Source organism: Mustela nigripes, chromosome 13 (assembly GCF_022355385.1).
Source record: "Mustela nigripes isolate SB6536 chromosome 13, MUSNIG.SB6536, whole genome shotgun sequence".
NCBI lineage: Eukaryota > Metazoa > Chordata > Mammalia > Carnivora > Mustelidae > Mustela > Mustela nigripes.
In genome coordinates, this window is record NC_081569.1 from 17,033,361 (window position 1) to 17,138,459 (window position 105,099).

The following is a 105,099-nucleotide window of genomic DNA, read 5'->3' on the forward strand; positions in this document are numbered from 1 at the left end:
GGGCGGGCCATTCCTAAATTCATTCTTTCCTGGGGTAGGGATGCTATTATTTAAAACGCATTTTAGTTTCTATGACCCCAAGACTTTATCCTCCAAGAAAGGCAGAAAGGAAGAAGTCCCATAAGAATTCACTGTTTTTTCCCCCAGAAGCCCAGCGTGGACTCCTGTGTGCCCGGGCTGCGGCCACAGCATAGATTGGGAGGCTCACACAATGGACATTTATTTCTCCCAGTTCTGGGGGCCGGAAGTTGAAGATCAAGGTGCTGGTGGATTCGGTGCCTGGTTGGGGTTGTCTGTCCGCTTTGCCTGATGGTCATCTTGTGGGGTCTTAACGTGGTGGAGACAGTGATCGTGTCTCGTGTCCCTTTTGATCAGGGCACTAATCCCATCCATGGGGCTCTACTCTCACATATTCATCACCTCCCAGAAGCCCCCCATTTTCACACTGAGGGTTAGGGCATCATCAGGAATTTTGGACGTACACGTTCAGTCCTTGGCCAACTCCAGTGTGGTATATATTCAAAATGCCTAGTCCACCATCCACGTTGAAACCATGTCTTCAATCAGATGGGACACTTGGTGAGGGGTGACCACGCCTCGTGACTTCATCCCACTGCAGGTCTGTCTGGGTGAGTGGGTACCAGTAGGGGTGGCTGGGGTGGGCAGCTGTCACAATTTCCAAAGGGGACTGGGGACCCTGCCTCTCTCTCTGCCCTGTCATGACCTTTTGGGTTTATTTCCCCCATCAATTCTTGAGGCAGCATCCTGCACAATTGGAACCAGAGTGGCTCTGGGTTTCCCACTGGGTGCTGGAGAGGATGGGGGTCTGGGCCACATCCCGCTGCCATCTTAGCCACTGGCCCAGCTGGGCCACGGTCCATGGGATGAGGGTGGGAAGGAGCAGGAGCAGTGCCGCCCACAGCCCATTCCCACCCACTGCGTACTCTGCCCTGTATCCAGCACTGGCTCTCATTGCTGATGGTGTGAAGGGAAGTGCTCAAAATTTCCCACTCTGCTCTTCCATTCTCGAGTGGTGATGGCTTCCCCCAGCCCCCGCAGGAGACTGAGGACCACTGTGGGACACGAGCGCTTGTCCCACTCCATCCTCCCCACCTCACATGTTGAACCCAGAGAAAGCCAGGGGAGCAGGGGGCCACGGGCTGCACCGACTTGGAAAAAAAAAAAAAAAATCTCCAGAGGGCAGCCATGTTTCTTCTGCCCAGAGTAGAGACCAGGGAGTCAGTGGCCCTCCCCCGCAGCCTCTCCAGGCCAGCCTCACTCCTGCTCAGCTGCCCTCACTCCCTTACCCTGCCTCTCCTGACCTCTAGCCCATTTACCACCATTCACTCCCTGCCTCGCTTTACTGGGCTCTTTCCCTCTGTTACCAATCTCACCATTATGTTTAGTGCTGCGTGCATGTTGGTGGGGCAAGATCTGAGGGGACAGGGACATTGTGTCTTGGTTACTGTTGTGTCCCCAGCTCTCAACGGATGTTCAGCCCCGTTTGGTGAATGACTGCACAAGTAAAGAGAAGCTTCCTCCTGCCCCTCTCTAGGCTCCAAACAACTCTGAGGCAGGCTTCATTTTCAAAACATCAACCCCAGCACTTCCAAGATTCCTCTCATTAGCATTTTATTTTCAATCCCTATTATCTTCCTGTAAGAAGGGGGGCTTTTTCCAGAATGTTATTGCTCCAAATCTGACTCCAGGTCTAGGCCAGGGGCTCTCTATGCACAGGTGCCGTACCCTGTAATCACACACCAGAGGTTGTCAACTTGTGAAGAGAGGCTTTGCAGCCCCAGTAGGGCTGATGGGTAAAAAATTTTGTTGGCAAGAAAAACCAGTTGGGCGGTAAAAAAAGAAAAATTCTTTATAGAAGCACCAGATCACTCCCAAGGGTGTCCACAGTCAAAATGCGGCCCGCAGGAAATCCGCAATATCTGGGGCCTGCGGGAGCAAACAGCCCTGACAGTCTGTCCAATTCCATCTTCCTGCTGGAGAGGTTGAGAGGTCACCTCAGTGTCAGCGCCCAAGCGTGACCAAAGCTCTCTCTGCGGGGAGGGGAGTTGGGGGGGTGCGGTGGTCTCAGTCTGCCATGTTGGGCCTGGCCTTCCCCAGCACAGTGTGCTGGGCCATGCCCGTGTAGAACGCTGGTTTGGCTTTTGGGGCCTGCCTGGACTTCACCGCCACCTCTGGGGTCCTGCAAAGGAGCAGAAGGTGAGGTGAGTGTGGTGTCCCTCAGACCTCCTCACGGTTCCCCCACCAGGCCCAGCCCTTGCCGCGGTGAAGGGGAGCCTCGCAGTTGCTGAGCTACAAGTCCTCAAGGGTCCTGGGGAGGGATGATAGAAGAGAATCCTGGCACGGGATTTTTTTTCTCCTGCTTTCTAATTCCTCACGACCACTGTCACTGTGCTGAGAGAATCAGCCCTTGGCTGGCTCAGTGAGCGGAACACAGGCAGAGAGTTTGGGACTGGAGGACTTGCTGGCTCAGGGCTAAAGGGGTCCCTGGCTCAGGGGGTCAGCCTGGAGACAGTGCCCCCTGCTGGATGCCTCCTTGTCTTCCATGCTCTCAAGATCTTTCCTTGGCAATCTGCCCACAGGCTCTGAGCCACCCAGGCTCTGTGAGGGTGCGGCCTGTTCCCTGCTCACAGGCTGAGAAAGACTTGGAATCAGCCTTCATGGAGAAGTCAGAGGGCTTTCAGCGCGGCACCCCCTCCCTCAACCCTGACAGGCACCCTGAGAATGAAGGGAAGCCAAAGCAGGCCGCTAGCAGGCCAACCTACAGCACACTGTGCCTTTCTCTTCCAGCAGGAGAGAGGATGGGCAGGCGCTAATCTCCAGGAGGGAGAATCCTAGTATGTGTTTCTGACACGATTCAAGAGCTAATTTCTTCTTAGTATCTGGGCAAGGGAGCTATTTTACAGCTGGGTTTTCAAAGGAACCACGGGTCCTGCCCAGTTGGTGAGTTACGGGAAGTCAGTTAGTAAAACTTTCCACGGAAAGCTCTACAGACCCTTATAGAACCAGCTTCCTTTGAGATCAGAACGGCAAAGAAAACAGTGTAAGTGGAAACAAACTCACTTGGACAGGACGTCCACCGTCTGCTGGGTGGCCAGAGTCCTCTTGTCCTGCGCTCCGTACAAGAGGGTCTGAATCTGAAGACACTGCAGGACACCAAGTAGTAATCATGAGGTCATACAAGTGCCACTACGAGCGTTTTGCAGGAAAAACAAGTCTCTCTTGAATGGAATAAAGACCCATGCCTCACCTTCAATTTGGATCCTCTGAGGGATCTAGGAAACACATGTAAAGTTTTAACATTATTTCACAGAACTCCCTGGGACAAGCTGTATGCAAACTATGTTTATAATCATTTTAGAAAATAAGGTAACAGCATTGTTATTGACTGGGGATGGCCTCTAGTTTGCATTTTAAAATGAGCCTTGGGGCGCCTGGGTGGCTCAGTGGGTTAAGCCCCTGCCTTCAGCTCAGGTGATGATCTCAGGGTCCTGGGATCGAGTCCCACATTGGGTTCTCTGCACAGTGGGGAGCCTGCCTCCCCCCACCCCGCTCACCTGCCTCTCTGCCTACTTGTGATCTCTGTCTGTCGAATAAATAAAGAAAAAATCTTTAAAAAAAATAAATAAAATGAGGCTTATAATAGCCTAGAAAAGTTTTTTAATGCTTTTGCTTGTTGTTGTTAAAAAATGCTTTATCTTACATGCGATTTTTATATTCATTACTATACAATAATTTCTTAGCAGTTAACTGTTCAGCCTATGTCTTTACCCAGGGCTAGCTCTGGCTTGACTTCTCCCCTCTCCATACTGGGTTGCCATTTGGTTGCCTGGACCAGGCAAGGGAAAACTCAAGGAAAGGATAAAGATGAAAGTTGTGCTCCCAAATGGCCAAAACCCAAAAATGGTTTTCATCCAGAGATAGAAAAATAGATCTATAGGACACAGAAGAGGATCCAACACTTGAGAGATGACAGAAGTGGCCCTGAAGGATCTAGGGGCAAGAACTGAACTGGAAAATAAGTGGAACTTCCGGATGAAAGCATCGAAGATTTATCTTTATCATCTTGAGGCATGGAAGTATTTCTTTCTTTTATTTTTTTAAAAGATTTTATTTATTTATTTGACAGACAGAGATCACAAGTAGGCAGAGAGGCAGGCAGAGAGAGAGAGAGAGAGAGAGGGAAGCAGGCTTCCTGCGGAGCAGAGAGCCCGATGCGGGGCTCGATCCCAGGGTCCTGAGATCATGACCCGAGCTGAAGGCAGCAGCCCAAACCACTGAGCCACCCAGGCGCCCCATGGAATTATTTCTTAAACAAAACCCAGACAAACCAAAAGTAGAAGACTGATAAAATTTAACTGTATTAAAATTCAAAACATCTATGCACCAAAATTCACCTTAGGCAAAGCACAAAGAGGGAGAGGACAAAAGACAATGAGGGAAAATACTCGCACAATACTGAGAAGGGATTAGTATTAAGAACACACAAAGAATTCCTATAAGGTATAGGAAAAGCAACCTACCAATAGAAAATAATCAAGACATAAACATATCATTCAAACAAGTTGAAAACTAAGTGGCTAATAAACACACCTAAGCTCACTAGTATTCAGAAGCGCAAACTAAAACTTCAATGAGGTTGTCCCTTCATCTATTACATTGCAAAAGTCCTAGCCTGATCATGATAATACCAAGCTCTGTCAAAGGTATTAAGCAAGAAAAGCTTTTTAAAAAATTGATTGTGGGTGTTGAAATTGGTATGACCACTTTTTAGAACAACTAGGCAATATTTAGTCATGGATAGGTAAATTGTGACATAGATGTACTGTATTCGTAAAGTATCATATAGATTTTTGATGTGCTTGTATGTGTCCACATGCAGATGAATCTCATGATCATAGACCAAAAAAAGCAAACTACAGATGAATGCATTATATATTGTATATTAATAGAATATATATTACGTATATCATTTATATGAAGCTTAAGAAACACGTGAAGCAAGGCCATAGTAAAATAATTAAGAAAACTTGGGAATGATATCAAATTCAGGACAGTGGTCATCTGGAAGTGGGGTGGGGAAAGGGAAGAGTGGGGACTTCAACTGTAGGGTCATGTCTTATTGCTTTTGTTGAATTAATGAGCTCAAAGGTGTTTGTTACATTCTTCATGCTTTTCTGCATATCTGAAATATTTGATATTTTTAAAATATTAAATTGGTTTTTCTACATGGTAACAGCTTGAGTCAAAAAAAAGTGTGAGGGTTTGAGGACTTTGTACTGAAGACTGTTTATTCGTTCTGATCTGCCAACCGTTTTTAGGTCTTCGAGAAAATTCAAATGCAAGCAGCCAAAATGCTTTGTCTTTGTAAGATGTGGAAAATATCAAAACTGTCTGAATGTTTGGTTCAATCTGAGGAACTGAGAAAGTGGTTCTGGAATCTGAGAGCCGGGCTGTCTTCTGGAGGAAAGAAATATTATTAGACGAAGCTATGACAGGGTTCTCTTTTAAAATAACAGATCGTCATTCTGTTGGCTGAATTATGTAACACCAGGAATTAGCATCCTGGTTCTGTTATTCCATTTAGCAGATGATCCAAATTCTCCAAAATCCACCCCCTCCATCCAGCAAGCCCCAGCCATTCTGAATCTGCACTGGGGCCATGGCCAGGTCCGGCCTAGGCAACGTGCTGCTCACTCCACGGGGTTCAGCCAATACTGCTTTAATCCACAGATAAACTGTGAACTTGGGAAATGCAGGAACCTGAGAAAGTTCTGTACTGCTTTTGGGGATGGGTTTCATCGACACCCACGACACTTGATGGGAACACTTCCAGCCCTCCTCTCCTCCGTGGCTCCCCGCTGTTGGAAGCCTGGGGGCGTCTCCAAGCAGGGCCCCGGCAGAGACTGTGCTCAGGAAGGGATTGTAAGCAGGAAGCAAGCAAGCTTTCCCCTCCCTCTGGCTTGGCAGTAAGAGGCCTCCATCCAGGGCTAACATTTTTTTTTTTAATTTTTTATTTTTTATAAACATATATTTTTATCCCCAGGGGTACAGGTCTGTGAATCACCAGGTTTACACACTTCACAGCACTCACCAAAGCACATACCCTCCCCAATGTCCATAATCCCACCCCCTTCTCCCTAACCCCCCCCCCCCCAGCAACCCTCAGTTTGTTTTGTGAGATTAAGAGTCACTTATGGTTTGTCCAGGGCTAACATTTTTGCCAGAATGGACTTCATTTTCTCCTATGTGGCCAGAAATACCTTAACTCAGTGTAAAAGATCAGGTCTAATTTTAAACCCACCCGACTCCTCTGTTTACATATTTATGAGTGCCCCCGATGCAACTCATTTTGAGATGAGCGGATGTCAATATGCCTTGGTGCTAACTCGTTCACCGTGACATTAGAATTTTACTGACATTATAATAATTATTTGAGACAGTCTGAGGTCTCCATTTACCCTGCCTTAACAGATGGCCTCCAAAATCCAAAAGTCAGGAGGAATTTCCATCCTACCCCTTTGGTTCCCGAAGTTTCTCCCTGGCCCCTCATCCCTAGGGAAAGACATCCTACTAGCTAAATAGTCACAGATTCCTGGGAACAATGACATGGCAATTGACAGAGCTTAGACAAATTCTCACTGGTTTAACCTGCGACCTCCATTCTAGACCTCGGGTTCTGATCCTTTTTCCCGGGGAAAATGTTTGTAGAGAGACTAGAGGTAGGAGAGAGGGTCATAATCAATACTCAAGCCCAAGAGAGGTGAGCCCCCCCATCCCCATCCCTACTCCCTAGACCCCCGGTAGTCAAGACTCTTCTCTTCCTGGCATTAATAGATTTTTATAAAGGCTACTTATCCTCATTAAGAAGATCTGCTCCAAATTCTAGCTGAAGCGAGAAGAGATGTAAAGTGTTGCCAACTAAGAGAGGGAAATGGGTCCTCAGCCCCTGCCTAATCTCCTTTACAAGGACAGCTCCCACCGACACCAAACCAGACGCCACGTCAGGAAAGAATCATTCACCCATGAGCTGGAATAGTCTCCAAGAGCTACCTTTTTAGAAGAGTGAAATAACCCCTCTCCGACCCTTGCTAGAAAATGTTTATATAACCACATATTTATCTAAGAAACGTAAATTCAATTTCTCAATGTTGTGCTCCCCTTAGCTAAATTTGTTTAAGCATTTTTGTGTGAAATAGGTGTTTCGATTCTTTTGTTAAAAAGATAGACATCGACAGAGACCGGGTCAATAGGTTGTTCACTAAACCTACTGGGAGCCACTCATTGTAAATACCCCTCTGAACTCAGACTATATGGAGCCCAAAGACACGGCTGGACGATACCGAAACCTCCAGCAAGGGAGCTTCCTGGTGGGTGCAGCATGATAAACCTTCGCCCTCCGAAACCAGGCAAATTCAGTAGTTGCAAGAGTGATGTTGGCTAAGGGCTACTTCGCTTAGTCATTCCTGGTTGCCGAGGTCATTTAGAAACAACCTTAAGCATTTGATGTGGAATTGAAAAAAAGTCTTTTTGAAGTGACTGAGTTTGGAGAGCTAGGTTCCTAAGGGGCCCCTGAGACAAAGCAGCGGGGATAGGAGCCATCGGTTGGTGTCTTCCTAGCTCTGGTCTACCTCTGGGCCCCGGAGCTCGTGCCCTTCCCAGTGTGGTTGCGGGGGGGGTGGCTTGGCAGGGGCAGGTCTGGCATGGAGGTTAGCTGACTCAGTCTACTTGGGCTTCAGAAAACCCCAACAGCGAACTACCCTAACTCACAAAGAAGCCTATCTGGTTTGGGCCAGAATCTCTGTTTACCTATTTATGAGCGTCTCTGAAGCAACTCATTTGTTCTGACCGTCTGCAAGGCCATTCCTTTATTTCCCAGCAGAACTGGATTGTGGGGGTGCTTAGCCCTCCCTTCCTCCATCAACCTCCTGCCTTAAGTCCTAGAAGCTGCCTCACCCTTCTTATCAGGGAACGTCAGACAATGGAATCGCTGATGGGACATGTCCTCCTCACTAAGAGAGGCCAGGCAGCAAGGCCATCAGCTGAAGAGCCAGCCGCAAGGCTTTGCCCCGCCTGGTAAGGGTCCATGCCAAGCCTGTCATGCTAACACATGTGTTTTGTCTTTATATGAAATGAAGAACAAAGCCAGGGAAAGGTACGTTTGTAAAGAACGACTCTCACGATATGAAGTCACTACTCCTCTTAACACGTTATCCGTCAAAGGAGATACTCCCTGCCTGTGGCGGAGAATTACCCAGAAACTCACGACCTGTGCCTCTGTGTTCATGTCAGTTCTCAAGGCTGGTATTAAGAAAAAAAAGATATCAGAACCCAAAACATGTGGAAGGGCGAAAGGTCTTCAAGGTTTAGAAAAACACAAATAGGCTTTCACGGACGAATCTTTACCAGGGAGGCAGAAGTGATTTACTCAAATGATGACCTTGGGAGAACCGAAAGGACAAACCGGAACACAATTCCCCAGCTGGCATTTTTCCTGCAGAAACAGGGGCACACCCGAGCCCTACCCGGGAACCAGCCTTGCCCTCACTGGGCCCGCATCATCCTCCGTGGCCGCTCGTTCCTGTGGCAGGTGTTTGCAGAGCTCCCGCCATCTGCCACCCTGTGTCCCCCTCAGTGACACAGCAGAGAGGGGCAGGCTGAAGGCCTTCATGAGGTGACATGTGAGTTGAGACCTGCAAGATGGGGGGGAGTCAGCCCTGTGAAGGGCTGTCGGGGGGTGGGGGTTCCCAGGAAGGAGGGCTGGGAAGTGTTTGAGGAAGGATACTGATTCCCCTTCTCTGTTCTTCTCTCCTTCTCTCTCTCTCTCTCTCTCAGGTACACACACACACACACACACACGCACACATCATGCAAGCACACCCCCCTGCAGCTCCCTGACCTGGAGACCCACTAATTCTGAGCCCCACCTGCTGCACAGGTGGGCAGGAAGCCTCCCATGACACAAGGACAGCTAAAGTGGGACCAGGGGCCCCAGGAGCAGGGAGGGAGATGAGGAAGAAAGGGGGGGCCCATGGACTGCCACTCACACAGCTGCCGAGAGTGGACCCCATCCGCAAAGCTCTCCCTGAGTGTCCACTGAGTGCCCCCCTAGGAAGTGTTCACGGCATCCCTGTCTCCCTCACTCCTCACCTCCGAGCTGCCATGTGCCGTGGCTTCTACATCCTTATCGACATCCCTCGACTCCCCCACGACTTTGCTCCATCCCCTGGCCACTGTCTTGGAGCAAGCTACCATCATCTTTCTCCAGGACAGCTGCAACACAAATATTTGAGGACAAACGCGTCAGCGGGACTCGCTAGCATGGGGGGTCCTGCTGCGCACCCACGTGTCAGGCAAGGCAGCCAGCTTTTTGTACAGAAGCCGGACTTGCCCGTTTCAGCGCCAGAGAGAGCAAGAGGTTGGACCCTCTTCAAGCTAACCCCCTTGGGCTGACTTTTCGGGGCTGGTTTCCCTCTTGATGTGGAGCTCAGCCGTGTCACCTGGGTCCTTCCTGAACCGGTGCGGTCACACCAGCCATTTCTTTTTTAAATATATTTTTAAAATATTTTATTTACTTATTTGTCATAGAGAGAGAGCAACAGGCAGAGGGAGAAGCAGGCTCCCCACTGAGCAAGAAGCCCAACGCGGGACTCGATCCCAGCACCCCAGGATCATGACCTGAGCCAGAGGCAGACGCTTCACCAACTGAGCCACCCAGGAGCCCCTCACATCAGCTACTCCTGACCATCACTCTTTCCACTTGTTTAAGGTCATGCTGAACTTCCATGGGAGAGTTTGCCTTTCCCTCTATCGCTGGCCATACACCCATAAACTCGGCATCCTCTAGTTGTCCCTCCTCTAGTGGGGCTCTGACAGTTCGCTAGAACCCCCAGTTCTGCGCCCTCCAGACTCCGAGGCCAGTTTAGGGACTTTGAAGACACTAAGCATCCCACAAGCAATAGTTCTCCTAACTGAGGTGCTTTCCACAGCAAACGTAGCCTTGAGTGGGGCTGTCCCTGTTTTCTAAGGGACAGCGACAGTGGAGGAGTGCTGTGCGTGGACTGTCCTCATGGGGCCCCTTCCTGGCAGCTGGTGGACTTCTCTCATTCCCACCTAGCCTACAGCCTGCAAGGGAGGCTCCACCTTTCCCCCACATAAGGTCAAAACCGGATGACCTTGATCTCTTCCACCATCGGCTCCCACGGTTATACCGCATCAACTGACTTACAAACAGCTTGGACAAAGGAGCGCTTGGAACGTCTTCCAGCATGCTTCTCAACCCAAGAACAGGATTTTTTTTTGGAACAGGATTTTTTTGATGTGAAATTCACGGCATGAACTTCCTCTCTTCCCAAAAAGGACTGGAGGGGACCTGCCGCAGCCCGGCGATGGGTTTAGTCAGTGACCGTTAGGAAAGTCAGGATCAAGGACAAATAAACAAGACCACACCTGAAAACAGTGTGGCTAACATGGGGCTGTGTGGGGACTCCAAAGGTGCTCTGGATTTCCTGGTATCCGGGGCAACCAGGAAAACACCACACAGGCTAATGGGAAAGTAAAACTCGGTGGTCTGCGGACGGAATGACAATGCGTGAATTATGTATAAAAGACAGCTGTCAACCAGAAAGTTCTGGGTGCTTGGCCGGCTGGAGAAACGGCTGATCTAGGGTCTTAATCCATGACCACACAAGACCCTTCCAGGGATGGCTTTCTCATCTACAACCTATGAGTAAAAACCATTTTCCTCCACCTTTCTTCAATTGATTCATCATAGTGGGTCAGGGGTCACGTAACATCGCGTGATTCTTTTATGGAAATGTTTACTGTTGGGAGCTGTGAGGTGGTCAGGCAGTGGACTGACCCCTGATGAGGACAGTACTCACTAGGGGACTGGCTACCCCAACTCCACCCTGTCCCTGGGTCCAGGGTGAGTCCTGAGAGACTACTGACCTGGGAGACAGTCTTTAGGAATGCTTTTTTTTTTTTTCCTAAAGATTTTATTTATTTGACAGAGATCACAAGTAGGCAGAGAGGCAGGCAGAGAGAGAGAGGAGGAAGCAGGCTCCCCGCTGAGCAGAGAGCCGGATGCGGGGCTCGATCCCAGGACCCTGGGATCACGACCCGAGCCGAAGGCAGACGCTTTAACCCACTGAGCCACCCAGGCGCCCCAGGAATGCTTTTTTTGCAGCTTTTCACCGGGGTGAAAATGATGGCAGTGACACCCATCCTAGAATCAAACCAGGGCTCTATGTTGCAAAAGCGCTTAGAACTTTTGCTGTGGAAATTTCCATCTGGAGCCAACAGATTTCTCCCTTTGCACCCTGCAGGCAGATGCCTTTGAAAAACAGATCAATAATATGGTTTTCCTCTCGGTAATTTAATCCCACGGTCTGCTTTGTTTCTCTTGCCTTCCTGTTTTGTCCAGGCCCACAGGACCGTGCCCAGGGCCATTCAGCCCAGGAGGGCACATCTGGAAAAGCCAGTGTTCACTGGATTCCTGTTCCAGAGTTGACAATGTGGGGGATACAGCTGTTGTTGTGATAAAAAGGAGAGAAGCTCTCGGCCGGGAGGTTTAGAAACCTGCCGCCGGCTCCACAGAGCCCAGTGCCAAGTACGGCAACTGGGAAAGCCGGGCTCAGCAGCGGGCAGATGTGCAGGGCGTGTTTCACGTCTTGTGTCCGTGCCCCAACGTTCACAGCATGGCCAGTCCTGTCCTCAGATGGGCATAAGCAGGGGAGGGGCAGTGAGGACTGCGTGGACCACAGCCCACGTGACCAACAGACACAAGTTTCAACCCTTTCTTCCTGCATTCTGGCAGATGGCCCGATAGCTTTAAAATGTCAAAGTCATGGTGTTCGGGACTGATGGTTAATGAGGCCAGACTGAAGGGAGAAAATGTCACTGACGTCCAGGGAAGCCTTCGGGAGCGATGAAGCCTGACAGTGTCTCGAGGCTGACCTGATCTTAAGCCCTGTGGGTGGGCATGGGGCCCAGAGCAGTGATCTCAACCTTCTCCCAGAAGCTAAAATGCAGATCCCTGGGGCCTGGGACCCCTGCCCCAGAGTCGGATTCAGAAAGTCACCCTCATGCAGGGCTTTAAGTCCCCATGCTTGGTGAACCTTACTTAAGATGAACCTGCCCATGTAAAACTCACTTGTTTCCAGGCAGCTCAGCCCCTTCCCTTGAAGACAGGGCTCCTAAGGTCTGACATACAGGGCTGTGAGGATGAGGAACGATGTACGAACCACTTTGGGCAGCAGCCAGCCTGGCCCTGAGTCTGAGGTTGGTCGTGGTACCTGCTCCGCCCCACGGGGGACAGCGGGGTCCTCATGAAGGTTCGTGTGGCTCCTACTCAAGTTTGCCAGCTCCCCCCACTCCTGGGGTCCCTCCCCGGCCCAGAGTTGAGTGACCAGGCTAAACCCTCAGAAGAGGAATCACAGCAGAGTCTCCCAAGGGCAGGCAGTGCCTCGGCCAGGAGAGCTCTGCCCTCTCCTCCTCCGGGGCTCTGTGGCCCCCTGAGCCCCGCTGGATCCTTTGCTCCTGAAAGCAACCTCCTCTCTGCCCTCCCTTCCGTCCATCCCCGGCACAATGTGGGGGAAAGGAAGTCTGGGCGTTGCTATTACTACCATTTCACAGAGGTTTCTTGTCTTCCTCAAGCCTCTTGCCTTTGATTCTTGGCCCATTCCAGTCCGTTCTCCACACGGTCCTCACTATAATTTCTCTCTCTTTTTTTTAAATCCAAAGTACAAATATAGACCTGTGGTGGCCTGCTTACAACTCCCTTCATGGCTCCTAGCTGCTTAAGGCAATGTTCAGAAAACTTCTTCTGCAAAGGGCCACACGGTAAATATTGCGGGTTTTTGTCTCTACATAGAGAGACAAAAATGGAGGCTTACTGTGTAGGCACGTACAGAACAAGAGGGGGAGCAAACTTCCTCGAGTTTGTTTTATCAGTGAAATTACAGGTAGGTGTTTTTGGAATCTAGTTTTACTCAGGAGAATAGGTTTCTTTTTTGGTACAGGTTAAGACTTCCTTAGTGAGGGCTCAGTTAATGTTCCCTATACTCCAACTGATTGACGATCACTTATAAAATGATGACAGGTTTTATGACTATCTGTAAACACCATTTTTAACTTGGCTTGTATCCTTAACTGTAATGACATAAACACAGACAGTGCACTGGCCATTGTTTGGGACCCCTGCTTAAAGGATCACGTCTCAGCCCCTTAACCTACAAACATGGCTGCCGAGACTTGCCCCCATGTCTTTCCAAGACGATTTCCTGCCAGATGGTCGGCCCTAACTAGTTTTTGCTTTTTAAAGAGGCTTTACTCTCTCACCCCCGAACTTCTTCTTCACCCCATTTCCAACCTGGGAATTCCTGTCTCTGTTGGGCTACACTCTTTTTTAGGACTACTTATCTGTGGACACCTTCCCTAAGCCCCTTTCCTCCCACAGATCTCGGTGTGGACCTGGAGAACTTAGCACATGATACCACAGTTGGGGGTTTACAATCTGTAACTCCCTCATCGGCCTGGAACATTCTCAGGGAGGAAGCTACTGGATGCCTAGTGGACCCATTGCACGTGTTTCAACAACAGGGAGGGGCTCTCTCTGGGACCCTGTCTCAGGTTTTCTGACTATGGGACTGTTTCCTGCACCATCTCCACCCTGGGCCAGCCAGCCACCATGAGGGCGCCATGTTCTTACATCCTACCAAAGCCCTGGCCTCCGCTGATTGATCCAGGGTGAGCACTTCATGTCAGGTCTATAGCCCTTTCCTTAGCATCTTTCAAGCTGTGACTGGGAAATGGTGCAGGGGTAGGAAGTAAAACTCTGGAGGGCTGGCAGCCATGATCTCCATCTTGAAGGCAGACGGCCATGACAACAGGTAGGAGTCTGGGACAGAGATAGCCTTGGAACATTCTCCTGAGGCTTAGCTATGTCCTACTTTGCTAATCATCTGCCTATTGGCCTTTCCCTGGAAACCATAAGACAAGAGATACCCCTTTATATCTGAGCTGGTTTGACTGTTTTCTGTCAGTGGTAATCCAAAGACTCCTTTTTCTGATCTTGACATTCTCCCCACCGGGTCACTGGTTCCCAGATGTTTTTTTAAGGATAGGAAGTCCTCATTCAATCAAAATCTTGCTGAGAGGCCCGAGGTGAACCAGGAGAAGTGCAGAATAGATCACCTCGCCTGTACCTCTTGGTGCCAAAGCCCCACTCTGCCAACTCCTGACCTTGCAGTCAAGGCTGAGACACTCAAGTCTTTGTAAAAAATTGAAGTAGAGGTATCGACTCTTCAACTTGTGATAGGGCTTAAATAAGTCAATATGTGTAAATCGTTCAGCACAGTTCAGGGGATATAACAATCAGTCAATAAGTATGAGCTCAGAAGTGGAAGATGGAGAAGCCCAGGGCAACTTCCATCTTAGCTTCCCTCCTCCGTCTTCCCTCAATAATGTCTTTGGCACATGTATAATGTTTAGATTATCTCAAATGATTAGTTTAACATATCTTCCTCCTCAGACTGGATCTCATGGAGACAAGAAGCATAATTGTCTTGATCATTGTTTCTTCCCCAGGTCTGCTGAGCACAACTACTGGCGCACAGAAGGTGACTGATAACTACCATTGACAGTGTGATAATTGATATATGTATCATCTTGTTAAAAACTAGGCACCATGCATGTTACCAAATCTGATGCCTTCTGCCACAGATTCAGAAAAGTCCTAAGAAGAGAAGAAGGCTCAATGCATAGGGCAGCCCACTCAGAACTAAAGTTAATTCTTTTGGTTTGGTCAGTTATGTTACTTAGAGGTAACAGGATTTCCCCATTTTAACACTAATACATGTAATGAAAACACAACATGACAAAATTTATGAGACACATTTAAAGCAATAAAAGGAAAAGCCAGAGCCTAAAACATTTTCTTGGTAAAAATGAAAACAAATGAGTTCAATTCCCAATTCAAAAAGGAAAAACTCCAACAAAGTAAAACAAAATAAGTCACGAGAAAAGAATAAATAAAGATAAAATCAGAAATTAGTGAAACAGAATAGGAAGGCAATTGACCTATGGAGTTTGAAAAACTGACAAAATAGACAAACCACTAACTAACTCAGTCAATGGAAAAAGTGAGGAAATCCAAATAAAAAATGAAGAAATTATAATGAGAAGAGAACTATGAAAAAAGCAGAGATTTAAAAAACTCATGAAATTACAAATCTCCATGCAAATCATTCTGAAAATGATAGTGAAATAGATAAATGCAGTTCACTAAAATGACCTCATCGGAGATAGAAAGCTTCAACAGAGCAATTTTTTATACAGAAATAGAGAAGATTATCAAGAAATTCCCTGTCATTCAAAAATAGCACCAGGCCTAAAAAGTTTCACAAGGGGTACAAACCTTCAAAGACCAGATAGTTTTAGTGTGTGCATAAATTCCTTCAGGCATAGAAAATAAAGGTAAATTTCCAAATTATTTTTATGAAGCAAATATAACATTGTTACTTAAACAAATATCACTTACCAATACTGGTGCAAAAAATCCTAAAATAAATGTTAGTAAACAAATCAACATTACACTGAAAAAGTAGTTCAATATGACTATGGGGATTTATTCCAGGAATACAAGGTTGGTTCAATATTATAATAAAATATACCATATTAAGTGATATAGAAAGAATCATATGATTATTTCCATTGATGCTGAAAAAGTCTTTGATAAAAATCTAGCACTTATTTCTTTCTTTTTTTTTTTTTTTCAGTGTTTCGGAGAGTTTATTTGGAGAATGCATTTAGAAATTGCATAGAAATAGGTAGAAATATATTACCTTTGACCAAATGAGTTTTATCAACTCAGTATTCACAAGGATAGTCAAAAGTGGATGTTGGATTCATCCAGTCTACAAAACCACTATGAAAGGCAATGCTATCCATGAAAACATCAAGGAACTGTGTGGGTGCCATGGTGAGGTACTCTATTCTCTTCTGGGTTGCTAACTAATAAGATTTGCTATTTTTTTTTTAATTTTTTTATAAACATATATTTTTATCCCCAGGGGTACAGGTCTGTGAATCACCAGGTTTACACACTTCACAGCACTCACCAAATCACATACCCTCCCCAATGTCCATAATCCCACCCCCTTCTCCCAAACCCCCTCCCCCCGGCAACCCTCAGTTTGTTTTGTGAGATTAAGAGTCACTTATGGTTTGTCTCCCTCCCAATCCCATCTTGTTTTATTTATTCTTCTTCTACCCACTTAAGCCTCCATGTTGCATCACCACTTCCTCATATCAGGGAGATCATATGATAGTTGTCTTTCTCTGCTTGACTTATTTCGCTAAGCATGATACGCTCTAGTTCCATCCATGTTGTTGCAAATGGCAAGATTTCATTTCTTTTGATGGCTGCATAGTATTCCATTGTGTATATATACCACATCTTCTTTATCCATTCATCTGTTGATGGACATCTAGGTTCTTTCCATAGTTTGGCTATTGTGGACATTGCTGCTATAAACATTCGGGTGCATGTGTCCCTTTGGATCACTACATTTGTATCTTTAGGGTAAATACCCAATAGTGCAATTGCTGGGTCATAGGGCAGTTCTATTTTCAACATTTTGAGGAACCTCCATGCTGTTTTCCAGAGTGGCTGCACCAGCTTGCATTCCCACCAACAGTGTAGGAGGGTTCCCCTTTCTCCGCATCCTCGCCAGCATCTGTCATTTCCTGACTTGTTGATTTTAGCCATTCTGACTGGTGTGAGGTGATATCTCATTGTGGTTTTGATTTGTATTTCCCTGATGCCGAGTGATATGGAGCACTTTTTCATGTGTCTGTTCGCCATCTGGATGTCTTCTTTGCAGAAATGTCTGTTCATGTCTTCTGCCCATTTCTTGATTGGATTATTTGTTCTTTGGGTGTTGAGTTTGCTAAGTTCTTTATAGATTCTGGACACTAGTCCTTTATCTGATATGTCGTTTGCAAATATCTTCTCCCATTCTGTCAGTTGTCTTTTGATTTTGTTAACTGTTTCCTTTGCTGTGCAAAAGCTTTTGATCTTGATGAAATCCCAGTAGTTCATTTTTGCCCTTGCTTCCCTTGCCTTTGGCGTTGTTCCTAGGAAGATGTTGCTGCGGCAGAGGTCGAAGAGGTTGCTGCCCGTGTTCTCCTCAAGGATTTTGATGGATTCCTCTCGTACATTGAGGTCCTTCATCCATTTGGAGTCTATTTTCGTGTGTGGTGTAAGGAAATGGTCCAATTTCATTTTTCTGCATGTGGCTGTCCAATTTTCCCAGCACCATTTATTAAAAAGGCTGTCTTTTTTCCATTGGACATTCTTTCCTGCTTTGTCAAAGATTAGTTGACCATAGAGTTGAGGGTCTATTTCTGGGCTCTCTATTCTGTTCCATTGATCTATGTGTCTGTTTTTGTGCCAGTACCATGCTGTCTTGATGATGACAGCTTTGTAATAGAGCTTGAAGTCCGGAATTGTGATGCCACCAACGTTGGCTTTCTTTTTCAATATCCCTTTGGCTATTCGAGGTCTTTTCTGGTTCCATATAAATTTTAGCATTATTTGTTCCATTTCTTTGAAAAAGATGGATGGTACTTTGATGGGAATTGCATTAAATGTGTAGATTGCTTTAGGTAGCATAGACATTTTCACAATATTTATTCTTCCAATCCAGGAGCATGGAACATTTTTCCATTTCTTTGTGTCTTCCTCAATTTCTTTCATGAGTACTTTATAGTTTTCTGAGTATAGATTCTGTGTCTCTTTGGTTAGGTTTATTCCTAGGTATCTTATGGTTTTGGATGCAATTGTAAATGGGATTGACTCCTTAATATCTCTTTCTTCTGTCTTGCTGTTGGTGTAGAGAAATGCAACTGATTTCTGTGCATTGATTTTATATCCTGACACTTTACTGAATTCCTGTATAAGTTCTAGCAGTTTTGGAGTGGAGTCTTTTGGGTTTTCCACATATAGTATCATATCATCTGCGAAGAGTGATAATTTGACTTCTTCTTTGCCGATTTGGATGCCTTTAATTTCCTTTTGTTGTCTGATTGCTGAGGCTAGGACCTCTAGTACGATGTTGAATAGCAGTGGTGATAATGGACATCCCTGCCGTGTTCCTGACCTTAGCGGAAAAGCTTTCAGTTTTTCTCCATTGAGAATGATATTTGCGGTGGGTTTTTCATAGATGGCTTTGATGATATTGAGGTATGTGCCCTCTATCCCTACACTTTGAAGAGTTTTGATCAGGAAGGGATGTTGTACTTTGTCAAATGCTTTTTCAGCATCTATTGAGAGTATCATATGGTTCTTGTTCTTACTTTTATTGATGTGTTGTATCACATTGACTGATTTGCGGATGTTGAACCAACCTTGCAGCCCTGGAATAAATCCCACTTGGTCGTGGTGAATAATCTTTTTAATGTACTGTTGAATCCTATTGGCTAGTATTTTGTTGAGTATTTTCGCATCTGTGTTCATCAAGGATATTGGTCTATAGCTCTCTTTTTTGGTGGGATCCTTGTCTGGTTTTGGGATCAAGGTGATGCTGGCCTCATAAAATGAGTTTGGAAGTTTTCCTTCCATTTCTATTTTTTGGAACAGTTTCAGGAGAATAGGAATTAGTTCTTCTTTAAATGTTTGGTAGAATTCCCCTGGGAAGCCGTCTGGCCCTGGGCTTTTGTTTGTTTGGAGATTTTTAATGACTGTTTCAATCTCCTTACTGGTTATGGGTCTGTTCAGGCTTTCTATTTCTTCCTGGTTCAGTTGTGGTAGTTTATATGTTTCTAGGAATGCATCCATTTCTTCCAGATTGTCAAATTTATTGCCGTAGAGTTGCTCATAGTATGTTCTTATAATAGTTTGTATTTCTTTGGTGTTAGTTGTGATCTCTCCTCTTTCCTTCATGATTTTATTTACTTGGGTCCTTTCTCTTTTCTTTTTGATAAGTCGGGCCAGGGGTTTATCAATTTTATTAATTCTTTCAAAGAACCAGCTCCTAGTTTCGTTGATTTGTTCTATTGTTTTTTTGGTTTCTATTTCATTGATTTCTGCTCTGATCTTTATGATTTCTCTTCTCCTGCTGGGCTTAGGGTTTCTTTCTTGTTCTTTCTCCAGCTCCTTTAGGTGTAGGGTTAGGTTGTGTACCTGAGACCTTTCTTGTTTCTTGAGAAAGGCTTGTACCGCTATATATTTTCCTCTCAGGACTGCCTTTGTTGTGTCCCACAGATTTTGAACCGTTGTATTTTCATTATCATTTGTTTCCATGATTTTTTTCAATTCTTCTTTAATTTCCCGGTTGACCCATTCATTCTTTAGAAGGATACTGTTTAGTCTCCATGTATTTGGGTTCTTTCCAAACTTCTTTTTGTGGTTGAGTTCTAGCTTTAGAGCATTGTGGTCTGAAAATATGCAGGGAATGATCCCAATCTTTTGATACCGGTTGAGTCCTGATTTAGGACCGAGGATGTGATCTATTCTGGAGAATGTTCCATGTGCACTAGAGAAGAATGTGTATTCTGTTGCTTTGGGATGAAATGTTCTGAATATATCTGTGATGTCCATCTGGTCCAGTGTGTCATTTAAGGCCTTTATTTCCTTGCTGATCTTTTGCTTGGATGACCTGTCCATTTCAGTGAGGGGAGTGTTAAAGTCCCCTACTATCATTGTATTATTGTTGATGTGTTTCTTTGATTTTGTTATTAATTGGTTTATATAGTTGGCTGCTCCCACATTGGGGGCATAGATATTTAAAATTGTTAAATCTTCTTGTTGGACAGACCCTTTGAGTATGATATAGTGTCCTTCCTCATCTCTTATTATAGTCTTTGGCTTAAAATCTAATTGATCTGATATAAGGATTGCCACTCCTGCTTTCTTCTGATGTCCATTAGCATGGTAAATTCTTTTCCACCCCCTCACTTTAAATCTGGAGGTGTCTTCGGGCTTAAAATGTGTTTCTTGGAGGCAACATATAGATGGGTTTTGTTTTTTTATCCATTCTGATACCCTGTGTCTTTTGACAGGGGCATTTAGCCCATTCACATTCAGGGTAACTATTGAGAGATATGAATTTAGTGCCATTGTATTGCCTGTAAGGTGACTGTTACTGTATATGGTCTCTGTTCCTTTCTGATCTACCACTTGTAGGCTCTCTCTTTGCTTAGAGGACCCCTTTCAATATTTCCTGTAGAGCTGGTTTGGTATTTGCAAATTCTTTCAGTTGTTGTTTGTCCTGGAAGCTTTTAATCTCTCCTTCTATTTTCAATGATAGCCTAGCTGGATATAGTATTCTTGGCTGCATGTTTTTCTCGTTTAGTGCTCTGAAAATATCATGCCAGCTCTTTCTGGCCTGCCAGGTCTCTGTGGATAAGTCAGCTGCCAATCTAATATTTTTACCATTGTATGTTACAGACTTCTTTTCCCGGGCTGCTTTCAGGATTTTCTCTTTGTCATTGAGACTTGTAAATTTTACTATTAGGTGACGGGGTGTGGGCCTATTCTTATTGATTTTGAGGGGCATTCTCTGAACCTCCTGAATTTTGATGCTCGTTCCCTTTGCCATATTGGGGATTTCTAATAAAAAATATTCGTGAAAATAGAAATTGACAGATATTTCCTTATCATGATAACATATATAAACCTTAGTCCAAAGACAGCGTCTACTATATGAAGAATCATTAGAAATATTTCCACTAAGATCAGAACAAGAATGCCTATTACTTATTGTACTGGAGGTATGAGCCAATGCAATTAGACAAGAGAAATCAATTAGAGGCAAAAGAATTGGAAAACATAAAGTAAAAGTATTTGCAGATGATGTAATAGTACACCTGAAAAACTTGAAAGAACTGATGCTCAAATTAACTCAAACAAGAAAAGAATTAAGCAAGATAGCAAAATAAAATTAACAGAGAGAAACCAACAGTTTGCATACACATATACACACACATACATATAATACTAGATAGAACTCCATTTATAACAGCATTATGATTAAGGAAGAGGAAATGTTTAGAAATCAGCCTAATAAGAAATGTGCAGAATTTATACAGGGAACACTTTAAAATGTGCCTGAATGATCCATAAGTAGACATGAACAAATATAAAGACATCCCTTGTTCTCAGTCTTCCAGAAGTTTATAAATAACATGATCCTCCAAAAAATACCACCAAACTTCTTATGGAGCTAGACAGGTTGATACTAAAATTCATGTGGAAAAATAAATATGCAAAAATGTTTAGAAAACCTGATACTCTAGGGAGATAAAAAACCCTGAGGGGAGTGGTGTTCTACCAGCTATTAAATCACGCTGTGAAATCTCTATAATTAAGACAATGAGGCACTGGAATTCGAATAAACAAAAAGACAAATGGAAGAGACCAGAAATGGAAGAGACCAGAAATCCAGAAATCCACTCTAGCATACACATAAGTGTAGTACATGATGAACGTGTTCTTTCAAATCACTGAAGAATAGGTGGGTTCTTTGACAAAGGGTGCTGGGCAACTGGGTATCCATTTGAAAAAAGATAGTATTAGATCCTTACCTCACACCTTCCACACAAACAAATCCCCAATTTAAAAAGCAACTAGAAGAACACACACAAGAATTCAAGAATTCCTCCATAAACTGACTCTACAAAAAGAGTACAATAAAATAAAAGACTGATGAATGGCCCTAGGCAAAAATTTGAAAATAACTGCATGCTATAATTAAAAAATCGCTGTTTATCCAAGAAGTGTTGGCTTAGCTTGGCCGCAGAAGTGGTCATCTTACTTAAATGAGCCCCTGATAAAGTTTCACTTAAAAACAGAATGGTAGAGGGAGAGAAAGTTCGCCGTGGGGAGGGTTTCGCCAGGTTAGTATTGAGTCCAGCTTTACCTTCTTCAGTTTCCTGTGGGCCCCAGCGTGGTTCCCCTGGGCCAGGTCGGCCCCACCCAACAGCCTGTAGGTCTCGGCCACCTCGGGACTGAGATCGCCACACACTGCCACTTTGGCTTCTAGGGACTCTCTCAGGATCGAGGTTGCTTTCTGTGATAGGAACAAAGGTTAAAGTTTGGTTAGAAAGTTCAAAGGCTCATAAAGATCAACGCTCCTTAAGAAAAGGATGTAACTGGGGACAGCCGGGTGGCTCAGTCCATTAAGAGTCTGACTCTTGGATTCGGCTCAGGGAATCGAGCCCGGCATTGGGCTCCACAGTCAGCATGAGTCTGCTGGGATGTTCTCTCCCTCTGCCCTTTCCCCCACCACTCACAGGCTCTCTCTCTCTCTCTCTCTCAAATAAATAAATAAATCTTTTTAAAAAAGAAAATGGGGGTGCCTGTGTGGCTCAGTCGGTTGGGTGGCTGCCTTCAGCTTCTGTCACAATCTCCGGGTCTGGGAACTGAGCCCCACATTGGGCTCTCGGCTCAGTGGGGAGTCGATCTGCCTCTGCCTCTCCCCTGCCCATGCTCTCCCTCTCAAATGAGTAAATAAAAGAAAATGTTGTAACTGATGTGTATTTTCACTCTTCAGGGATTTGGGTTTGGGTTGTGTCCTTGAGCTGAGCCTACTTTCCCTAAACAGGACACAGGAAATGGCATATATGAGGCAGGGAGATGTTAACCATGGAGAGAGAACGCACAATGGACACATGGAGAACAAAGCCACCCCAGGTATTACGGGAATTCATTTTAGCTGAGTAGTAAGAACAGAAGCTAGCAGGTAACTGCGCTGAGCAGTTTACATGCGTGAGCTCATTTAATTCTGTCTTTCAGATAAGTATTAATCCTCACTGAACAGAGAAGGAAACTAAGGCACAGAGCAGTCGAGAAACTTGTTCTGGATCAGACCGCTCCCCAGTGTTTGACCTGGGACCTGAATCTGGCCCATAATTTTAATCCTTTTCAGTTGCAGGCTCTTTTTCCTCTGCACACAGTGACATTCTTACGTAAGTGAAAATTAGAGTTTCCTGGCAATTCATGTACTTAAAAAACACCCAGAACATATTCCAGACATTTCTATTTCTCATAAGAAATACTTGAGGAAACCAAAAGCAAACATTCTAACATGGCAAAAAAAAAAAAAATTGAATATATTTGACATTTTGTGTGCTTTATCAGATTTATTTACGCCAACATCAAATAGAACACCTGCGTTGGTCAGAAACCAGGATCTTCTGATATTAATCTCTTCAGTCAGACCCCAAGACATACAGAGGGAGCCCTGCCTGTCCATTGCCCACATGTCTCCTGAAGTTCTTCCATGGTCTTGTACGTCCACAAAAGCATGATTATGGCTACGAGATACAAACACTGAATTTCAGAGCCAAATAAGGCTGGAACCAGTTAAAGAGCTTCCCCATACAGCCCTGAAGGCATCCTGATAAGCCTTCCACAGATAGAAAGAGCTGGCAAAGCTTTACTCAGTTTACAGGCAATAATACGAGTTAAGTGCTAGGAGTGGGGTGTGGGGTGTGAAATGGCCAAGGCACCGATAAGGCAGAAACAATTTCTTCACGGAAAGATGAAATCACACTTGGAGGAGAGAAACTGTAAATTGTGAAGTGTGTGACCTACCTTGGTGTGTGGGGAACTTGCCTGATGCTGAAGCCCATTAAGTCCCTTGTACGTCCCGTCCCCGCCCCACCCCCAGCATCTGTGAACGAGGATTTGGCAAGGTGTGGGTGTTGGGCTTGGCAGCTTTCCATGGAAATTGGTCGTCAGGTTTTGAGGAGCCAGTGATGGAAAGAAGAGCCAGACTCTTCTTGCTAAACGAGGTTTTCGATGCCATCTCTAGCCTGACGGGGGAATCTAGAGGTAGACGTGCATGAACTTGAATGGCCGGTTGGAGAGGGCAATGGAAGAGAGGTCACATGGGTGGGAACAGAGACAGCGTCCCTCTGTGAGAGGCAGAACAGCATAATGGAGAGGAATGAAGGAAAACTAGGACCTGTGTGGGCTGAGGAGAGGTTACATGGGAAACTGGGAGCCCAAGGGTGAGGTGGGAGAAGGGCAAGGCCCGCCAGCGGGCTCATCTGACTGCAGGGGGAAGAGTAGAGCAGGGGGGAGACGAGGCGGGGAGTCACGGACCAGGCTGGTGGTTGGTGGAGGGCCTTCATGCCAGGGTTTGGAGTCTGGATTTTCCTATAGGAAATAAGAAGCTGGAGAAGGTTCTTGAGCAGGAAAGCAGGAAAGAGTAGAAGGTGATCGAGCATGAAGCTAGAAGATAAGCCCACACATGTCTTAATCTGCGACAGAGTGACCTTCACTTACATTTTACCTTTAAAGGCATTTTCCTTCCCAAAGATCACCTTCCTGCTAGCACAGGGCTCTAGCCCATGTAGGGGCAGTGTCCACACCTTGGGTGGTCTGAGCACAGTCCCATGCTCATGCCTGGGACTGTCCTCGGGGCCCAACATTGTTGGCCACCCCCTGTGAGTACTCACAGGGAGAGGGCTGCGACCACATTGAGCACCGTGCAAGGCTGCCATGTCTGGTGGGGCAGGTTGTGTCCTGCACAAGGGCAGGAGAGCGAGAACAGTTGAAATCTAGCCTGTGTGTGCTCTGGCATGAGCTGCAGCCACCCGAGGAAGAGGCAGCTTTTTCTATTCCTACCAGGGCACCAGAAGGGCTGGCAGGGGACTGAGCAAAAGAGCCAGTTTGCTAAAATCTCCCAAGGAAGCCGAGGGGAGCGAGGTACATCTTTAGTTCAATACCACTGATCTGGGTGACTAGGGCAAGGGCAGTGAAGTGTGGCGTCAGTGACAGACACCAGGGCAGGAAGCCAGACAAGAACGGGGGGCAGGAAGGGGGAGGGCAGATGCCTTGTGGCAGCCAGAGCAGTCAGGTGACCCAGAGCCAAGCCTTCACCCACCCAGCTGCTCATGTCTCCCCATCACCAGCAAAAGGGTCCCTACTCTTATGAAATCCAGTCCAGTCAGGGGATAGGTAGTACACGTCCACACATAACTTACTATTCTTATTATATTGTTATATTATTCCTATACCATGCCTTTCATATTTTTTTAATAATCATTTATTTTTGAGAGAGAGAGAGCATGAGTGGGAGGGGGAGAGGGAGAGAGAATCTCCGCGACTAGCACGGAGTCCTACAGGGGGCTCGATCTCACGACTCCAAGATCATGACTTGGCCTGAAACCAAGGGTCGGATGTTCAAGGGACTGTGCCAACGAAGCACCCCTTATCTTATTATTGTGTCAAAAGGATTCCATGATGTACAATAATGGGAAGAATCTAATGAAGCCTGGGGAAAGGACTTAGGCCAGCGGATGAGCGCTCAGAATGGATCCGCACTCGCCAGACCAGCGAAGAAGAGCTTTCCACGAGCTGGAAACAAGAGCTGGCCGCTCCTGGGAGTGAGGATTAAAAGGCCAATGTGGCCCGAAACTGAGCAGACTAAGGGATGGAATGGAACTAAGACCGGAAATGTCAGCGGAATCCAGATCGCGTTGAAGGTGTGGTGAAACGTACAGAATTCTGATTTATTTTAAGGGCACTGAGCAGCCACTGGAGTATTTTGCCAACGGGGGTTCGCTGATCAGATCTGTGTTTTGAAAAGGTCACCATCGCTTCCTTATTCAGAATGGATGAGTAAAAGGCAAGAGTGGAAAAGGCAGCTGGGGGACCAGAGTCTGTTCACGCGGTCCAGGCAGGAGGTGATGACTGGCGGAGGTGGACATGACAACCAGTACATTCTGGAGATAAAAATGACCGATGAGCTGGAAGGGGTAAGGCATGACGTGAGCAGACTTCCCCACCTCCCCTCTAGACTCCTGACCCACGTGCTCTCCATAGAACTTCTCCAGATATTCTAGAAGCTGAGGTCCCTGGAAGGTCCCTTTCTACTCAGTAAGGTGATCTAGAAAAATATGCAAACTCCCATTCGTTATGGCTACTGTGGTCCTACTTTGGCCTGATGAACATGGGTGCTTCTAGATTAAAAACCCATGTTCCTTAAGCTCCTGCCCATTGAGAGAAGGGTAGGGGGTTAACTCTACAGACCAGCAGAGGAAATACAAGCTTTTCATCTCAAGGATTTGCTTTGATAGATTCATTTGAAAAAAAATTATATATATATACATATCGATATGAAAAAATATATATATATACACACACACGTACATACATACATATATATCTCAAGCCACAGCAAGCGGCTTTCTGGTAGCTGTTTGGCTCTGCATAGAATATGTTCCCAAGGGTTTAATTACCAGTGAATATAAACTCTGGGTCTTGTTCCATTTTTACAAGCCATAAAAAAGCATGCTTGTATGGTTCCATGGACTGTGCGCTGTAACTTCTGTGCTGTGTAGCTCTCATTAGGGATGTAAATTCCATCCATAACCCAAAATAAGGAGACAGGGATCAGCCCCATTAATGGTCACCACAGGCTGTGAGAAGCAGGGTCTGCCCACTGGGTTTCCAAGGTTTCTAGTCTTTTAGGATCCTCTGTGGAGGCTGGGGGCCATGGGATCTATATTCTCAGGAATAGTTTTCATTTCCCAAGGCTAAGTATCTGGGAGGGGCCCAAGAGAGGCCTCCTGGGATTATCTACCCCTGTCCCCATGGAGTCTGGCACATGCCTCGGACATAGTGAGCTTAACAGATGTTTGCAGCACGAAGGAGCGGCCTTTTGGATGTCAACTCATGTGCATGGAGTACAGAGTACTTGACTGTGGGCCAAACTCACTTACCTCTTTTTGTCCAGTGGCTTGTAGAAAATGGCAATAATCATCTTGAATTGAAAGAAATTTGGCCTTTCCCGTCCCTTCAGCATCCTTAAGGTTTGCCATGCTCTCCTGAAAATACTGCTCGGCCATATCTGAAGAAAAGCATCATAATGACATTTGAAGATTGCTTGCTGAGTTGAAATGGGGGCAGGATAAACATGCTTTTAGTGGTGCTGAATGATCTGACAAGAGGACTGAGCTAATCTGCCCATTTTTTCAGGAAAGATTGAGGTCTCAGAAGGATACGGCAATTGAGGTTCCTTGGTTTTCATACATTTTAGCTCTCCCAGCAACATGGTGAGCAAAGCTAATGCCAACGGAGAAAACATTCCCCAGACCTGGACACTCTGGTATCATTTTCAGGCTGATTAACCATTACTTCTTCCTGTAACTCTGGTAGGGCTTCCATGGACTTTGTTATCTTAGAACTAATAGTTCTACAACATTAACATTTGGGAAAATATGGCTGACACGCCACTGAAAGAAGACACCCAACCATTCCAAACACATAAACATACCGGTCATAATATGATGAGCATGTTTTTAAATGTATGCCAACCTTGAAAGCAAGAAAAGGAAAACCTCAGGTATAGAAAATGAAGAAGGGGGGCACCTGGGTGGCTCAGTGGGTTACAGTCTCTGCCTTCAGCTCAGGTCATGATCCCAGAGTCCTGGGATCGAGCCCCGCATCGGGCTCTCTGCTCAGCGGGAAGCCTGCTTCCTCCTCTCTCTGCCTACCTCTCTGCCTACTTGTGATCTCTGTCTGTCAAATAAATAAATAAAAATCTTAAAAAAAAAAAAAAAAAGAAAGAAAGAAAATGAAGAAGGAACTAGAAGCCGGAGCAATGAGTGGGGGTTGAACCTGAATGGTTCATGAGGGTCTATTCTACGAGGATGAGGACTAGAGATGAAGCCTGAGGACTCAGTGTGGTAAGAAGATGGAATAAAGGGGTGCCTGGGTGGCTCAGTGGGTTAAAGCCTCTGCCTTCGGCTCAGGTCATGATCTCAGGGTCCTGGGATAGAGCCCCACATCGGGCTCTCTGCTCAGCGGGGAGCCTGCTTCCTCCTCTCTCTCTGCCTGCCTCTCTGCTTACTTGTGATCTCCATCTGTCAAATAAATAAATAAAAATCTTAAAAAAAAAAAAAAGAAGAAGAAGAAGATGGAATAGAGCTCCTGACAAAAAGCCAGTGTGCTGGGCAGAATTCTAGGATGGCGCCGTATGCCTCTCGCCTTCGTAGAATCCCTTGCCTGTGATGGTGGGTGGGACTTGCCCGATGGGATGAGCTATTACTCCTGTGATGAGGTTATATGAAATGACATGGTTGACTTTAAGGAAGTGAGATTATCCCTTGGGCTTTAGCGACTCACCTGATCCCTTTCAAAGCCGAGTTTTCTCCAGCTGGTAGCAGAAAAGGCAGCCAGAGAGATTCAAAGCATAAGAGGGATTGGACAACGAGGTTCTCCATTGGTGAGATGGAAGGAACCATGGTATGAGGACCCAAGAGTGGCCTGTAGGTGCTAAGGGAGGTCCCTGGCCAATAACCAGCAAGAAAATGGGGCTTTAAGACTTCTGACATAAGGAACTGAGTTTCTTAGTTCCTTCCGTTCCAATGGGTTTAAGCAATTGTCATTGGTTATGCAGCAGAAGAAAGCTAACACAGTCAGGAATCCCTACAATAAGATAAAAGCAATTGTATGGTCCAAGGTGAGGCCTCACAGTTGTCCCACCCACCAGAGGCCATCGGTGGCTAGAAACAGAGCATCTGAAATGGGGATAGCATATATGGGGCAGGTACATGAGTGAGTTCTTTTTTTTTTTTAGATTTTATTTATTTATTTGACAGACAGAGATCACAAGCAGGCAGAGAGGCAGGCAGAGAGAGAGGAAGGGAAGCAGGCTCCCTGCTGAGCAGAGAGCCTGATGTGGGGCTCCATCCCAGGACTCTGGGATCATGACCTGAGCCGAAGGCAGAGGCTTTAACCCACTGTGCCACCCAAGCGCCCCCATGAGTGAGTTCTGAATCAATATCAACTACTTGGTTTGGAAATTCTGAGCCAAGAAATTAACTGGGAATGAGTCTGAAACTGGAGAAATCAGAGGGCTCCAGCACAGGCATCAGCCAACGTCTTCTGTGAAGGACCAGATGGTAAATATTTTAGGCTTTGGGGGGCACATGGGCTCTGTCTCAGCTATTCACCTCTGCTGTCGAGGCACCAAAGCTTCCATAAACGAATGGTAACACGTCAATGAATGGACGTGACTGTGTGCCGGGAGAATTTTATTAACTAATACAAGTAGCAAGCAGGACCACCAACACCTGTTCTGGCAGAGGAAAAGGCAGTATCTTCCTCTCCCGGGAACATGGGACTCCCGCAGAAGCCCCTGCTGGAGACGACCTCATGGCGACACATGACAAACATGCAACATTTGCCGGAGAAGACGATGACCCACGTGTACAGTGGCCGACTGGACATCGCCTCTCGGAAATCTCATGTGTATCATTTAGTGTAAATACATATGAGCAAAAAGATAAAACACAATCTTCTGCTTCTTTGCATTTCCTCTGCATCAGCTTATTTCCCCTTTATCACCTCCAATTTTGCATTTGTGTGTCCTTGCTATTTTCTTGATTAGACCAGCTAGTGTCTTCTCTATTTTAATAACTTTTCCAAAGGATCCCCCCCTTGAATTCATTTTGCTCCTATTGTGACATGAGTGCCAGAGGCTTCCAAAGAGGCCCGCATGAATACAGCATTCCAGAAGTCACGGAAGAACAGGAATTGGACCAGCCTGTCCAAAGAAGGTGGCTGTTCCTGAGGTTGTACTCGGCGGGGGCTTGGGTTCAGGTGCTGGCTCTGATGTCATCTAGTTGTCCAAGATGATTATTGCCATTTTCTACAAGTCACTGACCTCAATGCCCCCATCTGGAAAGGGGGATATAACACTAGCATCTTCTTTGTAGGGTTGTCAGAGTAAGTGGATTCATGCATATCAACAACTGAGGACATGTCTAACCCCTAGTCCGTGCTTTGCAAATGGTCATCATTTGAATTCAGGGACAGCTTGGAGGATCATGGTTATGGACGACCTCTGTTGCCCTCACAAGGCTGACCAGCAGGGACACCAGAAGCAGAGGTGGACATTGAGACGTTAACAGGACAGGAGCACTATGAAAAGGAAGAGTGGTCAAAAGGCACAGAAGCCTGGGCTCATCAGCACCTCGTGCCCACCTTGAGAGTTTTGAGAACACCTGAAATTCACACTGAGCATACTGGTCTCAAGAAATGACTCAAGTACTAGCCATGTGATCTCTTTTAGAAAGGAGACACCTGGGGCGCCTGGGTGGCTCAGTGGGTTAAGCCGCTGCCTTCGGCTCGGGTCATGATCTCAGGGTCCTGGGATCGAGTCCCGCATGGGGCTCTCTGCTCAGCAGGGAGCCTGCTTCCTTCTCTCTCTCTCTCTCTGCCTGCCTCTCAGTGTACTTGTGATTTCTCTCTGTCAAATAAATAAATAAAATCTTTAAAAAAAAAAAAAAAAAAAAAAAAGAAAGGAGACACCTGCGTAATGCGTCTACCGAATCTAGTCAACCAAGAGAAAAGTTAGGTCTGAGAACAACTTAAGTTTCAGTTCTCTGCAAGACTTACTTCGGTTGGCACCTACGTAGTTGCCAGACAGAAGCAGGAATTCTGTTGGGAGGTGGAGTTTTCTGGAGAGGTGTCCATGCCAGCCGGCCCCCAGAGTTTGTTGCGAGATAGAAGTTGATTGAACTGGAGTCCCCTGTTCCTTTCTCTCAATGGGGGGAGGGAGGGTGTGTCCCCTACTAGACCAGCAGACAATTCTACCAAGTAGAAAATCTCTTCACTTGTAGTGCACTCATGGGAGAAAGCATTACGGATTTAATGTGCAAGCTAAGTATTAATTTTCGCTACTCTGATAATCTCATGACAGCAAATGTGGGGAAGATGTCGCATTTATTTTGTTGATTTTAAAAGCATTACAGAGATGAACATTCCAGGTCTAAAAATTAACAGGGATATTTAGGAGTGGAGTGCTTTTGCTCTTTTAATAGTCTGTCTAATTGGGAATTAACCAAAGAATGCAACTGAGCCCTTCTTGAAGACCAAAGATCTTTCTGAGTCTCAGCCTTGTTCCCCTGAGATGAGTCCTTACCGTAAAGACCGGCAGATGTCAAGCATATAGGAAGCGGTTGGGGCTGGGCAAGCAGGACTGAGTTTCCGACCTTGGGCTTTGGCAGAAGTGGTGTCCTAATCAGAGGAGGAGGCAAAAGGGGTGGAAATAGTTCCCTCCTCTTTCTGAGTAAGGAGCTGGTCTCTCAGACACAGGAGGACGCAATTGAGCTTCTTACCTTTCTAGCCCCAAGTCCTGCTACCTCTTCGTATCCCTTCCCCCAGGAGTCACATGCTGACCAGCTGCCCCTCTAGAGGGTACCCCATTTAAGCTGGTCCCCTAGACCTGAGTGCCCCCTGCTCCTTTCCCTTAGTGTAGCTGATCTCACAGAGATGCTGGGAGAGAGGGAGCTGATTGGCCTAATTCAAACTAGTACGTAAATGGCTCAACCTTGGACTCAGGCCTGAGTATGCTTGTTAGCACATGTGGACTTCTGGAAGAGGGAGTGAGAATGAGGGAGAGAAGGAAGGGGAGAGAAGAAGTGATTTATTTATTAAGGCAGCGGGGTTACTGATGTGAACACAAGCCTGGTGTGGTGGTGGTGGGACATCGGAGACAGGCCTTGCCCTGGAGTCTGCCCTCTGAAGGTGCTGCCTGCAAGGTCACTGGTCAGATGGGGTGTGGGTGGGGGAGGGGTTCTCTGACAGCTGCTGGCCCATATAAGTTGGCCACACATCAGGCATCCTGTCCGGGCCCTTGTCGATCAGAAGAGCCTTCAGTTTGGGAACAGAAGAAGGTGTTGGGCATACCCTGTGGGTGGGTGCCTTCCCTGTCTCTAAATTTGAAACGACTTTTATTTTTACCTAGGATACAGGAAAACTCCTTTACTGCAAGACTCTCATGTGTTTCCCTCACCTGTTTAACTCCCAGATTAGGTGTCTGACCTGCGAACCACATGATCAGTCTTCATGGGGAGAGCACAGTTGTCCTGTCACTACAGCTAAGGAGTGACTCCCCGATGAGCAGTCTGTTCTTCTGGGAGTGGGCATTTGCCTGGCGGTCCATGGTGGGCAAGTGATTTCCACAGAGACAGAAGGTCAAGCAGGGTGGGGAGATGCCGTGCCCAGCCCAGACCTCGTGCCTGGTGTGTGAAGCCAGGTGTGTGTTCACACAGAGCCGGCCATTTCAGTGCGCTCACAATGACCACCCCCAACTTGGAAAACCTCTTCTAGAATCATCTGCAACCTGATGCCGGTGGCCTTGGCGGAAGATGAGGTCATTTTCTAAAGCACAGAAGCATGACTTAGCTTGTAAATCTGAGCCCCGGCGGCACAGGTGTCCCCAGGTCAGGAGTCCTCTCCCGTTTCCACTGCAACACAATGTTTAGGCCCGTCTGTGAGTGAGCGCGAGGGAGAAAGTGTGGCCCCGTGGGCAGAGGGGCTTAATGTTTCTTGGAGGCCCTCCCAGACTTTTCTTTTAAAGAGCAAGAGGAATGCGTGGTTAGAGTCTGACACACTGGAGGTTAGGAGGCTTTTAATTAAAACAAATTCCAGTGATTCTGGGCTCATTTTCTTAAGGTTGTCCTAAGGCAAGAGCTGAACAGTGAGGGCAGCTTTCATTAAGAGGGAGGACTGCATGTACGATGTGACAATTTTCTTTTGTCAACAGTCTTGGGAAAGAATCTATACCACGTACTCCCAGCAAAAGCTTTAAGGACCGCAGGGAAGCTAGCCTGGCGTTAACCCAGGGGAGCTCCGTCACCTAGCAAACGAACAGATGGGACCCATTTAGACCCTGTTGAGGGCTCCCATGGGCTCTGCCCAGGCAGCTGCCCTGAGACCACCTACCAGCCCTGGTAGGGGTGTGTGGTCCACAGGGGAGACCCACCCTCTTTGGGAAGAACACTTTCCCAGGCCCCGGACATGGCTTCTAGGAGCGGCACACCTGCCACTCACTAGCCATGTGATCCCAGGAAGTCCAAAGTCATCCGTGGGGGGCAGGTTTGCCTCAGTAGCATGAGGTGACCAGATGGCGGCAGGTTGGGTGAGGCTTGCGTGGGAGAGCGTTCCTGAAGCGCCCACATAGTGCCAGGCCACCCACAGGCCCAGTCAGGGGCTCAGTCCCTTTGGGGATCTGCCTGCCTCCAATATTCTTGCCACTAGGAAGCGGACCCCATGTCTACCTCCCCACCATTCACAGTCTCACCCAGCAGTGGCCACCCCATGGTGGTCAGGTATCCAGCAGCCTCCAGTCCCTGCTACCTGGTGAAGTATATATGTTTTCCAGAAGCTGCCCTAAAAATCCTTTTGGAAGGGACGCCTGGGTGGCTCAGTTGGTTGGACAGCTGCCTTCGGCTCAGGTCATGGTCTCGGAGTCCCGGGATCGAGTCCCGCATCGGGCTCCCAGCTCCAAGGGGAGTCTGCTTCTTCCTCTGACCTTCTCCTCGCTCATGCTCTCTCACTGTCTCTCTCTCAAATAAATAAATAAAATAATTAAAAAAAAATCCTTTTGGAAGCCAAGTCAGGGTATAAATACCATAGACTTTTCTGAGAAGTTCTGAAGACAAATTATTAGCCAGTAGAAGAGTGAAGAGCTGGATATCACGGAGGGCACGTACCTCGTCTTCCCTAGCAGAGGACTGAAGTCACAGACTTTGTTCTCAGAAGCAAAGATGAAAGGCAGTTTGTAAGCAAGGCTTGACGGGTTTCGGTTTGCCCCAGGTTGTCCCTTTGTGAAGAGAGATCAATAGCACAGACTTGGGGAGAGGAGGAGGCAACCCCATCTCATGGACTACCCCCAAGAGCGGTTGACTCTGCAGCTCCCACTGTCTGTCCTCTGGGCTCCTTGGCCCTCCGGGGACAGTGTCACTCATCTCCAGTTCCGGAGCGTGGTGAAGTAGGCAGTACCTGGCCTCTGTCTAAGCCTTACTTTGCTTCTAACGTGCAGAGTGACTCTGGACACGCCCTGGCCCTCAGTCCTCTAGATGGGATGTGAAGTAAGATACCTTCCAGACTTTTCTGAGAGGAAACAAAGATGGTGGCAGAGAGGGTAAGGGTTCTTCTCTGGCCTCACCCAGCTTGCTCCCTGCAGCTTTTCCTTCCTCACCTGGCCTTGAAAGCCCAGAACAGGCATGGATGCCAATATCTGCTTGAGGAGCTCAGAGGCAGGCCAGGCTCGGGCTGGCGGGGCATTTTGGAGCAAGAAATGGGCCGTGACTAAGAGCTGAGAAAGGGCCTCTCAGAGCCCATGGGGCTCAAGGGGACTTTGGGAAGGCTGAGGAGGGAGGAGGATGGAGAGGGGAAGAAGGGAGACGAAGGGAGAGAGGTTGGTGGGCGTGGCCAGCCGTGGCTCACACTCATTTCCACCAGCAGGGCTGTACCACAAACCCCACCCGGAGGCCTCCCCAGGGTGGAGGTGGGACGAGGGGGCCAGCCGGGGCAGCTGAGGGGGGCCACGGGCCGGTGAAGGCCCCCTGACTATGACTGTTCCAGGGAGCCAGGTGACCTGTCGGAGGAGTCCACTGGAGCTGGGCGTATGCGTGTTCCAGAGCCTGTCTGGCTTCCTGTCTCCACGGGACACACAAGGCCATGGAGAGGAGCATCTATAACCCCGGGGGTGGGGAGTGGGCCGCTCCTGGGGTGGGACCCAGCAGAGCGGCAGGCTGAGAAGGCAGGCCGCAGGAGGGAGAGTTGAGAGAAGGCAGGGTCATGGAGGTCTATAAAACACGAGACTTCCATCAAGAGGCAACGCCGAGCTTCCGATACTCATATAATTCATGTCTACTGCGCAAAATGTAGGGAGAGCCGAGGATAAGAGGGGGCCAGGGAATTTATCTTGGGAATGCACCCCGCGCTCATGAGTCTGGTCCCCATGGCCAGGGATCCCACCCCCGCGGCCCCCAAGGCTCTGACCAGGCCCCTTCCCTCCTGCCAGGTCTGGACCCTACAGAGCCCAGGCTGTAGATGGAGCCACTTCCAAACAAGGCCGTCTGTGCTGGGCAGGCTCTGCCTCTCAAAGGTTTACGCTGAAATGTACTTGGCTTCCTCCCATTTCATTTTAATATCCTTTAGAAGAAGAGTTATAAACACAAGGCCAATGTCCTGAACACTCAGCGGGGTTGGGAGAAGCTGTTAATACCAAGTTTGTCTATGGCTGCTCCGGGAAGCCGGCCAGGCTCAGGTCAGTGACATTCCAGGAGCCTGAATTGGAAGTCCTTATGCAATCCCAATCCTTCGTGACTTCTAGGGCAGTTTTGTCTGCATAAGGAATGCAGGAAAGGCACAGGGCAAAGGGATTCGCTTGAGCGTGGAGGCTGAAACGCGCTGCCTTCTGGGCCAGGAGCGTTCTGGCTGTCCAAGGGCAAAGCCTTCAATGGGCATTTAGCGAGCAGGTTACAGAGGATCCCCAAATGAGAATTTTTTTCTAATTAATGATGCTTTTTAATAAAAAATATGTATTCTGCACAGATAGGTTTAAGCACAGGGAAGCAGGGCTGAGGTCCTTGTGCCTGTGGATTTCCATGGCATTGGGCAGAACATGCAGATTTGTTCCCAGGGGATCTGGCTGGGATTTCTAGATGCAAAGGGACTAAAGTCCATCACAGTCCTGCTGTCCTGGGTAAAAGACAAGCAGAAAGAGAGAGAGAGAGTGTGTGTGTGTGTGCACACACACGCGCGCTTGGGGGTGGGGTGGGGCTGGTCTCCCCTTAACTCCCCTTAGTTTTCAGACAAAGATAAGTTCCAAATTTCTCCCTTTCCTTTCCCCATGCTGGAGGCAGCAGAGGCTTGGGTCTGTTTCCTTCATTCTTGCTAGGGGGCATTGAGCAAGAATGAAGAGAGAGACGACTAGAAAACCCGGGCTTCCTGAAAGGTGGTGGGAATGCACCTGCCCACTCCCATGGCAGCTCCTGGCTGGCCAGGGCCCAGCCCATCCCTGCTTCCAAAGGCACGCTGACTCCATGCCTGTGACACAGGTCCCCTCAGCCTGCACCACACTTAGGCATTGTGGGTAAGAGCCGGATCAAACTCCGGATCCCACAGCACTGGGTGACTTGCACAAGGTCAGTCAACTTGCCACAGCCTTTTCCACGTTCACCACAGAGGGAACGAGGATTGAGACCGATGCAGTTTTCAAACTAGTGGACACAGTAGGCAGGGTCTGGGGTTTCTCCTCGCCTGTATTCACTATTCTTCTTCTTCTTCTTTTTTTTTTTTTTTTAAAGATTTCATTTATTTATTTGACAGAGATAAGCAGACGCTTAACGGACTGAGCCACCCAGGTGCCCCTAGCTCTTTGGCCTTCTCTTGGGCATTCCCAAGACTCCTCCATCCCCAGAACCACCCAGTTGTCTGAAACCCATGAGGCCTTGAGGAAACCAGGAAGGGTCTGACAAGCACTCATTACACACCTGATCTCCGGGGCAGAATTTACAGGTCTGGTCCTCACATTTGTTTTGCCCCATGCAGAGTCTGAAACTTACTTGAGTTAGTTAGCATCAATTACACGTAAAAACCTAGATTTCTGCCTTCTCTTGAAAAGGCAGATCTGCCATAGAAGCCTGCCTTCCCCTTGGTGGTAATGGGCTAGAGAGGCCGCTGCTCACTTTCGGTAGGGTACGGCTTCTCCAGTTGCTACCGTCCTCAGCCCTCTGCATGGTCTCTTGAACGTTACAATCACCAGAAGCTACCATTTACGATTACGCTTGCTGCTGCTACTGTATTGTTGTGACTCTCTGTGTCACTCATATGGCTTACTTGATTCCTATAGACACTTAGATTTGTGACTCCTGCTAGTCTAGGGATTTCCATCCAACATGCACTGGCATCTTATTACTAGTTGGGAGTGAAAGGGTCTTTTCCCCTACTAAAAGACTTTAGCACCAATGAGCTGGTTAAAAAACTGCTGGCTCTTCGAAGGTTTTGTAGTGGATTGTTATATATGGAGTGTTCTGGGGAGAGAGGATCTGAAAGTTTTCCAGCCTTCTCTCTCTATCCCTAGATAGGCTGCTCCGCTCCAAAAAGGAGACCAGAACAAAGAGTCTTAAGGTTGGATGGATGGATGGAAAAACTCTGAAATCCCCTTCACCAGCTCCTTCCTGGACTGGAACCCCTGCCTCACCCAGGGGTCTGTACAGACCAAGCTGCTCATAGAGGTGTCCCCCTCGTCTTTGCCTACCCGCCAGCCTCGACATCCTAGCCCAACTCCTGTACCCTGTACCCCAATTATTCTGGATCTCAATTTTAGGCTTGCTGGCTCACTGGATCTCATTTTACTATAGTACATGACTATTTTTATCTGACATTTTGCAATATACCCATATAGGTCTTCTTTATTTATTTCTAAGTATTCTGACTGCCTCCCCCCCACCAAAAGTCACTGGAATACATGTTCTCCAGCAACAGAGGCATACTGTATGTTCAGAGTCCAGAACTGTGGATTAAAGAACTCCCCAAGCTCGCTGCTCTACCTTTTACATGGGGCTAAGAAAAACCATGTGAGTCATAAATAGCAACTTCCTCTTGGACTCCTGAAACCATGTAAGTTCATCCTGATGGAAAGCCCAGTCCTGTGAAAGTCTGTGGGCTGGGGTTCCGACAAGCCAGATCTGTTGCCACAGTAGCTAGCTCCACAACAATCTTTAAAAATAGATCACCTTTGAAAGCAGAGCAGATTTCCCTGTAAGCCCAGCATGGATTCTCTGGAGCTCTTAATAGCTCTGGTTGGAGGAGAATTCACTGGATTTGAAAATAAAAGATTAGAAAAAGGCCGAATAGGACAGAAACCAAAGAACACTGCTGCAGCTGAGGGAGTGGAACAGCTATGCAGGGCCACATAAAGCCGCCAAAGGTCTCCAAGGGTCCTATGTCACAGACCATGCCCACCTGTGCGCCCATCCTAAATTCAGCGGGTTACAGACCCAGCAGCGCATGCGCAGGCACCAGGGTGGTTGGAGGGTGGGGCGTAGAGCGGGCAGCAAGCCCCGCCCACAGAAGGTTTGCGCTCACCTTGGTGCTGGGTACTCCCAGAAGCTACAGCAGCATGGGCGACAAAATGCGCAGAGACCGCTGCCTCCTCTTGAGAGGGGTTTTTGCTCAGCACGATGAGATGCGCCTGTTACCAGGGAAAGAAGAAACACGTTTATCTACTCGCTTGTGGCAGCCATAGGGAACTGGTCTTGCAGTGAGTGATCAGCAGAAAGCCAAGGAACTTTCAAGCCAGGTAGACAATATGACTTATGGTGAAGCACAGTCGATTCTTAGGAGACCTGGATCTTAAAGTCATGCGGAAGTGGAGATGGAGAGGCTGGGTCCAGACGGCTTGAAGCTGTGACCAGGGCGCATCGCTAAGTAAATCATTTAAGTCTTGGCTCCTAGGAGTGTGGTAGTGTGGTGTCAACTGAGGGGGCATGGGGAGGTGAGGAGGAAAGTTTCCAGAAGGAAGGAGATGGGTTACAGAGTGCCTGTGATGTGCAGAGGAAGTGGGGGAGCCCAGGCCCCTGGCCGCGCTCAGCACAGAAAGGGGGACCCCGAAGGCGGTCGCAGACTCCCCAGTGCCTGATCCACCAAGCCTACGGGCCTGTATCCTCTTCACACTGGCCCATGGGGCTGCCAGAGCACAGAAAACAGCTCAGTTCCTCGAAAATAAAGCTCAATTTAAAATTTTTTAAGAGAAAAAAAAATAAAACCTATGACCCCTTGAATATAAAATAAAAACAATCCTCTCAAATAAAATGAAAAATGCATCTCTCCAAATCAAAAGAAAATTTAAAAAAATGAAAAAGAAAGCTAGATTCATCTGACTGTCAACATTTAAAGTTTTAAAAACGCTATTAGTAACAGGTTTATGTTCATTCAACAAACACATAATTACTGACTGCCTGTGGCAGGAGGGGCCCCGGCTAGAAAGTGTGGGCAGTAGGGAAAGGCCTGGGAAGTGAGCATGATGTCATACAATGCACTAATGCAAAATCCCAGGTAGTTCGCAATTAACTGCCAAGAGGGTGACAGAAATACTAAAATACGGCAAATTTAAAAGGCGAAATTCCAGAATGGGATAGGCAAGACACGATAACAGCAGCTAAGGTTTCTTTCTCATTCGTAGTATCCATTTTAATTCTCTTAATTGTTGTTATCCATGTTCTGTAGTTGGGAAAGTTGAGGATGTGGAATGGATGACTTGCCCATGATAGCTCACAGCTAATAAAGGATGGAGATAAGACTCTGATCTTGATACTCTGACCTTACATTTGCTCCCCTCCCTGTCCCCCGCCTAAGCCCTGGACCCTGGTGGCAGACATCACTAATTGATGCCAGCACACTTCCCCCAGACCTCAGGAGCTATGACTAATCCATGGGAGCTGGCCTAGGAGACAAAACCATACTATTAGAACTTTCTAGTCCAGGGGCGCCTGCGTGGCTCAGTCTGTTAAATGTCTGCCCTGGGCTTAGGTCACAATCTCCAGGTCCTGGGATGGAGCCCCACAGTGGGCTCCCTGCTCAGCGGGGAGTCTGCTTCTCTCTCCCAATCCCTCCCCATGGCTCATTCTCTCTCAAATAAATAATAAGATCTTAAAAAAAAAAAAAAGAAAAAAAGAAAAGAACTTTCTAGTCCAGACCAAACAGTGAGATGGCAAAGACATAGAGGCTCTGATGATCAGCTGAACCCATTTCTGAGTAGAAACTAGACTGCTGCCTCATTAGTCATACTGAAAATCAGCTGAGTTACTAGCTCTAGACTTTTTATGATAAGGGCTACTCCAAATCAAGATTGCTGATAATAACTTTAATCGTTGTGTTAGAACAACCAGAATTTCATTTTTGTAAATACTAACAATATCCAATGTTTTAAAAATACTTTTCTTATTATAGGATATAAATAAGTATCTAAATTGAATCAAGTAATTCCAACAACCTACCGATTAGTCATTATCCTCAATTTGGCCTGGAGCTCTGACCTGAAATGCTTTCCAAATAATGCACACTCCAAAAAGTAAAGACAATCGGAGCCACGGGGATAGAGTCAAACCATCACACGGTCAGGGTTTGCAGAGAGGGAAACAGAGAGAGAAAAAAGCTTGCCCCACCCCAAAGGCAAACTGAATCTTGTTTACTTGGGATCTTCCCCTGGCTAACTGTGTCCACAGTCCACCACTGGGGAGACCACCTGGTGATGCAAGAAAAGATTTAACTCATATTGTTACAAATACTTTTAATACACACAATACTTTAGATTGATGAAAACCCAAATTCAAAATAAAAAAAGATTTCATATGTAGTTTCCACTCACTATTATAATTCAAGGCAATGTAAAAAAATAATAATCAAAATTATTTTCAATTTAATAATCACACGTTCTGAGAGCTCTGTAGGTCGCCTTTTGCTTCTGGAGACAGAAAGCAAAATCTTCCAAGGGCAAAATTGTGCACAGTATCAAGCAAGTGGATCCTGAGAGCTTAATCTGAATTTCACAAAATTGTCATAACCTCAACTTTTTTCTGTGTGAGATACTGATAGAAGCATTTATTGTTTTTTCAGAAACTCCATCCCTGATCTAATTTATATCTGGAGCTCTTGAAACTTCTAAAAACCATACGCTGGTTGGACATTGAGGGAGTTAGTGGCGGGGGGGAATGCAGGAGGAAAAAGGAACCACGATGTTTAAAATGTGCAAGATAAGTATCTCATGGATTCGGTAAAATTGAATTTAGTTTAATTTAATGCAACCCCATTCAACTTACCTTCATTTTTAACTGCTTTCTACAAGCCAGACTGTGTCCTTCATCACACCTGGTCCTGCTTCGGTCACGTCCACACAATTCCTAGTCCTTTCCACTCCCCCCTTCGCACTACCCATCGGCCCCCTCCTGCTGTCTCTTCCCTTCCTGGCCAGCTAGGAGCCCCCCACCCCTCACTGCTGTTCTTAAAAAAAAAAAAAAATTCTCAGCTTCACTGAGGCCTTATTTCAAATGGTGAAAAAAGAGGAATCATATAATCAACCACGAGAAGAGGGATGAATCTATTGCGGTTTATTCATATGAGCATTGAATTCTACCGGGGGTATTAACATGGTTACATTTCCGAAACATACCAGTGGGTAGAAAAGTAACTTACAAAAGGTATCGGAACATCATGGCACCGCTGAGGTTCAAGTTTCTGTTTTAAAGCAAAAAAACAAAACAAAACCCCCAAACCCTTTCATTTCAAGCACAATCTTCCAAGTTCTCTAAAGACCAGAGCAGTTAAAAGCTACTCTCCCCGAAGCAGGTGGAGAGGGCCTGGAGGTTCACTTAGCTGCGCCCACCCGGCTGCCCCCAAAAGACCTTCTGTGGAACAGGAGGGCTCCGGGAGATGCAGATTGAGAACCACAGCTCTGCAGGGAACGGGAGGCCTCCTTAGGGAGCAAGCAGAAAGGCAGTTGACAAAGCTAGTGATTAGATTACCCAATTTGCCAAACTAAACCACTGCTCACGATTCTGGAACAACGCTCTGTTTGCTGCGAGAATATAAATACCCCTGTTGTATACATCTGAGAGCATTTAAGGACTAGTTGTTAGTGTTAACAGAATTACAGGAGCCATGCCTGCCTGTCTGGCTTTATGCAGGAGCCCAACTAATGGGCCCCGTTGGGGATCTGTGGCTTGAGTCTATTCGCTCCTCATTATTTATTAATCTCCCAGGGCTCAAATTTCTCCTCCCGTTCTTTGTTGTCTTCAGTATCTTATGGTTATATGCTTATCAACTGTCGTCTTGAAGCTGAGAAGGGAGTGTTTAATGTTTCTAAATCTCAAGCTGTTAGCGTGTTGTACTGGGTTAATAACAAAAGCCAAAACCAAACCTTTAATATCCCATTTCGAGCAAGGTCCTTACTTGAAAAACCTCATTCACAAGGCCAACCACCTCCAGCCTTGCCAAGGGACAGAGCAGCTGTTGCTTTCTGGTCCTTCTGTGCGTTTCTGGGGGAAACCACGGAGTCCGCAGGGCCAAGCCAGCTGTCAATAGACCCAGCCAGAGTTGGGGCTGGCAGGCTCTTATCGAACTGAGGCTGTCCCCTTGGATTTGTGAAATGTGGAATCGTTCTTGAAGAGAAAACTTGATGACTAGTAAAAAGGATGCTTCTACTTAGGCAAGCAGACCCCATTACGTGAACACTCAACTTAAAACATGCAGGGTTCTGACGGCGGAACCCCAGCTCTTGGCAAGAGGGAGGGACAGATTCTTTTCTCACTTGGTAATAAGTAGGAGATCACTGACTCAGAGAGAAATCTCCCCTCCCATAGCCAAGTGGAGAGTACACAAGTCGCTCAAGGAACATTTGCGGACCTAAACTGGGTCTCTTTACCCTGGGGACAGGAACACTCACGGGGAAGACAAGACCAGGCTCCAACTCAGTAGCTGGTGGGATCTCTTTGTACAGCTGAAGGCTTGCACTGGGGAGGATGGTGGGAAGGGGGGAAACTCACACTGGTTCAGCACCGACCTTTGTCAGCCATGGTGCTCCGTGAATCATATACACCTGCTCGCTGAGTCACGGAATGAGCCGTAAAGGTGATGTCAACAGCTCGATTTACTGATGGGGAAAATGAATTATCTGGGAGATCAAGCAGCTAACTGAAAAGGTCACATCGAGGGGTCCATGGCAAGACAAGGATTCAATCGAAGGCCTGTGATTCCCAGTTGCACTCCTTTCTCATCTAATATCTGGTTGTTAAGAGAGGAAAAGTTACAGAATGATGATTTTCTAATCAACATAATCAAGTATTACTTGAGAGTCAGAGAAATAGGTGCTGGGAAATAGATTAGGCCCAGAAGTTGAAATGGGCTGGCGAGGGGGAGACCGGGCTGCCAATGTGTGGGTCCCGAAGCAGCTGAGAACTAACCACAGAAGGACGGCCCCAGAGTGGAGAGTTAGGCAGTGGGTGACGGATAGAGCAGATGATGAAGAAGGTCTTTCTGGGGCACCTGGGTGGCTCAGTGGGTTAAGCTTCTGCCTTCAGCTCATGCCCTCAGGTCATGATCTCAGGGTCCTGCAATCGAGCCCCACATAGGGCTCTCTGCTCAGCAGGGAGCCTGCTCCCCGCCCCCCTGGCCTCTCTGCCTACTTGTTGTGATCTCTTTCTCTCTGTCAAATAAGTAAATAAATAAAATCTTTTTTTTTTTTTTTAAAGGTGCTTTCTACCATGTCTGTGTGTCTGCTTTGATTCCAGTCCCCTTGTCACTGTGAGGTGTGAGCTTGCTGTGTTCCTTCTAGAACTGCCCAACCGTGTAGTTACATGGCTTCCCCTCCTGGCCTTTGCTGGAGCCCGCCGTCCCACACTTTAGCTTTGGGCTGGGGGCCTTGTACCGGACAGGGTCACGTTACAACTCCAGGCTGACGCTTCCTTTCCTCTCCAGTCTCTGGCAGGCAGGGAAGCCTCTCACGGCCACCCACCCCGCAGGGGCCTGGGGCTGCGGAGAGCCTTGGCTAAGAGAAAGATGTGGCTGGGACTCCTGGGGGTGGGGGTGGGGAGTAGACGAAAGGGAAATCACTGGGTGCGGAGGGGAGGGCATTCAAAAACGGAGTCCAAGGGCCTCAGAGGAAGCCGGTTTCTTTTAATAGAGAGTCCTCTGTGGCCACCCTCCAGTTGTCAATTTTAGCTCTTCCAAAGGGCTGGGGAGAAAAGGTCCTCCTCTCCGTAAGGGTTAGCACCAAAATAGATACGTGGAGAACTTAGATTTTCATCTGCTCTTGGTTACTAGTGTGTGTTTCCTTAAAACATAGCTAGATTTTTTTATAGATTATAGGAGTAATACCCCTATATAATTTTGAAAGAGCCTAAGTGGTAAGTTAAAACACCCTCTCCCTTCTGTCTATAAGCCTCACGCTCTTCTCCCTATTCGCAGCGACTTCTGTGAATCTGACTTCTTACAGTGATCACTTCCAAGTTTCCCCGTGTGCCCCTTTGAAATACTGACACGCTTATGCAAACGCACACCTGCACAGACGCGCATGCGCGCTGAGGGCCTGACTCTGTCTGCCCTGCCGCCCCTCCCCCAGCTTCCTCGGCCACCAGCCCTCCGGGCTCTGCCACAGTGACTCCTGTCCCCTCTCTTCAGGCCTCTCTGTTGGGAGCTCTCACAGCACCCGGTACCTTTCTCCAGGTGCAGGTCACAGTTGCCTTTCCACATTCATGGGAACATGTGTGACTGTTCAGCTAAGGCCTATGTCACTCCTTAGGCTGCCCCTGGACAAGGGGCACCTGGCGGGATCTGATCAGTTGTTGACTCAATAAACATTCTGGTCTACATCTGGCTTATTAAAAATAATCATGTCCTCTGAGCATCTCTCAAGGCGGAACACACGTATCATCCATCCATCCATCCATCCATCTATCTATCGTGTGTCTAATTTCCAAAGGCTCGCTGTTGCCAGCGACACAGTTTCACTGCGTATACGTCTTTGCACACGTGTACACATCTATCTGTTGGGTAAGTTTATAGATGTGAACCAGCTAGTCAAGGGGTCAATGCATTATAACATCGTAGAGGGAATATCAACTGTTTCCCCCGCAAAGTGGTGCCAATGCCCATTCCTTTCAGTGGTACATAGGATGCCTGCTTTCTTGTACCCTTGCCATCTCGGCATCATCAGACTCTTGTTTTGCTCAGTTACAGTGTATTTTTTAAAAAATTTTATTTATTTATTTGACAGACAGAGATCATAAGTAGGCAGAGAGATAGGCAGAGAGAGAGGCAGAGAGAGAGGAAGCGAAGCAGGCTCCCGGCCAAGCAGAGAGCCCAATGCGGGGCTCGATCCCAGGACCCTGGGATACTGACCTGAGCCGAAGGCAGAGGCTTTAACCCACTGACCAACCCAGGCGCCCCACAGTGTATTTCTTTAAAAACAAATGACGTCGACCATTATTTTTCTATGGTTATGGGCTATTTGTAGTTCCGCTTCTGTAAACTGACCATTTCTGCCTTTTGTCTCTATTTCTATGGAGTTGTCTTTTTCATCTAGATTTTTTTTTAAGTTTTATTTGTTTATTTTAGAGAGAGAGAGAGAGAGAGCATAAGAGCGAGAGGGAGAGAGAATCTCAAACAGATTCCCCATTGAACATGGAGCCCAACACAGGCTCCATTTCAGGAGGTGTCAATCACTTAACCGAGCCACCCAGGCACCCCTCACCTAGCTTTTATAAGAACTCTTTCTCTGTCTTCTCTCTTTGATATTTATTCTTTGACTTTGTGATATTTTGTCACAGAGAAGTTTTTTGTTTTTATGCCATCAAATTCATCCCTCTTTCTTTCTCTTTTTTTCTTTCTCATTTTCTCCCTCTCAGTCTATATACCCATATGCACATATGCAGAGGAAAGATACAAGCATTACCACTGACTCTTCTTGGAAGGGAGGCCCCAGATGACTTGTAACTCATTTCTTTGTATTCCTCTGCATGGCTTGATCTTTTAAATATAAAGAGCATTATCATTTTTATTAAAAAAATAGTTACTTAAAAAGAAACAATATAGCATCTGGATTTATGTCATTCTTGGGAAAGTTTTATGATGCGCAGAATCACAATTGCATTCTGCATCTTTTCTAATTTTAAACAAGAAAGGGTAGTATTTTTAGAGATTTGGGAAATTATAAATAGTGCATTACAGCAAATACACAGCAATGAACCAGAACCAATCAGAGGTGCTGCCATGTGTGCTGTCATCCGAAGCTGGCAGGAGTCGGGTGTGAACACCTGTCACCCGTCCCCTGGGTCTGGCCAAGGCTGCCCAGAGGAACCTGAAGCCACATTTTCTGACCTCCAAGTGTTTGGTAGTTTGACTGATGTATTAGTTTGCGATACTTTGTAAATCCAACTGCCTGCAAATCTGGGAACTACTGAGAGGCAGAGTTGCCCTGAAAACGGAAAAGGAAGACAGGCAAGTCAACTAACAGAGACGTCGAAAAGCAGCCGAAGCTCGTGGGGTGTCAACTCATCCCCCTACTGACACACACACCCACGACATCCTCACAAAAATGAGATCCTGGGGGTTTTCTTGCGGAGAGGAAAACACAGATCTATTGCCAAAATCTGCCATGAGTAGTCTGAGAAACAATTGTGCCTGCAGATTGTCCGCAGACCCCTGCAGCACGGGGACTGATGGGGCCCAGCACAGTCATGTCACTGGCCCCGGGGACCACCGCCTTCCCTGTGTGGTGGCTCCGTGGGGCTTGGTATTTTTCTCCACTTGAATGGGTTTGTTCCCGAAATACTTTGGAACTTGTCGACATTCTCCAGAAAATAAAAGGTCTTTTCTCTCTGGGCATTTCTGTCACTCCAAAGGAATGAAGAGTGGAAAAACTAGAGGGTAAAATAACAAAACCCCTTTTCTTTTCGGGTACTTACTAAATGGCTTTTAGCCGAGGGCTCCCGTGGAGAGCTGCAGCCACACTGTACCTTTCTGTGTCTAGGTAAAGCTCTTAGAGAAAAGAGGAGCCTTGATAAATGTTTAATAATTACCGTTAATAAATAAAAGAAGCTTATACTGGCAACATGCCTAATGGTTCACAAAGCAGTTTCCATTTTGAACCTTTGAACAGTTCTGTGAAATGGATAGGGCCTTTTGTAGGACTGGATTTTTTGTTTTGTTTTGTTTTTTGGAGAGGTTAAATGACTTGTATAATCAAAGAGCTGGCAAACAGAAGACTTTGGACTCCCACTCGGATTTTCTGACTTCACACCCAGTATTATTTCAACGTCACAAAGCCCTCTCTCTAATAATGATTGGGAAGTATTTATTTAAACACTCTCCAATCTTTATTAAACTCAAGAATAAACAACAATAAAAGTCACCGATTAAATTTTACAAGTATTATAAAAATGCGTGAATTATTCTACAGCTCTAATACAGAGAAATCCTTCTAAAAAATTCAAAATCCAAATGCAGTGAAGGGAAATGTTGAAAATGTGAAAGCAATTAAGAAAGCTTTTGCATGGCGAAAAAGCATTATGAATCTACAGGAAAACATATTAGAGCTAATAAATGAGTTCAGCAGGATAGCAGCATGTAAGATAAACCTACCATTTGTATTTCTGCACACTAGCAATGGACAGCAGGGAAAGGAAATAAAGAAAAAAAAGCGTTTTTGTTTCTAAGAGCATCAAAAGAACAAGACACCTGGGAATAAATCTCCCAAAAGAAGTACAAAACTTATACTATAAAACATGGTTGAGTTTATTAAAAAAAAAAAAAAAAGGTTGAAAGAAACCAGGGAAGAACTGAATAAATAAAGATATCTTATGTTCATGTATGGAAAGCCTTAATATTGTGAGGAAGTTAATACGGACTCAGTGTTTTGTTTTGTTTTTCCAGAAACTGATAAGCTTAACCTAAAATCACATAAAAGCATAAGGAAGCCAGATGAGTCAAAACAATCTTAAAAAAGAGTAAAGAAGTTGGAGATGTCACTCTTATAGATTTCAAAACTTACCATAAAACTTGTGCACGAATGTTCACAGTAGCAGTATTCATAATATACATAAATGTACTACTATAAGACATTACATGAGACTGTGGTGCTGGCATAAGGACAGAAATATGGATCAACGGAATAGAATCAAAAGTCCAAAAGTATGGGGCGCCTGCGTGGCTCAGTGGGTTAAAGCCTCTGCCTTCGGCTCAGGTCATGATCCCAGGTCCTGGGATTGAGCCCTGCATCGGGCTCTCTGCTCAGTGGGGAGCCTGCTTCCTCCTCTCTCTCTCTGCCTACTTGTGATCTCTGTCTGTCAAATAAATAAATAAATAAATAAAATCTTAAAAAAAAAAAAAGTCCAAAAGTAAAACCTTATGTTTATGGTCAATTGATTTTGACACAGGTCCCAAGGTAATTCTGTGGAGAAAAGATAGTCCTGGGACTATCTTGTCTTGGGACAACCAGGATATTCACATGCAAAAGAGTGACGATGGAGCCCTACTTCACATCCTAAAAAAAAAAAAAAAAAGAACTCGGGGCGCCTGGGGGCTGGCTCAGTGGGTTAAGCCTCTGTTTTTGGCTCAGGTCATGATCTCAGGGTCTTGGGATCAAGCCCCGCATCGAGCTCTCTGCTCAGTGGTGACCCTGCTTCCCCCTCTCTCTCTGCCTGCCTCTCTGCCTACCTGTGATCTTTCTCTCTGTCAAATAAATAAATAAAGTCTTTTAAAAAAATGAACTCAAAGTGGATCAAAGACTTCAATGTAAAAATTAGACTATAAAACCCATAGAAGAAAACAGATACAAGTCTTCATCAATTTGGATTAGGCAATGGTTTCTTAGATGTGAGGCTGAAAGCACAAGCCACAAAAGAAAAAGCATACCCTGGACTTCAGTGAAAGTAAAAACTTTTATGCTTCTGAGGCTGCGATCAAGAAAGTGAGAGGACAACCCAGAGGACGGGAGAAAATATTTATACATCGTGTATCTGATAAGGGTCTAGTGTCTAATATCCCATAGGAAGGACTCTTTTAAGCCAACAATGAAAAAGACAAGTAAACCTATTTAAAAATGAGCAAAGGATTTGAATAAACGTTTCTCCAAAGATGGACAAATGAGCACACACATATCCATGGAGGCAGAACACCATGAGTCATTGGAGAGATTTAAATCAAAATCCCAGCGGGATACCACTCTGCACCCACGAGGATGGCTGAAATCAGAAGGACAGATTCTAACGCGTGTTAGCGAGGATGTGAAGGAAGAATTCTCAGCCATTGCTGGTGGGACTCGGATGCTGAGGCTGCTTTGGAGAACGGCTTGGCAGCTCCTCAAAGAGTCAGGTTCTCTTTATACCCAAGAGAACTGAAAACCTATATCCATGTAAAAACTTGCGTGTGAATGCTCAGAGCAGCAAGATTTGTAATCTCCATGGAGTGGAAACAACCCAAGCATCCATCAACTGATGAAGAGATGAATCAAGGTGGCCCGTCAGTATTACAGAACATTCGTCAGCCATAAAACAGGGATGAAGTAGAGGCCCCCGGCAGGCTTAGGTGGTTAAGCATTTGACTCTTGATTTCAGCTCAGGCCATGATCTCAGGGTTGTGGGATCGAGCCTTGTATCTGGCTCCGTGCTCGGCAGGAGATGCTCTCTTCCCTCTGCTCCTCCCTCTGCTCCTCCCCCAGCTCACGTGTGCTCTCTCTCTCTCTCTCAAATAAATCTTTTTATTTTTATTATTTTTTTAAAGAATGAAGTAGTGATACTCGCTAAGCATGGATGAACCTTGAAAGCAATATGCTAGATAAAACAGTCAGACACAAAAGGCCACATATGATAGGATTCTATTTCTATGAAATGTCTATAATAGCCAAATCCATGGAGGCAGAAGGTAGACTAGTGGTTGCCAGATGAGCAGTACAAGAAATCGGGGAGTAACTCACAGTGGGTGCAAGTTGCTTTTGAGGTGATGAGAGTTGTTCTGCTATTGGATAGTGGTCATGCTTGTACCGCTTTGTGAATATGACCAAACTACTACACTGTACACTGTAGAAGGGTGAGATTTAGGGTATATAAATTATCTCAGTAAAAACGCCATAAACAAAATAAAATGCAAATGACAAATCGAGTGAAAATATTTATGACACATGTCATAGATAAAGGGGCAATATGTGTCGGACGTAATGACTTTTATTTTTTTCTTAATTTTTTAAAATATTTTATTTTTTTAAAAGATTTTATTTTTTTGTCAGAGAGAGAGCACAAGCAGGGGGAGTGGTGGGCAGAGGGAGAAGCAGGCTCCCTGCTGAGCAAGGAGCCTGATGTGGGACTCGATCCCAGGACCCTGGTATCATGACCTGAGTCAAAGGCAGATGCTTAACTGACTGAGCCACCCAGTGTCCCTGTAATGACTTTTAACAGTTAAGGGAAACTAGATAAAAATTCTATTAAAAAGTAGACAAATGATAGGAAAAGAAAATTCACAAAAAATATATTAAGGAAATCCACTGAACCTATGAAAAGATAGACAATTTTATTGTGCAGATTAAAACTATACAGAAACTTCACTTTTTGCCTCTCTGATAGAACTAAATGAAAAGTTTGACGATACAGTCTTTGGGAAGAGGCTGTTGGGGAGACAGCACAGTCTGACTTTGCTGGTGGGGGTATAAATGGTAGAAGCCCCAAGAAAGGCAATATCCAGCAAAACTACCAACACAACCAGCTCCCTTTGGTGGAGCATTCCCATGTCTAGGAATTTACTCTGAAGATACAACTCCAATAATATAAAAATATATGTGAGTAAGATTATTCATTAGAACATTGTCTGTAATTACAGAATACTGGGACCTATCGAAATGTCCAAACACAAAACGATTTGAGAAAAACACAGTATGTGCCTAAAGTGGATTATCATACCTTTGTACAGATGAATGAATTGCTATAAAGTGATTTCCAGAATATACTCCTAGGTGGAAAAAGAACACATACACACAGCAAATAAATAACCTGGTGGGAGGAGGGAGGGACTTTCCTAAGAGATGAACAACCACTGATAAATGTGGATGGGATGGCAGAATGGAGAATCATTCATCTGCCACCATCACTGCAGAGAGTGGTTTGGGAAAGAGTCATCAACGCGTGCTAAACGTTGAGAAACTGTGCAAAGGAGTGGGATATATACATAGTCTTAAAATTGTCTCTCTACTGAATGCTTATTGGTATTCAAAGGGAACAACAGTTCCCAAAGGGAAGAATCACTTTGATTGGGTGATAAACGTAGCGTCACTAATGAAGGACAGGTAGATGTCACGTGCCTCCAGATGTACTACCCTAAGAAATACAATATCCTTTTGTAGTATTCTGGCTGGGCATGCATTGTCCAAACTTAGTCATAAGAAAACATCAGATAAACCCAAACTGAGATATAGTCTAGAAAATGGCTGATCTGTACTCTTCACAAATGTCAATGTCAAAGGAGACAAAGACAAGCTGAGAAGCTGTTCTAGATTAAAGACCAGAGGCATAATGACTAAAGGTAACACATGAACCCGGAGTGGATCTTGTATTGGATGGAAAAAAAAATGACATAAAGACAGTACTGGGACAACTGACAAAGGAGAATATGGCTTCTACCAATGAGAACATTCGTGAATTTGATGACTGTATTGTGACTACCTCAGAGACTATCTTTGTTAAGTACTCAGGGATTGAAGGACACAATATAATCAAATACTTCCAGATGATTAAAAAGTGTAAATAGTTACCACTTTGTGCCTATATATACATACATGTGTGTCTATACAGACAGATAGGGAGAACGACTATGGCAAAATACTTTAAAATGGTGACTCTGGGTGGGGGGTGGGGGTGCCTGGGTGGCTCAGTTGGTTACATGTCCAGCTCTTGGTTTCAGCTCAGGTCCTGATCTCTGGGTCTCAAAACTGAGCCTGGCATTGGGCTCCATGACCAGTGGAGAATCTGTTGATATTCTCTCCCTCTCCCTTTACGCTCCCCTCCCCTACTTTCCCTCTCAAATAAATAAATAAATCTTTTTTAAAAAATGGTGAATCTGGGCCCTACAAACAAGAGGGACTACTTAACCCATTTTCCATTCGCATAGTACCGAGGGCTCCTAGAGGTGATAAGGCCTAATATACTGGAAGGTAGAATCCTTTCGATGATCCCTGCTCTTAGAAATTCCAATTTCTTTCTCTACACTAGTATTTCCTAAACTATGGCCCGGGGAACACTAGTGTCTCATAGATATATGATTCTCGATTCTCAGTACCACATTTGATATTACTTTTTTTTTCTTTTTAAAGATTTTATTTATTTATTTGACAGAGATCACAAGTAGGCAGAGAGGCAGACAGAGGGAGGGGGGGAAGCAGGCTCCCTGCTGAGCAGAGAGCCCGATGCAGGACTCGATCCCAGGACCCTGAGATCATGACCTGAGCCGAAGGCAGCAGCTTAACCCACTGAGCTACCCAGGCGCCCCCTCCTCACCTCTTAGTACTTTGTGAAATAGGTCTCTGTAATTAACAACTTGGGAAACAACAGATGTTGCTGAGGATGTAGAGAGAGGGGAACCCTCCTACACTGTTGGTAGGAATGCAGGCTGGTGCAGCCGCTCTGGAAAACACTATGGAGATTCCTCAAAAAAAGTTAAAAATAGAGCTATCCTATGACCCAGCAATTGCATCACTGGGTATTTACCCAAAGAATACAAAAATAGTGACTCAAAGGGGTACCTGTGCCTCAATATTTATAACAGCAATGTTCACAATAGCCAAACCATGGACAGAGACCAGATGTCCATGGACAGATGAATGGATAAAGAAGATGTAGTGTATTTATACAATGGAATATTACTCGGCTATCAAAAAGAATGAAATCTTGCCATCTGCAATGATATGGATGGAACTAGAGGGGATTAGGCTAAGTGAAATAAGTCAATCAGAAAGACAAACACCATATGATTTCACTCGTATGTGGAATTAAGAAACAAAACAGATGAACATAGGGGAAGGGAAGGAAAAATAAAATAAGATGAAAACAGACAGGGAGACAAACCATAAGACTCTGAACTCTAGGAAACACACTGAGGGTTGATGGAGGGGAGAGATGGCTGGGGGATGGGGGTGGGGGGATGGGCACTAAGGAGGGCATGTGATATAGTGAGCACTGGGTGTTATATGCAACTGATGAGTCACTAAATTCTACCCCAGAAACTAATAATATACTATATGTTAACTAAATTGAATTTACATTAAAAATTTTTTAAAAATTAGGTACCTATGTTTATTACATTTGCTTCCTCACATCTCACTCACCACACAATCTGGTTTCTGCCTCTTGACTGCCCCAGTGTTTCCCTTGACCAAGTCATCAAGGAAAGAGAAAGGAAAAAGAAAGGAAAGAGGGGAATTTTTAAAATCCTGTGTAGTGCTATGTGTCAGGCCCTGTGCTAAGCCCTTTAGGATTTAGGAATACTCATCCATTTATTCTCCAAACTGCCCCATGTCCTTCGGAACAGCAAAAGGTATCCAAGGACACCGAAGATACCACTTTCACTTTTACTTTTGCTCATGTTTTTCTGCCAAATTCTTCTCTGCTCTCTTTGCCACATCATCCTTCTTGACTTGACCAATGAACGCTGAAGTTTCTTAAGGCTCTGTTGTATCCTTTTCTCTTCTCACTCAATAACCTCCCCACCCCAACACACACCGCTGGGTGATCTCGTCCTCTCCCAGGGCAACTGACTGCGTATCCGTACATGACTTCCTGACCCCTGTTCTGAGCTCTAGTCCTGATTATGTAACTGACATTTCCACCTGTATAAGCATCTCAGACCCGCCTTCGAAACCTGAGCTCGCCATCTCTCCAGCACCTGTCAACGCCTGCTCCCCAACCCCCACTGTACCTGGCACACACATCCATGCACTTGTTCAGACCAGAAACCCAGGAGTCATCATTGACTCATCCCATGCCCTCTTCTCACTTCCAATCTATCTCCATACCTCATCAATTCTGCCTCGCCCATCTTTGTCAAACCCGTCTGCTTCTCTTCATCCTTACTATCATCATCCTGGTCCAAGGCAAAATCATCTTCAGCCTTTGCTACTTTGGTAGTCTCCGAACTGTTCTCCCTGCTTCCACTGTTGGCACATTTTCCCTGGCCCATTCTGTTACATACCAGCTAGAAAAATCTTCCTGAAAACCACTGGGTTTGACTCTGGGCTATGCTATTTATTGGCATCGATGGTACTCCTGGGCCTATGGCTCGACCTTTCTAATTCTTGACTTCCTTATCTATAAACTGGACATAATACTATGTCATAGGGAGATAGTAATTAAGAGAGATAATCCAGGGGCGCCTGGGTAGCTCAGTGGGTTAAAGCCTCTGCCTTCGGCTCAGGTCACAATCTCAGGGTCCTGGGATTGAGCCGCCCATGGGCCTCTCTGCTCAGCAAGGAGTCTGCTTTCCTCTCTCTCTCTCTCTCTGCCAGCCTCTTTGCCTACCTGTGATCTCTGTCTGTCAGATGAATAAACAAAATATTTAAAAAAAAGAGAGAGAGAGATAATCTATATAACAGTGACAGAATAGGATATTCTAAAAACTCTGGGTGGGTGTATCCATGGTCCGACAAATTTAAAAAGAAAGAGCAATCCAGAACTCTTAATCCCATGTCATTTCATCTGATCCTAAATAACAAGAATAGTTCGGTCTATATTTTACAACTTTAACAGGGAAAAATGTTCAGACAAAACAATTTAAAATGTGTTTATAGCAGATGATGCCATCCAAAAATATGGAACTCACTGGGATGGTTAATTTTATGTGTCAACTTGGTGAGGCCATGGTGCCCGGTTTTTAGGTCAAACACTAGTCTGGATGTTGCTGTGAATGCATCTTGTAGATGTGATTAACATTTACAGTCAGACTTGGAGTAAAGGACATTGCCCTCAGCGATGTGAGTGGGCCTTATCCAATCAGCTGAAGGCCTAAAGAGCAAAAAGCTGAGGTTTTCTGGAGAAGAAGGGATTCTGTCTCAAGACTATAACATAGAGATCGGGCCTGAGTTTTCAGCTGGCCTGCCTACCCTATGTATTTCGGACTCGTGCGCCACCCCCCACAACTGCGTCAGTCAATTCCTTAAAATCAATCTCTCTCTCTGTATATGGCCTGTTGGTTCTGTTTCTCAGGAGAACCTGGACTGACACATTCACAGAGGAGTCCTACAATGATAAAGGAGATCAGGAGCTAATAAATGACAACTCCAAGTGGCTTCAAGTGAAGATTTTATAATGGTAGAAGACTTTAGATGGTAGAAGATTTTAGATGGTTAGAAAAGAACCCGAATCAGTTTGAAAACATGAGCTCTAAATAAACATGAGAAGACAAAGAACTTCAGAAAACAAGACTTGAATCATGGCACTAATAGGAGAAAAGCTGTCTTCAAGGTGTCAGGCTATCTGAGGACCATGCACCGGGCAACAGAGGACCCCTCTCCCACACTTATCCATTCGGTCACCTAGACGAAGATGTTCTTATCCGGAGCAAACAACAAAACCAGGCATTCTGAGCTGCTCTTCCACTCGTGCCCATGGAAACCAGTGGGTCCAGAAGAACTTTGGTGGCCCGTAGATTGCAGCTTACCTGTAGAAAATGGTTGACGGATGCGTCATGAAGTCCCAGGGCTTGCTCGACACTGGCTAATTCCCTCAATATTGGTACACACTCAAGACTTTTTTCACCTCGACTGCTCTCAATATATTCTAAAGCCTCTTGGTAGTGAGGCAGAGCTTCTTTTGATTTCTTCTGACTTTGATACATCCTAAAAAAAATAAAAAATCAAAGAGATTACTTCTTAAATAATTAGAAGACATATAGGTGGGAAAATGTATAAATATAAGGGTTACAATTTGGCTCTCTGACCCCTGTTGTCCAGGTTCACTCTCCAGCCAGCTAAGTTCTTGTTTCCTCCAAAGAGGCAGCAGGCACAATGGTCAAGCAGGTGGAGTCTAGAATAACGAGGAAGCTTTGGATCCTGGCTCCACTAGCTACCAGATGTGTGAATTTCCAGTTGCTTCACAGCTTTCCCATCTCTGAGTTAAGAATAGTAACAGTCCTTACTTTATTGGGTTACAGGGAAGATGAAATTAGCTAATACTCATAAAAACACCTAGAAGTCTCTGACATACAGTAAGTGCTATGTAAGTGTTGGGTTAAAGAATATAAAATAGTTAACAAACAATAAGAGCTAGCACGAAGGATACCGAGATGCTGATAACTGATCTGTTGAGAAATTACAGAAATTTCCCAGTATTGGTGAGGGCACAAAGCACTCTCATTAACTGTTAGAAAGGATATAATTTGAGCGTAAACTTTTCTGTATCAAAATTCTAGGGGCGCCTGGGTGGCTCAGTGGTTTGGGCTGCTGCCTTCGGCTCGGGTCATGATCTCAGGGTCCTGGGATCAAGCCCCGCATCGGGCTCTCTGCTCCGCAGGAAGCCTGCTTCCCTCTCTCTCTCTCTCTCTCTGCCTGCCTCTCTGCCTACTTGTGATCTCTGTCTGTCAAATAAATAAATAAAATCTTAAAAAAAAAATTCTACATACATAAGTACAGACATATTTCTGCTAATGGCATTTTCATAGTTTCTCTTAAAAAGAGTTACTCTGGCAGGACATGTATGGGGATGTTTATCTAAGCACTCTTTGTAATAGTGGAAAAGTACAAAGCACTTAAAATACACAAATAGGAGATCCTCCAAGCAGATAACAGTAAGTATCTCACTCCTGTGGAATGCCACAATAGCCCTTAAAGTTGATGTAGATCCAGATTTACCGACATAGATATATAAAAGGCAGAATACAAAAATGCTTTGTATAGTATCTCATGCAGGTGAAAATGTTATAGCTTAATCTATATGCACGATATACGCATTAAGAGCCATCTAAATGGACAATAAAATGTGAGCAGTAGTTACCTTTTTTTTAATTTGACAGAGAGAGATCACAAGTAGACAGAGAGGCAGGCAGAGAGAGAGAGAGGGAAGTACGCTCCCCTGCTGAGCAGAGAGCCCGATGTGGGACTCAAACTCAGGACCCTGAGATCATGACCTGAGCCGAAGGCAGAGGCTTAACCCACTGAGCCACCCAGGTGCCCCAGCAGGAGTTACCTTTAAAGGGTTGGTAGTGATTTTGACTTTACTTACTTATGCTTTCTAAATTTCCCATATTTTCTTCTATAAAATTCTATTACTCTGACATCAGAAAAATGTTAATTTAAAAACTGTAAGTTAAGGGGGCAGTGGGAAAAGGTTCTTGACCCTTTCTGGGATAAAACCCCGTCACGTAAAAAAAATAACCATGTATTTTGTTCAGCAAACATACTAGCAGACATTTAAAAAACACTCTTCTCTAAAATATTTGTTAAGAAATACTTTGGAGTGCCTGGATGGCTCAGTGGGTTAAAGCCTCTGCCTTCAGCTCAGGTCAGGGTCTCAGGGTCCCAGGATCAGGTCCTGCATGGGCTCTCTGCTCGGCGGGGAGCCTGTTTCCTCCTCTCTCTGCCTGCCTCTCTGCCTACTTGTGATCTGTCTGCAAATAAATAAATAAAAATCTTAAAAAAAAAATAGAAACTTTTTCTTGCATGGAAGAACTTTATGTATCAAATTCATTATGAAAGCTACCAATCCCTTCTATGTTACCCTTTACCTTAGAATCTTTACTACAAAAAGATCTTATAATTCCTAACTGCCCATGGATAAAGGGACACATAATGTGATTAAGTGACTAGGAAACTACACACATGCAAAAAAAAAAAAAAAAAGAAGAAGAAGAAGAAGGTCTTGTTTTCAACTCAGTCACTGGAATTTGTTCACAACCATTTTGTTCTCTAATAAATTTCAAAGGAACTGATAGAAATAAAAATGCTCTTTGGATCTGTGGTTCAGATGGCCACAGTGAAATAAAACCCGGACTGGATAACTTATGACCTGGGACACCTTCTCTGACTGGATGAGGTCAGGGATATGTTCCTGGACCAAACAGGGCCCAGGTTGTAGCTTACAGCAACTCTTCACCTTAGAAAGGAAGAGATAAATAAGTGACTGAGTAATACTGGATTTGCCTTCTGACTCTTACTGAGCTTTGGATGTAGCTTTGTAAGTATCATATTTTGCTTTTGAAGAGAAAAATCCACTACCGTCTTGGGTGATAGAAAGAGGCTTTGAAACATATGGCTGATAACAAATCACTCAGCCAAAAAAATTAGATTCCTGGTAGACAAATGTTTCAGAACAATTGAAAACAGGAGTCAGCAAACCATAGCCTGTGCACCAAATCTGCTCACTGTCTATTTTTGTAAATAAAGTTTTATTGGCACACAGCCCCATCCACTTGTTTTCACATTGTCTCTGGGTGTTTTTGTACCTCAATGGCAGAGTTGAGTACTTGCAACAGACACCTGCAAAGCCTGAAATATTTACTGTCTGGACCTTTACAGAAGAAGTTTGCTAATCTCTGGTCTAGAATCTAGAGAAAGCTTTTAAAATGACTTAAGAGTTTTTTTTTCCATCTACTTTAAACTAGAGAACTCCAATAATGCCACAAATATTTGAGCACAGGAAAAAAAAATAATCTTCTTCCTTTCTCGTGTTCATAAATGATGAAGCATGTGCCAAGGAATAATAAGTCTTTTGTTTGCAAAGCTGCTGTTAAAATCATAGAAGGGTAATAAAGCAAATACAAATGCCAGGATGACTTCATTTGAGCAACAGTTTCGTTTGTTTGTTTTTAAAGATTTTATTTATTTGAGAAAGAGAGAGAGTATGAGCAGGGAGAAGGGTAGGGGGAGAGGCAGACCACCAATCCTCACCAAGCAGGGAGCCTAATCCTGGACCCATTCCCAGGACCCCAAGCTCATGACCTGAGTGGAAGTCAGACACTTAGCTGGCTGAGCCACCCAGGCACCCCATAAGCAACAGCTCTAAGAAAAAGCAATATTGAAAGCTTAGTAATCAAGTTTATAAATGAAAAAAAAAAGTAAATAATAACAAGACATAAGTTAATTCATATAACAACTGTTCCTTTCCTGAGACAGAGCATGAAAGAAAAGCATTTGAGAGTTTGGAGCCGTGGAGAACAGGGACAACGCGTAGCCATTTACCTACTCCCTTAGCCACATTACTACGGCATATTACTCCAGGCTAACCCATTTTTTTTTCAGGTATCAGAAAGTCATCCTTCAGATACTGGACCCTTGGAGACAATTTTACAAAAAAAAGAACCCAGGATGAGAGGCAGGACCATCAGTTACAAGTACTGCAGCAAGAATTGAAAAACCCAAGCCGTAGGATTTTTTGTTTCTAGGAGAGAGAGAAAGAGAAGGGGGTGCACGTGGCAGAAGGAGATAGAGAGAGAATTCTCTACCAGGCTCCATGCCCAGTGTGGAGCTCGATGTGGGACTTGATCTCATGACTTAATCTCATGGCTGAAATCATGACGTGAGCTGAAATCAAGAGTCAGATGCTCAACCGACCGAGCCACCCAGATGCCCCCCAAACTGTAGTTGGAGCATCCTTGCAGACAAGACCGCACAACCTTGGGCAGGAACATAATGTCTCTGCATCTTGGTGTTCAATACAGTTGTTGTAGAGCCAAGGAAGGTGTCTGAAATGCTTTGAAAACTGAGGCAAGTCATACAGATTGGTCTTAAGGGCCTATACCTTTGATCCCTTCCTCCCAACCACTGGACTGTCTGGACCTAAGTGCTACAGCTTCAGGTTGTTCTTCTGTTGAAATGGGCTCTACTGTGTTCTCACACTCACCCACTTATGATTTTGGAAAGCCCAAATAATAAGCATAATCAGTCAAACGCATGCGCCACTGAGGAAGGCATTTTCTTCTCCTGCTGAGTTTTTAAAGAATCTGAGAATAATCTATTATAGGTATAATACATAGTCATTAAAATAAAAGATACAGAAAAATAAAATATATACATAATTAAATAAATAGTTTATATTTATATTATAAATTATATGATTATATATAATTTATATAATTATAAATAATAGTTACATAGGATTGCAAATTATATATTTTATATAATTATAAATTATATAATATATAAGTATATTATAAATATATAAATTACATAATATATAAATTATATAATTATAAATTATATAAAAGTACATTATATTATATTTTATTTATATGAAATATTTTATATTTATTTAATTTTATTTATAAAAATAAAAAATGTATATACATAATCGCAACAGCCAAAGATGAGTGCTGTACACCTTGATATATACACTTCAAGATAATTTTCTATGAATATTTTTTAAATGGAACATCATGTTTTAGAACCTGCTTCTCTCACTTAATCATATATCAAAATGTGGCAATGAATGCTATCACATCACTTTTAGTGGTTGAGTGGTATCATATCAGATTTAATTGACCACTCACCTTCAAAAATAGTATGAGTTAGAAAGTTTAAAAAATAGTTTGTGGGTAAGTTTTATAAATTTAAGAATTTATATACATATAAATATATGTATATATAAAAATAACTCTTGCATATATACTATATAATATATAAAATATATAAACATCTCTTGCAATAAAATAAAAAGAATATATGAACAACTCTTGCAATAAAATAAAAGGACAACCCAGTTTAAAGATGGGCAAAGTTTCTAAATAGCCATTTCTCCAAAGAAGATATACAAATGGTCGTAAACACAAGAGAAGATGTTCATCATTAACCATCAAGGAGATGCATATTAAAACTACAGTGAGATATTACTTCATACCCACTAGGACAGTGGCTGTTAATAACGATAAAGAAAAATAGTAACAAGTGTTGGCAAGCATGTGGGAAAACTGGAACCCTTACGTACTGCTGGTGGGAATGTAAAATGGTGCAGCTACTTTGGAAAATAGTGGCAGTTGCTCAAAGTCTTAAACATAGAATTACAGTATGATCCAGCAATTCCACTCCTTTATATATCCCCCTAAAAATGAAAACATGTATCTACATAAAAACTTTAACATAATAGTACTACCCATAATAGTACTACCCATAAGAATAAAAAAGTCCAAACAACCCAAATGTCCCTCCAAGGAATGTCCATTCTAAGCAATGAGTAAATAAAATGTGGTATATCCATACAATGGAATGTTACTCAATCATCAAAACAAGTACTGATAGGGGCGCCTGGGTGGCTCAGTGGGTTAAAGCCTCTGCCTTCGGCTTTGGTCAGGATTCTAGGGTCCTGGGATCAAGCCCCACATCGGGCTTTTGGCTCCACAGGGAGCCTGCTTCCTCCTTTAAAATCTTAAAAAAAAACCCAAAACACAAAAAAACAAGTACTGATAAACATGTTAAACCATAGATGAACCTTGAAAAAAGTATGCCAAGGGATAAAGGCCAGTCTCAAACAACCTAACCTTATACCTGAAGGAGCTACAAAAAGAACAACAAATAAAAGCAGCAAAAGGAAGAAAATACTAAGGACTAGAGCAGAAATAAATGATACAGAAACTAAAACAAAACACCCAACAGAACAGATCAGTGAAACTAGGAACTGGTTCTTTGAAAATAAAATCAATAAAATTGATAAATCTCTAGCCAGACTTATCAAGAAAAAAGAGAAAGGATTTAAATAAATAAAATTACAATTGGGAGAGAAGAAATAACAACCAACAGCACAGAAATACAGACAATTATAAGAGAATATTATGAAAAATTATATGCCAACAAATTGGACAACCTAGAAGAAACTGGATAAATTTTTAGAGACATATAAGCTACAAAAGCTGAAACAGGAAGAAATAGAAAATTTGAACAGATCCATAGCCAGTAATGAAACTGAATCAGTAATCAAAAATTCCCAAAGACAAACCAAAGTCCAGGACCAGATGACTTCACAGGCGAAGTCTACCAAACACTTAAAGAAGAGTTAATACCTATTTTTCTCAAACTATTCCAAAAAATAGAGAAGGAAGGGAAACTTCTGAATCATCCTATGAGGCCAATACCGCCCTGATACCAAACCCAGACAAAGACTCCACTAAGAAAGAACTACAGGTCAATATCCCTGATGAATATAAACACAAAAGTCCTTAACAAAATACTAGCAAACCAAATCCAACAACACATTAAAAAAATCATTCACCACAATCAGGTAGGATTTATTACTGGGCTACAGGTGTGGTTCAATATTCAAAAATCAATCACTGTGATACACCACATCAATAAGAGAAAGGACAAGAACCACATGATAATTTCATTAGATTCAGAAAAAACATTTGACAAAGTACAATATCCACTCATGATAAAAATCATCAATAAAGTAGGTTTAAAAGAAACATAGCTCAGCTCAATAAAGGCCATATATGAAAAACCCACAGCTAGAATCATCATTAATGGAGAAAAACTGAGAGCTATTCCCCAACATCAGGAAAAAGACAAGGATGTCCACTCTAACCACTTTCATTCAACACAGTACTGGAAATCCTGGCCATAGCAATGAGACAACAAAAAGAAATGAAAGGCATTCAGATCAGCAAGGAAGAAGTAAAACTTTCACTATGTGCAGATGACATGAAACCATATTTAGAAAACACAAAGACTCCATCAAAAAACTGCTAGAACTGATGAATTCAGGAAAGTTGCAGGATACAAAATCAATGTACAGAAATCCACTACATTTCTGTATATCAATAATGAAGCAGCACAACAAGAAATTAAGAAAAACAGTCCCATTCATAACTGCACCACAAATAATGAGATATCAAGGGATAAAGTTAACCAAAGAGGTAAAAGACTTGTACTTAAAAACTACAGAAAAGTGATGAGAGAAACTGAAGACAACACAAAGAACTGGAAAGGCATTCCATGCTCACAGATTGGAAGAACAAATATTGTTGAAATGTCCGTACCACCTAAAGTGGTCTACAGATTTAATGTTCCCTAACAAAATACAACAGTATTTTTCACAGAACAAGAGCAATCCTAAAATTTGTATGAAACCACAAAAGATCCCCCAAAGCCAAAGCATTCTTGAAGAAGAAAAGCAAAGCTGGAGGCATCACAAATTTTGGACTTCAGGTTATATTATAAAGGTGTAATAATCAAAACAGTGTGGTATTCGTACAAATGGAACCGAATAGAAAGCCCAGAAATAAACCCACAATTCTAGGGTCAATTAATCTTGAACAAAGCAGGAAAGAATATCTAATGGAAGAAAGACAGTCTTTTCAACAAATGGTATTGTGAAAACTGGACAGCAACATGCAGAAGAATGAAACTGGGGGCACCTGGGTGGCTTGGTTAGTCAAGCATCTGAGTCTTGGTTTCAGCTCAGGTCATGATCTCAGGGTCATGGGATAAAGCCCCTCATTGTGCTCCGCATTTAGTGCAAAGTCTGCTTAAGACTCTCTCTCCCTCTGCCCCTCCCCTGCTTCTGCACATGTTCTCTCTAAAATAAATAAATAAATACATACATCTTAAAAAAAGAGAGAGAGAATAAAACTGGGCCACTTACTTATACCACACACTAAAATAAATTAAAAATGGATTAAAGATGTAAATGTGAGAAAATCGAAAAAGTCTTAGAAGAGAACACAGGCAGTAACTTCTTTGATATTGGCTGAAGCAACTTCTTTGCAGATATGCCTCCCGCGACAAGGGAAACAAAAGCAAAAATAAACTCTTGGGACTGCATCAAAATAAAAAGCTTCTGCATGGTGAAGAAAACAATCAACAAGACTAAAAGGCAACCTACGGAATGGGAGAAGATATTTGCAAATGACATATCCAATAAAGGGTTAGTATCCAAGACATATAAAGAATTTACACAACTCAATAGTCAAAAAATGAATAATCCAATTACAAAATGGGCAGAAGACATGAACAGACATTTCTCCAAAGAAGATATACATATGGTCAACAGACACATAAAAAGATGTTTACCATCACTCACCATTAGGGAAATACAAATCAAAACTACAATGAGATGTCACCTCACACCTGTCAGAATGGCTAAAATCAATAGCACAAGAAATAACAGTTATTGGTGAGGATGTGGAAAAAAGGAACGCTCATGCACTGTTGGTGGGAATGCAAACTGGTACAGCCACTGGAGTGGCTGAAAAACAGTATGAAGTTTCCTCAAAAAGTTAAAAGTAGATCTACCCTACCATCCAGCAATCCCACTAGTAGATACTTAGCCCAAGAATACAAAAACACTAATTCAAAGGGATACTTGCGGCCCTATGTTTATAGCAGCATTACAATAACCAAATTGTAAAAACAGCCCAAATGTCCACTCACTGGCGAATGTGGTATATAATTACAATGGAATATTATTCAGCCATAAAAAGGATGAAATCTTGCCATTTGTAATCATGTGGATGAAGCTAGAGAGCATAATGAAAATGCTAAGCAAAGTAAGTCAGTCAGAGAAAGACAAATACCATATGACTGCACTCATAAGGGGAATTTACAAAACAAATGGGCAAATGGGAAAAAAAAAACCAGAGACACAAATCAGGAAACAGACTCTTAAGGTGCCTAGCTGGCTCAGTGGGTAGAGTATGTGACTCCTGATCTTGGGGTTGTAAGTCTGAGCTTAGTGGTTGGTGTAGAGATTACTTTAAAAAAAAAAAAATCTTTGGGTGCCTGGGTTGCTTAGTCAATCATGCATTTGCCTTTGGCTCAGGTCATGGTCTTGGGGTCCTGGAATCAAGGTCCTGGGGTCTTGGGCTCCTTGCTATAGAAAGTCTGCTTCTCCCTCTCCTTCTGCCCTCCCTCTGCTTGTGCTTGCTCTCTCTAATAAATAAACAAAAATCTTTAAAAAAATCTTTAAAATTGTTTTTTAAAAATTAAGACAAAAAAAGAAGCAGACTCTTAACTCTAGAGAACAAACTGATGGTTGCGGGGCGGGGGGATGGGTGGGGACGGATAAAATAGGTGATGGGGATGAAGGAGGGCGTGATGAGCACCAGGTGGTATATGGAAGTGTTGCATCGTTCTGTTGTACACCTGAAACTAACACTGTTTAAAAAAAAAAAAAGGAAAGAAAAGGAAAATGGGTGGGGGGAGAGAAAAAATGGAAAAAAAAAAAAAGCCAAGTCACAAAAGGTGACACATTATATGATTCCACGTATATGAAATGTCCCAAACCAGGCAAATCCACAGAGACAGAAAATAGATTAGTAGTTGTCAGGGGCTGGGAGAACATGATAACAGAGATTGTTAATGGGATGAAAAGGTCAAAATGATTGTGGTCACGTTTGAACAACTCTTGTGAATATACCAAAGACCACTGAATTGTGTATTTCAATTGGGTGAACTGTATGGTATGTTAATTACAACTCAATAAATCTGTCCTTTAAAAAATTTGTGAACATTTGGAAGAGAAACTAAATATAGATGTGATTTAGTGGTATCTGTAAAGCTAGTAATTTTTGTCTAAAAAATAATTGTAATAATGTTAAACAAAAATCAAAATATTTTTCTCTTAATATCATCCTTGAGCCAGTCATAGCTAACCAGCACAAAGCAGGTCAGAAAAAGATGTGTGCTTTGGCTTTAAATTGGTTCTGCATGATTAGGCAATCCTACCCATCTGTTTTAGGGAGGAGATTAGGAAAGCAGAGAATGCTGTGGGTCCTGAAGCACCTGACACTTGGCAATGGGCATTCCCAAGGGGAGGCCATAAATTGGGCTTGGACACTGAGCTACAACTGGCCTCACTCTTATTTTTCAGAGCTGTAAGCATGTTTTCTGATGAGCTCTAAGGCTCGAGTCCCTGGGAAAAGGCCTAGGTCTATGAAAAGTATAATCCTAATGAAAAGCAAGAAATTCATGGAGAGAAAAGCCATAGAAAATCATTCTTAATGTTGTATTCCGGTAAATACCCTTTGAGCTTAAATATGTTAATATATTTCTCATTATGACCTCTGCAGAATGCAGATATGGAAGAATCCAGAAACTGGTGATGAACCCAGAATTTGGCTGATTGTTTCAAGCCAACAGGCTGTGGTTAAGGAAATTACTTTGAGGACTGGTGAGTTATAGAAGAGAAGTAAGTTCTATATAGCTTCCAAAGTTACCCAGATGAGTGGAATTCAGAATGTGTTAAAGATGGGCTAGAACAGAAAAGCCAATCTCCCAGCTAAGCTGAGGGCTGCCGACCAGGCCATCTGGGGCACGGTTTAGGAGGCCTGGTTCAGCACTAAGGAGCTCGAACTCCTGCCTGCAGGGTCTGGGTCTGCACCCACAGACTCCTGCTCCTTCCTCTGTGCCTAAGTTCCGTTGGACACCTGCCTGAGGGCACACATGGGAGTTTCAGGCCAGACCACACTCTGCAGAATGAACTGTGCACTTAGACCCAAAGCTATCTTTGCCTGGAAAAGAGGTCACCTTTTCCAATTCTCACAAAGGCTCTCTCCCTCATCCAAGCATGCACAATGGTAGCAGAGGTGACAGTGGTTTTGCTGGGACCTGAGTCTCCCTGGACTCGATGAGTTCAGATGACTCCTGCATGTCACCTAAACCTTCCCCTCTGACTTCCCTGATGCCAGCCTCCTTTCAACTCCCCCTTTGTGTGGATCTTTCCCCTGGGTGTTTGCTGGGCCTGCTAGCTGGAATGTTCTTTCTTTCTTCCATCTCTGCCTGGAAAACTTCCATTCATCTTCCTAACTACTGATCCTCTTTTAATTTTAGCTTAGCAGTCTCCTCCTTTAGGAAGGCTTCCCTGAGAAGGGCCAGGATGAGAGTGGGACCAGAGAGACAGGTAGGACACATCATTTAAGGTGGCACTCATTCTCAAGGGCAGGCAAGTGTAGGGTGGGCACCCTAGAGTGAGTGCTTCCTTAAATGATGAGGCTTGGGCACTTGGGCTTTCTCTTCTTGATCCCTGCTCTGTCCCTGACACCCCAGACTGGGCTGGGTGCCTCCATGAACACCAACTGCACTCCCATGGAGCGATGAACCTTTCCTGCTCAGGAAACATCCCCCCCGCCATGTTATATTATAACTTCCTGGTAACTCGATGCCAATCCCTTTAGTGTTAGGACCTATGAAGGTAGGGACCTCAGGTAGGACCAGCTGCCTGACAGAAGGAAGGAGGAGAAGCTGAGGAGGGAGGGAGGAAGAAACAACCTACAAATACAGATCCAGTAGCTTAGACGCACTGAGGCTATAGTTCATACCTGAATTTTCACAGATTCCAGAATAAAGTTTAGGATAAAAATCTTTTTTTTTTTTTTTAAAAGCACATTTTCACATTGATTTGGTAGCAAGAATATTATAAACTACTGATCTAGTTAAAGCTTGGGGAAGTTGCTGAAATTTTATAAAAAGTGGAATAAAGGAAATCTTGTAGGAATTCATTAGGGCTTGAATTGTCTCCTCCTACCCAAATTCATATGTTCAAGTCCTCACCTCCAGTACTTGAGAATGTGATTTTATCTGGGAATAAGGTTGTTGTAGATATAATTAGTTATATTAAGAAGATGTCATACTAGAGTAGGGGGATGCCTAATCCAATATGACTGGTGTCTTTACAAAAAGGACACAAAGACAACACAGAGGGAGAAGGCCATGTGAAGATGGGGCAAGATTGGGGTGATGCATCTATAAGTCAAGGAACACCAAAGATTGCCAGGAATCCCCAGAAGCTGGGAGGGAGCATCTGTTCCAGTCCCTGTTGACACTTTGAGCTCAGATTTCCAGCCCCCAGCGCTATGAGAGAAGAACCTTTCTGTTGTTCATGTCACCTAGTGGGTGGTACTTTCTTACAGCAGCCCTTGCAAGTGAATATGGAACCCCTGCTGGCCAACCCAGGCCGGGAGGTTTCTCTTCCTTCAGCTTCCCTAATAGAAGAACACTGGGTATACTCACCCCGAGCAGTTACTTCGATATGGGAGCACCACATATATATACATTTTTTAAATCACACTGTGCTCAAGTCCCACTTTCTATTGTCTCCCTGTCTGGAAACATAATTTGAATATCACTGGGACAGAGACCCAGAAGCCGGCAAATTCATCAGGAACAAACACGTGACTTTCACTGGCCATAGTTTTGCCCCTGAAACCCGAACGTCCAAATGAAAGCACATCGCATGAATCCCATGACATCCAGCCAGCTGAACTTTAGCAGGGAGCCAGCCCCGAAGGGACACAATCACACACGAGGCGTCCGTACTTGAAGGTGACCTGTTGCCATTTCTGAACACTCCAAAATTAAAAGATTTTTTTTTGTCAGCTTATTATTGGCCCCAAGTTTCAAAGCACTGAATTCTTCAAACCCTGAGTCCTTCTTTCTCTTGTAGCTGAAAGTCCTTTTTACCCCCTTACTTCGGTCATCCACAGGGGAAACAAAAATAGATCCTTCACACTATGCACATGAAAGTTCTAAGTGGGATAGAGAGGCCTGAATTTAAAAACCAAAACTTTGACATGTTTGAGAGAAAAATATAAGAAAAGGTAATTCCAGGACTGTGGGTAGAGAAGGACTTTTTTAAACAAGATACATAAAATATAAATCAGAACAGAAAAGTTGGATAAATTGAGGCACCTTAAAAATAAAAACTCCTGTACATCAGAAGTCAACATAAAGAAAGTAAAAAGACCAAATTACACCCTGGGAGTACATACAATATATGTAAGGAGCAAATAACTTGCCAGAAACATGAAGAATGTCTACAAATTAATAAGAAAAATGCAAACAGCCTGTCGGGGACCGCCTCCAGCCGGGAAAGACCCCACCATTACAAGATGGCGCTTGGCTCACTGCCAGCAAAATATGCTGCAAGTAAACAACGAACGTAAACAACAAACGTTCTGGTGAAGCCCGCCTAAAGGAGGACATAGTCATTCGCTGTTTCAAATTTAATCAGCATAGTAACAAGACTCTCATTGGCTCTCCCCATTGCTTGGCCCCTTATTGGTCACCCTGCCGCATATAAGCTCAGGAAGTTGACGAAATAAACGGAATGAAGCATTAACACCATACCAGGCTCATTGTCGTTCTTGCCGGCTTAGGGCGACAACAGCCCAATTAAAGAATAGCGAAAGATACCGATAGACAATTCATAGAATATGATTTCCAAATGTCCAGCAAACATACAAAATGACATTCCACCTCACTATCAGGGAAAGGCAGTTAAAGAAACCATATGATTGGCACAGATAAGAGGTCTGACAGTATCAAGTGTTGGCAAGAATGTGGAGTAATGGGGAATTCCCATATCCTTCTGGTGAGAGCATGGATTGGCGTTTGGGCAAACTCGGTCAAGCTGAGAATGTGGATATTTGTCAACTAAGTAATTCCCCCCTGGGCACAGACCTCAGAGATAATCTTGAATGTGTGCCCAAAGAGACATGTGCAAGAGTGCAATTGGAATTTCATCCCACTGAATTTACACGTTTGCCCTGTGAGCACTGATGATTAAGTCGGGGGTAAGTCCGATGGATAAAACACAATGTGTGGGTTTAAAATCAAAAGACTAGAAGGGCGCCTGGGTGGCTCAGTTGGTTAAGCATCTGACTCTTGATTTCAGCTCAGGTCATGATCTCGGGATTGTGATTCAAGCCCCTCAGTGGGCTCCATGCTGGGTGGGAAGCCCTACTTTAAAAACAAACAAACAAATAAATAAAATGAAGACACTAGAGATCTGTGTAACAGCTGATAGGAGTACATCTCAAAAATACAAATGTAATGCGGGGGAGCAAGCTATAGAAGGAAATATACATAGAAAGTTTGAAAAATGAGAAATAATACTATGTATTCCCATGGCTATATATCTATATATCTATATCTATATCTATCTATACACACACACACACACATTCAGAGGAATGAAAAAACACTAAATTAAGCATAATGATTGCCTGTAATGTTGGGGGAAGAACACGGGATTGGGAAGGACACGGTACAGGCCTCCCTGTAGCCGAAATGTCCTATTTGGTAAGCTTGTGAGTGTGTATGTATTTGCCTAACAGTATCTGTAATTTTACGCTGTTGCAAGGAGGAACAAATGCGACCCTCTCTAGCTCCGTGTGTGCCAAGAAAGCAGCACAGTCCAGGCCCCGCCCCATGAGGCTGCTGCGGGCTCTCTGTCCAGGGTCCTGGCACCCACGTGACCGCCGGGAGCCGAGGCTTATCAAGCTAATGTCATCTCCAAGGAGCCTTCTGGAGCTCATCGAGAGTATGCTGCTCACGTAAAAGAAAAGACAAAACAGAAAATAAGATGACTTTAGCTTCACACTATATTTAATAAAAAAGGAATGGAGGGGGTACCCTATCAGGGAATGTTTACGTGAGAGCCTTGCCTAGCCCCGCCCAACTCACTTAAAGCCTCAGTCCATTTCAGGTAATCTCGCCAGTCACATCCAGTCTGTGTAATGTTTGGGATGGCAACATTTTCCGCTTTTCTCTGCCTGCCGGGAACGCTTTGAGGATTTATTGTCTAGCGTGCCCATAATATGTTTAGGCGGCCTTAGGAAACACCAGACAGATGAAAAGATAGAGAGTTTTGAACAACAGAATGTGGCAGTATGTGAATTTGGCAGGTCCACAACTTCAACCACAACATATTTTATTGAATGAAAATACATCCGCAGTAATTCCCCAGAGCGCGTGATGAGACACTATCTCATTTCAGATAGGCTGCAGAAGATCTCACAGGGGTGGAGACTTGTTTCAACAGTCCACAAATGAAGGCAATCTCTTTGGTATCGCTAAGACAACAGAGGGTCTCCTTTTAAGGCGCTCTGGAGTTTGGGGGCGCCTGCGTGGCTCAGCTGGTGAAGCGTCTGCCTTCAGCTCGGGTCCTCGGCCCTGGGATCACCAGTCCTGGTCAGCAGGGAGGCTGCTGCTCCCTCTCCCGGCAACCTTTGCTTCTCCTCCCTCCCCCACTCATACTCTCTCTCCCTCTCAAATAAATCAATCAGATCCTTAAAAATAAATAAATAAAAGCTCCGGAACTTGGCAAGAATACGGAGCAACGACGAAAAGCAAGGGATTTGTGGGGAGGTTGCTGATCATCGAAATCTCGTGAAATCAATCCGGAAAGAGGACAAGTGGGATTTTCTAGAGCTAGAGGGAGAAAAGGCTTACATCTGGATTTCTGCCTACTCTCTGGCACACACATCTAAAGGCTTTGCTCTGTAGACTGTATTGTTGGGTCTCTTTTCTGCACAGCGAATGTGATCTGGGCCATGGAGAAGAACTGGGACACCCAAGTTTGGTAGAGGGACCTGGCTCTGCTCTGCCATTCCCAGCTGTGTGACCCCGGGAAACGACCTCCCAACCCATCGGTTGCTCCATTTGAAAATGGTACTAGGAAGAGTGCCCAGCACATGGGACTAAATGAGACCAGTCTAAAAAACGCTTTGCAAGAGCCTAACACAGAAGGTGGTCAAGAATCAGTGGTTGGTGTGGTTGCCTAAAATCACGTTATTATTTGTAGTTGTGTAAGGAAATGTGTATTAGAAGGAGGTAAGGGAATGTGTTTTATAAGGTGTTAGAAAGAAAAAGACAAAAATATAATGCTCTGAAATTTCAAACTTTAAGGGATTCGAGAAATAGAGAGCAGAGAAAGTATATGAAGTTTTGTGCCATGTGAAGTTTTGTGCTTCTCTGCATTTAAAAAAAAAAAAAAAAGCACTGATTTTTCAAAACTCAAGATTTTGTGTAAGGGAAGAGCATTTCTTTAATCAAAGGAATAGAGGATGAAAAAGAGCACCAGAAAAAGAAATCATTTCCTTCTTTGTGAAACAAGCATAAGGCATGCTAGGCAAATAGTGTCCTAGGGGAGAAGCTGACCCGAGAAACATCTCTGGAGAAGTACAGGGCATTTCCCGGAGGAGGAAAGGGAGAAGCAGGGCTTTGAACACAGGAGCATTCGTCAGAGACTTTATACACAAAAAAAGAGAGGCAGAGAAGGGGATTCTTTAAAGAAACACATCTACAGAGGTATAAGCTTAGACACCAAGGACCTTGAGGTGATGGTATGAACCTAAAAAAATAGAGCTTAGCCCTGAAAGCAAGATTTAGAGATTACTGGCTTGAACACTGTAGGATCTAAAAGCAAGAGAGTAAAGGTGATTACTGGAGTATCAAAAATTCTCAGTAAAAGCCACTGGGGACAGATTATGGGGAAGCCTATGGAACTAAGTCGAATTTCAGCATACCAATGAGGTGGTGTCAGGTAGATATACACGAAATCTCACATGCCACGGTTTATTCCATTACCTTCTACCCCTTCCCAGGAAATACCAGGAAGGGAGAAACCTTCCTCATCTCCTTCCCTCCTGGAAAAGCTTATGTTAGAATCACTTTCCAAATCTCAAGGCTATACTGGATTACAAAGAAGCACAACAAAGAAACAAAGTCAAGCTTAAAAATAAAAATATAAGACTATCATGATTTTAGCTTAGGTGGTTCACAAAAGCACAAAAGACACAGAATGCTTAGCCTTTCCCAAGGCAAAGGACAAGAACAGGGAAGAATATTGCACACCAGGGGCAGTCTTGAAGTACAGAATCTTAGATTGTGATGATATAAGCACATGTTTAAAACCAAATCATTTCCGAGATGAAACTGCACAAAGAGAAACATTGCATTGGATAATAACTATAATTACTGTTTTTTAAAAAAGGGTCTATCGGGGCTCCTGGCTGGCTCAGTCTGTAGGGCATGTGACTCTTTTTTTTTTTTTTTAAAGATTTTATTATTTATTTTACTTGACAGACAGAGATCACAAGTAGGCAGAGAGAGAGAGAGAGGAGGAAGCAGGCACCCCACTGAGCAGAGAGCCCGATGCAGGGCTCGATCCCAGGACCCTGGGATCACGACCTGAGCCGAAGGCAGAGGCTTTAACCCACTGAGCCACCCAGGCACCCCGGGCATGTGACTCTTGATCTCGGGGTCATGAGTTTGAGCCCCACAGTGGGTGTAGAGATTTTTTTAAAACATAAAATATTGGGGTGCCTGGGTGGCTCCCCAGGTGGTTACCTGGGTAGAAAATAATTCTTAACACAGGGGAAAGGTTTGTCCATTTTCACCACCGAGTTTCTCGATCACATTTAGAAAAACGAGGTACAGAAATATGTTCTGGACTCACTCTTCAAAGTTAATAAGTTGTGAATAAAAAGTAGCGCTAGAACAGAGGAGGGCAGGCAAAAGGGACAAGGCTTCAGCCCACAGTTAGGGATAGAAGGCACAGAGCATGAGTCACCCGGCAGCATTTATCTGTCAGCCCAAGGAGAAAAGAACCAGCCTGGCCTGATGGGTACCATAAAAGGCGAGGCAGAAGGAGGGAGAGGATGCATGAAAGATACCCTTTTAAGAGGAACACAGATCCCATGAGGGCTGCTAGAGACATTATCCTGGTCTTCTACCACCGAGATCCGGTAAAAGAAAAAGCCCGTGTGCTTGTGAACATAAGCAGTAATGTACAAAAACAAAGCCTCGTAAATTTCTAAAGCAGCTCTGTGTAGGCAAAATACTCATAATTTAATGAGGAAACAAAGCAGAGTGATCAGATGAAAACCATGCAGTTGAAACATGCAAGTGCCAAGGAGTATGTCCCTGTGAAGAGCCGGCACTGAAAGAAGTGGTGAAGTTTAACACAACTCAGCTAAACACAAAGTAACTTTGTAGGACAGCTGGAAACATTTACATTCTTGTTGGGTACTCAGCACAGATGTGTACGAGGCGCGCCATCTTCTGGCAAGATTTGGTACTGCTATTTGGAAAGACGTCTTAGAGGAGGTGGGGGGATTCTGGCTGAGGATAGTTTAACCCTCTTTTTCTGGACATTAAGTTGTTGTATTGTTAGTTAGGTTTCAACAGCTACAACAGGGAAGAAATTTTGGATGGCCGGCACTCCCAGTGATTGCTCTCTTCCTCCTCTCATTACATAAATGGAATCACACAGTATGAATTCTTTGGTCTGGCTTCTTGCACGACACATTTTGTGTGAGAGTCATCCATGATGGGAAGCAGAGGAGCAGTTTGATCATTTCCTTAGTATGAACAGATCACAATTTTATCTATTCTGCTTTTGATGAACAGTTGGGTTGTTTCTGATTCTCGGTTATTACAAATAACGGAGCTTTGGACATTCTTGGCTGTCTTTCGGTGAACATATGTGTGCATTTCTGTTCTATTTATGGGAAACTGCTATGTCATAGAGTAGATGAACATTCAGATTTTGAAGTTAAAGCCAGTTTTCCAAAGCAGTTATACCAAATATATTCTAAATGACAACATATGAGAAAGTATTTGAGACCCTGACATCCTTCCCAACACTTGATATTATCAGTCTTTCAAAAATCTTCAGCCAACCTTACGATCCAGCAATTGCACTTCTAGATGTTTACCCCAAGGATACAGACAGTGAAAATAAGGGGCACATGCACCCCAGTGTTTATGCAGCAATGTCCACAACAGCCAAACTGTGGAAGGAGATGAATGGATAAAGATGTGGTCCGTGTATACAATGGAATATTACACAGCCATCAGAAAGGATGAGTACCCACCATTTGCATCAACATGGATGGAACTGGAAAAGATTATGTTCAGTGAAATAAGTCAAGCAGAGAAAGACAATTATCATATGGTTTCACTCCTTTGTGGAACATAAGGAATAGCGTGGAGGACCACAGGGCAAAGGAGGGAAAACTAGACGGGAAGAAATCAGAGATGGAGACAAACCATGAGAGACTCTCAACTCTGGGAACCAGAGAGAGGGTTACAGAGGAGAGGGGGGGTGGGGGGAATGAGGTGACCGGATAATGGGCACGTGGGGCAATGAGCACTGGGTGTTATATGCAACTAATGAGTCATTGAACACTACACCAAAAACCAATGAATTATTATTATATGTTGGCTAACCGAACATAATAAAAAAAAAGATTTAAAAAAATTTAGCCATTCTAGTGGAGCTGTCGTAGTAGCTCATGACTTTTATTTTCACTTCCCTGATGACCAATGAGGTAGAACATTTAGTATGCTTATTACCTGTGTGGGCATCCTTTTATTGTGAAGTCTCTTGCTCACTTTTTTATGCAGTCGCTTGTCTCTGCTTTATTGATATACAGCAGTTCTTTACAGATTCTAGATACAAGTTCTCTCCTAGCTATGCATATTATAAATATCTTCATCTCTGTAGTATGAGATACATGGTGATTTAAACACTGAGGAGGGGGTGCTTGGGTGGCTCAGTTGGTTAAGCGTCTGCCTTCAGCTCAGGTCGTGATCTCAGGGTCCTGGGGGGAGCCCGCTTCTCCCTTTCTTTCTGTGCTCTCTCTCACAGCAATAAATAAATAAAATCTCATAAAAAATAAAGTGTCACTGATGTACATGCCTTGGTTGTGGCTGCTGTGACATGACCATGGTCCTCTTTTGCTTCTGGACAATGGCCACAGGGAAGCCACGGACACAGCATCGTGGAGAAGCTCCTTCTGCCTGAAGAAGATTCTTCTGGCAGAGAACCCTGGTCACCGTGTATTTAAAACAACCGAAACTGGAAACTTACTGTGCAGATGATAATTTGATCCGTGCTTGGATTTCTATCCATTCCTCCTTTATAATCCTTCCACACTGCAGCAGCTCCTTTGCAAGTCGCTCTGCCTTCGACAAATTCTCCGAAGCTTCCTTAAATCTGGGCTGTGTTCAGGAAACTTCACACATGGTTCTAGATTCTGGGCCCCCAGTACCTGGACATCCTTGGCTCTTAAACTTCCCATCACCCTTCCTGAACCACCAGTCACTTTTTGATTTGGCCTTGAGAATAAAGGGGCGCCTGGGGGGAGCTCAATGGGTTAAGCATCTGCCTTTGGCTCAGGTCGTGATCTCAGGGTCCTGGGATGGAGCCCTGCTTCAGGCTCTCTACTCAGCGGGGAGTCTGCTTCCCCCTCTGTGCCCTGCTCGTGCTCTCTCTCTCTCTCTCTTGCTCTTTCTCTCTATCTCAAAGAAAGAAATAAAATCCTAAAAAAAAAAAAAAAAGAAGAAGAAGAAGAAAGAAAATTAAAAAATTAAATATAATCACTACAGCAGGCATTTCTAGGTGGAAAGATTAGAAACAAAAGGATACTTTTGAAGGGAGAGTAAGGCCCTCCCCATGGTATGGAACAGCTCAATCGAACACTTGAAAACATCTGTGTCGTTGTCATAGGGAGGCTGGATGGAGTTGGTAAGGATTTCTTTGGCTTTTTCTGCATGTTGCCTTGCTTGCAGTGACAGTCCTGCAGACAAAGAAAGAGGTCTCAGTTTCTCTTTCATGTCAGTGGGACAGGACTAGAGTTATCTCTGGCTGGGAAATCAAACGAGGTCTCCTCAAGCATTAGCAAGAGGCACACAGAAATGGATCAGGACAGCATGAAATACTGTCCCGACTGTAAAAACCAAAGGAGTGGTTTCCACCGAGTACATAAGACAACTTTCTCCCCATATGGCCTTTCTAGAAGTAAACAGAGTGAGCGGAAACTGAACAACTCTGAAACCTCACCAATATCAGAGATACAATAGGTTCTAAATAATTATAAGAAAAACAAATGGAATGCAAGGACTATAGCATTCTGGGCAGGAAACTAGATATTCATGAATTTTTTAATCCTGGCTTTGTGACAGCGGTCTTTAATGAAATACTAAAACTTCTGAATCTTCTGCTTGTCCATCTCTAATCATAATATCAGAGATGTATTTTAACATAATACAAATACAGTGACAATCTACAAAAACTTACAAATAGGATTCCAGTGACCGAATGGGCTGATGTGCTACAATCTCTTATTTGCACAATGTTATGGACTAACATGAAACAAAATGGAACAAAGAGAAAAGTAATTACTTCCAAGCACTAATTCCCCAGTGCACGCCAGAGTTCTTCCATGGGCCTATTAATTTGTGGTGAGAGTGACAGTGGGGGTCACGGGTTAGGTTTCAGGGCTTTTCGCCTCTCTACACGCCTCTCTTCCTCCCCCACACCAGCATCCTCTCTTCCGCCCACAGCCATAAACCTTTGGTCTTATATTTTTCCATCGTATGAAATTATATCTCAAATCTCTAAAAAAAAGCTGTCAAAAATATGAAATTAATTCTGTTCCTGTGTCTATAAAACAGAAGAGTATATTTTCTGATGGAGAAAATCCGGGGTATGCTCTCCATGGGGGAACGCTAGAGAATTTTGTCTAATTTTTTTCCGTTTGTTTGTTTTAATGTTTAGTTTAAATTCAATTTAATTAACATATACTGTATTATTAGTTGCAGAGGTAGAATTTAGTGATTCATCAGTTGCATACAACACCCAGCACTCATTACTTCAGAGAATTTCGTCTAATTTTTTTAAAGCACACATGTAATCAACCTACGCGAAATTTACTAGTGCCAACTACGCATGCGCTATGACAAAAATAATGGTGCACCGTATTACCAACTTTGGTATATTCCCTCAAGGAACTCAGTCTACCGAGGCTGTGTGGGTTGAGGTTTAGGAACACTGGCTTCTGATATCCAAGTACCCAGAATGAGTTCCCTGAACTACCACTTATTCTGAAGCCTCAGCTTCCACAACTGTAAATAGCGATGATAATACTATGCCCTGTATAGGACTGTGATGAACAATGAATGAGAACATGTGTGGGAGATGGTTAGCATGGCGCCTGGCTTTTAATAAGACCTTCATGAAGAGTAGAGGCTGCTTTCACTCTGAATTGAGAAAGAAAGACTATCATTGCAAAAAGGTAGCGGGCTGTGGAAGAAAAGCATCATTTGAAATCCCAGATGCCAGGGCACCAGCACTGGCGTGCAAAATCTGAGGTCTGAGTCTTGGATCATCTACTTACTAACAATGTAAATTGTGGCAAGCTGTTTCAGCTCCCCTGTTCCGAGTCTAAAATTATAGGAAGGGGTTAGGGTTTGTTTTGTTTTTTTCTTTTTAAATATGTTTATTTATTTATTTATTTATTTGTCAGAGAGAGAGAGAGAGAGAGAAAGCACAAGCCAGCAGAGGCAGAGAGAGAAGCAGGCTCCCTATTGAGCAAGGAGCCCGATATGGGACTTGATCCCAGGACCCTGGGATCATGACCTGAGCCGAAGGCAGCGGCTTAACCCACTGAGCCACCCAGGCCTCCCAGGGGTTAGGGTTTGAACTAGATGATCTCCAGGGTCCCCTCTGGCTCCAACAGTCTTTGATCTAATAGGTGGGCCCAGTCGATAATCAGATTTAGCCAAATGTATTGGGTGGTAATTCTGTACTGAGCATTGCGGTGTTTTCCGTTTCTTGTTATTTTATGTATTCACTGGTCAATCGTGGCAAGTTAAAGTGCCACCATCATCATTATCACTGCTTTTCAGTTGAAGAAAGGAGTATGGAGACGTACTCTTCACGCCTCGTCCTAGGACGCCCAGTCAGAATGGAGAGGACACGCTATCCCGCTGTTTTCGCCCTCCCTGCCTCCAGCTCTCTTCCTGTTTTCTTTTGGGGACACCTGGGTCCCTGCACACTCAGTTCATGCGATTTTGACCGAGGCCAGCCTGTCCCCCAGGATCCAGTGGAGCTGAAAGGCGGATCTAGATCTAGCCCATCAGACTGTTCCTCATCCTTGACATACCATCCAAGTCAGCCCAATTAGAACCCCCAAACCCTGAGATTTGGGTGGAAAGATGTTCTTTCTGTCCTGGGAACGCTGATGGGGGAGATTTAAAGCTTCGCAAGCTTTGCCGCTGTCATGCGGGCAGAGCCTAGGTAAGCCTGAAGTCCACACAGAGAGAAACAGAGCCGAGCGGTGGGATAAGAGAAAGACAGAATTGATGACACTGTGTGAACTCCCGGATCCGGCTAAGTCTACAGCAAGTTTTGGCCTTGGCTTTTCAAGCTGTATGAGCTGATACGTTACCTTTTATTCACTGCCAGCTTGATTTAGTCTCTTGGTTTGTGTATTTTTTGTGCAGGAGGAGAAGGGCCATGTATAGGGGAAGAGATTCTTCATCAAAACAAATGTGGACAGATCCTATTTTAGGTCTCTGCTCCACTGGGCCACTTCTACAGGGCCTTCCAAGCTAACAAATTCTCTCCCATGAACCCTACTTTTAAGATCATAAAAAAGGGTCCTCTAAAAAAAATAAAACCAGATGAAGCCAGAGAGGGAGACAAACCATAAGAGACTCTTAAATCGTAGAAAACAAACTGAGGGTTGCTGGGGAGGAAGAGGGTGGAAGGATGGGGGGTAACTGGGCGATGGACATTAAGGAGGGCAGGTGAGGTCATGAGCGCCAGGTGTTAGAGAAGACTGATGAATCACAGGCCTGTGCCTCTGAAACCAGCAATACATCATATGTTAATTAATTAAATTTAAATGTTTAAAAAAGGATCCTCCAAAGTCATCCAAAGGGCTCAAATCCTCCTTCTCTTTTTATAGATCATAGAAAAAATCCAGGGCTCCTGGATGGCTCAGTGGGTTAGGCCTCTGCCTTTGGCTCAGGTCATGATCTCAGGGTCCTGGGATCGAGCCCCTCATCGGGCTCTCTGCTCGGCAGGGAGCCTGCTTCCCTTCCTCTCTCTCTGCCTGCCTCTCTGCCTCCTTGTGATCTCTGTCTGTCCAATAAATAAAATCTTAAAAAAAAAAAATCTTACTGACCCTTTCTGAAAGGAGAGGGCTCTTCAATGTGTGGACAGCAGACAATTCAAGAAAGCCTAATGATTCCTTCCAGGCAATGGTGAGTCACATTTGCACGGAAGAGCGGAAGCCCAAGGAGTGATCCTCCCGGGTCTGCGAGGAACTCACCTTTCAGCTGGAGGTAGCCCTGAGCCAGATTGACGTGTGCCTCTGCCAGTTTCCAATGGGAGTCGCCATAGCAAATTCTCGTCAGTGCAACGCAGCGAACTAGCTCGCGGACCGCCTGTTTATACTGCGACGGAGAGAAAATGGGCTTTACTGGTCAGACAACCGAAAACACGGAATCAACCTGCACTTTGATCCCGTGTGTATTTCCCGAGTGCCTCCTGAGTGCTGGACATGGTTGTAAGCACTTGGGGTCCATCAGAGAACAAAACAGGCAAAGATGTCTTTGGGGTGGGGGGGCTGTTCATCCGGTGGGGTAAAAGAGACAATAAATGGCAGAAAGAAGTAGAATTTATGGTATATTTCAATTTCTAAAACATTTAAGCTTGTAGTACATTTTGAAAAATATGATAAATCAAGAAGACATGGAAAAACCAGACTTATCACCATTCCCTAGGGTTTCTAGCTCCCCAGCTGTGAACAGCAGCTATAGCTCAGGCACCAGTGGGCAAGTCGGTAGTGGGTTTTCAAATAACGCTCACCGGTTCTCAACTCAAATACCTTTCTTAGCAGCCTAGGACAACAGCATGGCAATGAGGCTGGCAGGACTGACAAACAGATTTCATTAAAGGAGTGAGCAGTCCGTTTACATTCGCTATCAGGACAAAGAGAACAGGGAGCTGGCCTCTCCAGGTCCGGGTCAGCTCCGAGCAGCAATACACTCCCAGCAAGGCTCGTAGTTTTAAAAGATCACTCCAGAGTTCTCTGACTCTTTCCATCCAGCGGCGGATTCCCTTTGAATCTGGGCTTTATGATGGGCTGATGGAATATGGAGGAAATGATGCGGTGCCACGTTTGGGGGCTCAGGTCTTAAGGAACTAGAGGCTTCCGTTTTCTGTTTCTATTTGGAACTTGTTATGGGCTGAATTATGTGCCCCCCAACCTCAAACGTTGGAGCCCCAAGTATATAAGAATGTGATGGTATATGAAGAGAAGGTCTTTAAAGATGTCAGGTGAAATGAGGGTGTTAAGGTAGAGCCCTAATCCAATATGGCTGATGTCCTTATAAGAAAAGGAAGAGACACCAGGGTGGGGCACACAGAAAGAAAGAAGTGGGGACAGCGAGAGGACACCCTCTGCAAGCTAAGCCTCCAAATGACATCAACCTTGCCAACACTTAGATTTTGGACTTGCAGCCTCTGGAACTCTGAGGAAATAAACTTCTGTTGGTGAAGGCACCCAGTCTGAGGTATTTGGTTATGGCATAATAACCTAACCACTACGCCACGAGGAAGCCTAAGTGGTCCCACGGAGAGGCGCAGGTAGAAAGGCACCAACGGCTGATGCCAATTAGCCAACCAGAGGAGTGAGCCGTCCTGGCAATGGGTTCTCTCTTGGCCGGTAGAGCCCAGCTAATGCCGAGAGTTAAGGGAATGGCTTCCATGGAGAGACGGCAAATGAGTAGTGTATGAGAAAGAAAGAAATGATGCAAACTGTGGGGAGTCTAGACAGATAGTCTACCCGAAAGAGAGAGGACCTGATCTGATAATGGGTCTATCCCAACTGCAGATTGCTAAGAAGGGGGCTACATAGATTGAAAGTTAACCCCCGCCCCCTGTCCCCATCATAGCCTTGGTCCTCGTTACCTGCAACTGGGACAGGGTACAGAAGAGCAGCCTGTCCTCCCCCCACCTTCTTACTTGCTAGAACGCAAAGTGCAAATGTCCCTTTGGCTTTCTGATCTTTATTCTGCCAGTGCCAGTGGCTTCATCCAACAGGCACGGGGAGGAGGTAGAGAGGAGAGAAGTACAAGTAGGCAGGCAGTTTCACAACTGGGATGAGCCTTGGAAACAATCTAATCGGATGCCCTTTATTTTAACTTCTTTTTTTTTTTTTAAGATTTTATTTATTTATTTGACAGACAGAGATCACAAGTAGGCAGAGAGACAGGCAGAAAGAGAGGAAGGGAGGCAGGCTCCCTGCTGAGCAGAGAGCCCGATGCGGGGCTCAATCCCAGGACCCTGGAATCATGACCTGAGCCGAAGGCAGAGGCTTTAGCCCACTGAGTCACCCAAGTGCCCCACTTTCTTAAATTTCTTAACATTAAAATATGCAGCTCTGATGATCACATATATATTTAAAAATGAGTATTTAATACCCAGATGTTGGTGTCTAAGCACTCTTCTTTGCTAAGAGGAAATAGGAGTCCCTGAATCCACAGTTGGAGCAAGGAAAGTGCCAGATGAATGTGAAAAAAATAGGAAAGAGTGGGGCATCTCAGTAGCACAGTGGGTTAAAGCCTCTACCTTCAGCTCAGATCATGATCCCAGGGTCCTAGGATTGAGCCCCACATCGGGCTCTCAGCTCAGCAGGGAGCCTGCTTCCCCTCTCTCTCTCTGCCTACCGGTGATCTCTGTCTGTCAAATAAATAAATACATAAATAAAATTTTTAATAAAAGGAAAGATTAATGGGGATGTACCAAGGACATGGAGGGAGCCAGCATGAAGGGGCCAATACTGGCAAATACGGGACAGTTTAAGTTTTGGAGACGATAATGAATTGCAACATATTCAAAACACAATTTCCTGAGCCCATACATGACATAAATGAGGGAATAACAAAGTGCAAAGGAGGAAAACCTCTTCCTTATAATAACGCCAACACATAAATGCAGAAAGAATGCTTAAGTCAGGGAATCGCCATCTGACAAACATCACAGTAATAACTGATTCAGGCAGGACTCATTAATGGAAGCTAAAACTAGGGAGTGAAGTTTTAATGAGGAATGGGATAGATAACAGGGTCTTGATGAATCTTCCCACAAGACACGGATTCATTACAAAGGGGAGAATAGTAATTCCATAGAGAAGCCACCTGCCAGACAGCATCTAGCCAAGTGATCAAAGTTAGTGTCAGAGTAAGGAGACAAGAGAACACTATGCCTCCCGCTATGATGCACTAAGGCCCCTAGGTCGTGTCTATGGGACCCTGGCCACAAATGAATAACCTGCATCTATTCAGGAGGAAACACAGGACCAAAGCAATTTGAGAGATATTGTATAAAAGAATTGGAGTCACTTGTTAGGGACTGAATATTTGTGTTCCCCCCCACCACCCCGGCCAAATTCAGGTTTAACATATGCCCCCAAGGTGGCATTTGGAGATAGGGCCTCTAAGGAAGTAATTAAGGATAAATGAGGTCATAAATGTGGCGCCATGATCCAACAGGATTAGTGTCCTTATAAAAACAGACACCTTTCTCTTCCCCTTTACCCTCCCCTCCCCACGCAGAGAGGCCACATGACCAGAAGGCACCCATCTACAACCCAAGGGCAGAGCTCCCACCAGATACCAATCCTGCCGGCACCCTGATCTTGAACTTCTAGTCTCCCAAACTGTGATAAATACATGTCTGTTAAGTCACCCAGTCTAGCCAAAGCAGATGAATGCAGTACTTTTCCCAAAAATATCAAGATCATTAAAGACAAAGACAGGCTAAAGAACCATTTTAGTAGATCAATGAAGGCTAAAAAGACTTGACAACTGTATCCCACATGAATCTATGGGGCAGAGCATGGATCTGTCTGATTTCTTTTTCCTGCCAAAGACATGACTGAGATACTTCGAGAAATATGGATAAGGTTTGTAGATTACATGAAAATATCGTACCAATATTAGTTTCCTAACTTTAATTGTCGGACGGTGGTTACCTGGAGAGTATCCTCTAATGTATTCAGGGGGTAAAAGACAGTAATATCTGTAATTTACTCTCAGACAGTCAGGAAAATAATGATATGCACACAGAGAAATAAAGCAAATGTTAACTGGTGAATCTTGGGGACTTTCCTGTAAATCTGAAAATATTTTTAAAAAGTAGAATAAAAATGGGTATTTTAAAAAGCCAATTACATCATGATAATACTTTCCTGCAAACACTTTTAAGACCTCCCAGGACACTCAGCCAGAGACCTGCAAGGTCCTAAGTGAAAACTCTCTCTCTACACCTGTTTCACATCAGACCGCAGTCCCCTCTTTCACTGCAAACATGTCACACTCGTGCCCACCTCAGAGACTTCACATGTGCTGTTCCCTCTCCCTGGAACTCTTTTCCCTTAACTCCTCCATGCTGGCTCCCTTCCTAAGGTCTCAGCTCATACCTTCCCTCTTCACAGACAGGCCCCTCCTCCTTCCTTAATGTCACGACTTCTGTCTTGCTCGTGTATTTACAATGCTGACTGCAACTGCTTAATTAAGGCTTTTTTTTTTTTTAAGATTTTATTTATTTATTTGACAGACGGAGATCACAAGTAGGCAGAGAAGCAGGCAGAGAGAGGGTGAGGTGGGGGAAGCAGGCTCCCCGCTGAGCAGAGAGCCTGATGCCAGGCTCGATCCCAGGACCTGAGCCGAAGGCAGAGGCTTTAACCCACTGAGCCACCCAGGCGCCCCTAATTAAGGCTTCTTAATTAAGTCTTAAGAATTAAGGCTTAATTCTCTTGCAGATCTCTTGCAGATCTGGCAGAGAAAGGCTGCCAGCCTACTGTGTACTTCGCACAGAGCCTGGCACATAGTGGATACCGAACAAATATGGGTTGGAAAATGATTAAGTCCATGTTCAAAACCAAATTCATGTCTCCTCTCCATAATCCTGCTCTTCATCCTGTGGTCATCACAATTAGGCAAACACACTGGCAAGCCTCCCACCACCAAGCAGACTCAGAGCTAAGTCATGAACTGGATATACCCCCTACCCCAATGATTGGTTCTTGCCTCGACAACCCCTTCATCGCCTCCGTGATTCACAAATCCAAATTCCTGTTGTATCTCAGCATCACAGCTGCCTCTGTTGTAGTTCAGGCTCTTAAAATTCCTTGCTGGGGTTGTTATTTTTAAAGACTTATTTATTTATTTGAGTGGGGAGGGGCAGCAGGAGAGAGAGAGACTCTCCAGCCGACTCCTGGCTGAGCAAGGAGCCAGAAGGGCGAGGCTCCATCCTGGGACCCGGAGCCAAAATCAAAAGCCACACGCTCAACCCCACACAGGACCCGCCACGTAAGTGGTCGTAGAGAAATGCATACTGAATGAGCGAGTGAATGAGCAAAACTCTGAGGACAGAATGGGAACGACGTATGTGGAAAACAAGAAGATCAAGAAAGTAAGAATTGTTAAGCTCTGTACAAGTTCCACCTTTGTGTTCTGTTGCAGTGCCTAAACCCGGCACTAGGTGGAGCTCAGGAACTATGTACGCGCCGGTGGAAAAAGACTCCAGGAGGTCAAACCTACAACCAGTTGGTCTAGTATACACTCGCTGAAGGTCAGGGTAAACCTGTTTGCTCACTTGTCATTCATTCAGCAAGTATAATGCTGACTGTGCCAAGCCCTGTGCCTGGAGCCTGGAGGGCTACACCTGCTTGTTACTCCATATACTCTCTTGTACCAAACTCCTGAAGCTAAAAATGTAACCTAAACTCTCATCAGTTACCTGAGTGCATGCATAGAAAAGGAAGGGTCCTTACTTCGTGACAGCTAGAATAGGACTTCGCTTTCTCTTCACAATGGTGGAGTTTCTCTCGAGGAGGTTGGAATAGCGCTGTCTGAGGCAGCTTGTTTTGGATCTTCTTTCCAGGCGTTATGCTGACAGCAGCAACAATTTCGTCTAGGTGATTAGATATGAGGGTTTCCTTTGATTCTTGCATATTTTTATATACATTGTCCTCTAAATAAGAAAATAAGGATGTTAAGTGGTAATTTCCATACTTACTTAGACAAATATGCATTTTTCGAAACTGATGCTAAATCTAGGAAAATTCCAACACTCTACCCATGAGTTCTTTGAAATTAGTAGTACTCCATCCAAAAAGATCCTGATAAGTAGTACTAACTTCTTAGCAAAACTATCAGGCTGATTTCCAATTTTAACTAAACCAAACATTCCTTGTTCATTAAAATATACATATTTATACATGTATTTTATATATGTATATACAGGAGAAATCAAGCAAGCCCAAACAACTCTCAAAGAACCCAGATTATATCCCCTGAAACCCAACTGACTTTGAAGCAGTGAAATAATGACTTTAATAAGGAATAGCTAATTAATAATAAGTTATTATTATTTAATAACTTTCACTTCTAGTCAAGATGGGGCAATAGGGACAAGATTCATTCTCTTGCCTGAAATAGCCAACCAACCAACCCACCCACCCACCCACACACACACACACAGACAAAGACATTATGGAACAATGGTTTTCAAGAGATAGGATATCAGATGTGATTACAGAAAAAAGAAACAAAGTGAGACCCATGATTACTCCAGCTTATTGCTTTGAGAAAGTTTCTAGAACATACAAGGAGCAGAAACACAGAAGTAACCATGAGACTCTCTGAGTTGAGAAACTAGAGCTGAGGACCTGGGGAGAATAGGTAGCTAGAGTTCATAGGATAGATTACTGGAAAGGCTAGAGATGCACTGAGAAAGGATCCTGTGATTAGCAGAGGGATCCTTACAACATGGAGAGAAAATACTGATCGGCATGTGTATAAGAAAAATATTTGAGTGTGGGAAAAGAATCCTTCTAGTAATATTGAAAGGAACAGTGTCTGGCATTCATACAGGGCCGGCAATACCTGTTCCCACCAAACAGACTGGAAAACTCATAATTCATAATGCATTGGGTAAAGCACTCAGAGAGGTTTTGTTTCCGTAGTGTGAAATTACTATCCCTAGACTGAGCACTGCTTAGACTCACCTAACAAAGCATAACAATAAGACTTAGAAGGATCAGCCTATTTCTAAGTAACTTAACTGCCCCAGAAGACAAAACTCAAGGATGTATAGGACACACAAATAGCTAGCATGCAACAAGGTAAAATTCACAAAATTTGACATCTAATCAAAGATTACTAGGCATGCAAAGGGACAGGCAAACCGGGGCCATAATGAGAACAATAATGAATCACTCAAAACCCAGAATTGACACAGATGTTAAATTAGTAGAAAAGAGTATTAAAGTAGTTATTATAATTGTATTCCATATGTTTAAACAGTTAAGTGGAGACACAGAAAATATTTAAAAGGCTGAAATTCAACTTCTAGATATGAAAATTACATGATATGAAAAATAGACTAGATGGGATTAATGACAGATTAGATATTACAGAAGAAAAGATGACTGAACTTGTAGATTTAGCAATAGAAACGATCTAAAAAATTGTAAGCTATGAAACAACTTCAAATTGCCTAATATATATAATTTCAGTCTCTATGGGAAAGCAGACTGTAGCAGGGACAGAAAAAATATTTGAAGAAATAACAGCCCCAAATTTTCCAGACTTTTAGGAAAAGCAAAAATCTGGAGATCCAAGAAGCTCAATGAGCATTACACACAAGAAACAGAGAAAACTACACCAAAACACAGCATAACCAAATTCCTTAAAACCAAGGTAAAGAGAAAAATCTTAAACATAGAAGGAAAACATATTAGTATGAAAAAATAAATATATGGATGACAGCAGATTTCTTGGGGGACAAAAAGCACATGAGAAGGGAGTAAAACAACATACTTACAGTATTGAAAGAAAAAAAGTTGTCAAGCTAAAATCTGCACCAGTGAATAGAGATCTTTCAAAACCAAAACCTGAAAGAATTAATCATCAGCAGATTTGCACTCCAATGTTCTCCAAGAACTATTAAAGGAAGTCTTTCAGAAGGAAGGAACATGGTAGCAAATGGAAATCTAGATCTACACAAAGGAATGAAGACAATGGGAATGATACTTACATGGGCAAATATGTAAGACTATTTTCATATTACTTAAATCTCTTTAAAAGATAATCAACTTTTTTTAATCAACTTTTTTTTTAAGATAAATTTTTTCCCTCTTTATTTTTTTTTTTAATTTTTAAATTTTTTATAAACATATATTTTTATCCCCAGGGGTACAGGTCTGTGAATCACCAGGTTTACACACTTCACAGAACTCACCAAAGCACATACCCTCCCCAATGTCCATAACCCCTAATCAACTTTTTTTTAACAAAAAATAATGTATTGTGGGACTTGTAACATATGTATAAGTGAAATGTATAACAATAGCATAAAGGCTATGAAGGAAGGAATGGAATTGTCAAAATCTTACACTCTATGTGGAGTGGTATAATATTAATTGAAGGTAGACCTAGTCAAAGTTGTATAGTATAAGCCCCAAGTAACCATTAAAATAACCAAATAAAGAATTTTAGGTAATAAGCCAGCAAAGGAGATAAAAGGACTCATAAAAACAATCCAGTAGAAACTAGAAAAAAGTAGGGAAAGAGAAAAAAGAACATATGGGACAAATAGAAAATAAATAGCTAGATGACAGGCTTAACTCTAACTATATCAGCAATCACATTAAATGTAAATGGTCTAAACACCCCACAATAGGAGATAGATATCGACAGACTGGATAAAAATGTAAAACCCAACTGTATGTTGTCTATAAGAAATTCATTTCAAATAGAGAAAGACAATTAGATTAAAGGTTAAATGATGGAAAATTATATACTAAAATTAGTCAAAACAAAGTTGGATTGTCTCTATTAATATCAAAGTAAATTGTACAGCCAAGAATATTATCAGAAAAAAAGGTCATTTTATAGTTATAAAAGGTCAATCAGTCATGAAGACATAATCATTCTAAGCATTTCTAAACTTAATAACAGTTTTGAAAAAGGACACCCCAAACTGATGGAATCGCAAGGAGAAATAGACAAATCCTCAATTACAGTCTGAGATTTAAATACCTTGCTTTTAATAATTGGCACACCAAATATGCAGAAAGTCAGTTAAGGAGACATAAGACATGAACTACATCATCAACCAACTTGATTTGACATTTACTAGAACACTCTACTCAAGGAGAGTAGAATAACACTCTTTTCAAGTGCACATAGACATTAACTAAGACAGGTTATCTTCTGGGTCATAAAAAAAGTTTCAGTAAATTTATGAGGATTTAAGACACACAAAATATATTGTATGACTACAATGGGATTAAATTTTAAGTCAATAACAGAAAGATACCTGGAAAATGCTCGAGTATTTGGAAACTAAACAACATGCTTCTTAAAAAAAAAAAAAAAAAAAAAATTCAACAATGGTTTAAAGAAGAAATCAAAAAAGAAATTTGAAAGTAGTTTTAACTGAATGAATATAAACACAACACATAAGAATTTGGGAATGCCACTAAAGCAATCCTTATGGAGGATTTTTTACATTAAAGGCATATATAAGAAAAGTAGAAAGTTCTCAAATCATGACCTTAGCTTTTACCTTTGGCAACTAGAAAAAAAGAGCAAAGTAAGTTCAAGGTAAACAGAAGGAAAGCATAAAGTAAATAATAAAGCTCGCCTCACAAATCCATGAAGTAAACATAGAAAAAACAAGACAGAAAAAGCAATGAAACCAAAATTTGGTTCTTTGAGACCAATCACATTGATTAAATGTCTACCTGGACTAATCAGAAAAGAAGGAGCGAAGACACAAATCACCAATATCAGGAATGAGAGCGATGGCACCACTATAGAGCCTATAAATATTGTATGTTTAATACAGGAATGTTATGAAAATTTTATGCCAATACATTTGACAACTTAGATGAATAGACAAATTCTTTTAAAGACACAAAATACTAAAGCTCACTCAAGAAGAAACAGATACCTGAATAGCACTATATTTATTAAAGAAACTGAATTTGTATTTTTAAAACTTTCCCTCCAAAAAAAAAAAAAAAGAAAAGAAAAAAGAAAAACAACTCCAGGCCTAAAGGGTTTCACTAGTGAATTCTACCAGATATTTAAGGAAGACATAATACCAATTTCATACAATCCAGAAAATTGAAAAAGAGAATATTTCCTAACTCATTCTATGAGACCCTAATTCCAAAACAAGAAGAAATAAGAAAAGAAAATTGCAGATCAATATTCCCCAGGAATGTAGATGCAAAAATTAAAAGAAAAATTTAGCAAATTAAACCTAGTAATATGTGAAAGAGAAAATTCATCATGACCAAGTAGAGTATATCTCAGGAATGCAAAATTGGTTTAACACTCACAAAGCAGTCAATATAATTCATGATATCAGTAACCTACAAAAGAAAAACTGCATGATCATTTTGATGAACAACCCAAAAGAACTTGACAAATATCTATTATCCATTTCTCATAAAAAAAAACTTAGCTAAGTAGGAATAAAACTGTACTGTCTCAACCCGATAAAGGGCATCTATCTAAGAAAAACCTACAGTTTTTAGTGAAGACAGAATGCTCTCTCCCTAAGATCAGAAACAAAACAAGGAGGCTCACTCTCAATATTTTGATTTAACATGGTACTAAAGGTGCCTGCTAGTGCAATCAATCAAGAAAAACAAATAAAAGGGAACCAAACTGGAAAGAAGAGGTAAAACTGCCTTTACGCAAAACAGTTTATCTATGTAGAAAATCTGATGGAATATGCAGGAAAAAATCTCCTAGAATAAATACGTTTAACAAGGTTGTAAGATACAAAAACACTATATCAAAATTGCATTTACATATTTTAGCAGTGGATAATCAAATAAAATAAGATGCTGTGAACAATAGCATCAAAAATATGAAGAGGGCTGTGAATTGTGTAAGACTGATGAATCACACACCTGTACCCCTGCAACAAATAATATGTTATATGTTAATTTAAAAAATGAAATAGATATAAATCTTCCAAAAAAGGGAATGGGACTTGTACAATTAAAACTACAAAATATAGCTGAGAGATATTAAAGGAGACTTAAACATATACTATGTAACATGGGTTGGAAAACCCAATATTGTTAAGATGTCAATTTTCCCCAAATTATTGATAGACTTAAAGCTATTCAGATCTAAGTCCCTGAATGTTTTTTTCTTGTTTTTTTTTTTTTTTAAGATTTTACTTATTTATTTATTTAGTCAGAGACAGAGAGGTAGAGAGAGCACAAGCTGGCAAAGTGGCAGGCAGAGGCAGAGAGAGAAGCAGGCTCCCCACTGAGCAAGGAGCCTGAAGTGGAACTCAATCCCAGGACCCTGGGATCATGAGGCAAGCCAAAGGGAGCGGCTCAACCAACTGAGCCACCCAGGCATCCCATAAGGGTTTTTGCTTTATAGAAATTGGCAAACTTTTTCTAAAGTTCATATGAAAATGCAAAGGACTTGAGGCACCCAAAATGACTTTGTAAAGGAAGAATACATTTAGAGGATGAACATGACTTTTCATCAAGATCCATCATAAGATGAGGCTATCAAGAAAGACAGTTTGGTATTGCTGTCAAAATAGACAAACAGATCAATGAAACAGAATGGAGAGTTGAGAAATGACCTCAGCATATATAAACAACCAATCACTGACAAAATTGCTAAGGCAATTCAGGGAAGAACAGTCTGTTCAACAGATGGTGTTAGAACAACTAAATATTGGAAAGAACCCAGATGTCCATGGACAGATGAATGGATAAATGTCGTATCTATATACAATGGAATATTACCCAGCCATTAAAAACTTGAAATCTTGCCATTTGCAACAATGTGGATAGAACCAGGGGGTATTATGCTAAGTGAAATAAGTCAATGTGAGAAAGACAATTATTATATGATCTCACTCATATGTGAAATATAAGAAACAAAACAGAGGATCATAGGAGAAGGGAAGGAAAAATAAAAGAAGACGAAACCAGAGAGGGAGACAAACAATAAGAGACTCTTAATGATAGGAAACAAACTGAGGGTAGCAGGATGGGAGGAGGTGGGGATAACTGGGTGATGGGCATGAAGGAGGGCACTTGATGGAATGAGCGCTGGGTTATATGCAGCTGATGAATCACTAAACTCTACCTCTGAAATTACAAAAAAAAAAAAAGAACAACTGGATATTTATGTATAAAAACAAAACAAACAAAAATCTTTGATCCTTACCTCACACCATACACAAGAATGAACTCAAAATGGAACATAGATCTCTATATGAAAATCTCTGTGACCCTGGATTAAGTCAAGATTTCCTAAATATGATACAAAAGAATCATTAAAAAAAGAACAAAGTGACAAATAGGACCTTCATCAAAATTGAAAACTTTGTTTTTCAAAAGAAACTGTTAAGAGAATGAAAAGACAAGCCACAGGCTCCAAGAAAGTATTTGCAAACTATGTAGCTAATAAAGGACTTGTACCTTGAATCCGTAAAGGACTCTCAAAACTTAAATATGAGAAAACAAACAGCTCACTACAAACACAGGCAAAATATTTTAACACATCATCAAAGAAAATATATCAATGACAAATAGGCACATGAAAAGATGCTCAACATCATTAGTCATTAGGGAAATACAAGGGAAAGCCACAATGAAATATTACTTGCGCCAATCAGAATGGCTAAGATTGGAAAGACTGATGATACTTAAGCAGGTGGAACGTTAACTCGCACACACTATAGGTGGGAATGCAAAATGCTACAATCACTTTGGAAAAAAACACCTGGCAGTCTCTTTTTTGTAAAGATTTTATTTTTTTTAAAGTAATCTCTACACCCAATGTGGGTTCTCAACTTACAACCCCAAGATCAAGAGTCTCATGTCCTAGTGACTGAGCCAGTCAGGCGCCCCAACGTGGCAGTTTCTTAATAAGCTAAACATTCCCCTTGCCCATGATTCATTTAACTCCTAGATGTTAACATGTGAAATGAAACCATATGTTCATGGAAGAACAAACAAATGCACAAATATTCATAGGAGTTTTATTTTTTATAGCCAAACACCAGAAACAACTCAAATGTCCATCCGTCTGTAAATGGATAAGCAAACTGTGGCATAGTTATATATTGCAATAATACTCAGCAATAAAAAGAAACAGATATGTTATAACATGAATTGGTTCAGTTACAAGAAGCCAGAAGGAAGAGACTGCATACTATGTGGCTCCCTTCATAGGAAATTCCAGAAAATGCAAACCAACGCATAATGACCAAAAGCAGATCAGTGGTTGTCTTGGACTGGGCTGGTGGTGAGTGGGATTGAGGAGAAGATACAGGGAGGAGGAGGATGTAGAGATCTCGAAGAATCATTTGAAAATGAAGAAACATTTTGAGGCAATAGTGATATTATTATCTTGTGGTGGTAGTTTCATGGCTTTATACATAAGCGAAGATTTATCAGATTGTACACTCTTGTATATAAATTAATAAAGCTGTTTCCAAATACATGTGTGTGTGTGTGTGTCTATAGATAGAGACATAGGTATATATAGATCGATATAGATCCATATCGATCTATACAGATATAGATCTACAGATAGATCTATAGATCTACAGATAGATCTATATCTGTATAGATCGATATGGATCTATATCGATCTATCTATCTAATCAGGCTTTCAGAGATCCTTCCCCATTTTTCTCTCTCCCCATGTAGATCCTTCAAACTCCAGTTCTATTATTTACTACAGATAAGGTATCTCAAATTTCACCCTACTGTCATTCATTCATTAAATATTTATTGAATTCCTACTATGAGCAGTGCACTACGTGGAAAACAGTAACTCTAAGAAATGTAAAATCTAGCAGGAAAAAAAAAGATCTGGTACACAACTACCATATTACTGATACTGGGTAGTAAGAAAGGCTGGAAAAGTGGATAGTGGTAAGACTTCAGAAATAAGAACCATTACTGTTATGGGAAATCAGGTTGCTTGGTTGAAAAGCTTTTGAGAACAAGGACAGGGAGGAGAAAGCACCCCAAGTAGAGTGAATAATTAGCAAAGGCAGAAGAGCAAGGTGAAATGGGGCTCTAGCTAGCTGTGGGTGGTTGGTTTGTATCTGGGGTTGGGGACATGGATACAGAACAGCATGTTCCAAACCAACCCCTCTAGTACACAAGACCCACAAGACATTAATGCACCATCTACAAGAGAGGGTTATTGACAAAGATGATCAACTAAGTTGGTAAACACAAACACTGGTTCCACAAAAGGAGGGTTCTACCATAAACATGGACAAGTTTTATTACCTCAAGTCTTCTCAAAGGCTTTAATGTCATATAATTCCTTGTGAATATACCTCAGAGGAAGCCCCAATATGGGGCTCCATCCCAGGAGCCTGAGATCATGACCTGAGTCGAAGGCACAGGCTTTAACCCACTGAGCCCTACTTTTTTTTTTTTTTTTTAAAGATTTTATTTATTTATTTGACAGAGAGAGAGAGATCACAAATAGGCAGAGAGGCAGGCAGAGAGAGAGAGAGGGAAGCAGGCTCCCTGCTGAGCAGAAAGCCTGATGTGGGGCTCGATCCCAGGACCCTGAGATCATGACCTGAGCAGAAAGCAGAGGCTTTAACCCGCTGAGCCACCCAGGCACCCCGCAACTGGTGCTTTTTGAGCCCAGTTTGGGAAGCAAGGAGATAGAGGAGACCTGGAAGGCTGGAGCCAGGTTTAGAAGACATCGATTTTAGGCTAAGAGTTTGATTGACTTTATTTGGCAGATAGTGATGAGCCCCTGAAGGTTTTTTCAAGAAAGAGAAATGAAAATGCTGAGACTGATCTGTTAATTGATAGCCGAATGTAATGGGCACCACAGGAAGCAAAGTGGCCACTGATTTTCAAACTTTAGATGGTCTCCTACCATCTTGATAACTGTTAGCGTATCTGTATTGTGCCTACAATATTAACTTTTTCCTTAAGACTAACTTTTTAAAAACCTAAATATTACTTCGGCTTTACCCTAATAAATAATCAGTGATATTATGGGTTTGATGTCGTATTTTCTCCGATACACATTAAAATAAAAACACAAGATTGCTTCTCGGCCTTTTGGCTAAGATCAAGTGTAAAATAAAAACATAAGTATTAATATTTTAAAAGTTGGTCTGTGTTCCACCTAATATCACATTACGCATCACCAATTGTAAACACTGCATAATCTTGGGAAATTCTAAATTTGAGCAATGTCTGACAACCATTTTTAACCATGACCTACCATCTAAAAAGATTTTATCAGGTTTTACTTTCTATAGTTTATATTCTGACAAAGTAGGCATTTTCTCTAAAAGTAAAATTAGAATATTCTATATCCTTCTTAAAACTTCTCCCTAGAAATTCTGGTACCCTCTTCAGTAAGTGGGTATGGTTCTGTAGCCAACTCTTACCACCAGTCAAACGAATCACTGAATATTGCACAGAATGAATTCAGGGGCACAGTGGAAGTGAGAAGGGAACTGAAGGGAAGGATAAGAAGAATTACTGAAAGAAATAATTATGACAGCTTGAGAACTGCTTCGATGTAAAAATTAAAGAAGGGAGGAAGTCAAGACTGACTCTGACATTTTCATCCAGGAACTCTAGATAGGCTTTGGCACACTGTGGCATGGGCCAAGTGCTGTCCACTGTTTGTTTTTATAAATAAAGCTTTATTGGAACACAACACAATAATTTATATATTATCTACAGCCACTTTTGTACTACAACAGGTGAGATGAGTATCTGTGACAGAAACCTTATCGTTCTCAAAGCCTAAAGAGAGACATACTGTCTCGCCCTTTACAGAAAAAGTTTACTGATCCCTAAAACACTGTGATGTCATGGACAGAAGTAGTCAGTAAAGGAAAATGGTCATTTTGATAAGATAATCAATTTGCTTTCAGCCAGATTGAATTTGAGGCTGTGGGAGAAAATTTATATAAGAATCTCCAACTTAGAAGTTAGAAATATGCTGGGTCACCTGGTTGGCTCAGTCAGTAGAGTATGTGACACTTGATCTCAGGGTCATGAGTTCAAGCCCCATGTTGGGTGTAGAACCTACTTAAAAAATTTAAAAAACAAAAAAGAAGTTAAGAATATACCACTAGTTCTGAGTGACATCTTTTTAAAGGTCACATTTTTTCCTTTCCTTTTTAAAAAGATTAGTGACTTATTCCATGTCTACATACAAATGGGATTTGAGATGGCTAGAGGTGAGTGTTGAAGAGATTAGACTGGACATAGTTATCAAGGTAAAGTGTGGCCACTCCTTCATAATCCAAAGAGAGCTTTACAGTTTCACCAAGATGGAAGAAAGTGGGAGCTTTTCTCTCCTTCATGAAATAACAGAGACTGAAAACATGAGAGAGGAAAGAAACTAGCTGAAGGCCAGTGTGTGAGAAAGCAAAACTCAGTCCATCAGTCCCATCAAAACTCATTCCTGGGTAGCCCTTCAAAAACATGAAAGACCAAGCCATAGGTTCAACGTCTAAGCTTTGCTGAAACCCCGCTGTACAGAGACTCTATGCTATCTTGGATGCCAAGATAATGGCTGGCTTTTTTTCTAACAAGCTCTTGACTTAAGCCTTTTCATCTATTCATCCCACTGGTTGATGATTTGATCATTTCAGTAAGTGGTGTGGTCTACAAAAAGAGCAGGAGATTGGGAGGGGGAATCTGAGATTCAAGTCTGTGTGTTGGTCCAGCTACTCATGTGATTTGGGCAATACCAAAAATACCATCACAACTGATGATTACGTAACACTTTATGCTTTCCCATATTTTATCTTCTGTGGCCCTTACCACAGCCATGGGAGATACGGAGGAAGTTATGATTATCCCTTTTTTGATAACTGAGGACAATGAAGCTGACAAAAAACAAATGACTTGTCCAATGACACACAGGCAGAATCAGGACCCGGGTCTTCTAATAATTTGGTGGTTTCCCACCACATCGTCCCGACTTTCACTGACCCATCTTAAGCACTGGGAGGCAAATACTCTTGCTTTGGAAACCTAAGCCTGCATTTTAAAAACTAATCATATGCTTTTATAACCAGGAAAAGTAACACCTTTGACAGATTTAACCACACTTTATCTTCTACTGAGGGGAGGCAGAGAGGAAATTTTAGAAGCTACGTAAGTAATACGTTCTGTAATATTTGCTATTCTGGGCCTTGAACCTAGTGCTAAACTTTGAAATTGAGCTGATTTTTCTTTCTTTTTTGGCTTAAATCTAAAAAGTGGTTTTTCTCACATTGCCTCTAATATTAAATCCTTAAAGCAACAGTTATAATTCAAGTACTCACAGGCTGGTTCTACTTTGCACATACTTTTTTTGTCTTTAATTTTCAGCCAGAGAGTGAAAGTGAAAAAAAAAAATTAAGCCATTATTTTAAAATTAGAAGTTTTCACATACGTGTTAAGATCTAGCGTTTGGGATTTCTGGCTTCCTAGGAAAACTCAGAACACCTTCCACACTGGGCCTATGTCATCTCAGGCAACATCAGCGAGAGGGGAATGGCAGGAGCCTTGGCAGCAAGGTGTCAGCTGCTATCACTCCCTATAGCTCCGGGACAGGGAGGCAACAAAGTTGCCACCTGTTCTTGCTCCTGTGTTGCCTTTTTCTTATTTTAAGGATCCACGCCTCTCCTTTCAAAGTGAGAGGATGACATAAAGGGATGTGGTTTTCCCAGCCCATGCCCCTTGGCACTCATTTCCTAAATTTAATCTAACCTAAATTACCATCACTTTTATAGGATTATCAGATATACCAGTCTTTTATAACCAATAAGAATAGAACAACACACTGCTATTACACAAAGATTCGCCATAAGCTGTAACATGCATTCCAATTTCAGAGATGTTTAAACACCAAAAGGTGCATCTCTGAGCTGATTAAATGAATCACATTCCCCTGCCTGGCTTCTGGAAATGTTTGAATCCATGACCTTGCTTTTAAATATGTGTCACTTTCAATGTGTATTGGATCTTATAATAACATGTTAGCATAGACATAGTCTTCCTTTCACTTACTTGGAGCTACATGTTTATCATCAGCTACTTTTCTTTTCTTTGTAATAGCCATAGCTGGGGGTTAAATTTTCATTAGAAATCAGCCCAGGCCCCACACAGTACCCTCTCCCTGCCAGCCTGGGGGAAAGCTTCCCAGGCCTCTCTATCAGTGCCCACAACTGTCAGTAAGACATATCCAATCAATTGATGAATTCTGCCAGACCTGTCCAGTGGAGTGCTGAAGCACATGTCAGTCTCAGATCAAAATAGGAGGAACAAGTCTGAAGTGGGGTCTCAGTCTTCCGTTTCCAAGAGGTGATGTTCAAAAATTTAATAACTGGTGTAGGAGGAGGACCAACCAGTCTATCTAGATGGCAACTATGCTGGATCTAGGATCAGAAGTTCCCCTGCTGTTACAGATGTTAACCATTAGGTGCTGACTTGTTGGGGGATGTAGGGAAGCTTGAGGGAGGGGCAGGACCCCCAGGTCAGTGGCTCCTGGGAAATAACAACCATTATGACTGTATGAGAGTGTACTTGTTAAAAAGCAACTTTGCCCATATGTAAGCTGAGGCATCAAAAAGCCATGAGATGGAAAAACATCCTAGAAGGATACAAAATACCAAAACCGAATTAAAAGGAAATAAAAATATCTGAATAGAACTACAACAAGTAAATAGTTTAATATAAAATATTTACATAAAGCTAAGCCCAGGCCAAGATGGCTTCAGTGGTAAATCCTACTAAACCTTTAAAGAAGAAATATGAATCTTTTACAAATTCTATCCCAAAATAGAGGAGGGAATCCCTTTCAACTCATTCTGGGAGGCCAGTATGATCTTGACAGCAAAGCTGGACAAAGACGTAATAAAACAATAAACCAATATCCTTAAGATTATAAACACAAAAAGTCCGCTACAAAATATTAGAAAACCAAATCTAGCAACATAACAAAGGGATTATACATTATGACCAAGGAGGATTTATCCCATGAATGTAAAATCAGTTTAACATCTGAAATCATTAATGCAATACACTGTATTACTAGAAGAGAGGGCAAAATTGCATAATCATTTTAATAAATGCAGAAAAAACATTTGGCAAAATCCAAAACCTACTTAATGAAAAAACTTCCTTAATCTGATAAAGGGCTAATAAAAACTTCTTAAAAACTTCATGCTAACATCACACTTAATGGTGAATATTTGAGTGCTTCTCTTTTTTTTTTTTTTTTTTTTTTTTAATTTTTTATTTTTTATAAACATATATTTTTATCCCCAGGGGTACAGGTCTGTGAATCACCAGGTTTACACACTTCACAGCACTCACCAAATCACATACCCTCCCCAATGTCCATAATCCCCCCCCCTTCTCCCAAACCCCCCCCCCCCGGCAACCCTCAGTTTGTTGTGAGATTTGAGTGCTTCTCTTTTAAGACTGGAAACAAGGCAAGGATGTTTGCCGTCTCTACTTGTATTTAAGACTGTAATGGATATTCTGATCACTGCACTAAAGCAAGGTAAAGAAATAAAGGCATGCAGATTAGAAAGGAAGAAATAAAATATTATTACTGGGTGGCATGATCCTATATGTAGAAAATTTTAAGGAAGACACCATACATACACACATACACACACACACATCCCAAAACAAAATGAAAACAACAGCAAAATCCTACTAAAACTGTTAAACAATTTCATTAAGGTTGCAGGATACAAAATAAACAAAAACTGAATATCTATCAATCTGAAAATGAAATGAAAATATTTCCATTCACAGTTGCATCAGAAAGAATAAAATACTTAGGAATATATTTTACAAAAGAAGTACAAAACTTTTACACTGAAAACTATATAACATTGTTGAAAGAAATCAAAGGAGACCTGAATAAATGAGACACATTATGTTCATGGATTAGAAGCCTTCATATTATTAAGATTGCAATACCCCCTAAGTTGATCTATAGATTTTATATAACCCCTATCAAAATCCCAGCTGCCTTTTTTTTTTTTTTTCAGAATTTCACCTTAAATTTATATGGAAATCTAAAGGACCTAGAATAGTTAAAACAATCTTGAAAAAGAACAAAGCTGGAGGACTCACACTTCCCATTTTCAAAACTTACTACAAAGCTACAGTAATCAAAACAGTGTAGTCTGGCATAAGGACAGACATACAGCTTAATGGAAGAGGTTTGAGAGTCCAGAAAAAAGCCTTTACATTTATGGTCTTTTTTTTTTTTTTTTTTTTTTTTTTTCTGGGTGACAAGAGTACCAGGTAATGCAATGGGAAAAGAATAGTCCTTCTGACAAATTATGTATGAACCACTGGAAAGGTGCAAGCAAAATAACAAAGTTGGGACCCTACTTCACACCATATGCAAAAATGAACTCCAATTGGATCAAAGACTTAAAAGTAAGAGCTAAAACTCTAAAGGTCTTAGGAAGCAAAGGGCTATGTATGAGCTTGGGTTAGACGAAGATTTCTTATGTACAATACCAAAGGCACAACTGATGAGAGAAAAAGATAAATTGGACTTTATCAAAATTAAAAACTTTCGTTGTTTCAAAAGACACCATCACAGGGGCACCTGGGTGGCTCAGTGGGTTAAAGCCTCTCCCTTCGGCTCAGGTCATGATCCCAGGGTCCTGGGATCCAGCCCCGCATCGGACTCTCTGCTCAGCAGGGAGCCTGTTTCCTCCTCTCTCTCTCTGCCTGCTTCTCTGCCTACCTGTGATCTCTATCTGTCAAATAAATAAATAAAATCTTCAAAAAAAAAAAAAAAGACACCATCACAAAAGTCAAAAGACAACTCAAAATAGGAGCACACATTTGCAAATATTTGTGGATATAGCACATATTTGATCAAGGGACTTTAATTCAAAATATGTAACAAATACAATTCAATAATAAGACAAAAAACCCAGGTAAACAATAGGCAAAAGATTTGAAAAGACAATTTACCCGAGAAGATAATGTGAATGACCAATAAGCTCATGAAATGTTCAAAATCACTAGTCATTAGGAAAATGAAAATCAAAACTCTAACGAGAACTACTTCACACCCACCAGAACAACCATAATCCAAGAGACAGACAATAAGAAGCAAGGATGTAACAAAACTGGACCCCTCAAACACCGCTCATGGAAAGTAAAATTGTATATTCACTGTAGAATGAGTAATTCCTCACAAAGTCAAACATACCTAGAATTACCACACAAATCAGCAGTTCCATGCCTAGATATATACCCAAGAGACCAAAAACACCTGATCACACAAAACCTCGCACACATCCTAGTAGAAGCAGTATTGACAATAGCTAGAAACAAAAAGCAATCCAAATGTCCATCAGCTGGTGGATGGATAAACAAAATGTGGTATATTGTACATAAGACAGAATATTATTTGGCGGTGAAAAGGAATGAAGTATTGATACAAGTTTTAAACTCTAACAACTTTAAGCGATGTGAAAGCCAGAGGCAAAGACCACATATTGTATGATCCCATTTACATTAAAATGTCCAGAAAAGGTAAACCTATAGACACAAAGTTCAATAGTGATTGCCTGGGTTTGGGTAGGAGTAGGGAGCGCCTGCAAATGGGCATAAAGAATCTTTTTAGGGTGCAGGAAATTTTCTAAAATTTGAAGATGGTAATGCTTGCACAACTTTGCAAATTTTCTAAAAAAAAATCATTGAGTAGTATCCTTAAAATGAGTGAATTTTATGGTCTGTAAAGAATACCTCACTAAAGCTATTAAAAATAGCTTAAAAAACTGTTTAGTTTTTTTGTGTAAAACTAAATATTTTTAGTTTAGTTTTTTTAGGTTTTTTGGTAAAACCACAATGCAGTTTTATGTGTAATACTGGCTTTTAAATATCTATGACTACAAGACTTTTTATTTATTTTTTATCTATTTTATTATTTTTCTAAAAGATTTTATTTATTCGTTTGAGAGAGAGAGAGAGAGTGAGCAGGAGACAGGGAGAGAGAGAGCGAGCGAGCGAGCGAGTGAACAGAAGCAGGGGAGGGACAGAGGGAGGAGAAGACTTCACCCTAAGCAGTGAGCCCCACACAGGGCTCTACTCCATAGCCCATGAGATCATGACCTGAGCCAAAGGCAGGCGCTTAACTGACTGGGCCACCCAAGTGCTCCTACAAGTTTTTTCTAAGTTAGGTCGGCCCCAATTCCCAAAGATAATGTGGCAGAGGCTCCCAACTCTTGAAAACCAATCCTAAAATAATAATATGGTTCTGTGAATAGATAGCTCAATGCATTAGTGCCTAGCACCTATTAGGCCTCATAAATGTTTACTGGAGGAACAATTAAACACTCTTCCTGGTGTGATTTTTCTCTCCAAACACCTCATACACAAGATACCTGAAACTCAGTTACTTAGGGCATTTTTTTTTTAAATTTTAAACTAAAGAAAAATAAATGCCAATGTCCCCTGCACTGCAAAGATGGTTAGGGTATACAGGGGAGTAAAGAGATGTTTGAGTAGATCTGATGAGTACTGCAGCCCACCACATCAGTCCTCTGCAGCAGGAGACCCTGTCTCAGAGTTCTCTGCCAAAACCAAAGCTTCCCCCTTCTGGCTCCACCTAAGTAAGAACCACTGATCAACAACTTAGGATCTATTGAAGCAAGGTTTGAGGCAGGAGACAAGCACCCTGCTTGGTGTCTCTGAAGAACTCTGCTTTTTTGGAGGGGGGGGGGATAGCTAATCCTTGATTCACTTTTGTTTGCCCAACACTGAGGAAAGTAATCTGGTACGTGCTGGCAACCCACTTCGTGTATGTAATTTAATTTCATCTCAGAGAAACAGGTCAAGTGAAAGCCTACAGTCGAGTAAGAACACCTCCCATCCTCCTATGATGTCCTTCAATAATAAGGTTGTTTTGTTTTTGTTTTTGTCTTTTTTTGGGGGGGGTGTTGAAATTCCTTCAATTCAATTGAATAGAACCAAGAAACACACTTAAATCCTGAGGCAAAAGGAGCAAGAACTGAGCCAAGGTGATTAACAATCATGTTTACTGCATTACCTGCACCACCACGAACACCACACCTAGTAAAATTTGTATTTGTATCACTAAACAATAAAATAAGTTCAATGCTTTAAAAGAATACAAGGCCATGCCTCAAGGTTTGTTAGTCCACCATGGGAAAGGGAAGTTACGTGGATAAAATCTCTTAGGAGGCTGCTACCAATCTGTACTCCATTATTTACAATATTTAATCCTTTCATTTCTGGTCTCTATTTTGGAACCATCTTAATTTACATGATCAGTTTAATATTTTTCCATTACTATTTTCATTAGGTCTCACTCCTGCTGAAAACCCATGACCAAACCCCTTGAATTCTGGCAATTTTGACTCTTCATGCAACTTATGTCCTTTTTGCTTTTTTTTTTTTTTTTTAAACAAATAAAAAAACAAAATCTCCAAATGAACCCTGTGCTGCAGCCTGAGGTAATTATTCTTTAGGCTTACACATATTTGCTAAGAGCTCATCTACTCCCTGGGATGCCACTTCCCTTCTTTTTGATCTACTGAAATTTTGACTATTGCTCGGACTGAATTGGTTTGTAAGCTCACTGTGAAGCTCTCCCCTGATTATTTTAGCTCACTCTGATCTGCACTCTTGAAGTGCTTGTGGTCTACAATAGCATCTATGCATCCAGAGCTTTTGACTTAAATGTTTTGAGCCTCATTTTCCCAGCTAGAGCATGAGCTTCTGGAGGGACTTAATTTTATTATTTCATATCCCCATATAACAGAAGCCATTCAAGAAATACTTACTGCGTATCTACTATAAGTTATGCCCTGTAGAGATATAGATGTACCGCTAAGTATATTTGTTAGTTGAATTACTACCTAAAGATTCTTTAAGATGCTGTGTTTTGGAATTACATATTGGACTGAATCCTAAAAAAGGTATTAAGTTGCTATTTCAAATATAAGTTATTCTTGTTTATTAAGATTTTCCTGAACTTTCATATTTTAGTTTTAATGAAAATCTCATTTTGAAAATATAAATATTGGATTTCTTTTTTGAGAATTCATCCTTAACGTTAATTACCTACTGGTTCTGCTTCCTATAACAATATTATGTTTTCCTCAGTCATTGGCAGATTTGTCTCTGAATTTCCTAATCTACAAAGATACACAAAATTTGGATCCAAAACTGATTCTAATTTCTTTTCTATTTTCTGATAGATGAATTGTCTATTATGCTAGGTATAATATACAAAAATACCCATTTCACTGAAAAATTACAATAATATTACTAAGTGTCTCTTTAAATCCGTATTAAAGCAACAACAACACACCACAGCTTTTTAGGGTATATTATAATCTATAATTACTCTTATTACCTTGTTCCCTTTAGCATCCAAAAATCCACTGATTATTTGGAAACAACATTCTTCCAACCTCACCCTAAAAACACTTTCTGAAAACTCCTCTTCCTGTCACACTTAGATTGTGCCTGTATGTTAAATTCTCCTTTGACGCTTATTCCTTTAAAACTACCGAAAAACCGGAAAAGTTTCTTTAACTCTCAAATCTCTGTGTCGTAAAATCCTTTGTCAGTTTACCCCGTACGCAGGAGAGGTTCTCCGTTTCTTTTTCCAGCGAATTACACAGTTGTCTCCGCAGCCTGATTTGCCAGTTTGGTTCCCGCTGTACCAGCTTGTGATTCTTTGTACAAATTAATAACCATGAAAAAGTCTAAAGCAGGGCAGTTCCCGACTAAATTATAGTTGCCTTTTCCCGTAAAGCAACTTGGTACCTCACAAAACTCCAGGCGAAGAATGAATGATAGAGCACGCACCAATGGGGAGTGGAGAACAGGATTTTGTCGAAATTTGCAACCCAATCCTGGGGAGCCAGAGGTGGGAATTTTAAAACGTTTTTGTTTTTGTTTTCTTGGAATTTTCTTAAAGTGGCATCGCTGCCTGTTGATGTTAAAAATTGTCAAGATCGCAAAATCGTTAGCTTAAAGCATTTTGAGTGAGGCAAAATGGGAAAAGAGACACATTCAAATGGCCATTCTGACGCAGAGAATCCTTTGGCTATTTTTGTGTCAGTTTCAGGGGCGTAGAAGTTATTGCAAGAGGATTCATTTTTTTTGTGATCAACATCAGATGTTAAGTTAACGCGTTATAATATTTCATTTTTTAAAGAAATGAAGACTACGTGACTAACATTGATGCTTTAAACATTTGTCGTCCTATTGCTAATCATTTTGGGATCACTTTGCAATATTAGGGGCCAGACTCGTTATTTGGGTCTATTCTTAACACCCTATTTTTGTTTTTACGCAAACTGTAGGTTTCCTCATTATAAGCCTACCAAAAGGTCTTAAGCACTACAAATTCTTAGGTATTTAGCAATGTGTATCAAAATTCTTAGAATTACATGACATTCCCCATGCCATATACTTCAGTAACTTCTGAAAACCAGGTTAATAAACAGGAAATTAGCATTTCATTATAACTCGTATCCTGTTGTGGAGTAGGTGTTATTTAGTATAACTCTCCTTTTGAGATTATTCATCTCTAAACGTAACTAAATAAACCAACGCGAAACTGGTTAAAAAGTCAAGGTTGCTTGACAATGCATCGCTGGTAAGTTCATCAGCAACAAGCTTTTCAAAGAACAATGAATGGCAGCAGTTTCAGGAGAGGAAGTTCACAAAAACTCTTCATTTCAGAAAGTTATCAAATTAACAAACAAAATATTTTAAAAATAAAGTTGTTTTAAAAATGATCCCTAACAGTGTTTGGAATTCTTTTCTTTTTAACCGGGATAAGGCTCTCTTCCTTTGATGTCTCCTTCGGCTGACATAGGAATTTTCGTCTTGAAAACATATTTATTGACGGCCTACTCAGTCACGCTAGGAAGCTGCTATTGTCCTTTGAAGCGATCGTTCCTCACAAGAGTCCTCGGCTATTTCAAGCGAGGAGACGAGGTTAGCCGCCTCACCTTTGGAACAAACCTGTCTGTGCGCACAGCGAGCCCTTAAGTCCCATGCTACTTGATAACTAACTTGATATCACCACTTGATAACTAACCTTGGCCATCTTACATCCACCCACAGGACCTCAGTTTTTCATTCGT

At 42.9% G+C, this 105,099-nt stretch overlaps 1 protein-coding gene across 4 annotated transcripts; it reads right to left on the reverse strand.

The window, feature by feature from the left end:
- Positions 1–1,844: 1,844 nt before the first annotated feature.
- Positions 1,845–103,790, reverse strand: TTC23 (tetratricopeptide repeat domain 23). 4 transcript variants are annotated; one of them, XM_059371656.1, is made up of 11 exons: positions 103,575–103,790; positions 84,701–84,900; positions 79,190–79,313; positions 75,499–75,649; positions 74,941–75,066; positions 55,025–55,202; positions 37,925–38,030; positions 26,755–26,882; positions 21,942–22,091; positions 3,082–3,164; positions 1,845–2,200 (listed from the first exon to the last, which is right to left on the reverse strand). In XM_059371656.1, exons 2-11 carry the CDS (start codon positions 84,878–84,880, stop codon positions 2,086–2,088), a joined length of 1,341 nt encoding a protein of 446 aa, XP_059227639.1. In that variant the 5' UTR covers positions 84,881–84,900; positions 103,575–103,790; the 3' UTR covers positions 1,845–2,085. The 4 variants fall into 4 exon arrangements, with proteins under 4 accessions (XP_059227639.1, XP_059227640.1, XP_059227641.1 ...); XM_059371657.1 differs by having other exon boundaries at positions 103,353–103,790; XM_059371658.1 differs by lacking the exon at positions 26,755–26,882.
- Positions 103,791–105,099: the final 1,309 nt, after the last annotated feature.

What these genes read in the sequence shown, in the direction of transcription:
- TTC23 (XM_059371656.1), bottom strand. Translation starts at nt 84,880, where the DNA reads ATGCAAGAATCAAAGGAAACCCTCATATCTAATCACCTAGACGAAATT. An exon ending in ATCAAATTATCATCTGCACA is followed by an intron (nt 55,203 to 74,940) that starts GTAAGTTTCCAG and finishes TATTTTTTTTAG; the next exon opens with GATGTATCAAAGTCAGAAGA. An exon ending in CCGTCAACCATTTTCTACAG is followed by an intron (nt 38,031 to 55,024) that starts GTAAGCTGCAAT and finishes CCCTGGTAACAG; the next exon opens with GCGCATCTCATCGTGCTGAG.